Source organism: Strigops habroptila, chromosome 6 (assembly GCF_004027225.2).
Source record: "Strigops habroptila isolate Jane chromosome 6, bStrHab1.2.pri, whole genome shotgun sequence".
NCBI lineage: Eukaryota > Metazoa > Chordata > Aves > Psittaciformes > Psittacidae > Strigops > Strigops habroptila.
In genome coordinates, this window is record NC_044282.2 from 7160684 (window position 1) to 7304862 (window position 144179).

Consider the following 144179-nt stretch of genomic DNA (forward strand, 5'->3'; position numbering starts at 1 on the left):
TTGAAACAATCTCTCTTCACAGTACTGGTGATCATCTGCTTGATTAAGGGATTGCCTGAACGGTACCTCAGACTAGGTTTCCACAGTAGCAAATATATCTGGCAGCAGCATGCAGCTGAAGTATTCCCCCACTCTGTTTCTTAGTCCCACGCACCCCCAGTATACATCCCTCAAACTGGGGCTCAGAACAACCACAGGGCTGCAGAAAGAACCAGCTTTGAAAAATCAGGTGGGTTTTTTCTTTTTTTTTTCCTCCCCAAAAATACCCTGGATTCCTTTTTCCTAAACATGAAGTGAGCTCTCTGATAGAGATGAGTGCATCTCAAAAGGAATTGTAGCCCAGCAGAAGGAGCAGTGTATCACAGAAGATAAGCAACCATGATTTGATTGGTGTGTGAAGTCACTGCCTCTAATTCCTCTGGCCATATCTTATTTCTGTATTAGGGATGATTTTGTAACCAACTGTAAGACAGTAGGAAATGCAAAACTCTGTCACTTTGGCATTGTGTAGCATTTCAGCAGTTGAAAAACTCTAGCCTAAATATGCAAATGCCTTCTCAACTATGTTTTTGCCATGGCAATCTTTCGCAGTCTGTTTCATGGTAATTTGCCTTTTATGTTCTTATTTTATTATTCTTATTTATTAGCAAACCAAACACCAGACACGAAATGAAGGAGAAAAATGGGCTTTGGGAGATGGAGCCTAAAAAGCTGCCTTTTCTCACTTAAATCCCCAAGGAACTTTGAGGCTGATATTCAGCAAACCATCCCTTCGGCAAAACTCGTCTTTGTTGTACAAGCAGCTAGGAACAGTTCATGCAAAACTATCGCAGGCGTGTGGGCCAAAAGGGACCTTTTGAGGTCATGCAGACCAGTCTCCTGCTCCACATGGCACTTCCACCAAACTAGACAAGATCATGGCTTTGCCTAGCTGAGTTTTTTTGAAGCCTGCAAGGATGGAGATACCACAACCTCCCTGGATGGCCTGTTCTAGTGTTACACACGTTTCTAGCAGGAAGTGTTACCTCAACAGAAAATGCCTCATGTTACTGTAAAAGCCTCTGCTGCTTTAAACATTTTATGAATACATGCTGGGACTGGGGGGGAAAAAAACCTTCAGTCAGTATCTGTGTTTATCTTTGCAATAATGTATTAAGTGCTATTTACTTAAAAAAATGTATTTCTGTATGCTGCCTGTTCCCTTCTATCACTATAATTTTCTCTCATAAGACCAATGCCTCTTTAATCCATTTTTTATCAGATCATTCTTCTAAAAGCTCTACAGCTTAAATATTTTTTCCTGAAGTAGCACAAAATTGTATCTACCTGTGTTTCAGTTTCATATCTCAACTTCTTTCTCTGAGATTAAAGACAAATCTGGATACTAGTTCTTAAATCAGCATGCCAGATAGATACAGACATGCTGGCACTACCTACCACCCAGTAACTGTCTTTTTACTGTACAGTACACATCTATCTGTGAGATCCGTGCTAACAAGGTGGTGACTAAGTTGCTTTCTGGGAGCCTCACATTTTTAAGGTTATATTTTGCAACAGAATTTTACATTAAAACTAGGGTTTTATAACGAGAAACTTATCAGAAAAAGGGGGGAAGAAAAGCTATTGAGGTTTCAGAATATGCTCACAAATACAACCCAACCAGCATCTCACAAAAGAGCTGAAAGACAAATCCATGTATTGATCAATTTGTGCTAACCATGGCTGAGGTAAAGGATCTGAATTTTCAAGAGCTCTCATAATGAGATACTACTGTGCAAAAAGGCACAGCAGCAGATTTTTACTGCCATGCTACAGTTTTACAAAAGGCTGCTTTTCCCTGAATACACTTTCTAAGGTTATCCTTTTCAGATTCAGAAGATTAAAACAACCTGTAGATACGCAACTTCTATACAAGTCACATACCATAATTCAGATTTTCAAGGGGATTAAAATGCACTGCTTGGATTAAAAATGCAACACATTTTGACAAACCAAATTCTGGTATCATAAACTAACTTATTAGTAAACTAAAAGCAGAGTGAAAGTTCTCACCTGTTTACTTCAAGCACAAAAATGCTAACATTTGAACTGTGCTCAATAGGTCACCCATTAATTTGAGGGTTCTTACTAGATTTCTTTCTAGATCAAGTCAATAATGCAGGATATGACAGGAAAGGAGTAAATACCTTATCTTGAAATTCCTATGTGATTTCTAATGACTCAGAGGAAAACGTTACGTGTAAAATGAATACAGCTGGAGGACTAAACCATTATCTCTGAACAAGGGCTAGCCAGCAACATAAAACTCCTAAGAGATAAGCACAACTGCAGTTGAATGTGCTCAGAATGCAGGACAATTATGCACTTGAGGATTCATATCAACTAAACTGATGCTGTCTCACTTTTTGTTTTTAAAGGGAGATCCTAATTAATCCTTTTTTGTTTACCTTTTTAAGTATAAAATGTAGCTCACAGAGTATGTTTACAAGCTGGTTTGAGGATGTACATGTAGATTTTTACTGAAAAGGTAGTCCTTCAGAAAAGAGGAAAACCATCTAGGACCACTACTCTGCTATGTTACGATTATGGAAGCACTTTCATTGCAACTGACCACAGAATATTTTTCCTAAAATTAAGAGTAATCTGTAACAAGACTTTATCAAAAAAGGCTTCATATTAGAACTGTTATCAAACAGTTAAGGTCTGGTTTTTGGAGGGTTGGGTTCCCTTAAGTCACTTCTGGCAACAGGGAAATTACATTATTGAATAGTGAGGCTAAAAATTAATCAAACTCAAGGACAAGTTCTAAAAATAATTTTATATGAAGTATTTAAATCCTGAACTCAGGTATAAGTAGGGGAACAATAAGCATCTGAACACTGCGTTTTAACATACGTACAGCCAACTGAGAAGGAGCTAGTCCACAATCTTACTAGATCTCACCTCTCTATTATCCTTTTGTGAGTGGTTTTTTTATTAGTAGTAGTATTATTTAATATTAAAACATGTCTTTAATTTGGAGCTTATGGTGCACAGCCTAGAGCGCCTTCATCAACACACAAAGCGTGGAAGAGGTGATGCATTAAATTATATGAAAAGACCCTGGGCCTTTGAGGACTCTACTGGAAGAAAAAGTAAATTCCCACAAAACCACCTCAGAACTGAGTAATTTTTCAAACTCGAGGTCAAATTCTAACTGCAATTAAGCAGTCTGTCAAGGAGCTGACATGTGTAAGTACATTAACAAAACAACAGCTTACGTTCTCTGAATAATTTCTACTGAAGCATGCCACAAGACCAGAATGTCCTCTCTTCAGATGTCTCCAGCTAGGATGGCAGGTCCTCTTTCCCAAGGCTGGCTCATTCCTTACTTGTCCAGCCCAACGGTACGCGACAGTGTTTCAGCTTCTCTGCAAACTAATGGAAAGCAAATAATATCACCATTAACAGTGTCGTACAGAGCTAGGAACAAGCAAAATACAATGCCATGGTCCTGTTACAGAGGAGAAACTACTATGCTTTCATTTACCTGAGGCAGGCTGTTTTCAATAAAAATATCATCAGACTTCTGTTTTATTTTTCGCAATAATCAGTTTTGGCCCACAGTTTTGATGTCAATTAATTTGATGTCTGACTTGAGCAAATTATCTTTTTCCAAAGTATTACAAAAGGCAATTATTTTTAACTATAGTAAGTTAACAGCTCATTTCCATTAAGTGACCATGTACAGAAAACGAGAAACAAGACCAAAGTTAGGATGGTACCGTTTATGCAAATTCAACCTCTAATTAAAGTGACTCGTTACATTCAGAGAGTTTAAAACATCACAATGGCTTCCTAAAGCTTTTTATAAAACTATCCATATCATACGGTTCCAAGGACTATCTAGGCTTATATCTTGCCTCTTAACAGGGACTAGTATCAGATGCTTGAGGAGAAAATAGTGCACACAAACAGCTGATTTCCCCTCAGTCCTCTCCATGTTTCAAGCAGGGTGTAGCTCAGAGCCCTGCATCCTTGTCCTCTTTTTCAGAGATCACACGCATTCATTTCATGAATGAACTTCAGAACTGTTCAGCACGCTTTTCTTTATAACCCTACATATGTACGTCCTCATACTAGCTTATACACAAGCTCTATGACCTAGATTTGATGACTAGGTAAAGAAAAAAAGGATTAATTGGGATCTTCCTTTATTTCTTTATGAAGTGCTGGCTGAAGGGCTCCAAGGTTCACTCATGGAATGAATGTGTGTGATGATCTCTAAAAAAACCCAAAGGACAAGGATGCAGCTCAGCCTCCACACCCCTGAGGTAATACACCCCTCTTCAGCCTAGCAGGTAACGTCAGTCACGAGACATTTTGTGCATGTCACCAACCAGAATCTGAGCTAAGTCATTTCACAGACACATAATCATCACTGGAAACCAGTAAGCATCTAACAAATACCTAAATAACTCCACACTGGGGAAGCAGGAATCTGCAAATTCACAGAGGGAAGTGGGACCGTCAAGATTTCACTGCCGCATTCTCACACCCTAAACAGGAAGGTCTTGACCTGTAAGAGTCACCCTTAGTTACTGAAAGTATTTAGGAATCCTCTGTAAAAAGACTGTCGAGCCATAAAGTTGTATCTTCCTCCTGGGCTGCAGCTTTCAAGATGATTCTTAAGCATTTTGAACTATAATTTCCATTTGCTGTAAAGGGTTACATACAGGAATGACGTAAAGCACACGTGAGAACGTCATGACTTAAGACTTCAATTTGCCCAAGGAAAGAATCATTTCAGTATGAATACAATGCAGATCAGACATGTAAGAGCCAAGCAAAGTCAGAGAATGATAAGGGCCTGAAAGAACAGGGACCATTTAATATTGCAGTATTCTGTCTTTCATCAAACGATCGAAAATTTATCATTAATAACATCAAAGTGAAATGTTCAGATGAATTCCATATAAGACACATTACTCAAACGTTATTTTCTCTAGAGCTCAGCTCTATGTAACATTCCGTGCAGCTATTTATAGCAAAAGCTCCTAAGGAGAAATGCAAAAATTAACAAGCCTATCCACACCTTTTCTCCCCTCATCGTTCTAGCAGCTTCCCCTTTCTTCACACATCAATCTGAAACCAAGAGCTGCAATCGCATTAAAATTTTGGCTCTATTAATCCACTCAGACAAGATACTATGTTTGCTATGATCAAAGAGGCAGTTGCAACAAGCTTGATGCTAAGGGTGTGGTGTTCAGTCCTTCATCTTGGGAGCTGGCTTTCTGTTGCTTCTGTAGGGATCACTTGAAACCTTTTATCTACTACCTCTTTCAGTCCACTACCTCTCGCAATCCACTATTAGGTGTAGCACGTCATAAAAACAAATGTTATGTGGGGATGGGAGAAAAAGGCTGGTTCTGTTCTGGCAGATTTCTTAGGAAATAAAAATGCATGCACATATTCAAGGTACGTAATTATACCTAGAAGAATCCAATTAGGACATAATTACAGGAGTATGGTAGGGCGACTTTCTAATTGCTGCATAGCTCTTTTCAAGAGCTAGTTCACAAGCTGACTTCATGAAATGTCACAAATGTAGGTAACCTCTACATTTCATGACATTGTTATTTAATGTGTCAGTCTCGACAATTTTACTAAACGGGCTAAAGACACTTACGGTTATATACACACACTTTCTCGGACGATGACTCCTCCTTTAAAGTTAAGTGGGTAAGAAAGAGCTACGTTCTATACTTAGCAATTAATTCTCTATGTAGTATGAGGAGTTAAGCTTTCTGCGGCAACCTGCAAGGATCTCTTCCTTGTGCACACTCACATCCATTTTGAAACTTTCATTCAAGATGAAACAGATGAAGAATAATCCCACTGATCAGGAGCAAGAATTCAAATTGGGCAACATCCCCTCTCAAACTGAGGCTCAGCCAGCATTTAACTGCTCTCTTTACCCCAAGAAAGCCTCTCAGGATGCTTGCTGGGAGAAGTCACGTCTGCTTCTTCCACACAACTTTAAGATTTTGACGTGATGGACTTCTTATCAGACCTATCTCCCAGAATGGGTCCAGGTTCTCCATGAGAAAAATGTCAAGCTCTTACTAGGCCAAGGTGGAATGAAACAGTTTCTTGTCGGTTCATTCAACTGCACCCACTGGATTCCCAGTAAACTACCAGACCCAACACCATTTTTTCCACTTAGTTCTTTGGAAAAAACAGCAACAGCAACAAAACATTCCAGAAACCTACGTATTTAAGAAGCCAGCTCCAAAATGTTGATGAAGTGTTACCTATAATCTTAAGAGAACTTCTCTGTAGGTAAAATCTTAGGTTTTTTTTAAAAACAAAAAAGCACAAACCATTGCTACACCAGCTTCTAACCAAACCAGAGACTACTATTTGAGTCCTACCTCAAAGGACAGATCTCGCAAATTTTACAACTCTGTAATCTAAAACTGCCATCACAAATTCACCCACACACCCCACACCCCCCCCAAGTTGGAAACTCAGCAGCTAGAGCATTACTTCAGAAGAGTAAATGCTCTTCTGCAATTAAATGGATTTTGCCATCAAGCTCCCCAATTCCTAACTCAATTACTGGGGGGGGGGTGTGTGTGGAATGGGGGAGAGGGAGGAGGAGAGGAGAGGACACGGAAGGGAAAAAGAAGCCCAGAATTCTGCAGTTCTGCCCTTCCCTACACATCACCATGAGCCCAACACTAGGAAGAAAGAAGGTGGCTGCGTTTTATTTTAAAAGGGAAAAAAAATCACTCTCCTGTCTGAAGGTCTGCTACTGTCAATGTAACACCAGCTCATGGTACTGAGCCTATCAGGTGTGTTTTTTAACTGTCCCTGGGCACTGGATAGCACAACAGATAAATAACCTCACTGTTTCCTGCTCTTACCTACTTTTCTCTGTTTCTTAAACTGAGAGCAATTCCTCAGGAACTGCTGATTGTAATGAGCCTTCAGGTTGTCTGTCACTCCTCATTCTTTGCTATTACACGTTAATAAAAGAACAACCCTTATAGGTACATTTGGAACTGAATCACAGAACAATCAAGTGCAGAACAGTGAATCATTTCGGTATTAAACTGCTACATATTTATTCAAAGTTAGGTTCTTCTATGCTACAATTGGAGCACTGAATTTGAATTTTAAACATAGATCCTATTTCAATTTATTTTACAGAGCAAACTGTTAGATCACTCAAAATACTATTTTGTGGAAAATTAAGCAGAAATTGGTTCACCTGAAGTTATCAATGCTTTAGAAACAGAAAGTACAAGAATATCTTTTCACATATGCAGATTTGACTAATATGCACAGAAGAGAGGAAAAAAACATTTAACAAAAAGACTTTTCTCCCTCCAATTCCAGGATTCCACTGTTCAACATCCTTTAAATGCAGTTCCAGCTCTCTAAATAAATGACAATTCAATTCCATCTAAATTGATGCAGTGTATTTTGAGGGAAACAAGACCAGAACTTTTTCTTTCCCTCAGTAAGGATTCAGCATTGTAGCAATTTAAACAATCGCTACTTTGATTCACTTGGAAAAAAACCCCAGTGTTAACCACACAAGACTGTGCAGCAAGTTCTTGCAAACATTCAGCATTTAAGAATTTACTCAAAATGACCAAATCAATATTCAGATCTCACCATGTCTTCAGCACTATTACAAACTGTAATTTGGGGGAGAGCATTTTTAGAGGGGCCTTAGGCACTATTTTCCGCTGTCCAGAGGCAGCACCTAACAAAGTAGCAGGACTCTATTTTTAGTATTACAAACCTGACAAATGCGAAACGTTTTAAAGCTCTGCTCCTTACTCCTCCTTGTAATTATTCAGCGTATACCGGTGGTATTACACTACCAGTAATAAAGCCTACAGTATTTCTGTTGCATTTCACAGCACAGAAAAGTTATACTAAGAAAAAAACCCACACTTTTATTTGGTTTTAACTATTTCACCATTCCGATTATCCCGTTTGCGTGAAAATCTCGTATTTACTGAAGATTCTGTAATAATTTTTCAGTGGCGGCAGCATGTACTGCACCAGAAGCCGGACCCATTTTCATGTCCCATTTTAACATTCCGAAGAGATGCAATCCGAACGCTCGAGCCGCGACCATCGAGCACAAAGAAACAAAAGCACTGCCCCTCGAAACACCGGCTCCTTGTTTGCACGGTGCTCCTATGCCTGTTTGTAGGGCTTCCTTCCACTTCAGCCTCACCCCGGCCATCACCCCAGCCACCGCGGCGAGCCAGCTCCAGCAATGCCATTCTGAAAGGCGGGTGACACATGGCGCAGCACAGAACTACTCAAGGCACTGCTCACCGGTGTAAGAACTCAAGCGCTCCGTGGGGGTGGGTTCTCCCCGCATCTCGACGCCACAGCCGGTGCCCCTGACCTATTTTACGGCCGACCACAACGACGCCTGCAAAGCGGGGCCCGGCCCGGCGCGCACCAGCTCCGCACGGGCGGGGGGGGGGGGATGCCCTGCCTCCCAGGCAGCCTGCCGCACGGAGGCGCCGCGGCCCGGCGATGGGGGCCTGCCGGAAGGACCGGCGCGGTGCCGGCCTGGCGGCGAGCGGGGGGGGACACACACACACCGGGCTTCGCGGCGGCGGCCGGCAGCGCCCGTCACGTGACCCCGCGGGCGGGGCGGGGGGTGCCGGTGATTCCACCACCCGCCCCGCCACCAAAACAATACCGGGCACGGCCGCCCGCCGGGGCACCCAGCCGCGCCGCCCTTTTGTTCTGGGGGACCACCCCAGCTCGGGCAGCGCCGGCTCCGGGGCGGCCGCGGAAGAGGGGCGCTGTTGGAGCGGCTGCTGGCGGCGGCCTCCTCATCCTCCTCACCCTCCCCGCCTCCCCGGGCACTCACCCGCCGCTCAGCCCGCAGCCGCCGCCGTCACCTGCCGCCTGCTCCGGCCCCGCCGCCGGGACAGCGGGACGCGGTGGCCGAACGCGCCGCTGTGACGCCGCGGAGAGGGAGGGGCGGCGGGAAGCACCGCGCGCGCGTGCGTGACGCCACTGCGTGACACCGTCTTGCTCCGTCCCCCGGGCGGCGCCATAGCGGTGGGGCCTGCCGTGGGTGTGCTGCCGGGTTAACGGGGACCGGGGCGGCGGTGTCGGGGGTTGCGGCTCTCCCGGCGTCCTGTGGTGAGGCCGCGAGTGCCTGGGAGCGCCCGGCCCGGCCCGGCCTGGCCTGGCCTTCCCGGGAGCCCTGCCCAGTTAGAAGGCTCCGTGTGGTGGGTTGTCCCTGGCTGGGCAGCGGGTCTGTCACTGCCCGCCTCAGCTGGACGGGGGGAGAGAAAATACAGCGGAAGGCTCGTGGGTCGCGATAATGACAGGGAGAGATCACTCACCGGTTACCGACACGGGCAAAACAGACTCGGCTTGGGGGAAAAGTTAATTTATTACCAAACAAATCAGAGCAGGATAATGAGAAATAAAACCAAAGCTTAAAACACCGTCTCCCCGCCCGTCCTTTCTTCCCGGGCTCAACTTCATTCCCGAGTTCTGTACCTCCTCATCAGCAGAGGTGGAAGGGGAACGGGTTGCAATCAGTTCATCACACATTACCTCTGCTGCTCCTTTTTTGCCAGTGGGGAGGACTCCTTACACTGTTCCCCTGCTCCAGCATGGGATCCCTCCACAGCAGACAGTCCTCCACCAGCTTCTCCAACGTGAGTCCTTCTCACAGGCTGCAGTTCTTCATGCACTGCTCCGACGTGGGTCCCTTCCATGGGGGTGCAGTCCTTCAGGAACAGGCTGCTCCAGCGTGGGTCCCCCGCGGGATCACAAGTCCTGACAGCAAACCTGCCCCAGTGCGAGCTTCCCACAGGGTCACAGCCTCCTTCGGGCATCCCCCTGCCCCGGTGTGGGGTCCTCCATGGGCTGCAGGTGGAGATGTGCTCCACTATGTGACCTCCATGGGCTGCAGGGGAATCTCTGCTCCTGTGCCTGGAGCACCTCCTGCCCGCCTTCCGCACTGACCCTGGGGTCTGCAGAGCTGTTTCTCTCACATGTTCTCACTTTTCTCTCCAGCTACAGTTTTGCAGGGTTTATTTTCCCTTTTTTTTCTTAATTGTGTTATCCCAGAGGTGCTGGGATGGGCTTGGTCTTGGCCACCAGCAGCTCTGTGTTGGAGCGCTGGCTCCATCAAAAACACAGGAAGCTTCTAGCAGCTTCTCACAAAAACCACCCTGTAGCCTGCCTGCTGCTAAAACCTGGCCACACAAACTCAATACACCCCTCCAGTAAGAAAAGTTCTGGAAGTGGTGGGATCCCCAGCATGCGTATTTCCTGGAGCTTTCTGCCCAGAAGGTAGAGAGGCAAGCTTCCTTGGGGTTCATCGTTCAAGTGTCAATGTATTGGTGATCCAGGCTGGTGACAGCACTGCGGGGAAAATGAACTAGCACAGCTCTGTTGTTCTTGATTAACTTGAAGGCAGATTGCAGCTGTCCCCACTGATGAGGACAGGGAGTAGATAGAGCAGGAGCTATGAGGGGTTGCTGGCCTTTCCCCGAGCACATTCTGCAGTTCGTTTGCCTGAAGATTTTAATGGCTTGGCAGCTGGGCAAAGTCACTGCCCCAACTTAACCAGGTCAGTGACTTGTGCTGCTGTGCGCTGCCCAGCTCTGCTGGGGTGGCTGGTGGGGCTCTGGCTGCATTGGTGTCTCCCGCAAGTGGAGACAGACCTGGGCATGACCCAGGTGTAACTGCAAGGGGGCAGACTGTCCCGAAGCTGCGCTACTCCCTTTGGGATGGGGTGCAGAGAGGAGATTTGTGTTGCCTGCTGTTGCCAGAAACAATTGGAAAGTCTGCTGTATTAATTCTGGAATGAAACGGGGTGGGAAACAATAATTGACACATCATTCAAGCTGAAATGATATTCATTTAGATGGGGAAGGGGGGGGCTGTGTGTCCAGGTACCCATTGAACATAAATGGAAAACTAAATGTTTCAATATTTCTAAAGATGCAAACTGTCTAGCCAAGGGCTTGATAGACCTAGGGGTACTGTTGGCTGCTCTTTTCAGTATTTTCACACCCAGAAATCACAAGCATCAGAGAACATGAAAGATCAAAAATCTAAGAATACTAAATAGTAAATGTAATCAGGAATACTAAACCAAATGCATTTGGTTAAACCACTGAGTCTTTCTAAAAGTCTAGAAGAGCCTACCCACTATTAGCACTGGTTTTAACAAATGTGGCATGATTGCATCCAGGGGCAAACATTTACATGGCAACCTACACTGCTATTTAAAGAGGTCTGCGTGAGGCTGAGTCAAAGAATAGAGATTAGAGAAAAGGAAAGGTCCCTTACTGGCAGTGTGTGTTCAGCCGCAATAGGCTTAATCCCTTACTGAACCAGACCTTGATCCTGTGGAAGCTATTGAGACCAAATTCCTGCCGGTTTTGGTTAGAATCTGACCTAAAAAAAGGAAAGCAGGCCCGGGCTTTAAAGGGATTTAAAGAGTTCAAACAAAGCTGCTCTCGCTGCATGCAGCTTCATAAGAGAAGCAGCACCTTGGAAAATTGTACTTAGTAAAATAGAAGTCCATGGCTGTGCTCGCATAGGTTTGTGACTGTTCACTGCTGCTGCAGGTTGACTGAGAAAATGCACTAGTGAATGCAGGATTTTATTTTACGCTCCATGAGTTATGGAGCAAGCATGGCAGTTAAAGGGAATATCAGATAGTTTCAAAGCTAGTAACCCAAGTTTTAAATGCATTGCACCTTCCTGGACTAAAAGATATAAGAAGCACAAAGGTATCTAATTGAATAAATTGAAATATGGGGATGAGAAATTATCTGCTTAACTTCTAGTAAGATTATACCTTCTAAAATATTACCTATGCTATTATCACTCCATATTACCAGCTCTTATGTTAGTCAGAATGGCTATTATTTACATACCTTTTCTTGTGTTTCTGGTTTTGGCACGAACGCAACCCATCTATTCCAATGATGACTTCATTTATGCATATTGGTTTATACCCGTCTGTTATAGCTGAAACCACCTCATTTGTATTTTTTCTACCTCTGCTTGTTTCACTGTTCTATTGTCTCCTACGTTTCTCCTGGTTTATTTTTACTGTTGTCTACAATGTCATCAATCTGGAATTTACGTCTGATGCTTGCCACTAAATTATTAATTAATACAGTGGGTTGAGAAGTACAGATTCACCAGACTAATATTTAAAAGACGCCACTTCCCCTGTTGAGTGTCTACAGTCCTGCCATTAATATTTTGCTGATGCATTGGAGAACTCCTAATCCATGTTTCAGTGTTGCTATTTATAAAGCATCTTTTTTCTGCTTCTTCAAATGTATGTGATACTATATAAGCTTCAAAATATGTGATACATATCTGCAAATATGCCAATGTCTTATATTCATCAAGAGCTCAATCTTTGCTATACTTGATGAAGTTAAGGAGAGATGAGAAAAAAAAAGGTTTCCTTCTGCTGTGGTTTTGAGTCAGTTTATATCAAAGCAGTTTGGGGAGTTTGTGTGGAGACCCTCAGAATTGCTGCAAGTTTCACTAGCAGTAAAAGAGTGGATGATGTGCTATTGCGCTCTTTCTACACACCTGCACCTTCAACAAACCCTCTGCATCGAGCAGAGGAGGTGTGGAGTTGTCAATCTGCTGCTCAAGTGGAAGTGTACCCTTGGCTCTTCTGCGCTAGCAGCCGAAGCGGGGCTGAGGATTGAATGTAGTGTAAATATACCACACAAAAATCCTGATTTTGTCCCGGTGCTACGTTTGTTCCATGAACCCCTGTTGCTTATCATTTCACTGCACTCTTTTCCTCTAAGCTGTCGTAGAGCATGAGATCCTCAGTTTGCACTACAATTTTCATTAAAATGGTAAATTTTTTGCCACCATTGAAAACCAAGATACAGAAATTTTTCAGAACTATTTCTTATTAAAAATTGATATTGATTTTGTTGATATTGAAAATGTTGATAGTTTTTAAAGACCATGACATAAGCTTGTCCCGTGTGCTACGGGTGTTTTAAGTGTGCTAACAGTGCAGGGTGGCCTGACAGCCAGTCGTGCAAGCCAGGGTCTCCTCCATCAGTGTACAGCCAGCATCAGGCTGTCTCCCTCATTCCCTGGCCTTGGCACCTGGTAGTCCTGGCTCCTTACACCAAGCAAAAAAGTGTAAAAGAGGAGTGTCTAAATGGTGTCAGAGAGAAAAATTGGCATTTGCTTTGACTCCCTTGAAATGCAATTGCAGTTGTTCTGGTGATGTACAAATTTGCAAGTGATTTTTCATTTTGACTAGCTCGAAACTGCTGGGGTTCATGTCTGTCTCAGCAATCTACACTTACAGTCCTGCTGTGCTGTAGCTAAACTGATTTCCAGTCACTACTTGTAGATGCAGAGCAAAGTGTTGGTTAAGGCCTGATTGGTGTGTGAAAATGCAACTACAGCACCTCATATAATGTCTCTATTTTGCTTACATAATCTAGATATATAGCAACCTCTGGCAAAAATGCTGTTATTTAACAGTTTTGGAAGGATTGTGCTGGTTAGTCATAAGAACAATCCCATTTTGCTTTAAAAACAGCAAGTTGAATGATGCTGAGGAGGAGAAGTGGGAGAAGAGGAGCTGAGGGCAAGTTCTCTTTCTCAGTTCTCTCAATCTGTTACTTTTGATGGATATGTACTCGTTCTGTCTGTGAACTCCCAGGGAGAGATCCTGATTGTTTTGCTTTCATTTAATGGCAGTAAAAAATTCCACGCAGCATACAAAACAAATTTATTTTATTGCCCCAGTTGGCAGGCAAGGTAAAATTTTTTTTTCTGCCAATAAGTAAACATTGACTTTTTCCATTCTCCCAACTGTCAGAATCATATCACAATGTATGTTGCTGTGGAATTGAAGTCATCCATATGGTGATGAAGACAAGCAGGATAAAACCACCACAGAACAGTTACTACCTTATAATAGAGTGTGTTTCAATCCTTTAGTTTTCCAGGCAGAGAGTTTTCCTCCCCATCAACAGGGAATATTAAGCTCATATTAAAAAAAACTAATTACATGGGATCTTCAAAATCGTGATGCTTACAAGAATTACAAGGTTGGATTTTGAGTTTCTTTTAAATTTACTCACTAGTTTTACAGCTATAGGACTTACAATAACTTAGAGCTACATATAAAATGTAGGTCTGTCACTATAAGGCAGGCTTTATTCTGACTGCATTGGATGTGAAATTCTTGTATAATCACACATCTTCAGAAATGAAATCTTGAAAACTAGCTGGAGTCACAAATTCTTGATGAATGGAAAACCTGTTAATCGCAGAGAGGAGGTAGCACACTCATGACTACATTTTCTTTTAGTGGAAGGAAAGCAAAATATCAAAAATACCTTGTTGCTGTCTTCATCTTTCATTTAAAGAATAATGGATTAGAAATTGCAGTTTCCTTTTTGTATCACTAGATGGTATATGGTAACTGCAGAGAAGCAGAGATCTTAAAAAGAAATTTCATAGAGCATAGGTACTGCCGTCTCTCCTGATCCAGCTATTGAACTGACCAGACCCCTGGCTTACAGATGAAATGCATGCAAAGCTATTCCTGAGAACTAAAACTGCTTGTTGTTGTACCAAAACCCTGGTCCTATTGCATTCAGTGGCAAAACTTGCTGAGTGGTTCTGTGCTCATGGTTTCTGGGAAACTGCACGCTGGTTAGGCCTCTGGCTCTGGGTTATATTTAAAAAAGAGGAGGTCTGTATTGAAACACTTGAAAAGACCCACACTTTGTTAGAAAAGTCTTCAAACTGCATCTGTCAGACCCACCGAGCTACCTGCTGGTGAGCTCTCCATAGATATAGAAGTCCTTGAAGAGACAGACCAAATGGAAAGTTAGGCTTGTAATTTTAGTTACACCTATATGAAGTACCATATAATTGCCATGCAGGCAGCTGCTTTTACACTAGAGGGCACATTATTATTTTCGCAGGTAATATTTTTGGATGCTACAATAGCACAGTAAAACCAGCATCTCGTATAGCAATTATATATATAAAAAAGAAATAAAAATAGGTAGAATAGAAGGAAAAAAAAAAAGGGGGGGGGGAGAAAATAATAGAAGAAACAAGCAAAGGACAGCGAAAACAAATGCCATAAAAATATGTTTTCCCATAAATTATAAGAAGATCAATGTGAATATTAGCATCTGAGAATAATCTGAATCCCTTAGAAGGCTGACATGACTCGGGAAAGCTTCCGCGCTTGAGCTCTTCTTAGGACGACTGCAACCTTAGCACATGAAAATCTTCTAACAGATAAGATACCAGCTAACAAGCACTCCAGTATTTTGATTAACAAGTGAGATGGTTTTGTTATTATCTTATAAAAGAACCAAAAGCATTTTCAACAAGAGCAGTTCAACAACTTAAATAGAGCTATTTCCACTTTCCAATTATGATAATGACATTTTAGTTTGAAAATTGCCAATTATAAACTAAAACTCTTCGGATGTCTTGGTCTTCTAGGCTTTACTTGTTTGAAAAGGGTCACACAAGCAAGACTTGTGGACACTATTCTGCAGTTAAATCTTATTTCTCTTGTTCCTCATGGGAGCCAAAATTTTCTCAGTGCTTTTTAGCAGAAAAAAATCCAAAAAGAGGCATCCTGTTTTCAGAGGCTACTTTGCTGTTTGGTGATTTGTGCTTTTTGCATTCCCTGGTCTCTCCTGTGCTTAGATTCTGTGGCTTTCTGCGTGAGAGACCCTTTCATTATGGTGGGCAATATCATCTGAAGTTTTCGTAACAGTTTCTCACAGTGTTGCCAGTTTCCACAGTAGCATGGAACATTGTGGGGAAGGAGTCAGTGTGCAGGACTCTGTTCTGCACAGCCTAACCCCACTGTGCTTTTGCTCCCCTCGGTCTGCTCCCCAGAGTTTGGAAAGGTTGTGCTCTTGGCTGATGTAGAGTGCTCTCTTCAGTAGTGGAGAGAAAGAGTGGGATGAAACAGGTCTCTGGAGGGAAGGGAGTAAGGAATGGACCTGTGCTCTGTGCTATGTAGTCCCCCAGCATGACGCCAAGGCAGCAAACAAGGAGAAGAAAGCCTTAAACACACAGGACCATCCTTCATTACAATCTCCATGGCAGAACAGAAGGCCTCCAAAAACAGGTCTCAGTTTCCAGCCTCTGGGCACAGATCATTTTTTGTAGTACTTCAGACCAGTAAGAGAAAAAGTTTTCTGAAGGTGTATAGAGCTATGGTACAGAAAAGCGAGAGTAAGTAGCTATGCCACCCAAAAGAAGCATTCATCTTGACTACAACAGGTAGCTGTGTAGTGCGGCAGCATCTCTTTGTTGCTTGAGTGAGGAAAAACAACGTCATGTAAAGAAAACAACGGGGGTAAATGTTCCTGTTGGAAGTCTAGTTTCTCTCTGCACACTCACATCTCCCAGTGAGATGCCTACGGCAGGTGATGTTGCAGAGAATGCAGGATTAGGTCAGTCTTGTAATGCACTTTTCAGCCATTCAGTTGAAGTAGTACTGCCATGGAGAAACGCTTCTTAATGTTATTTTTTAAACGCCAATAATGTAGACTATATAAATATCTGGGAGAAGGAGTTTCTTTCTATGGCTTCACCAGCCTTTTCTCCATAAAGAAGGAAAAGACGGCCTAGTTGTTGTGACAAAATCTTAGAAGGAAATTAATGACAATCAATTCTTAAATAATTATTATAATTGCAATTTTAATGACTGTCACCTTTAAGAGACACACAGGGTAGAACAGTTAACGCAAAGGTGACATTGCAGATGGTAGCAACACAGCATCACTTGCTTTTGTATCTGTTTTATAAAGGGTTCTCTGACAGTATGACAGCATAGCATAAAGTGTGTTTCTTAGTGGCATGAACTCTGAGCTGACAGGAGCTCACTGAGGATTTGAGGCATGCATTAATCAGTAATGCTGCAGTGCGTGTTATATCTTAGAGTTTAATTAACAAATTCAGTGAAGGGAAATAGCATCCATAAGCGCTGATAAAGGAATGTTCAGCACAGCTTGCAAAATAACCTTTTGAATGTTAAAAAGAATAAAGTCACAAGTTAATAGTTCTGATTACTCACACAGCCTTTAAGCCAGTACTTGCACACAACTTTACATTTCACAAGTAGTTTCATTAGAACAGCAGAATAGACTGCCCAAGCGAGTGTCTGTGTGTGTTTAACTGCCTGCTGCCTTGCAATCTGCTTGGATTGGCCCAGGGCACATACGAAGGGTTTTATGCCTTCTCTAATAGAAGGGAACAATGAAGGGTTTGAAAACACAAGAGTGCAATTAATTAACCCCTGTGTAGATCTTCTCCAAGGGGAAGAGGGACAAATCTATGTCCTGGTTGAGTTTGCTGACAAACTAGTTTAGAAATGGCATGAGCAGGCAGCCCTGCTAGCACTTTTATCAGGAAGAGGTGCTCCAGCATAAGTTAAATGACTTGTAATCTCAAGAGAAGGGATGCATTTTCTGCAGCCTAGAGTGCAATACCCTTTCCTTCTCTATGTTTAATGCCTTGACTCAATCTGTTTCCTGCTCATCCTGCTAGCTCTAATTGTTCTGACTGAGTGCACATCAGTTCTGTGGATTTCGCAGGATAACAAAAGTTAGCTGCTGCAACACTATATTCCCTCTCTGGACCCGAAGGAAGAGAGCATGCAAAAGAAAGTGGAAGGCAGGGAAGGAAAGTTCAGAAAAGGATTACAGTACCTTTGGGATCCCAAATTCAGGAAGTACAGCTTTCTAATCTCTATTTTGGCATAAGCTTTACCAAATCAGTAGTCAATTTATCTACCTGTGGGATGGATTATAATACTTACCTTTTTTCTCAGGGGTCTTGTGAGGATACATTAGTTACTATCCTTTCAAGACGAAAAGTACAAAGTGGTGGTATTCTGCTGACAACATATTCTTCTCCAGGTTCCCTTCTTCATCAAGGGACCGTCTGAGGAAAGCAGTTGTTTCCAAACTGTGGTTACTTACCATTTATTGTCTATTATATATGCTTGAGGTTATATCTGCTTGGATTTTCTTTATTGTTTTGTTTTTTTTTTTTCCCCCCATAGTTTGATTCTCAAGATAAAATTAATTTGTTCATTTTGTGGGGCTGCTATTCTAGGTATGGATACACCTGAGCCTTAGCTTTTGTGTGCACCAGTTCATAATTACTGGTCTCACTGGAATTTAGGCAAGATAAGAGTGCTATTGCAGGGCTTCTTGTTGTGTGAATTAGGTCTTTTGGTATGTCTGTAACGTTAGCTTCGAGTTTGTTTGTGGTTTGAGTCTGTTTTATTAATCCTGAAAAGCTTCTGATGTATTAATGCATCATTACTTTGCAAGAATGTGTATTCTTTTAAAAGGCTAAGGTAAATAGATTGGGCATTTTGTTATTCAAAGTTCTCACATGCGCTGCAGTTTTCTAAGTGTTCTAATTATGTAAGCATTGAAAGCTGAGGGGAAGAACAATGGAATAAGGTGTTCTTACTTCTTGACTTCCAGCAGTGCTGATAAAGGCCATGAAGGGTTCGTATTAAAACAGATGAGGAGTCTCAGTTCACCACCCTTCCCGGTTTTGAGTAGGATGGGCTCAGTTCTGGCCCTTGTTCTTGCTGGATAGCACTTTACTCTAGAATTAGTTTCATTGATTTCAGTTAATTCATTCAGATATACAGTGATCACTTCTTCCACTGTCATCGCCTTTCCAAGGGAGTTGTGATAGTCTTCTTCAATTGCAGGTAAAGCAAATTGCAGACAATTTCCATTAACCTTGAAACAAGCTCTGAAAAATCTCATTTTGCATGTTTCCATCTTGTGTCACCATTCGGTACCTGTGACTTTAGCTGTGTATTGGGTAATGCCACAGGGACACACTCACAGCCAGCATCGCTCAGTGCCATCCTGTGGGATTTAGTAGACTTTTAGCTACTCACATCAGCAATGAATAATGTGTAGCCTTTAAACTGCAGAGCAGGTGAACAGCAAGGTATCTAGTTTACATCCATCCCTGGTAATAATTCCTGGGTTTATACAAGGGCTGAATTTATGGCATCTATTTAGCTGGGAGCTCAAAGTTGCCACCATCATTCATTTTGAGCAGGATGCTGCAACTATGTTGTTCCACTGATCATGGATTAAATTCATTGCTGTCGTAAGAACACATAACTCCTTGAGTTCCAGTGAAGTGACACTAGGTTACACCTGCCACAGATTCATTCATATGATTTCGTCCTAGACTCCAACACAGCTGGATAGTTAGATAAAGTTGAATCAGACTGTAATGTCTCAAAGAGTGAGCAATAAGGCTAGAAGAGGTGATCAGATATGGATTAATAAATTAATTTGCTTCTGATTCATATTACAGATTCTGCAAGACTATTGATTTCAGAGATTAAGCAGTACATTTTATAGGAGTCACAGTGCACTTGGTTTGAGAGAAGATAATGAATGGACCTGCCCTTTCATTTGCATTTCCACAGCATGGAAGGTTATCTATGGGTTTTTAAGGAATGCATGCATCCTCACGTATACAGCTGTGGATGCTTCATCCTTTGTGTTCTGTGGCAAAACTTCTGTGATGCTCAGGCCCAGCAAAGTAGATATTCTGTGTAGGTTCAGGTAAACTAGCACTGGTGGTTTTGGTTCAGGTTGATGTGATGTCGACCGATTGTGTTGATGGAGCAATTATTTGTATTATCTAGCTTTTTATACCTTGTTACTCCCACTTTGTTTTCTAGTTTGCTATAAAATAGCACCAGAAGGGATAAATTACAGAACTCTGCAGGAGGAGCAGAAAGCTCTACCAGCTCAGCAGAGGAGTATTTGGGACTCAGGGTATCTGGACAGATGTGGTGGACAGCTTGTGATTGCTGTGTAAGTGCAGAAGCTGGATATTTCAGCTGGAAAGTTTAGCAGTGGTATGATTACTCATTCTATAGTTTTACCTGATACCATCAGGCTTCAGATTCTGTGGCGTTGCTTTTCATTATCTCCAGCAATGCGATAGAAAGCTCTTGTAGCTAAAATAAGGGTATGAGAGAGCCTGCAGCTTTACACAGAGCAAGAATTTATAAAGGGACATTCTTTAACTGATCGCCCAGCTAAGATGTGGAAGCAGTCAAGATCTCTCTCGGAAATATTAAACCTTGTATTGGAGAGGCAGCTGGAATGGTAGTAGGCTGAGAAGGGGAGAGAAGGGAAGACTCACGTTTTAAACTCATTTGAAATTGTTAACTTGGTTTGGACTAGACACATAGCCCGGTTATAACAGCTTAAGAGATGAGTGCCCATAACTGTCTTTGTATAAACTTTCAAACCAGAAGGAACTAGGTCAAAGCTAGGTCAGACTGGGTGGGATTCAGTATGAGTCTGAATGAGGCTGAACACAGCCTCTATAGATATTCCACCCATTTAATGCTATGGATATGTACGTAGGATTCAGGTGCCCATGTACAGGTGTCTTGTGCCTCTTAAAATGCTGTAGGGTTTCTGAGACACCCACTTGGAGATGGTACATCTGACACAGGGCCTTTGGGTCACCCCAAATTCCTTTCTTGCTGGGAATGATGCTTGCCCAGGCCCACACATGAACATGCTGGTGGAAGCCAGAGGTCTTAAGGGCAGCTGTGAGAAAAAGAGAGGCTGTCGCTAACAGGTCTGGTAGCTGCTGCACTGGTCAAGAAGGCTTCAAAGGCTTTTTTGCCCTGATGGCAGATACTGAAGAATTGCATCACAGCTTTACACTTGTAATCTTTTTAATATATAATGATTTGTACATAAAAATTTCTACAGTATAATGGACTATACAAGGGACACCAAAGTTTTCATCTTTCCACTGCCCATCTATGGGCAGTAAGGTGGAATAGCTCCATAATAGAATAATTACCCTAATATTCTTTAACAATGGAAGTCTTGCTCATAGCTGAGCATATTTAAACTGTCTTCTCTCATGATGCAGTGAAAGACAGTATTGACCACCAGTACCCATAACTGTACAGGTAATTGCAGCTATGTATGAGCTATGCTCTTGTTGATTAAATTGGTTTACCCAGTAATTGAAGGCTTATTGTAATATAATTGTAATTGTAATATACTGTGTCATTTCTGAACAATGTAAGTAAAGGCTAAAGGGTATCCAGTGGAACAAACTACCTCCTGCATGCAAATAAATTGTCCAGTTGCTGTTACAAACAAGAAGCATTGTGTTCTGCCAGACTTGCAACAAAGAAATCATTATCTGTTTGGCCTGTGTGTTGGAGAACAATAATCTGTATTTCCAAAATTAAAACCATAATTAACCTATTATTATGAGTCCACAACACAAGAATGAAGAAAATGATAGTTAGGCCTCTCTGAGTCTCAGATCCCCAATTAGCAACCCCTGAATCAGTAGTTCGAATTTTCCCACATAAAGATTGCTTTGCCTGACTCTCTGTTCATTAAGGAGGCTCAAATCACTTCTCATTCCCTTCTTCAGGGTTGCATTTCACTTTCCTTTGTTGCTGCTGGGACTCTTGGTCTTGGTCATTGTGTCTAAATAGAAGCATGGAAAATAGAGTAAAAAAAGTCAAAGGTCATCTTTCAAGGTTTCTACCACAAAGCAGACCACAAAACAGAATATGCAGATGTGTGTGCATGTATGTATTTGTCCACATCATTATTATTGTCAGATGTTAAGGCCAAGATCTTAAAAAATCTTATGTTTCGTATGTGTTATTGATGCATCATTGAATTTAAAAAGAAGACATTGTTCAGATCATCTGGATACAAATAGTAAGAGTCAGTAAGAAGTCCTTTGGCAGATCTTCAGTATTGCCTAAGCTTGTACAGAAAAGAAGTGTGTGAGACTGTTGTAGCTAAAGAATTTGCTGCATCATTTAAGATGGCTGACAGTGCAAAAACCACTTCAAATTTTGAAATACAAAACTGCAATGAGTCAGAAAATATAGAAAAGAAGGTTAACGTGACTCACTTGCATCCTATCTCCAGGTTTAAGGCTGAAAATGATTGAGTAAAAAGTCTGGAATACCCTGCATGGGTAGAGTCAAAACAAAAGCAAGGTGGTGGGTTTGGATTTTTTTATTTCTTTTTTGTAATAGAAACTTTGAAGGAAAAACATGATCCAGAGTTAGTACAGAAGTTTCAGGTAAAAATTGTTTTACTGGCACAATATCACCACCAACTTTTCTATCCCATCTGTTATTCACATAGCTTCATTCTTCCTCGATAATTCCTCTTTTTTGCCTCCTGTGATGCCTTTGAAGTGGCTCTTTTAGCCACTGCTTTCCTTAAAACTGCTTCTTCCTTGTGACCAGATCATTTCTCCAGCCACATTGCTTTCTGCCCTGCACACCTGTGTTTTGCTGGTGAGCATGTGTAACACTGCTCAGGCATGGAGGACACCCATGTGCCCAAGAGATCTTGAAACAGGGTTTTTTGAAGTAGATGCTCCTTTATTTCCTGGACAATGTGATCCTAATTGCTTTAGTGTGCACAGCCTGAACTGGGACAGTTGCACAGTAGGAGTGCTGCTCTGCTCCAATATCTGCTCCAAACTGGGACACTCAGCTGTGAACCCAGCTGTCTGCTAGTCCAATGAAATGTCACTGTCCTGGATCTTGGTATTTGGAGCAGAGGTCTCTCCATGTCCCTTTGCATGTGTTTCATTGACTTCAAGATCACAACATACGCATGAAATGACACACTTGCTTGGGTGGACATAGGCACTGACACACACAGCTGGGGATTCAGTCCCAAAATTCACTTTTTAATTCTGACTGCATTTGATAGGTCTTTGTTTTCTGAGGATCCCAGTGTGGACCTTGTTTTCAGGATATACTCTCTGGGGGACAGACTCTCTCGATACCGGGAAGGAAGGAGTTGACTTTCTAACCTAGATCCAAGGCTTTCAAGAAATCCAGGGCAGTCGTTTGTTTTCATTAATTTCAGATATAATGTATATATGTATAACTTGAGATGGCAGAATCAACAGCTCTCAAAAGGTCATCTATCTACCTAAAAATGGACAACTGGGGTGGCCCTGCATTGCCATACCCCATCAGCTCCTCCACTGAATAGCACCAGCGGGATTGTGCACAAAGGTGGGTGCCCAGGGGAGCCGGTAGAGCGGTGTTGTGAGTGTGCTCCCTCGCATGTCTCTTCCCTCACACTCATGCTGGCTGGAGCGACCTGCAGCTCTCAGCTGCCTTCTGCACACAAGTCCATGCTGGAGAAGCTTTCCCTGAGCTAGACAGTGCGGCACAACGCAGGTACAGTTCAGGTGCTGTGGTCATTAACGGGGTCCTCTAGAGGCTGCTGTTGTGTTGCTGAACATAAGGGTGGGCTCGTGTAATGTTGGAAGGGGCTCTGCTCCTCCACACTGTGTACTTCAGGTGCGGTGTAAAGCTGCAGTCCTGGCTGCTAACAGGCACCACTGATCCGGTGGTACATCTTCTGTATGGAAATAGTACTGTCCTAGCAAGGATTTAAGAAATCCTAAGTTGTCTGCTCCTTTCCTACCGCCCAAAATCATGAAGATGAACAAAAAATTTTAAGTTTACAAAGCAAACCAAGTCATTCAATGAGCAGCAAAATAAGGAAGCCAGTTTTTCTTTGGATTTGAGTCTTCAGGCCCCAGCTCTTCCTTTCTTTGTCCCATGACGCTGTGCCTGCCGCATGATCCCACAGCATCCTCATGGACAGGTCTAGAAGTCTGTACCTGCTGACTGGCAGCCCAGGATCCATCTGTCTTTCCCCCCCCCCAAATCAGGGTGAAGCTGGCCGGCGTGACAGCACAAGTTTTATTCGTCAAAGAAAGGAGATGATAAAGTTTGTTTTCTATTTGTCTTGTGAATTCAGAGGCTCCAGTGTTCATTTGAATCGCTGGGAAACAAGGAAAGTGAATTTTGTTTGGAGAAGAATAGGAAAAGTGTTATTCTTGTCTAAATGTATGAATATGGGAGCTGGGAAGGCAAGCACTGCATATCCTGAGAAAGGGTAAAATTATAAACTGGCTACCGATGGGATGAAAGGGATATTTTAGGTTTACCTATCCAGATTTCTCAGTGTGGTTTTTTGTTTCTCTGCCCTCAGTGAGTGTTATGTTGTTTACATCCAGAAAGGGGAAAATTTATAAATTCTTTATAGAATTCCTTAGTTCTGTTTTCTTCAGCTGATGCCCATTTGTGACCATGTCCCTCTCATCCTTGGCAGTGTTGCTTTATGTCTCTTATCTGCTTAATAGATACAGTTAGATGTGGGAATATTTTTCTGGAGCTTAATTTTTTTGAGTGTTGCCCATTCTCAGTGCTTTTGCTTCAACTGTTTCTAGTTAGACCACCTCTTTCTTGAACTGTGATGCCTTAAGGGGGCACTGTACTTCAGCTGAGACTACTAGCAGTACTGAGTAGCTAACAGAATAATTGCTTTATAAAATTACAGGCTGTATTTCTGCTTGTGTGTCCCAGTATGATGTTTGCTTTCTTCGTGAGACCATGACACTGTTTGCATTCAGCTGTGAATTGCCACTGCTGCCTAAGGGGACTTGTCTTCTTACTCTGTGAATTTGTATATTCCTGCGTTCTCCCCTTTGAATTTCATCTTGCTGCTTCAGAGAAGCCCATGGGAACCTTCTTAGCCTTTAGCTGCAGCCTTCTGAGAGAATTGTTCTTGTGCTTAGCTGAGGAAAGAGACTGCTTCAGGCCGGCTTAGGCAGATCTCGTGCAAGGGAACACGCGTTTGTGCCGACAGCTTTATATGGAGTTATAAGTCACTGTTATTGCTTACACAAAAAGAAAATGATATGCGAAGACATGTTGCCTACAGACCTGTGTCACTTTATTAAAAAATCAAGTTAAAAGAAGTATAAGAAAATATTCAGTGGCGTCAATGCATCCTCTAAATAATCCTCTAAATGCTTTGTGTTGCCTGTTGCCTTATACCAAGCCAAGAACATCCACTTTTCAAATTAACATTGAGATTCCTTATGATACTGTCAACTGTTTTTCAAAACGTGGCAGTTATTGCTCTCCCCCAGGGGGAGATAGCTGGAGGATGATGAGGATGCTTCTGTAGCTCCCACTCATAGTAATAAATAATACAGTGCATGGTGCTTTTAGTGTGGTTTTTTATGAAGTAACATTTCAGTAAAAGCTGGTTACAAAACACACTAAGTATGATTTATAGGCCTGAGATTATGACTATCCAGCATTCCTGAGTGATGAGTTATTTATTCTTGTAGTCAGAAGACAAAGTTTTCTATATTGAAAAATAGTTGATACTTCTTTAATTACAGCTGAGGTACAATGTGGACATTGTGCTTTTTAACCACCCACTGACAGTCACCAAAGTGCAATGGACCTGCATTTCCTAATGTATGAAATCGCTCCTAGGATTCTGCAGGACCCATGAGAAAATTGCAAAGAATTCTTACTTACCCCTGAGCAAATGTGTCTTGGCTTAATAAAACTTCTAAGTCTTTCTAAAAGCTTCATTCTTAAGATCTTATATTGAGATGGCCCCCTAATGGTGCACCAGAATCTCAGATTAAGGTTCCCAGCTGACTTTCAAAAACTCACTTTTAATTATCATTCTTTTCTTTCCCTGGGATTAATTTTGAGAATGTAAGTCTCAGAGTGCATGTGCTTAAGAAATTGCCTTATGTTGACATTTCTCCCTCGTGTAAAAAGGCAAAACAAACCAAAACAGGGAACTGATCTCTCATGCAAGATTTCCACTACCATAAGAATACGTGGTTCTCTTTTCTCCTTCCCTCTAAGCAGCAAGCACAACATGTCTAGCCTTCAGTAATTCATTAGGCACAGCAAACATAAGGTTGTAGGAAACGATGTGAAAAGAAACCACAGGTGAGAGATGCTAATTACATCATTTGATGTGCTACTGGAGCCCAGATAATGCCAGTAAGGTAGGACTCATAAATAGTAGAATATGTACTTGTGCTTAAAGTGGTCTGGAAAGCTATCACCAAAAGATACTCCAAAGAGGATTTATGCTTATGGAGAACAGTGGGTGGCTCAGCCCTTACTGTTCACTAGCAGTAATGTAGACAAGTTAGTTAACATTCAGGAAGACTTTTAATTTATTACAAATCCTTATAGGAAGTGAGCTGAGTATTGGTGGGGAAAACATTACAGAAATAACACAATATGTCACAAACATGTAGAAATAAGCCAAACTTGTAGTCCAAGGGGTCAGGCTGTACTCTTGGGATTCATTTCAGGGATGACTACAAGAGACTAAGATGTGTGAATGCTCTCTCCAAGGCTTTCAAGGCATTTAAAACTATAACGGTGGCTTCTCTAATGTCCTTCCTCTTTCAGAGGGCTTTGATCCCAAAGTCAGCCTCCATCAGTCCTTGCATCCATGACCCCAATACACATACACATGCACATGGGATGTCTAAATCATGCTATCTTCTTCTCAGTAGAACTGGGTTAGCTATCCTACCTATGGCACATCTACAGAGCAGAAGGCAGGGGCTGGTGGGTAGAAATGGATTTCAGAAAGAAGTAAGTAGAATCTGGAAAAAATAGGTGGTCGTCACACTCTGGGAATAGTCAAAGTCACTCTTTAATGGAAAGGAGACACTGGAAGAACACTAATATCTCAGATACTGTTAGTGGATTGTGTGTCAGCAAGACATAAGCATCTGACGTGGAGGCATCATCACCAAAAGTACAGAATTGTGCACTTCAGTCACTGTTCAAGAAATTTCCTTGTTTAAAAACAGAGTGACAACTCCTTGCCCAGCTATTTGGTGTCTGGCTTGCAAAACCAGATGCTCTTCTATCAGCTAGTTGAGGATTAACAGTGGGGTGAAAGAAGTGGTAAAAGGATGATCTTGGGTTTATTTATTATTTTGGACATTACTTGTCCAATAACTAGCAGGGGTACACTGATATTTGTCAGTGTCATGCAGAGATAATTTACCCATTTTTATTTCCCTCCTGCTGTCTGAAATTGTAAATCTTGTTTCCAGACAGCAGAATTATTAGAGCAGCTATATGACAGATTTTGTTGTCATTTACTCATTGGAGGTTTCTTTCACCATGAAAACAAAGCATCACCGTGAAAAATAACTTCCTTTATCATTTTGAATTATACTTTTGCTGTAAGATGTTTTTCAAAGTTTCTACCATTGCTCAACTTTGACAGCAGAATAAAACAATAGATCACTTCTTATAGAAGATACCCTTGAGCAGGTTATCTTGATTTACCTAAGGAATTTTATCCACATTTTTCTTTTTCATAGCAGCCTATTTTATGGACTGACGTATATTTATATGGTGCATCAATAATATAGTGAGGATCAAATAATTTGTGAAACCAGGTATTTGTGCTGTAGCATAAAGTAGAAAGGGGAACTGCCCTCCTGTTTTTCAGTCACACAAAGGAAAACAGAACAAAACAAAAAACCCCCAACCAACCAACCAACCAAAAATCACAAAATCTGTTACTTAATTTCATGCTCTGGGAAAATACCTTTTTCACTAGTGCAAGGTATTAGTTGCTGTAACGGCTCCTCCTGTGTAATGGCTCTACAAATATCAGTAGAAGTTTATTAACCTGTTTAGCCATAGGTGCACTGGAGTAGACTATGAATGAGTAGATATTATTTAGTGCATAAATTAAATAATAGCGACAATATGTTTTTCAGCTTCTTGCTTATCTGCAGCCTACCATCCCTCTGGTCCCATCTCTGCATTAATTTGTCTCAGGCTGAGAGAGCTGGGGCTGTTCAGCCTGGAGAAGAGAAGGCTGCATGGAGACCTCATAGCACCCTTCCAGTATTTGAAGGGGGCCTATAAGGATGCTGGGGAGGGACTCTTCCTTAGGGATTGTAGTAGTAGGACAAGGGGTAACGGGTTCAAACTTAAACAGGGGAAGTTTAGATTAGGTATAAGGAAGAAGTTCTTTACTGTGAGGGTGGTGAAGCACTGGAATGGGTTGCCCAAGGAAGTTGTGGATGCTCCATCCCTGGTGGTGTTCAAGGCCAGGTTGGACAGAGCCCTGGGCCACATGGTTTAGTGCGAGGTGTCCCTGCCCATGGCAGGGGGGTTGGAACTAGATGATCTTAAGGTCGTTTCCAACCCTAACTATTCTATGATTCTATGATTCTATCTCTGGTTTCCTCCTATAGGCACATCAGGAACTAAGTAAAATGAAATTTATTGGTTTAATTCTGGGATCATTTATCCTACTGCTTTATTCCCTTTATACATGAAAATGCAGTCACTGTTGCTAGTTTAATTTTGTTCACATCATCCTTTTAAGGGTGGCAGACCAGCTGACAACTCTTTTCCCTCTTGTCCTTGTAATACTTCATCCTGTTTTTATGATATCTGCAGAATTTCTTCTGCCTCTGCAGTACTGATTACAGAAAAAGTTGTGATGGCATTTTTATCCAAGAAAGGCTGCTTACCTTTCCCTCCTTTCCCAGGCTGAGGCCCTGTGATCGCAAATGAGCCTGGTAGTAAAACAGTTTGGTTTTGCTTTATTTCATAGCCTTCATAAGAAGCAACTGAAGAAAGATAAGCAAGGGAGAGGTGTGAAGCGAAGGGAAAAGAAGAGACTCAAACTTCAAATGCAGTCAGTTTGCCACTCAGGTAGCAGTTGGATTGTCAGTGAGGATACCCGAGGTGGATCAGGAGAGGAACCATGATAGCACAGAAGAAAGAGGAAGCAAAGAACACTTAGACAGAAAGTGGAGAGGACAGAAGGAAGAAGCAGAATAGGGGTGAATGTGAGACCACTGTTTCCTTCTATATGTGACCACAGTGATCAGAGATTCAAAAGTTCAGCTGGAGACAGAAAATTCAGAAGACATCGGTACCTAACTGAAAAAACCCCAGTCAGAAAGGACAATGGTTAACGACCCCAAACCAAATCGATCTACAGTGTCTATGTGAGCTAAGCAGGACAGAGTAATTTAGATGAATGCACAGTGTAAGTGCAGACGTGCATGTGCACTGACAGAGAAAAGCACTGGATCTGTTATTAACCTTTCCATGAACATCCCAGACTGGACAAGGTAAGGTTGAGTTGGAAACAGAGCCCCAAGACGCTGAAATACATCTGAAGACTACTCCTAGGAAATACTTAGTAAATTCTAGAAAGCAGCCCCAGATGGGCAGTTTCAAAGATCCTTAAAGGTCTATTTTCTTGCTGACATATGCATGATCATTCTCAGACAGCTTTATATCTAAAAAGATGTTTAATAAATGTTGCTCTGAAGAAATGCAGAGAGTTAATTTTAAAGAAATTTAATGTCTTGTGTATGAGGGTTTGATATGGACATTATTAGTATTCTGAAATGCTCGAAAGAACAATAGCAACAAAAATTTCATCTATCCATGAAAACTCAGAAATTTCTTTGCCAAACCAATCAATGAGTACTCTTGTTTCTCAAAGGCTAATGCAATTAGCATTCCAGGTCTGAAAGAGCAGGCCTAAATCCATTAGGACTATCACAGCTAAGTTAGGAGAGGAAGATGTAAGGGACAGATGGGTTATTATAATGGTAAGCAAACATGCTGACTTAACTTCTTTTTAAATTATGCCAATTTATTACGAAATAGTGGGAAAAATCCAATCCCCCGTTTACAAGAGGCCATATGGGAGAATTATTTAAGGATGTGTAACTGCAAAGTACGCTTGCCACATAAGAGTGCAAGGTCTTTACCATATAAGCTTTGTGCTAAATAACAGCAATGAAGTAGCAGATCTGAGCCTGAAAACATGCCCAAGCCCTTGCTGTTTGACTTAGGAAAGCCTGACACCACAGCTTCAGCTGATGCTTGCAGAATGTCGCTGCGAACAGTGGCTCCCATGATCAGCTGTTATGTCATGCTGTGCAGATATTTTTGTTCTAATTCTTGCAACTTCATGTGAACCGTGAGAACGAAACTCTGTGCTGCCTCTGAAATTAACTGTATAGCAATTAAATACAACAGTCATGGTACATTCATGCTGCATCATAAAGCTAAGACTTCAATAAGTTTCAAAGCCTAAACCCACAGAAACAAAAAATAAATGTCAGTGACTCATGAGGACTATAGAGGAATACTTCTGAATTAATAACAATATTCATGATGAGCTTCTTTCCCATCAGCATATCAACCACAAGTATCCAGAGGCGATTGGTAGAGGGTATGACACAAGACCTTCTGGGAATCAAACAAGTGTTGTGGGGGATGACTGATGATCGTAATGGTCCCATTCTGCTGATGGGTCCTTCTGCTGCTACTTTGCTACAACGTACAGCAAAACCTGTGCGTTGGTCAGTCTGACAACTCTGCTCTGGTGGCTCAGGATAAAGGTGTTGGGACAATTTGAGTGAAGGGCTCAACAGTTTTGAGCTTAAATTGTTTATGAGACCTTAACACAGGATTCCCTTATTTGGGTTTTCACTAAAATGGAGCCAGGTGAGAGAACAAGCTACAGCTTGGTCAGACAGATCTGAAGCCTGGGCCATAACAGGTGCTTTTTTTCCATTTTTCTGCCTCTTTGTAACTGATTATAATTCCCTGAGCAGCTTAACTGTCAGAAATAGCACTTCATTCCTGTTTATCTGCTGACCATAACTGATATTTAGTATTTTATTCTAGACCTGTTCTTTTAACACACTACGAATTTGGGTGACAGTTAACACCCATTCACTTTAGCTCCCATTTTAAGAAAAGTTGTTCATAATCCTACTCTGTTCGCAATCCTTTGGAAATGACTTAAAATTGACTCTTAAGGTGTTGAGGTATTTTGTAACTGGGAGGCAATAGTCAGGAAAGAAGTTTCCCACAAATCTAGTCACAGCTACTTGCAGTACTTAATCGGATCTTCTCCAGTAAGATCATATGAGCCCCCATTAGCTCTTACTCTGTTAGCATGTAAGATCCTTGACTCCCTATTTTACATATTTATTACTGGGTGGGCAAAAAGTGTCATTGCAATATATATTTGGCTTACAGAGGTCCATATTCTTCTTCGGTTTCTTGGGAGTCGCAATGGAGTAGTTCCCCTACCACCAGGGTAGTCTTCATTCAGTGCCAGGACTGCAGAAAATTTTAGTTGCCCAGATGAGTTGGATGTACATTTTAGTGCTTCACCATGGCTACAGGAAACATTATCAAACATTATCCTGTGTGGGAGGGAACAACATGACGGCATCTTCCTTGAGCACTTCCCGGAAAAGTTGTGTCATAGTTTTTCAGGTACTATTGCTATGAATTATTACTGCCATGAGCCAAATTCCTTTTACATTTTTATCCCTTGCTGAAAGGTGACAGTATTCCAAGTCCTCCTCTTAGTAAGACAAAACACCTCTCGTGTCACTGCCACTTGCATAAGCAGGGAGAGGCACGCTGGATTTCGTAATAAAGGTTTATATGGCAGTGTATAAAAAAGATCACATTTATATCCTACATTTTCTTCCTACATTTTCTTCCTTTCATCTTCTTTATTTTTTTTTTCTTCAATCTGTAGCTTTTGAACTACTTGATACTGCTTTTCCAGTCTTCTGTCTGTCTTTGCCAGATAAATGGCATTCCTTTGAATCCTCCAAGTGTTGTAGTAGAGAATAACTGACATGAGGGTCATTCTGTGTTTAGCTCCTGGCTTTGCTTTTTCCTCTTTTTAATTCCTCTCTGAACATTCTTGTTCATTTTTATAGTTTTTGTTTGTGCTTTTATCAAAAGCCATTCTTCCATCTGAAAACCCCTTACCACTTACCTCCTATATTTAATTAAGGCAAGGAAAAGACACAATCCTACTGGTTAGTATTACGAGTTGCAGACAAAGCTCTCTGGGTTCAGTTATCCATGTGGTCCAGCTGGTGGTCTAGTTTGCTGAATCCAACCAGGGTTACTTCATCTGGCCAACAACCTATCCCTCGAGGGAGTAAATTAAGCAGTAAATTCTTCCTGAGCAGCTGAACGTCCCCCTCTGCCCACCAGCACCCCAGACAGATGGGTGACTATAGCTGCAGGAGAGGGTTTGAAGCACCGGGTGCCGCTTTCTGTTGTGTTGCCAACACCTCTCAGTCCAGAACTGCTGCTTGCACCACATCTTTCGGTGCCAACCTCTGAGTCTGGCAGCAGCAGGAGTCCTCCTTTCCTCCCTCTGCCTCCCTTCAGCATCATCCGGAGCCTCAGTGCTGAGCTTGTCTCACTTCTGTGAGACAACCTTCTCCTCAGTTGCTGCTGCCAAGAAGGTGGGAAGATGTTGGTGGAGGAAGATTGCTGCTGCCGGGATTAGTAGTGGGGTACTGAGACCAGCTCACTCTGGAGAAGGATGTAGGCAAGTTATGTGGCGAAGCTGGGAACCCACAGATAGCACCCCCACTCCAGTTTCCCAGTCTTAGGTGCCTCTCACAGGCATTCAGCACACCCTGCTTTTCTCTCTCCACCATTCAGACTTCATTGAATGTGATGACTGTTACATGTGCATGATGATCATCTCTGTAAAATTCAGCCTTTAGGTCTTCTCACCAGCAAAAATACAATATATATATATATAACCACAGACTAGTTACAGAAAGCTTTGACTAATTCTCATGAAAGTTGAAAGCCTTAAACACCCATGCTGCATCTATATATGTATCATTAAGAAACAAAGCTCTAACAAAACAAAATGTAGGAAGCTACCCTGCGTCACTGTCTGGATGACTAGGATATTCCTCCAAAAGTCACTGAAGCCTGTCACTCAGGCTTCCTCAGCTTCAGTGAAGGAGGAAGGGCTTCAGTGTTGGGCAGAGTAATTTTTTAGGTCAAACTGATTGTGAGAAACAGAAATAGTGAATAGGGACGGGAACTGGCTGAGAAAGCTTGCCTGCCACGTTTTCTAGTCCATGCACTACACTGGGCAGGCTGTTACCCCTATGACAGCTGCCCTTGGGGAAAACATGGCAACAAAACACATCCGGTGAAGCATGTTGGTTCCTCAAGGTATTTCTGTAAAGGGCAAATCCATTTCTGAGCAGTGAGTCAGCGTATAGCACAGCCTGTCCTTCACTTGTGGGTGACTCTAGCCACTTCTATAGCCAGAATGGTACCAAGGGGCTTGGCTTGTCCTCCGAGCAGTGAAGATTCTCACCGCTGCTGTGTCAGAGAGAAGAACTAGAGCAAGAATTTAAGTAAAATTGGACAAAAGTTTGTAATTTCTATCCTTCAATACATTTACTCTTGTGGGTACACTTTCACTAGATGTGCATTGTAAGTTGTGTCCTCTTCTGTCTGTGAAGCTGTGAAATGATTCCCTCCCCCAGTAGAAAAGGCGGCACCATCACTAAAAACCACATACTTATATGAACTATTTTTCTGGGTTTTATTAACTCAACATTGTCTCCTACAAATATGATTTGTCATTCACCAGAAGATTTGAAATGTAGACTTAAGTTACACATAGGTATAAAAAGCATAAAACAGCACACACGGTACCACTGTTTAGACCAGAAAACACTGTGATGTCCCACAGAGAAGAACGCTATTCAAGCTCAGCTCCATCGCTTTCTGGCTCAGGGAGTCAGTCTTCAAAGCTGCAGATGCTTCTGCTGCTTCTCTCTCAGCTTGTGAAGCCCTGCCAGCTTTCCCTTGGTGTTCCTCACCTGCAGCTGGAGCATGGACCAGGGAAACACAGCTCAATCCCATCCTGCTCCACCAGAGGTTATAAACCCTTGGGTTCCTACTGGCTCTTCGGAAACGTCTTCCTCCTTCTCTTAATGTTTATGTACAATATATGTAGGGATACGATTTGCGTCTTTGATTTAGACATATCTCTTGCCGCATACTTAAACAATAACTTGAAAAATATTTTACAAAGAAAAACAGCATTGTTCATCTGAATGGCATTCATTATTATATTGCTATATTTTATACCCTATTATTAATATATACAAAATTTCTTAATTGCCTTTTACAGATGCATGGAAGCATATAATATAACAGTTTTAAAGTATCCCATTTTTAGATTTTTTTTTTTTCCTTGGCTCATGTCAATCTCTTTAATAAACTATGGTTGCTTGGAGAATATAGGAAGTATTTGGAATGTTGTTTAAAGTTTAGTAATAACTGGTAGCATTGTCCATTTGTGGCCTGAACAGTTGGAGCACCTGTCAGGGCGATCTGGTAGAGATAGCAGCATCATAAGACTTAAACAATCATGGAGGGCTGTTAATGTGCAGTGTCGATGGGTGCCAGGTTCTGTTCTTTATTTGGGGCTTTTCTCTTTTTCGGCTGCGTTTTGTTGTTGTTTTCCCTCTGTTCTCGGTTTTGTCTTCGTGCTTCTCGCCCTTTGCTTTCCTGTCTTGTCTCCTTGCTTTCGTCTTTGTTGGACTTTTTTCTTTTCTCCTCCCTATTTTTTTTCCCTGCAATAAAAATGATGGCACGTTAGAAGATTTGCTCAGGCTGTAGCAATTTCTGACTCCCTCACTTTGCCATAGCTGGTAAAACCAGCCCTGGATTAGCACCTGCCATTAGAAGCTGGACACTTGTACTAGCATTTAGAAATATCCACCTCTTCATCAGACTACTAAATTCGGCCACCGGACTAGCACCTCCCATCAATCTGACTCCGAGCAAGGAGCCAAAAACTCCCTGGAAGAGTCGCAGTGCTTTAGAGCTGATATAAATATCTCACACACTCATAGGCTGTCTCCCACAGCCAGGGGCACAGCTCCATGAACGCCACCAAAACACAACCGTTTTGGGGACATCTACAGCGGAAGCCAGGTAGCATTAACTATTGACTGTTCTAAATTTATCTTGGGCTGGGACCCAGAGCATATGGTGAGAGGAAATTAGCCATCATGATACTCCCCTTCACTGACAATACTCGGGAACTACGTTTTCTTTAAAACCTTCTCCTCTCCCTTAACCCCGACTGCACCCATCCCAGAGGACTCTTGGTATTGCAATATGAATCCCACAATAACATGGGGACATGTACGGGACGGTCTTCAGACTAAAAAGCAGTGTTCCAAGTTTCATGTCAAGCTTTAGACTATTGTTACAAAATTAGATATTCAAGTACTTTATTACTTTAAATACTTATAAAGGTAAGATGCTGAGGATTTTGTTATCACTACAGACCTCTCCAATAAAGCTTCCCATCCCCTCAGGAACATCAAAACTTTGTGTATTGACCGTGGAGATGATATTGTCTAATGCATTTATGCTTGGACATAAGGAAGAAGTTCTTCCCTGTGAGGGTAGTGAGGCACTGGTGCAGGTTGCCCAGAGAAGCTGTGGCTGCCTTGTCCCTGGCAGAGTTCAAGGCCAGGTTGGACGGGGCTTTGAGCAATCTTGTCTAGTGGAAGGTGTCCCTGCCCATGGAAGGGAGTCATTGGACTAGATGACCTTCAAAGGTGCTTTTTAACCCAAACCATTCTGTAACACTATGATTGTATTCCTTCTATTTCCTTTACAAACCAAGTGGATTTTTTCTGTGTGCAACTGGTTCATCTGCTAAGCTATGCAGCTGAAGTTCATCTGTGGTTAGATGAATCCCCATGATGTCTTCAAAAGCAACTTCACTTGAGACTTATGATACAATGTCATACTGACATCTATGCCTCCTCATACAGAGACATTTCTGGGCAAGTATTGAAAAGCATCTGGTCAAACTCTGTTTTATGATATTCTAGTAATGATATTACTGAAAATTATCTATCCCTCTTTGTTACAGCAAAAATGCATTTTGCTTTTAAATATCTACAGAGAGAATCCAGGCTTTTCTATGCTGATGTCGGGGGAGTTACACAAACCTGGCAATAGCTCTTGAGGGTGCTGAATGCAGGGAACCTTGCCCATTCCAGACTCAGAATCAGAGCTGGGAGTTGTCAGTGCCATGATGGGCTCTGTGGGAGTAGTAGGTCACAGTAAGGGAGCAGGTGCAGGGTCATGCCTTAGTTCTGAGAAGAGATGACAGTCCAAGGAGGATTAGGTCACATAAAGAGAGATTCAGAGGAGGTGAAGAGAAGGCAGAAGCCAGGAGTAAGACTAAGATGTGAAGATATGCTCTATCCTCCTCTTGTTGTATACCTCTACGGGCTTGTTTTACAGCTTTTCCATTCCTCACCATCACTGCCTGAGACTGAAGATCAAGAGAAGGTTTAGATTCACATGTTCAGTCAAGTGAGGACAACCATCTGCCTTTCTCATGTTGTTTCTGAAACATGCAGTAAAGCTTGGGATGTAAAATGGCACCTCAAATTTTAAGTAACCAGTCAGAGATTACCCTAATATGTGCCCACATACCTGCAGAATCCCTCTCCGAATTTGGCAATGCTGTCTAAGATGTGCAGAGGTGAGCGGGGGAGACCTGCAGACCAGACATGTGAGGCTCAGTGAGATCTGCCACCACAGGGAGAGCTGGGACAGCTCCATGCAAAAGCAAGCCTGCATCTTACCCGGCTGTAATGCTGCCTCTTACTAATGGATAAATGACAGTATGGAATTCCGTTCCAGTGGTTTGTAAATACAGTTGGCCCCAGATGAAATGTTATTTGAATGGAAACTGTCCAGACATTCAGTGTTTGACATTGTTCACTTGGTGATTAGCCAAAATCCTTCAGCTGTGACTTCCTAGCTACAATTCTTTAAGTATGTTGGAATAACATGTGATGGTTTCCCTTTTGTGGGTCAGGATGCATGTATTTATATGTTTGTGGGTGAATATACTAAGAATACACTATCTTTGTCTAGCTAGAGACTTATCTAGGCATGGCTTCACTGTTTCTGTTTTAATCAGACCGGTGTCATTATAAAGGACAAGTGAAACTGATCTCTGAAGAATACTTAAAACTCAGTCCTAATTCTCTTCTGCTCTGAGGATACCTAGTTTGGAGTCCTCTGTGCAATTTTATACATGGCTTACTGCCATCACCTCCATGCTGTTGCCATTTGTGAAAAGATCTACCCTCTAGTCTTGTGCTGTTCTGGTAATGCAATAAAGCACAGAAGGGTCATCTTTGCAAGCTCCTTTCACCACTATTTTAAAAAACTGGAGTTTTTATACGACAGTATAATGTTACTTCCATCCAGTCCTTGGTTCAGTTTAGACACAAGGGAAGATTCTACTAGCAGTTATCTGACAGCATTGGGGTGTAGCTGGAGCCTCCTTCTTGTGTGCATCTCTCTCCCTGTTCATATTTCTGCTCTCTTCATCCCAGAGGCTTGTTCCCGGCTATTTTTTCTGCTTTCTACTACTTGCTGAAGCTCACTTCACAACAGCATATTGGACTGGATGCAAGAAGTTGTGTAAATTCATTGGAAATTTTGGCATTTGGTTATCTGTGAAAAGTGTAAAAATGGCATGGGCCATTACATTTACAGTTCCCCTTGGAACTACTTTGAATTTAAATGAGAAGAAAAGGCAAAGATAGATAGCAGTAAACCCAAACCTCATCAAAGAATCATAGAATCATAAGATGGTTTCGGTTGGAACGGACCTTAAAGATCACCTAGTTCTAACCCGCTGCCACAGGCAGGGACACCTTCCACTAGAGCAGGTTGCTCCAAGCCCCTGTGTCCAACCTGTCCTTGAACACTGCCAGGGATGGGGCAGCCACAGCTTCTCTGGGCACCCTGTGCCAGCGCCTCAGCACCCTCACAGGGAAGAACTTCTTCCTAATGCCTAATCTAAATCTCCCCTCTTTCAGTTTCAAGCCATTATCCCTCGTTCTATCCTTGCTGACCTCGTAAAAAGTCCTTCTCCAGATTTCTTACAGGCCCCTTTAGGTACCGGAAGTTAAACTGTGCAACAATGTGCCTTAGAAGAAAACATTCTCCCGAAATTTCGATTTCCCTTGTGAAGCAAGTTGTTTGAACGTGTCGCATTTTACCTGTACATACATATATCTCCTCAGTGCGTTTTCGTGCGGCTGTACTGCATGTAAGCGAGCGCGGAGGACGGGGGGGGGGGGGCCGCAGCCTGCGGTGTCGGTGCCGGCCGCGCGGGGGCGCCGTGGTGCCGCGCCAGGGCCGTGCGTGCGCAGGGGAGGGAGGGGGGCCGGGGCAGGGGGTCCGGTCGTGCCGCCTGCCCCCGGGGCCGGGAGGCGAGCGGGTCCGGATGCGTTGGGCTTCCCTCCTCTCTACCCTCGAGTTGTTTCTGCAGGAGCTAGCATGGAGCGTTTCCTGTCCGCTTCCCTTCCTCCGTGCTTTGTCTGCTGCCCTGTCTCCTGTCCTTGCTTTATACTGCGTACGCGATTCACTTTTTCTAGTGTGCCAGGAAGAGGGTATGAAAAAAGGCAGAATGTGCCGCAGTTGGGGGATATCATTCTTTCCTGGTGGGTTACAGAATTCTCATGTAGTGGTACACTAATGCAGCTAACGTTCGTCTTACGGATTCAGTAAAACCTTTCAAAAAAACCCCAGAAAATAAGTCTTTTTAGATAGGAGACACTAGAACATTTTCCAAGGGAGTGTTTTGCTCATGAAGGTGTGGATTCATGAGATTCTGATAGTTCTGTGAAGTAATTGTTTGGCGTTCAAATAGCTTTAATTTAGAACCAAAACTTTGTACAGCTGGCTGTACTGGAAGAATTTGTAGGCGCTGTCTAGTGAATTTTCTTCTAGGTAGGGAATACTTTATTACTTCTAATAATAGCAACTTTGTATATTGAAGGAAATCTGCAGACATGCTATAATTTTGAGAGGTGCACTAGTTCAGATTAAATGCAGACATGAAATTAATTCAGACAACAATATAATTACTTGTCTAATCAGCCTAGAGGTGCTGAGTGCTTATTAATCTAATTTATAGCCCTTGGTCAAAGAAATCTCTGCATCTGTATTTATACAATCCACATCTGAATACGTCTTAAAGTATACAAGCCAGAGTATTCCAGAGAAGTCTTTGCGTTATCGCATCAGATATGGTGTTTCCACTAGTCCCATAGCTGTATTTTATGGAGTAAAGGGAGGAACGGCTGGTCACAACGTGAGGGAACTTGGTACTTAAAAGCACCATATGAGAGAGAGTTACTTAGTGAAAAAATCATGGCTCATGTGGATTAACTACTGCAGGTTCCAGATTTCATTTACTTTAGGCACTGTCTCTTAGTCCCACACTATTATATTCAGCTGTAATTACTACAGGGAACTCAGAGCAGCATATTTGTTCGCGTCTCCCTTCCGTGGGCACTGAAACCTCAAACCATCACAGGAAGGCATAAAATCTGATTGTGCAAACTGCTTCACTTTGGTGGTGGTGGTGGTGGTGTGCCACAGGGTAGGTCTCATGGAAACCCTGGAGGGATGAGAATCTGGGGTCAGGCATTTGGGATGATTGTATTTCTTCTGGAGACATCACTCCCATGAAGAAATTCACCCCAAGAGAGCAGAAGGGGCAAGAGGAGTCACTGAACTGCACCTGCTGGGGTAGCAGGCACCAACGTAATAGGCGCCTATCTGGAAGGGTCCTGGCATTTCTACTGCACATGTCGCCACGGACCACAAAATCCTCCCCACTACACTGTAATAAGCTCAAGAGCTATAATAAAAGACCACAAGCCACAGCTGAAACGTGCCGCAGTGTTCTTTCACACCCCTTACAGCCTCAGCTGAGCTCTCAGCACTTTGCCGGCTACAGGAGAAATGTCAGCATCGGTGCTCTACCACCCAGGAGGTGTAGGGACAAAACCTGGGGGCTAAGTGCCAGCACTCTGTGTAGCCCTCCTTCCCACCAGTTCACGCCCTTCTCAAAGACTTTTTTAGTCCTCTTAGACTAAAAGTCTGTCACTCTTTCCTCATGATGCAACCTGGACAGCAACAGCATGACATGTGCCAAGCGAAGATACCAGTAAGAGGAGCATATCTCTGGCTCTAAAACCACTTACTAGATTTCCACCTACAATATGGTCATGTCATATTGTGCAAATGAGTAGATCAGTCTCATTCTTAAGAAAAGTAACACCTTTTTTCCAGAACACAGGCTGTAGCATGCACTCACACTGCTTACCAAGATAACAAGCCTCCAAACCCCCAACTGCCCGGTGATGCAAAGGACATTCTCCTTTCATTCACAAGCCACAAGTGGCCGAATCATCTGGTATGCCTTTTTGAATTTTAAACAGCATGACTTTCTTAGCCACAGTTGTTGTTTTCCAAGTTACAGTGGTCCAATTTGATAATCACTAGATTTCCAGGTGACCAGAGTGGTGAGTGTCAACAACTTCTAGAACTACCCTAGGTGCTACATGGCTCAGTGCATTTCCTTTTGAAGATGCACCAACTGCTGAAGTGAATATGGGTGAAAGTTTTAAAGGAGCTAAGGTCCAAAGGCATTTAAGGAGCCCAACATAGCTTATCCCGCTGTTGAGATACATGAGGACAGCCTACCTGGCTGCCACGTACCAGTCCAGATGAATACAGGTCTTAAGGCACAGGTCATATCCACAGTCCCATGTGGTGATCTTAGATAACCTAAGATACCTCAAATGATATCGACACTTACAGTTACGCACTTAACATGCCTTATCTCCTCTGGAAAATGAAAATCCTTCCCTAGATGTAGACTCCAGATGTCTTTCTATGAGATCTAGGATCCTTGAGCTTCATTTGCCTCCGAAAATAGAATCTGGACTACTAGATTGCATTCACGTAAAAATGTTCTTATTTATGTTGTGTGTGCTAGCCTGTCCTTGCAAGAAGAGGACAATACTGAGGCAGGCGCGTTAGGGGGAATGAGAACATTGTGTCTAAATAGAGGAATAGATCAGGCCTGAACAATAGCCATTTGCATGAAGCAGGCGAATAGGAACAGGAGGAGGCTGAGCAGACCAGCTGTGCTGAGACAGGAGATGTCAGGTTTTGCTGCTGTAGCATGTAAAGAACAAGTTGTATCCCATTAGGTGTATGGGAAGTGCGAAAGCATCACTGCTTCTGTGGGCTGCTTGGGAAATCACACTGCCACACTCATGAGCTCATAAGCAAGGCTTATGGAAAGTCTCTGGCTTGACTGTCTTGTGATGACCTCCTTGCAATAGAAATGGGTTGAATCTGCCCTTCCCGTGCCGTAGAAGAGACATTGCCAGTGCCAGAAAATACAAGACTGTCCTCCAATCAAAGAAGCAGCCAGAGGAGGAGGATTTCTATAATGAGTTCTGTTTGCTGTTTGTGAAGACATTTACTGCTGTATCTTTAAACCAGAGCCTGTGGGGATTATTTCCTTTGCACTTGTCTGTTGGGACTAAGGGAGTTGTTAGCAGCCTTATTTTAATCAGGACTAATGTTGTGCTAACAACAGCAATTTTACAATTACTTAACGGTTTTCATCTTATAAGAACCCACAGCTTATAAACTCTGAATGCAGCTTCTGAAGACGGGATAGTAACGGCTGTTTAGCAGAGCGGAAAACCACTCTGCATTGCTTAGGGTGGGAAGTGACATGCACCATGCTGGTATTTAGGAAAGTGGTGTTTTCTCACCAAGCTTGCTTTGAGATTTTTAATGGTGGCTTCTCAATGGAATTTGATTTTTATAACTCTCCTAAAAGTAGCAAAAAGGTAGATGATTGTCCAAATCCACTTTACAAGCCTCTTATAAGACTGAGAGAACCAGGCACCCGTACAAAGATTGGCGACAGTAGTGACTGGTACAAAAAACCCTTACCCTGTTATTAGAGCATCAGGATATTGACAGATATCTATTATAACTTGTTTTCCTTTTAGGCACCAATAATCCAAGTCCTCCCATTAGCCTGGATTGAGGTCATAAATATAGTCCTTTTTAGAGACTTAGTTCAGCTGGTGCAGGCTTTTGAGCAAAGCAGAAATAAAAATGTGATGCTGCATTATGTCAGAGCTGCGTGTTTAGTCTGCCTCTCTAGAAATAATCAAGAAAAGTTACACATGATAAGAGACAGATGCTAGTGGCTCAGCAGCCATTTGAACTCTTTCTAGTACAATAGCAAAAAGGAGAAAACACCCAAAGAAACTTGTTTCTTTAGTACTCAAATTTGTACTCAGAGTGCTCTGAAGGGAGGGAGAAATGAGAAAAGACTTTTAAGGCTTTACTTAAACTGATTGCATGAATGAAACCTGCCAGTTCAGAAGATATTTGTATGACACTAGTGTTTGGATGCATCTATGAGAATGCCTTTTTCCCTAGGTGACCATGGCTTGGAGCTGGGCTGTACCGATGGTTGAGCATCCTGGAGGGGATTTGCAAGTGCTGACTCTAACACTTGGGCCAGGCCAGCAATTCCTGCCCTGGTACTAGATGCCAGGGCCAGAGAACCCATGCATCTTACACCATTTCTTTGCTGGTATAGGTGCAGCTATATACTCCCCTTGAGCCCCCTCTTTACATCTCCTTAAGTTTCCTGATGTGCCAGGAAGGTAAAGGAAGATGAGGAGTCAACAGGATGCACCTCTGGCCCCACTCTGCACGGTTCACTTGTCCCCTCCACTCTAACCACGGTTTGTTTGTGCTCCTGCCCGGGGTGACACCTGTGCTGACAGGTAGATGGGAGCCCCTGCGTGTCCCACAGGTAACCCAGGCCAGCCTGATGGATGGATCAGCCAGTTGGCAGTAGCTAACATGCGGGGGGACAGCAGGTCCTGACGGATCCACTCAGCAAAGCCATCAGCCCAGAGCCAAGGTGCTATCGCTTAAATTTGCTGGAGGCCCGATCCTGCCCTCTGTTGTACTTGCTGAAACACACAGAGGTCACCAAGGTTGATCTCTGGTGTAAATGAAGGGAGAATTTACTATCAAGGATGCTTTTCAAAAGAAGGTGTTGAAAAATGGCTGTTTCTTTCTGTTTCATGTCTCTAGTGTGTGTGTATACTATTTCAGCTGGCCAGAGCATTGATCCTCCCCTCTCTAGGTAGTGCAAATAACAGGTCAGGTTTCTAAATTTCATACAGATCAGGGGCTCCAAAGATGCCCTTTCAAAAAGGGTGACATGACATTTCACTTTGGCCATCTCCATATGTTTCTGAAGAGTTTTTCTCACCTATTGAGAAGATACCTGGCAGTTCACCGGGTAGGGAGCAGCTTGTGGAGAAGGGGATTGGGATCACCAAGGCTCTTGGGCTGCCTCTGAAAAAGGCTCAAGGAAGTTTTTATGCCAAAGTGTTTCAGAGCTTAGCCATAGGAAGCTCAGGGAGCTTGAAGGACCAAGATACTGTCAAAGGGATCTCAGGTTTTCAAGCTCTCAAGTCCTTGTCAGCCTGCCAGGTGGATTGCCAAAGGCCAACCCAATGGACAAGCCACCAAGATACTAGACAGAAACCTAACACAAAGGCAAAGTTGTTTCAAAACCTATTCCTTTCCGCTAGGGCTTCATTGAAATCAGCAAGTTTCTGGGAAATGTGATGACTTTGATGATCTGGTATTTTCCATTCCTTTGGAAAATTCAGCCCTATAAAATATTTTTTAAAAGATTTCTAAGTAGGGGTCATGGAAGACATGCATGAAAAAAAATTGAATGCAAATGTTTTAATATTGCCCGTAAGTCTTCAGTTTAAAATGAATCATAGAGAGAAATTGTCCATGCAAATTTTATCCAGGCTGTCATGTCTTTTTTTTTTGTTTTGTTTTTTTTTTTTTCCCTTTCCCAAGAATGTGATAAGTTTATTCTTATTAAATCCCTCTGGGAATGAACTGTGCATTTAGAGCTGTTTGTAGTAACACTGGCTTTGCACACTGAAGTGGACAGCCAGCTTTATGAGTAGCTTGAAGTGGAATGTGAAGAATGAGTATGCCATGTGGCAGCGTATCACTGGAGTCCACTTCACTTAGTATACTTTATAATCTGACCACCATGCCATTTAGATCGGATATGAACAAGGTCGTAAGGCTCAAAGGTTAGAGGAGATACAGCCCCCAACAAGATAAGGAAGCATCCTCTCATAACAGAGGGTACCACCAAGTGCTAAGGAAAGTCTGTAACCCCTAAGCCTCCAGGAGATCTGCCCTGTGTCCTGTCTAGCACAGTTCCTACCAGCAGCATACAATGGCAGTTCAGAACTAGCTGTAGGCATGTTTTATCTTTCTGTTTGGTGCTTGGCTGGTGTCTTATGAGTGCTACAGCAGTGCTGGTAAATTGGTAACAATCCTGGGCTCCACACTTCCAGCGGAGTGTGCAGCCCCTATGGCAGGACTGGTTACAGGAGCCAAATTGTAGGGATGCAAAAAGGTTCTAGGCTACCCAAAGCTAAAGTTCAGCAGCTGATATTTTCTGTACTACGATGTATTGCAAGAAGTCAGGACCTTCTCTAGCCTCTGAAAACTGGGGCCTGTGGGGACCAGCAGTCTCTCTTTCCAAATGCCTTCTGCCTGCAGATGAAGAAGCCCACTGTAATCACTTTCCTGCCTGCTCCGAGAACTTTTGTGTTAGTCAAAAAGAGAAACTACTCACTATTTCTACATATCTGACTGCCACCCGTTTTTGCTAGCGACTTCTTAGGCACTCTTGGCTAACTAAAATCAATAATACTTTGCATGCAGGTATGTAATGGTCAGAAATGCATTATAGACTGTCATACAGAAGTGTAAGGTCAAGAAAACAATAAGCAATTAGTGCATACATACTGTAGTAAGATACTAAAAGGAGCAGGATGCTTTGTCCAAAGAATCAGGAGCAAATAGACCCTTACTCCAACCTTAACCAGAAACTCTAAGAAGTTACTTAAAATTGTTCATGTACTTTTGAAAATATTACCCAAGATGTCTGTAAATCCAGGAAGTTAGTTTATGTCCTCTGAAAGAGTGAGTTGCTTTCAGTTAGAAAACATAGTTGTTCCATCAACCTTAAGCCTGTACTCAGAGGGATTCACAGAGACTCTTCCATCTCTATATTGCATCTTCCACTGTGTCACATTTAAACTTAAGAGATTTATCCATCATAGCTTGAGTTTGATTTAAGACCACTGGGGGAAAAAATCCAGCAACATAAAGTATACCGTGGCTGGGAATGTGATCCTTTGTCTCAGAGACAAAGCATTTTTTTCTTTATAATACAGTCTTCATATGACTTTATGATGTTCCACAACTGTAGAATGGAAATAAGAGTTCTTCAATTTTGATAAATGCACTGGGATCTGCAGATAAAACCCACTACTGATGCAAATTAGAGCCACTAAAGTGGACAGAGAGTCCTCCTTCAATTAATGTTTTGAAGGTCTAAACATCATACTTCAGTCAAAGAGAGAGGTCAGGATCCTTCTTTACAGAGTATTGTTGCCTCGCTCATGCTTAAAGGTAGCAGGGAGTGGATCAGCCACTGGCATGCCCTCCCACCATCCACATCCATACAAAAAACAAAGTCAGTTCCTCTGGATTTAAACTAAATCCTCCTGGTTTAGCAATGCACAGTTCTACTTAAGCAATAAACATCTGTCGTCTGCCATTCATTAATATTAATTATAAATGGTCACTAGCTCATGGGATCCAAGTCCACCAGCTGAGATCCTTCCAGCTTTGACCTTGTTAGGGTTTGTATAAAAGTGTTCAGAAGGGTCCTTCGAAGCTCGAAGCCAACAATAAGTGCAATTTGCAGAGTACAGCATTTAGATTATGCAGTTAGAACAAGGGCAGTCAGAAGGGGAGTAGGAAAGGGAGAGACGGAAGGAGGGAATACAGAGCCTGAAACAGCCTTCCTTTAAATGCTTAAGAGTTTTAGACCTTTCTGCAGGCTAATGACAGGGAGAGGCATTGTCCATAATGAAACTGGCCCATCCATTAAACATTACTGTAAATGAAAGGTTGTGTGAATTAAAGGTTGTTCATCTCATGTTTCAGGAATGTAGCTGTGTTTCATGTCTAAAGCCTGTTTTCATTTTAAACAGAGTTCTTCAGATGACAAATGAGAGAGAGAATTTCAGAAAGCAAATAGCAGAAGTAAATACATGCTTAAGAACAAAGCAGAGACATAACTGTAGCTGTAAATCTTTATACTGGGGCTACTGTTTGTCACAGATATTGAGGAGGATTAGATTAGAATTGAGAAATTTCATTACTGGGTCACTTTGCTTGTAAACCAGAAAACAGTAGAAAGATCCCCACAGTTATCATTAAATTATAGCCTTATTATCACCTGTGTATGTTTCACTCATAAGTGGTTAATTATTTTGCTACCATTTTGGATTTCAAAGAATTAAAATAGAAAATTTAGGAAATGCTTGTTCTGAATTTTGCACAGCCACTGCATCTTTACATGATATTTTTTTTCCTCTCCTTTAATTTCCTGCCACTGCAAAATTGTTTCTGTAAAAGTTACTGAAAAAATAATATATGTTTGCATCGGTCCTTAAAATTAGCTCATTTTTTTCAGACCTAAGCTTACAGCAATATGCCCCTCATGGACCATATCTTTACCTGCTCTTAAAATATACATAGCTTCCCTGGCAGAGACATGCAAGCCTTTATCTCTGGTGAGTTAGTGTAACGATTTCACTGAATTTTCTGTTAGAAAATACAGCTCTATACTCTTCCTAGAACAATGATTCAAAGCTGATGATTACAAAGAGGAACATGAACAGATATTTCAGCAATGTAAATGACTAAACTGGACAAAATGAAAGGAAAATTGGTTTCAGTTCTTTGACTCAGTCCCAAATAAAAGTCTGAGCTCAGTAAAGACAGCAGGAGGCCTTATATTAATGTCAGTGGACAGAGATACTTGGGTTTGTTCTCTGTAAATGTGCGGTATGCTGTCTCTCTGTAGAAATCTTTTAGAGAAAGCAACAGGCAAGAGAAAACATGGAAATTTTGTAGCAATTTTAGAAATGCTTATCAAAGCATTATAAAGTCTCTTACTAGAAGCTGAACTACTATACTTAGACTTTCTCCGATGGATGTTTGTCTAACCTCCTTAAAAATCTTGAATTATAGAGATTCCCACAACCTCTCTCCTGATCTTTAGGATCTCTGATAATAACACTGGTTGTTATCATATCATTGGGAATGCTCGGAAGCTCCTTTGGACCTTCATAAAGGAAAGTTATGGCACTGAGTGTTTTCTTTCTCAAAATTATGAGGTTGGAAGAGAGCTGGGAGGTGGCAGCCTGAGCAGACCGAAGGCTGCATCAGGTGTCAGAGCTGGCAGGAATAGTGAGCTGAGAAGAGACGACGAGGTTGGAGATGCAGAGGCCTGGGTGGGGAAAAGCAAGCAGAGCTGCCTGGGTGGGGAAGAAGAGGCAAATATCCAGAAAGATGAGGAGAAACAGCAGCTGAAAAGTGCTCCTTTGTGTTCGCTTTGTTACAAAGGCATGCTGAAAATCCCTTCATTACAGCTAGATCGAAAGTACTCTGAAGTCAGTGGGATTTCAGTGGATCATGGATCAGGCCCTTTAAAAGAAGGGCAGTTGTAACACAATAGTGAATGAGTGCCATTGCTGTCCATGACTGGCAATGTTATAACAGCATTGCTATACATGGAAGTGTTCCACAGCCCAGGATTTATCTGATTAAACAGTGCTCTGTGTGTCACCATTAGACTTGAAACACCCACTGCCTGATTTACTCTGTAGCTCACATACCCCAAATGTTTTGCATTCTTGGACTAAATTTGCTAGATGTGCTAGCAAACTTCTCTCTTTCATTTGTTCTTCTTTCCAGGATACACAGGCTGAAATAGTGAGGGGTTTAGATCTCCGGGTGGTGTGGGCTGGGTGAGCACTGCTGTCAGCAGCCACTTCCCTTCACAACTTCATGGTAGTATTGACCAAAGGTGAGAAAAAGGTTTGCTGAAGAGTCAAGAGAAAGAAGTTGTCAAGATATCTTGCTGTGGCACACAGCCTGGAAGAGGCTCATTTCGTCTTCCAGCTGAGATGTCCCTCCCTCAGAAAGAGCTCCTTACAACACTAGAAGTTAGGACAAGGACTGTGGAAGCGTTGGCTGTGAGAAGTGATAGAAAGAAGTGATAGAAAGAAGGGTCTATAAGGATATGCAGGCAGAGCAAGGAAGTGTGATAAGAGAGAATGACACTGCTCTTTCTCACATGGTCTCTGCTTTGCGCTGAGAGAGCAGCTGCAATATCCTATTTGCTTCTCTCTGAAACTCAGCAGTGTGAAGTTGCTGAAGGTGAAGGTGCCATGGATAAGTAAAGTATAGCTGTACCAGGGAAGAAAGCCAGAGACCAGGCAGGCCCCTGTGTGCACAACATAACTCGTAGTTTGATTTAGGACTCTAACCTGCAACAGCCATCCTTCTTCCCCAGTCAAATCTGCTGTGAAGGGAATAGCCCCATCAAGTTTGGATGCAAGCCAGAAGGTGGCCCTTGCCTTGTGTCCAAGCAGCAGACCTTTGCCTGCTTTTCTTTAGCAGTGTAGACATAGCTGTGGATTTCACCTTCTAAAGCTGAAGTTGCTCCTCTCAATCCCAAACATTTTTATCCAAGAGGGAGGATCTGAGGCAGGTGCTGGAAATTTGGTGCTGAATGAACACCTGATGGGCACTTTGGAAGAGAGAGGAAGAGGGGTTCATGAGAGGTTTGTATTTCCTCCTGGTTTTCCTACAGAGCTCAGGCATCTAAAAGATAGCCAGCTAATTCTGGAGCACAAGGAGGCACCGGAAGGGACGATCAGAAAGAAAAAGAAGAGTTGATTTCTATCCCTTATTTGGTTTAGTGATCTGAGGAGAACAGCACTCACATCGTTCACATTTTACTAGAAGAATGCATCAGCTTTTTTGTGATTCACTTCCCTTACGGGAGCAATTGACCACATACTTCTTTCTCAGCTTTGACACCATTCCTGTTAATATGAGGATGATGCTGTTTACCAGCAGTGTGTCCAGCACATGTTTTTATAGCATGTTCCGGAGGGCCTCAGGGCAGCTGCGCAACCTCCTTTCTGATCCTCACTCCCCCAGGACAAGGAGGAGATGGGAGGTGGCAAGAGAGGAGCTAGCAGCAGGAGAGGAGAGTGTCTCCCGAGGAGCTCAGAGACAGCGTCAGCCCAAAACCCTGAGAGGCTAAAACTAATACCGATACCTGAGGGCCTGACAGGTTGGTCAGCCTGGCTGTTCATCGAGATGCGTGTTATTCAGAGAATCCAACCTTGGCACCATACACATGTACACAGTGTGTGCATACATGTATAGTACCAGAGGCACACAGTGTGTATGTATGACCTGCTTGCACGATTGATACGTGTCTGTCAGAACTGGGAGATACGATGAGACTTTAATGTTCACACTAACACGAACAAAATAAACATACTGTAGAAAACTGTAATATTACTAGTAATTAGTTCAGGTTTTAGGATCTCAGTTTGCAGGTAGTAACCTAATAAAACTTTCAAAACTCCCTGTGATTACATTTTGAAAATGCTGTGATTAAAGTTTAAAAATGGCTTTTCCAGACTTTTCTGCCCTTGAATTGTAGAGCCAGTTCATCCTCTACTATTAGCTATTTTGGTTTCATGAATCACTCTGATTCACATCAATTCTATGTTTCCCCTCCTAGCCCTTCTCACACAGATCTTTTCTCTAGATTGTACCCCTGTCTGCCTTGCATGAAGAGCAGACCTGTGCTGTCTGTGCTCTGCCTTGCTCAAGGTATCCCCAGGACTCTATTTCACTTCATGCTGCATCTAGTGGATTCCCAGTCTCAAGAGCCCTACTCTCGGAGGCTGGAAATGTGCTAAAGTTTAAGAGTCTAAACCCCTGCAAAGAAAGGAAATGAGAGGTCCTCTTGGCAGCAACAAACAGAAAATAAACAACCAAACTCTTCACAAGACAGATTCCTCAATTATAGTAACTCAGACTCGCAAAGGCCGGAGTTATGACCCATTGGCGTATGCAGTATGTAAACACAGGGATGCAGTAATTAGCTTTGTGTTCATTTTGAGGCTTCAGAAGTCCTGTGACCTGCCATGGAGTAAGGTCGTTAACCACAGCCACACTGGTGACCTTCACACAGGACACCCCATATCTCACAGTTATACGAGCGAACTGTGCACTGTGATGTCTCCTTGGCTTATGTGCTCCAGCCCTCTTGTTTGAAATGCCACTGAGCTATACATGAGGAAGAGGATGTGACTTTTGGGATGAGCTGTGGTTGGAATATCTTACTTTCCCATGTAGCAATGCTTAGGACTTAAATGCGATTAAGTAAAAATACACAGTACCAAAAATATCCAGAATTTCCCCCATATTTTTTTTTTAATAATCAGAGAAAAATGTTTAAAATATTACACCGAGGAATTACTGGACTGGTGTGGGCCTCCATTGCCTTGGGAAGAGAATTTATCTTTCGTATGTGGAGTGTGTAGGAACAGACTATTCAAAGCTTGTTCTGTAAAGGGTAATTGACCTTTGAATAAGCAGGTGTAGAGCCATCACTAGATGCTTATCAACAAACGCAACAAAATGTTGCTCTAACCCTGATTTTTCCAACACTTAATAAAATTAATATTGGGAATGAGTATTTCTCACTTCTATTTTTTGTTTTACTGTGGCTGATCAATGGTTCCCTGAAACACGTTCATCTTGCTTACAGAGTCAGCCTGGGGGAACCCTGGTTTAGATTTTGCAGCGCTGCAAAGTCATTACTGTGTAGATGGAGAAAATGTGCCCTTTAATTTAAAAGTTAGTAGGTAAAAGTCCAGATAACTCATACTAGGCTGTCCTTAGCAGCCTATTGGAAAGAAACAGGCACTTCCAGGAGGCAAATTATTTTGTATTTCTTAGAATCCATTTTACAGTGTCACGGATGCTGCTCCTAGGTGCAGTATTGACCCCACCTTTAAAATTACCTTTGCTTTGACAAAAACAACTAATTTGTAGCTGTCCAGCTTAAGTACAGCGAATCCCATCATGCTTTTGCCAAACCTACGGATGCTCAGTGGAGTCCCAGCTTGTCATTCTTCATCTAAATTCTCAGATAGCAAAACCCGCTCTGTAAAAGTCACATCCACGTCAAATCCAGATTGTCCAGTGTGACAACAGAGCTCAACAAAATGCACAAGCAACTGTTCCAGAGGCCTGGCAGTCCAGAATTTTTGGGGAAAAATGGATATTACCACATGAATAAATGCATTGGTGTGGGACATACATATGGAAGTCTTAAGTGGCTACATAGGAATTTCTATAGGTTATGAAGATCATGAAACATTGGTTTTATGTGCCACAATCCAAAACCTGTACAAAGAAGTGGTGAAACTCCCACTGATTTAAAATGGCTTCCTTCACTACTGTACTTCCACATGTTTTAAAATGTAATGCAACTTACACAATCTTGTATTTTAGTAGGGGCTCTTTTTCCTTCTCTGTTTTGCCTGGGACAAACTTAACTAACTGGTAATGAAATTAGTGCACCACAACCAGAGATCAACTGCAGAAACTTTTCTTTGTGAGAAATACTAAAAGGGCAACTTAGTTTAGACTCCACAGCCCTTCGTGCTCCGTTGTTACATGGATCCATATGGCATCAGAGTGTGTATGTTAGGGTGGGTAACTCAGTGAAGTTAAGTGAGTTTAGTTTATTGCCTAATATTTTAAGTTTGTTAGTATTAAGTTACATGGTTTTCAGCTAAAGTAAATTCTTGATGAATGGCCTGGGATTTTTAGCTGAGTGGTTGGTTTGGAAATCTGATGGATGCCTGATAGGATGCCTTCCTCACACATCACACTGAATTTTCAGACATGATCTGATTAATACGTTTCAAGCATTTTGCAGACATATAACAAATAAGGGCTGGAGGAACTAGTTTAAAGAAACAACAAAGGTGAACTGAGTCTCAGTTCTCTAAGCTATTCAAATCAAACCTGGATTTTTATATTCACATGTATGCAGTGCAGGATGAAAGCATTTATTTTACTTTATTTCCCCCAAATATATACAATTCCTCATTAAAGCTTCTCAGCAACAAGTACTGTTCCTTTGGTTCCCTTCTGTTCACTAGTCTGAACCTAGAATTCAGATCCTCATCTCAAAGGCACTCCTTTCTCTCTTATTCATGCTGTACACTTAAAAAAATAAATCACAGCATAATGTCTGTATTCTCCTTACAGCACAAGCCATGAACTAATAAGCCACCATGCCTCTAGGGAGTTGCAGTCTTGTGAATTTTGACTAAAATTGCCCCTCTTTCATAACAGTATCCTGCTTTCACACTCTACGAGGTGACAATTTGTACACTCCATAGTAGTAGGAACATAAAGGAGTATGCTATTCTACGTTCATCCCACCATGTCTTCATGTCTAATGTTTGAATTTTTGCCTGTCAGAAACATGAACTTTCTTTGGCCTGTGTTTGCACAGGACTGGGTGCAATTAACATTGGGTTTCTAATTTGAACATCTAAATGCCACCAGCATGCAAATGAATCAATGTATGAACAAGCAACACTTGAAATGCATTATTTATTTGATTACAAAAATACAACTGTGTAAGTGATGTAGCCTATCTATTGGCTTGCATAATACCCAGCTTTCTAAGATGCCTTCCTTGTTCATAACTATGCGCTTAGTCTTTTGGTGAGTGTTTTTAGTCTCTTCAAACTGATCAGAACATGTTCTCTGAAAGCGCTTAAAACTGCTCTCTGGGGGGTTTAGTTGGGACTCAGCAGAAAATCATATGGTGACTGTTCTCTTCTTGGCAGAATTACTCATGCATGAAAACATGCAATTCCTTCCTCATAAATTCTTTTGTATGCATTTCTGATATTTGTCTTTTGGCCAGTAAAAGTCAGTCTCATACATTTGCAGACAGCAATCCAAAGGGACTTGTGTTTGGCCATAGCACATTTATTGAGGCAAAGAAATCATATTAATGGATAATTTGCAGTGTTTGAAGAGTTCTGCAGGTTATGTTTCCTCAGTACTTCTATTTGCCATTTGCCAGTAATGGGTATGGCTACAGGAAATACATGACTCTCAATGTATGTCTATCAGTGAAAGGTAGGAGCCAAGAGGATGTTGAATGTGGGAAGGCGAAAGTGACAGTGCACTGCACTGAGGGAACAAAACAGGAAGTGTGAGGGAAAGAAAGGAAGAAGGAAAACTGGAACTTAAAATCATGTAGGCATACAGACTAAAAAGAACTCACTATCATGGGATTTAAAGAGAAGAATAATGAAATAAATTACAGTGAGGTTTGTATGGGACTGAACTATGAAAGGAGGCTGTGTGTGAATGGGAATTATCATGTCAGAACACACTATGATCAATTAATTTAGTCCTAAAATGAGTAAAAAGAACCTTGTAGGCTGGTCAGGCTATTTATATCCTCATTATTTCTATTTGTTTGCATTCATTCTGAAAATACTAGCACCTTCTACCGGTAAAACTTCATTTTGTAACCAGTGAGAGAAAAATGGTTGTAATAGATCTCACCAGCTTTAATGACATACCAGCAGATGGAAAAAAACCCTCTTCATCCATTTTATCTTGTTTTATGTAACCATTCCAGAAACATGTTCTTGCTTCTGTTTGATAGCAGCAACTTAACTGACTAACATCCTGTCTCTGACCTCAACTTCTTGAGCAAAGTCATTGAGGCATCTGTGACGAGCATACCCTGTCATGATGTGGTCTTTGCCCTCACTCCCTTGGCCACAGACATCTATTCAACATGAAAACGGCAGAAGCTGATCCAGCTAAGTCTCTCTTTATGGCTGTGGAGGAAAGATTACTGCTGCGTCTGCTGCTAGACTTCAAAAGCTGATGTCATGAAAGCTAAACTCCAAAGCAATGCCTGAGCAGCAGTGTGGAGTCATACAGTACAGAAGAGCATTTTCAATGTTTCTTAACAGTAAATACGAACATAGTTACTTTCGCTTCCATTTCCCAAAGTGTTTTTGTTGTAACCTCCTTCTGCACTCACTGATGACACAGCTACCCATAAGAACAGAGCCTGGCTTGGTTTCTCATGCAATTATTCTATTATTCAAAGGGGAACAGAAATATCTCTCTGTGTAATAAGGGACGGTGGCAGTAGGGAAGATAAGTCACCTGAAGATTAAGTTGGAAAGCTTCATTTCCCCATTCCAGTAAGAACAGAAGGAAAACTTTTAGCTTAATTCTGTTTCCTGGCTTGTTACCATAATCCATCCCTTAAAGCTACTTTAACCTAATATATATGTGTGAATTTCCTCAGTTTTATTAAGAATTATCTTTCTTTAAAAAAAACCAACTTATTTATCTCCCTGTGAAGGTGTATGAAAGTGAATAGCGACTTCTGTGGATACTGAGGAGTATATAGTGGTGGATTTCAGAACATTAAAAAAAAAAATGGCTCTCATAGACATACAAATCCCAAGGGCATGGGTAAAGTTGGAACATACTTGCCATCTGCCTGCATTGGTTTTGAAGAAAATGTATACTGAGTGTAAAACAAGTTAGAATATAATATGTGACTTGCTCAAAAGAAAGAAAAAAATCCCCACCATTATGCACATTGCAGAAAAAAAATAATATTCATGATTGTGAACAAATTCTTGTGGTGTGCAGTATTTTTCAAGTATGGCTTAGCTCAGATCCCATAAAATAAGAATTGACAGTAAAGTACGTGAGTAGTTTCTTCTAAAGTACTTGCTACACAGGAACAGCAGGCGTTTCTCAAAGAGAAATGTCTTGTCCAGTCTGAAGATGTTGCCAAAATTGCCATAAGCAAATACACAACAGCATTATTACCTCAAAAAAAAAAAAAAACCAAACAAACAAAACAAAACAAAAAAAAAACCCAAAAACAAACAAACAAACAAACAAAACCCAAAAAAACCCAACCAGTTTCGTAGTTCCAAAATTACAGTTTGTTCCTATATTTTCAGCTTTGGCAGATTTGGCTTTGGTAGAAAAAAAAGGACTTTTGCGCCAGTTACGGTGGGCTAATAAGAGGCTCTGTTCCAAGTTGTGCCACAGTGCAGGAGCAGAAGTAAGCATGAACATTTTGGACATAGATTCTAGGCATAAAGACATCCATAAATATCTTGCCTTGGCTGCTCCACTGGGGCGGATACACCTCTCTACCTCTTCAAGGCACTGCTTGACACAAGAAGGAGAAGATGACATCTACCCCATAGGTTAGATGGGGTAGATCTAACCTATAAATAAGGTTTATTTATATATCAGTAGATAAATAAATCAGTAGATCTAGCCAGTTCTTGGGTGAGGGGGAGGCACCTGTAGCTACCTGGTTCAGAAGATAATTCTTCTAACATTATTTCCTTTCTCATGAGGTATATCCATAGGAAACAAGCTAACCTTCAAAAGGATTACAACCTCCAACCCCTTTAACATTTCTACAAGTAATCTGCAACAACCCTAGTGATCGTTTGACAATGAAAGAGTAAGTTAGTACTTGGTGCCATCAGCTCATCTGGCTCACGGATGTTCACACAGGGGATAGCTGCTCCACCTCTTCCACTTATCCTCAAAAGGGGTGAAACCTTGCTGTTGAGTTAGCAGGAAAGGGGGAAATAGAAAGGAAGGGGAAATGGGGATGGGGAAAATGAGAGGGTTGGAGAAAAGGAAATAATTCATTGACAATCCTGTGCCAACCAGAGTAACTGCAAAAGAGACAGAGGAAGTAATCTCCCTGCTGCAAGACGGGGAGAAAGGGAACAATGGAGCAACAATCTCTGGGTGGAATTTGTATAAATTATTATTTCATAGACTTCTTAAGCATCTCTCATTCTGAACATGTGTGAGGCCATTCCCACATCATCCTACCACACAGGTGCTGTGATGGGGAGTAAGTCCAACAAGCTGGCTCGCATGGAGGAGAAGTTCTGCTGACACTCATGCTCAATGTGTAGAACCAAGCAGAGTTTCCCTTGGCTGCCACACAGTGTTGTGGTCTTTCTCCCATACTGAGACTCCATGAGCCAGATGCAGATGGCAGGATCAGGCCACGCTGTTCAGCCAGAGCTGGTAGAAAGAGTTCAGGGTGGGAGAGAGGCCCTAGCACTGCAATTGCAAGAGTTATGGCCTTACCTGTAGGAAAGCATGAAATAGGAATTGGTTTGGAGGAATCCCACGGTTAAAACATAAAACTTGGCTGCCAGATACACAACAAACAACTCCCACCATGACTTGTTTTATGATGGATCCTTTTGTTCTCCGCTCCCCATGCAACCCCTCGTCTTGGCAGCTCTTTCAGCAGAACCGCGAGACAATGTGCCTTCCCATCCAGCCCACCCTGTACTTTCTAGATCACACAAAGAGCATTTTTTGAGCAGCGTTTGGACTTTATTTACTCCAGGCAAGGGCACGGTTCTCTCCAGCCCGAAGAACACCACATCAGCGGGAGCTTTGATGAAGCCTGCAATTGAGGCCTGGGAATTCAGATGTGAGTTATGAAACAAGCACAATACCAATCTCATATTATGATGATGATAACGTGGTACCTTTTCCTTCCTTCTGACATCTCTTTCTTTGTACAATACATTTTCTGCTCTCGCTTGTAGCTGGGCAAGGATTGCCCCTTGCTGACGGATGCTGCACGATCTCTCTGACCCTTACTTCATTTCCTCTTTTGAAACCACATGTTTTTCCTTTCTTTGTGCAAGGGCTCCATGGACTCCACTCACTTGCTTCACAGTGCACTGCAATAAACATAGGACAAGCTCAGCCTGGCCAATATCTTGTTGCATACACAATGCATATGGTACATTAATTTTACTCTGCATCAGCCAAAAGGTGGCAAAAATTAGTGGAAATAATCAGGATTTACATCAGTGAATTGGCAGAAATTGAATAGCTGAGGATGTAATGCACAAAATAATGTCACATAATTATGTCACTAACTATTTTGTACTTGCTTTTTTATAATTCTATTCCTGAAATGGGACACCACCACCACAATTGGTCTCAATGAAATAAGTTACGGGGGCTTGTCCTGAGGCTGCTTTGGTCTTGTGGAGGTATAAATCCTTGTAGCTTCAGTGGAATTAAACTTTGGTCATGCCTACATGAGAGTGAAGTCATTGGGTCAAGCTGCTGCAGCTGGTCTCAAAGGTATTGAATTTGGAAATCAATAGAGTTATAAAGGACCAACAGATATCAAAATGTAATACATTAAGAATCAAGTATCTTTGGTGATCTGCTGGTTAGGATTCAGCTTGAATAGTGAAAGAGTCATCATCTGTAGCATATACAAGCTGTAAGCAAGCAAAGCAGAGGAGAATTTGGGTCAGGGTGGGTGCAAGCTTTTCAGAAAAGTGTGGGTTACAGTTTCTAAACCACAGTGATCTGAATGTGCATCCCATACTATTGGGAACAAAAAGGTGTGCAGCTGGACGCTTGTCCAAACAGTGTAGACAAAAATGTGAGTAACCTTGGAAGCTTAACAACATGCTCTTAATAACTATACTTCTTTTGTGCCATCTCCTCAGCATCCTTCTCTTGATAAAAGACAGTAAACATTTATATTTACTTCATGTTCACGTGCATGCTTAACACTATAAACCATAGCTGGAGGGAAAGACTTACAGCCCCTCTATAAGGAGGAACTCGTAAGTCAACATTTTTCCAGCTTCAGAATTTACTTCCAAATTTTTTAAAACCTAAAAATATAACTGATCTCAGGCAATCTCTGAGCCTTCCTTCAGTGAATTGTCATGTGGGTCATTTTGTTTTTCATATTACACTGGAACTCTCCTGTTAAAATAATTGGCCTTCACGTGCACCAAAAGGTTCTGTTTTTCCTCCGTAGCTTTAAATGGCTTTTCCTAGTTGAGACTGACTCATAGCAGCTAATTCTACAGCATTTGGAAACAGCCTTCAAGAAACAAAAATGATCCCTTGAATTTCTTTCAAAGATGAAGGTCTTTGCTTGAAAGTAAAACTGTAAAAACCATTGCTACCACCTGAACTAACATATATTTGAGAAAGAAAATGCCAAACTACTGTATATTATTTTTATTCCTGCATTACTTCCCCTCCAAAACATGAGATGCCAGGGAGAGCTATGTGCATGATGCTGTAGGGGAGGAGATTTACATCATGGCCAGACTGCGCCTAAGTGCTCCCTGGTTGCTGGTGGCTGAAGAGTTACCGCTTCCACCGCAGTTCTCAGCCCTCAGCCACCACAATTCACAGCCAGCATAGTAAAATGAGCTAAACCTTGCCACAGCTTCAGCATGCCCGTGGCAGGGGATGTCAACTGCAGCAGCCCAGAGGCAAATACATCACTTGTTTTGCTTGCAGCTGGAGGGGTGGCAGTTGGATGGAGCAGACACTTAGGTGCTGTGACCTCCAAAATTGTCCTGGTCTCTTCCCCACAGCCAGTGAGTCACAGGACCAGTGTCACCAATCTCATTCCTTCAGTGGCAGTGCCACATTATTGGGTGTTGTATTTTGCTCCTCAGTTTCTGGAGTCAGGTGATTATGCACATACCATTTGGGTATTTGGGAGGGTTTTTCTGGGGGTGCTCTAATGTTTCAGTTGCTAGCCTTCGCCTTTGTGAAGGTAAGCTTCAAAATGTTGACGCATGCATGCTTTGAAAGCTCAGGTAGTACAAGGGAACTAAAGCAAAGCAGTATTTTAATCTTTCAACTGCATGTGGGGTCTGGCTCTGGATTTTTGAACCTTTGATGTTAGCAGTGCTACAATACACTGTAACAGAGCAAGTAAGAGGTGGATGTCATTCTACCTCAGGGCAGACCAAACAGGCTGTATTTCCTGAGGCAGAATCACCCTGTGCATTAAGGCTGTGTTTGTGGGGCACAACCAAGCTTGTGCCTCCTGTGAAATGGCATATTTGGGAAATAGCTTGAGTTTATTGTGCTGTGGAATACATCTTGTGATGCAGAAAGTTTAAATGCTAAGTTGCACTTCCTGGTAGTGTAACTGATCTTGCAACTCATGGCCTCCTTAGATGCTGCATCCCCTATGAGGAAACGAGGCGGAACATGGCAGGACTGGACTTACCGATGCTAGTGCACTCCATCGTGTGATTATTTGCTTCCAGCCCATCAGGGCACTTTTCAAGGCACTTTCCACTGTATAAGTAAAACCCACTTTTACACTTTGTGCAGAAGTTTCTGGTGAAGCAGGTTTCACAGTCAGCTTTACATTCTGAAACGCAAACAGTAAACAGCAATGTTGTTGCGCTTTGCTGTAAAATGTCATGGGCTCTCCCACATATACCAGAATCACACAATTCTAGCAATATTAAACAATCTTCAGAGGAAGCAAATTATATTTAGATCTTCTTTGTGGCCTGTACATACAGTGAGGCCAGCCACAAGTGACCTTGGCCTAAGTGAGGATTTAGTAAGGATGGCCTGATGCTGAACAGCCTCACACTGCTTCTCTTCTGTGCAAACAGAAGACAGAGCACAGCACATCGGAATAACAATATATGGATTCTGCCCTTCACTGACACAAGCTAGATACTAATTAAGCCCACAGGGCACAAGTACTGGGCCAGTTCCACACTATCTATCTCCATTCATCCAAGAGAAATAAAAATATGCCAGAATTTAGAATCTGCTAAAAGCTGTTTTGCATCAACAACTTTTTCTTTTATAAAACGACTCCCTGATGTTCAGTCAGATGTCCTGTAGTATTTCATGTATTCTCTATATGACTATCCAAATTTGCATTAGTGGTAATTTTCCCAGTTCTCGGATGTTTTTAAATAAAAACTTGTGTATGGCACAGCTCATGTCTGATATGGAAGGCCACACACTGCTAAAATGTGAGCAAATACTTTACAGTGTCAAGTTACTCTGTAAGGCTTTACTCTGGGGTCCATTCATTAAATAACTTTTATTACCAGGTTAAAACTGGGAGAGTAGCTTGACCGTCACTCTTATGTTTTTATATCACCTGCGGGATTAAAAACAGTGAATTCAACAACAGAAGGAGGAGTGGGGAGGACATTGCGATCTTTTCCAGTTCATTTATGGTTCAAAATACGTAAGTAGGGTCAAAATGTTGCCAGAGAACTAAAGAACAGAGTTGGGTCCTCTGTCTCCCATCCAAGAGGCAACATGAGTTGGTAACTTCCTCTCAATCAGGCTGAAACCTGGCCAGCTGAAACCTGGCCAGTTGCTACAGGCATTTAGAGGACTACACTGGGTGTGAGACAAGCTATAAAGAGACCAGGGCAAACCGCATCTCCCAAGAATGGCACCTGCCATCTTCTCTCCTTGTCACAGGGAACAGGCGGGGAAGGGGAAGTGGGTTAAATGGCTCCAGCCATGGAGATTCAGCGTCCCTCGGCCCCTGCTCTTCAGAGCTGCTGCAGGTCCCTCTTACTGCCGCCTGGCACCCAGTGGCACTTCCTTTTTGCATGGGGATGTAGAGGGTCCTAGGAGCTGGAATCCCTGAACTTTAGGCTCTTCTGTGATCTTTCACCTTAACTTCTTGCTCAGGTTAATATTTACTGCACTACTACAAAATAACTGAACAAAAAAAGAGGCAGCCTGTCCATCTGCTTCTCTGTCGACTCCTAAGGGGACACAGTGTTCAAGAGAGAACAAACAAATCCATGTGCTCCCCTTTCCCCAGCACTTACTTGCACATTTATTAATGTCAGGATACCGTGTCCCATAGTATCCGCTTGGACATGAGGAAAGACATACTCCGATCTGTTTCATGCCAATCCTCTCCAGAACAAAAAAGAGCCTGGGCTTACATGACAGGCATCCGTTGTAGTCAGAACATGTAGCACACCCTCCTTGGCAACCCTGGCTCACGTTAGGATGCACTGAGAAAACAAGCATTAAAAAAAGAAATAAATAAAAGGTGAGAGAACAAGATATTAGACATGAAATAACGGTTCCTCTGTACTTGGAAGGGTGGACTATCCACCTCTCTGACAACTCTTAAAGATTGCTTCATTTTTTCTTGTATGCCTTCTGACCTGACATTTCATTTCAGCAATTGTTTCATCTGCATAAAATGAGAAGTTCAGCTTGCAGGAATAGTTAACAAGAAATTATATTTGAAATAGATTTTATGGAACAGCAGCGTACTAGGGAACAGTTATTTTTCTTTTAGTTATGTTCAGTGGCTTTTCTGCCTGAGCTTGGCTCAGCTGATAAATACATGTTTACTTATCTTTGCTTTTACTAGCTGGATGATTAAAAATCTACCTAGTGTATAATTTCCTTCATTGACTAAATGCCCTTTGATTGAGTTCTGCTGTGCAGGAATATGCTCTTGTAAGATCTGATGCTAATTTACCTTAATAAAAAGACACAGGAGAGCCATCCTTCTCGCCCTTCTTCTTTCCCTGGAATGTTCTCTCTGGCGTGTTTTTAATCTCTAACAATTACAACCTGATGTTCAGACTTAACTGTGGCATTTACCCTGCTCCAGTCCCAGCAAGGAGCATAGGTAGGATTATATTTGCCTTCAATTGAATTGTTCTAATTCTTCAAACAAGGAAATGGAAACTTATTACACTCATTGCTTTAGACTATTCAGTTCTTCTTTAGGGGCTTGGCGGTAGCAGAAAAGAGGATGCTATTGCAGACTATCTTTTCAGTAGCAGACATTAATCAGTGTTTTACTTCTCAGTGGTAGAGAATAATGTTTTTCATCTTCCTGTACTTTAGAAGGTTTTAGTTCCTCCTTGGTTGCACTCTTAAATAGGAGTTGGATCTACAAAATAATTAAGCATCAAATATTTCCAGACCCTGCATCCCCCTTTTTTTTTTTGCCTTGTCTTGTATGAGAAACCCAGGCATTTTTCTAAGTGTAAGTTTTCATCTCTAAACCTGAGACATCGGGTTATATTTCATATGTAAGAGAAATTCCATCCTAGTTTACATTTGTAAATCCTATTTGTAAATACTGTTGGCTTCCTGTTCCGCCTTCTCCTCAGGCCAGTGATAATTTTATAAATATGAATGTGCCATACTTTGATTGCCTATTTTGGTGTTTTGATTTTATTTTTATCTGAAGAAATTGCTAAACAGCTTGCATCCACAATGAACTTACTTTTGTCAGCTCCCTTCTGTGGATCCCTTGGAGGCAAACCAGAAGCACATACGAATCCATGGCTTACAGGTTGAAAGCCACCACTTTGTGCTAGCTCAGGGGAGTTTGCCTCGTGGCAGGAATGTTCAGGAGTACCTCTGCACTTTGTTCACTTAGAGTTTTGGCAGAAAAGACATGGCCCATGGATGGGAAAAAGACTCCTCTATGCTCTGAGGTTTCGATGAGCATATCGAAACCAGTTCCGCAATCTGAGAAACCTCAAAGGGATTCCAAGTTCACTTTTCCTCTTTCATTAATAGAATGAGGAATGAAGGTTATTTCTTTCAGTAGGGCTGAACACGTAGGAAAAGGACAAACTTTTGCCCGAACAATTTCAACAAGAATAGAAGAACCCAGTCCTTTGTGCCCCCTGAGGTACTCGCTTTGTAGAACAACCTGGAGGAAAGTGTTTTTGCCACCAGGACAGACCACTACTAGGAGAATAAACAGCATTCTGCATAGTGAGAAGCTGCAACCCCAATTCAGTTATCAGACTGGCTTTCACTAGACTCTCAAAATACTGAGTGCTCAAGAAGTATAGCTGCTTTTTTCTGAAAAGATTCCAAGGATACAGAGTATATTGATTTTGAAATTAAAAGCCTGGAAATTTGGCTTTCTTTTTAAAGTTAAGTAAATGAAAATGTCCTTGTCTCTCTCTCCCCGGTCTTGTGGCTCTTGTATAAAGCTACTTTCAAAGGCAGACAAAGTAACGTGATCTAAGAAGCTGACATTATTTAAAAACTATCCATGACTTTCCTTCATGAAGTCTGACAGGGGGAAGAAAAAGCAGCTGAAGTACAAAATATTTGTCATCAAAGCTGCTATATAAAATATGGATGATCACTTTTGACGGGAAACTTATGTGTGAGCACCTATGGCACGTCATTATGAATAGATTCTCTTGACAGAGAAAACATTATGTGCAACTGCTCTGAGGTGAAGCTGTGTGTGTGAGCCCTTGAGACAGGCAGTACTTTAGTACCAAAAGATGATAATTCTTTATAGCTAAGATCCATTACATGGCCAATTTCCATCTCCCCTTTAACTCCAGAAGTATTAAGTATAAAATAAAATGTACTCCTAGCCATTTTCACAATTTCTGCCTCCTTTCATGCATCCCATATACATCTCATACAAATAACCCAGAAAAAAAAGAAAGCTTGTAGTTCCAAATGAAGAATCACAATGTTAGCATTATGGAGCAAGGAATAAGTTAAAATATGTATGAATGTGTGAAGCAAAACAAACTCCATAGAGCAAAAGTCTCATTGAAAATTCAGAATTAACGTTTTAAATTAAGACATTTTTTCTATTAAAAGCTATTAAAGGGATTTTTTTTTTATTGTCTCTTATTGTGCCTGACATTTATTTAAGCCCCGTCTCTGTGTAATAAAACTGTCTCTCATTGTGCTTGCTCTGAATGCTAGGTAGACCCTTATTCTGGCTCAGGCAAGAAACAAAGCAGGGACAGCTGAGTGCAGAAATTGGTACTGTTTGGAAGCACAGTACTGGGCTTTGTCATTGAACTGAGAGAAAATAAATGGTGGAAGAAAAATATTTGTGTCTAAAACATGAGAGAGCATGTTCAAAACAAGGCATCTCCAAGCTCCAGCTGAAGATCTCATTCTCATTACCTCTCAGCCTCCTCATTCTCCAGAGACAGGCTCTTGCCTGATCCCTGCAATGTAGGGGTCGGTCTCTCCCCTCCTGCAGAGACCGAGTGTAGAAGTAAATGGGGCACACTCTGGCTCTGAAGCATCTTTCTGCCACAGGGATGGAACTTATCAGTCCTGGGTACAGAACTGGTCCTTACTCTTCCTCTGTCATTGCAGCAAGGTGTTAGTGCCTGCAGATCTCAAGCACTTCAGCAACTGCAGACCAGAGCCACGAGGAAGCAAACAAAAGTTTTACCCCTGTTTCTCCCCATATCAGACACTGAGCTCACTGAGTTTAAGTGATGTGCTGCAACAAGCTGGGAACATAAACCCCATCTGGTGAAATCTGCCATGGTACACCTAGTGTAAGCATTGCTTCAAATTTCTATACTTAGTTTAACAGCAAAAATGGGTAAGTAAGTAATGTATGTCCACTTTAAGAAACACTTTGAAGTCTACAGGTGAAAAAGCACTGGGAGAATGCAGGCCGCTCTTGTTAGGACAAGTTTTAGATGTGGTAAGAGGGACAAAGAGAGGTCCAGTCTCTTGGCAGAGGGGCAGGCATTGTGGCCTCGTGAGTTAGGCACTGGCTGCAGAACCAGGAGGTCTGAGCATTAGCATTGCAAATAGGTCCAAAAAATGCTCTCACTTGTAACCACTTGGTCTTTTATGCCACCTCCTCCATTATAAAGACAAATAAAATGAAATATAAAAAATTCTCCACAACCCTTAGAACTCACTTTGATGAGGATGAAATATTCTATGCATGGGCTGTGAAGAGCAATGTCTGCCCTCTTGTATTCAAACACTCCTTTGAGCACGGTGAAGTCCTAGACTCTCAAGGTTGGAAAATAGAACACAGCAATGGGCAAAGCAAGTAGTGGGACCACAGAGACCCACAGACAAGTTCTTCCCCATCTCCTACACGAGCATCAGCCAAGCTTGCTAAGTCATCAGGTACGAAAGTATGCATGTGCAGGCTTGTGATTGACTTTAGATCCAGAATCCATCCCTCTATTTTTCTTTTTATAAAACCTAAATACTGGAGATCAGAGAAGACACTAAGTTAATCTTGAACTATTCTTTTCCTCTGCCTGGCTTTAAGCCCTTTTTTGGAGGCCTTTTTTTGTGCAAGCTGTTTGTCCAGATATTAGTTTTAAGCCTCATTAGCAAATAAAATCACTGGGGATTTTCCTTTCTCATAATATTTTCCAAAACCCTGCTCTGGAAACAACGGGTTGTGGTCTCTGTTAAAAATAGCAAGTTAAGGACAAGGAGCTGAATTGGAATCTGAACTTCCAATGACAAAGTGATAAGAGATTTTAACTGCATGCAGCAAATAAGTTCTAAAAACTTTGCAATGGCATTTTTCCACCAGTTTTACTTTATATAGAGATCAAATTTACGGGATCAAAAAATGAAAATAACAAAATACAGGAGGAATCCAGGTGGGCATATGTTCTGAAAGCCAGGGGAAAAGCTCAGGGTAGAAGTAGATTCTTTGCCCATTTGCTGCAGCCGAGGTGCACTGTCTCATCACGAACCTTCAATGACAAGGTGTCCATTTAGAGGCTTCCTCTTGAAATGGATGTGCTGGATAAATGAAATCAATCCGTGCTAGAGAGCTGCTGCTACTCCTGGTTTCTCAGGCTTGTGCATTCTCACAGGAAATATTTTCATAGCAGAGCTGCTCTGGAATTCAGCCTCCCCAGCTGGGCTGCCCCTCACTGCGAGACCCAGGCCCTGCCTTGGCTTTACCCACCACATGGCACCCGTGCGGGCACTAGTCCTTGTGGTGGGGAGGATTTGGGATGGGATATCCCATGGGCTCTCATGTCGCTTGATCACTGTGTGCCTTCACTGGTGTTCATTTCTCCCTCTCTTGCCTAGTGTGAACCAGCTGCCTGTGGCAGTGGCCTGAAAACAATACTTCATTTAAAGCAGAGCTACACTTCATCACGCAGACCATCCTTTAGGCAAATGCAAGCAGCATTTGGCAGTGAGCTCTTCTAATGAGAAAGTCATTAAGGAATTCAGTTTACAAACCACGGTACATTTCCTCAGACTCTTTCTTGGACAGTGTTTCTCTGTGTGGAAATGAGTTAGAAGTGGAATGGACAATAGTGGGGCAAATCCACTGAACCAACGTGTAGACAACATGCAGTGAGGAGCAAGGAGAAAGCCCAGGAGAGGTAAGGCAGCACTGGGAGAGGGAGTACACATCAGATTGACAAAGATTTCATTATCAGTGCTAGATAGATTGTCAGCCTGGGCCAAGGTGAAAACTGAGCTTAATCTTGCAGGCTAAACTCTGCTTGATAGTTCGGCCTTAAAGCACCCACAGGGAGGCAAGGGACTTAATGTGTCATGATGGGGCAGCAGCTGGGCTCTGTGAGGAAGATAGACCCATACACAGCAATTGCTATGTTGCATTGGCCATAAGTTTTCTGGGATGCAACTGAACCAGTAGTGGTAGCTGAGGTATGTGGCCTGTCTGTCCACCCTCCCTTGGATCTACAGGAGTCTGAGGCAGCCTTGAAAGGAGAAGCAGCTGCAAAAGGAGCAAATAGGAAAAATCAGTCTAAAAGTCAACTGTAAAAGGCTTCATGTCTTCTGTTTCTCTTTGTGATTTGAGCTTCACAAATACTTTAAGATTTCTTTCTAATAAGATGGTAGCTCCTCCAGAGATTTGCCTGACTTCTATTTCAGAGCATTTCTGCCTTCTATGGTACGAAAGACAGAACAAAGAAGATCCTCAAATGTCCTCCTGTGTTTTGAAGGAAAAAGATCCCATAAGGACTTAAAATTTCTTCAGACATCTGCCTGGCTTGACAGAATATTTTCCTTCTCAAGAGGCACTTCCCATCTGACGGAAAACAAACCAACCTATTTTGTTCACCAAGTGTCAACAGTTCTAAAGAGCAACAGAAACATGAGTAAGGGCTGTCCCACAGTCTCAGGGAGTATCTGGAACTGTTCCGTAGTGGTGTCTACAAGAAAGGAGGCCCTCAGCCCAGATGGCCAAGATCTCACCGGGGAATGCCTCATCGTTATTAAACACATGTCTGGCAAAGTAAATTAAGTATACTGGCTGCCAGAACACATTTCCCTGAATTTGGTTAGAAAGAGCATCAACAGGCTGAAAAATCTCACCAGGGGTGCAGAGTTTTATGCAGTCTCCTAGCATCTTCAGCACAACAGAAATCAGCCACAGCAACCACAAATGGCTCCTTGTCATTCCAGAGAGTTTTGTAAATAAACTGAAAAATTCTTTTCATGGACAGAGAAGGGAAATTGACTTTTTTTCCCACATACTGTGGAGCACCACCAAAATTCAGGGATCCAGGAAGCTTAACCAGTGTAGGAATCAAAGAGGATCCCTGAGGCAAGTTGCCTTAAGCACCTTAGTAGTGATGGTAAAGATAGGACCAAGTAACGCAATACCTTTTCACATCAAGGCCTAAATTTTAGAGTCAGCTGTAGTTGTTTTCAAATACCCAGCCTTCAAGACTCTACATCATTAATCTTCTCTAAAAGTGGAAAACTGGATTACAATAGTTGTGTAAATTTATAGTTGTATAACCAATGTGTCAGGACACTTGTCAGACTCAGCTACTTGCAAATAAAGCATCTGTGCTGAGATGAAAAAGGGAGGCGTGAGTTTTGGAAAGATGTTGTGTTTGGTGCGTGTATATTTAGACAGTATTTTAATACTTTAATCCTGCAAGATGCCATCATGAAGATCCCCAGTTGATTTTACTCTGGTCATACGCATACAGAACTCTGAAAACAAAGTTGTCAATGTCACTGTGACTCCCATGACTCCCCAGTCTCTTCCCTACAAGAGATGCATGCTTCTATCAAGTAAAAAGGACACAGCTGTATATTGCATATGCTCATTCTTTGAGATATGCAGTCTTTCTGCTTGGTTTTCTGCTTGATGCTAGCCTTCTATCTATCATTTACGTGTTTCTAACAAAGCTCATTGATGCTCATGTTGTCCTGGTGGCAGCAGAGCAAGGCCCACTGTTTACTTCTCCTGTTTTGTTCCTTTCGCATACTGGAGACTTTTATTGTTGCGTATTACACAGATGCGCGTGTATTTCCAAGCTGTATAAGGATCACTCAGCTCATACTGTCAACATTACACAACTACAGTAGCATTTGCAAGTTTCTCGTTTCCCACAGGGTCTTTTGAGACCAGAGTTTTTCTCTCAAAGTTTTGTTTCAGAAACCACAGAAAGAACAGCAGGATGTAACAGATTTTACTTTCCATGCTGGGGACTAGGGAGAAGGGTTTAGACAGCAAAAGCCTGTAATCCCATGTCAAAGCTATGATTTTCTACTACCATGTTTACAGCATTAAAAAATTAATAAACAAGACATCAAGCCAGCCCACTGCCTTGGCTGTTCCTCAGATATGCCTTTGGTCAATTACTTAATATCCTCTCAATTTTGTATATTTTCCTAAATGGAACTGATCAAACGTTTGTACGGAATGAAATAATTTTTTCTGTGTAACAATTAAATTCATACCATACTGAAGCTAACTAAAAGCCCCAAAGTATGTTGCTTGCAGGGGAACTGTTCTGGACTGATGCCTGCAAATGTTCAAGTCTTACATCAAGATTTGAACACAGAGTATAGATAGTAAGGACTATTACAGTGCTGGAAGATCTCTAAAAGTTGTTTTCTATAATTTTTAACAAGGGGAAAATATGTTCTCGAATTTTCATGAAGGAAAAAGAGTAAATTCTCAAGGCTGACAGGACCATGCATCTGTCAGTGGCACAAATACTGTTCAAAATTCCAAGTTTAAATTAATGATTGAAATACTAGATTCAGTGACAGCTTCTCTGCTGTAGTGCTTTGTAGTGATGCATATGCTATCAGCACTCAGCAAATGATGACCCAACTATTTTCACTTTTCCCTCATGCCCCTGGAACCCATGCCAGTCTAAAAAAAAGGAGAAAAAAAGGAGTGCAAAACGTGAACAGTATGGTATGAAATTGAATTCAACTCTGATGGAAAACAGACAAGAAGCTTAATCACCAGTCACCTTGGACTCACTGAAGGAAGTCCTGGCCCACCAAAGTCAACGGCAAAGCTCCTGCAAAGAGATGGGTGAGGATTTCACTAATTTGTTAATTAACTTTAGGGTACTCTGTGGTTTGGAGTACAGTTATCTGATTTTTAGAGGGCATTGTGATTGGATGGCCTGTTTTGACTGGGATTAAGTAATTGGATGGGTGAGATTTAAGTAAGCATCTGATTCCTGAGAAACTGACTCAGTTCAACAGCTCCACATGCCTGGCTCTCCTTGTGAAGTAACTATGAATGGCACGTAGTTAAGGCTTGTTTCATCACCCCTTCTGCGTGCTGCCCTCCCTTTGAAGTCTGAGCCTTCCTCCTCCCAGCCCCTTCACTGCCTCACACGCTGACCCACATGAAAGAAATTTAGTGCTCACACCAAGCATCATTCACTTCCCTAAAATCGTAATACATCTAACATCATTGCAGTGATACACAGCAGGCAATTTACAGTTGAGCTAAAGCCATGCTAGCAAGTATTATTTGAGCTGAATTATTGGGGTGATGGTGATGAAATCAAGGCTATTGTCCGTTTTGTACTTAAGCAGGGATGCAGTTCATTTTTTATGTGGTGATGTACCACCGCTACTCCAAGGATTTGTGCAACAGTCAATCAGTCAGCTATGCTGATTGCAAGAGAAAATGAATTAAAATGAATTATAATTTCTTGTTTGGTTTTGGTTTCGTTTTGGAGTTTTTTTAATGTAACATCTGTAAAAGTATGTTCTTTATCCCAAAACCAATTAACAATATAGCGCTGACACATCAAACTTTCCAGATATAGCTAAATTAATTGAAAACTTATGCACAGGCTGTCTTTGAAAATAGAAGCTGCAAACTGTATGGGGTTGTTAGTGGCTGTTGCAGCCGATGGTTGCACAGACTGGGAAAGCTCCATGCAGCCACACAGGTAAATGCCAAGCAGTGCCATTACAACCTCAGTGATCAGTAAAACAATCAATCACAGCTTTCCCTCTACAGCTAGTTTGCCTGCAGCAGTCCTGTTGAGTGTATTAGCGACACAAAGAGGTCTGGGCAGAGGCCAAAATGCCCTGTTGTCCCATTGCTGCCACCTCCAGTGTAGAAGACACCTGTCATGGCTGCTAGGTCAATGCAAGATGAGGCCAGGTCCCCTGTACCCACATTTGCCCATACTTTTCCTGCTAAGAGATGTCCCATGGCCACCGCCTCCCTTGCAGCCTAAGGCTGAAAGCTGCCAGGCTGCTCCAGCCTCTGGAGGATACATTGGAAGGGATGTGCAGCATAGAGTAAGAGTCTCTATGAATGTTTTGCCCTGCCACAATGTCTGCCCGTAAAGATCACACCTATAGCGGACGATGAGAATGCTTTTTCACAGGGATTTTCAAAAGTGGGATTCATGCAAAATTGCCATAAAATGCAAAAGTTTATATAATAATCCACAAAAGATAAAAGATAATCCATTTCACTTGTTGGGAATACTTGGCTTCAGTTATTTAAAAAAAAAAAAAAAGAAAAAAAGACAAAATTATGTAAAAGTTTTGAATTTTTTTACAAAATATTTCTATTTTTAGAGACTGATGTGTTCTAATAGATTTTATTTCTGCCAGTGATTCTCTGAGTGGCTTTAATTTGAAATAATAATAGTAACAACGTAAAGGTGGTAAGGAATGGGAAGATACAGAATTCCAATTTAAAAGAAAAAGGAAATTGTAAAGTAAAAAAAAAATAAATAAACTGGGGCCACCTATTGACAATACTAGGTAAAGAAAAACAAAGTTATATAATTGTATATAAATCTAAGAATTAAATATCTAGGAAATTTAAGGTTAGTCTTATGAGTGTTATTAAACATTTTATAGTAAGATCTGTAAAGTCAAAGGTTTTGAAGCCACTCTAATGTTTTTTTACAACAGAAAAAAGAAAAGATAAACAAAGAAAAAAAGCCTTATGTGTCTTAAAACCTGTTTAACCTAAACTGAGGACAAAAACATTTTGAAAAATTAATGGTTAATCTATGAATTATAACTTGTAGGGATGAGTGGGTTTTATTTGTTTGATATATTATTTGATATTGCTGATGCACATCCAAAGGGATATCTGACACTTGTTATTCACAAGTGAACAAGTGGTCTTAAAAATGCACTTTTGCTAGAGTATTTCACCAGTAACAATGGTAGGAGTCACATAATTTAGGCTGGATCACAGCAGCATCCACAGGGAACATTTTTAACCTTACTCTGCACATGAAAGTACAAATTTGTGAGACACTTCTTCCTACCTAACCTGTTGCACAACAAAATGATCCATTTGATGTTTTGTGTCCAGAGAGCACTGCTTTTTCAGGTGTTGAATGCCTTTGCCAGCTTGCAAAATATCCTTGGCACTTTGCAACACTGCTCCATTGAAGAATTTTTCATATAGCTACAGTAGTGAGGAAGAGGGGACTGTTTAATTCTGTTTTCTCATGCTGTAAAATAATTAAGCTGATGCAGAATAAATTATAGAAATAGAACCCATTGCTGAAAATGGAACTGTCTACTCTAAGTTATACCAACAATTAGCTAGGCTTCGGTGAAAACCAAACATCCTCTAGATATGAGAAAAACATTAAATCACAGCAGTTATTTTTAAAGCATCCAAAACAATGAATATTTGGCAGCTCAACTGGTGGCTAGTGGCTTGCGGCACCACGTTGGGCTGCCATGAGACAGGGCTCGGATATGAGATGACCGCAACAGCACCACTCCAAATGCTGGGCTGCTGCAACAAAAATTGTGATAAAAAAATGACACAAGCAGATGCAAAATGGAATAAGTGAAAGGAAAGGTTGAACTGTGCCCTAGTATGAAAACATCCCTCTTAACTGACTCCTTGACCACACAGAGTTGCATGAAGCAAGTGAAGCAATTTGCTCCCACAGAGAGATAGCAGTTCCCCACAAGTAAATGCCTCTGGTGAAGGCAAGCAGAATTGTGCTTGAGCATTCTGTCCTGGGGCAGTGATGGACCCAGTTATCAACCTGTAATCTGTAGATCACCATAAATCTGCATCATGTCAGAAATGAGGAAAAATTATTGTGATGGTATCAATTCCCCATCCCCAAAGCAAACACACACACAGTCCAGTACAGATTAAAAAGAAACAAAGAGCATGGAAGAAAATAAAAGCAATAGGTGAACTTTCAACATCTAGTTATTTTGTCTTTCCCTATATTTGAAACCCCCCTAGCAGCACCACTATGTGCTTTTGGAGAAAGCTAGGGGTTCTTGGATTTGAAGGCTGGTAAAGTTGCCTGCTTATAGTCTCCTTCTAGCATTGGAAAGTTCAAAGTATTAGCATCCACATTTTCAAACCCAGGCCCTCCAGAGACAACTAATCTGCTTCATTCCTACATACATAACCTGATTTTCAGAGTGCCTGTGGAAGATGCAGATGGTCGGAGGTCTGAAAATGCAGCTATTTATTCAGGAGTCCGATCAAAGGATTGCTGCTTCACTTCTAGAGCCAAACATTAAAGTTTTGGCCTTGTCATCTTTGGGCTTCAACTTCCTCATCTGCAAAGGAGAAATGATACCTATCTCTTAGGAGTGTTGAGGTGTTTAATTCCTAGATGTTTATAATATGTCCTCAGCTTTGGATGGAATTCCTGGCTTCTTTGCACATGCAAGCCTTCATGTGTGATTCTGTTCCTGGAACCACATTAAACCTTGCTTTATACAGATTCTCTCATATACATCAGATTGTTATGAACACAGCTACTGAGCCATGGGTGCAAGTGTGGTAGCAATTTATTGTAGTCACTCACACAACCTTTCCATGCACAGATTTCAAAAGCAGACTGAGACAAGTTGAGAAGCCAGTTCTTTTAACTTTCTGATTTCTGCTCTGGGACTGAAGAGATTAGATTATTGGAAAACATGCTATTAGCACTGGCTTGTGGCCAAAGGGTCTGCTATGCATTCTGCAAGGGGTGCTGTACTCGCTGTAAATTAAGGAAAAGATCTGGGTAAGTTACTCCAGTGAGGAATGTTCCCTTTGGGAATTGTCCACAGCAAACGAGAGCTGTGGTTGGTGAGCAAAGAGCAACAGGGAGAAGAAAAATAACAAAAAAGGTCAGAAATTTCAGGGGAATAAAAGGCCCTTTTTCTCCTCTATACTGAGCACCAAGTTAACAAGCTTTAATGTTTGTTGATCCGCTTTTATGGTACTTTCTGCCTACCCAGACCCAATTGAAAAAAAACCAACCCACAGACAATTACTGTGTAAGCCCATTCTTAAATTCCTCCCCATCCAAAAAAGCACATCAGCATATGGTTATCTTCACACATGTGTTACAGACCCCTTGACTTCAATTAGACTTAAATACCTGATTAAAATTAAGGACACATTCTTGAATAGAGGCTCTTGTGCTTGGAGCAGACACATATACGTAACTCTTAACATACGAACTTTGAAAATAGTGCCTTGGACTTCTTAGCTGTTAACTAATTTGAAGCTTGAACTATTTTTCATTTTTAAACTTCTGAATATTTGTAGGTAATTTTGTAGTGGAGAAAATAAAATATCAAATGTTTTCAAAATAATGACTATGTTTTCACGGTGTTCCAGAGGGCAAAACCATTATTCTTTTCTCCTTTTTTAAAAAGATTAAAAAAAAAAAAAAAATTTCTTCCCTAATTCTGCAGAGAAAAGCATAGCTATGTGAATTCAAAAGGCTTATGAAAGTCTTCTGGTACTACTTTAATGTATTAACTTACTAAAGTTAATGTTCATGCATTTTAAATCACTGACATTTTATCTGGGAGTAAGATTCCTACAGTGCCTGGAGTTAGCAGACCTGTTTCTTTGTGTTTCAGCAAGAGACCCAACACAGATTATAATTTCATTATTTTTTAATATAAAGATTTTCAACTTTGAGGTTATTAAATATTTTTTTAAGGGGCTACTAAACTATATCATGATAGGAAGGAAAACATATTGCTTTGATTTCAGTAAGAATCAAACCGGTGTTCTATAAAAGGAGACACTCGAAGCCCGTTCATTAATCTCAAACGTATCTTTTTCAGCTTAAATCTAGTGTTTGCTATATAATACTTTCCATACCAGCATCATATGTAACACTCCATATGGAAAAAAGCCAGTACAACAAAGGTGTTCTCACAGAAAATTAGAAGGAGGTGTTCAAAGGGAAGCCAAGTGAAAAAGAGGCCAAACGATCAGGGAAAATGATTACGAGGTTTTTCACAGACATGGAAAAAGAGAATAAATGTAATTATTGTAAACTGTATTATAATTTCCTTAAAAAAAAACAAAAAACAAATAGACAAAAAACCCACACCAAAAACCCCCAAAAGAACAAAACCCAAGAACATGATATAATCATCTATCAACAGCAGCACTAACAATAAGACTCCATATATATGTGTGCAGTTCTGTAGGACCTTTCACCATGTGGTCTTCAAGGCACTTTATAGTAATCAAGCAAGATGAAGCTCCATGGTGTAAGTGAATGCTTTAGGGGTCATATTACCTTCCTCTTAGGTGACTGCAGCAGCTCTTTAACATCACATGTTTGGAGGAGTGGAATGCACCGCCTGTTTGATAGCTGCTATAACTAGTCTGAACTGAGGCATTTGGGGAACCTCTACTGCTGAAATTGTGGCTTTTACCAGCAAACCCAGCTTGATCGCTATCAGACTTATTCCGCTTTATATTGCAAGGAGGAGGTGCAACCATCCCAATGCCCATGCTGAAGCAATAGTTCAGTACTAGGGATTCAGAAGGGTCATTACATCACCTCGCTGCTGTTTTCTTCCTCTGAAGATCTCTAAGCTCTGCAGTTTCTTGATGCTACACAATGCCTGAGAGCTGGTGGTGGCAGGTGGGGCACAGCCATGAGGGAAAGTGGTACTGGGATGTCTTCATGGTCTTCGCTTCCATCACGAACACAGTTGTTTGGTCGTGACATAGAACAGCACTGTGGTAGACCCTACTCCAATTCTTCTGTTACGACTTTATAAGCAAAGAACAGCTTCATGAAAGTTTAACACCAAAAGAGTTTCTGGCATTGAACGTGGCTGAGATGGGATACATTAAAGCCTCAGTCGTGCCTGTTCTTGGAGATAAAAAAGCATAGTAAAAACTGCATATAGCTTAGTGAAGTGTTTTCTCCAAAACCAGTCTTGCCTGAGGCATACTCTACAACAGCACCTCTTTCTCTAGGTGGAAAAAAAAGGGAGTCTGTAATTATTACCCCTAAAATACATGGCGCTATAAAGCTATCTGCTACTGGAAGTCAAGGTACAACAGATCCATGGTTGGAAATGGGCATCAGTAAGTCTCAACTGCATTATCCAAGACAAATTTCAGAAAGCCTTGATAGTTAAATGATTTCAGCAGGCTAAGGGAGACAGTACAACCTCAGCCACATGCATGTATGCTTCAAAGAAGAGGTCAGACATCTTTCTAAAGGCATGCTGTAGTTTAACCATAAATTATTGTGCCAGAGAAAGGAACCATTGAATGGGTCCTACAGTTTTTGCTGTGCACCTTCAAACATCCCTCACTGCTGTACCCCTGGCTAGGGCCTGCACATGCAGCCATTTGTTAGCATTTTGCCTTAAGATAGCATCACCAATATCATTGTTTTCTTACTCACAGTGAGTTGTATTATGCTCATCAATCTGATTCTGATGACATAAGAAAAGTGAATGAAATAATTGTGGATAAAAGCAAATAAAAATGCCATATTTTTAATATAGGGTGATGAGCCAATATTTTCTTTGTGATTTGAGAACTACTTGCTTCACAGGAGTTTTCAGAAATAAAATAAACTTCAGTTTCCTTAAAACAAACTCCACATTGTTGCCTTATGAACAAAATTAGATTTTTATGTCTCATAAGGTTTCGATGTAGCATGTCTGCTGGATGAGGCATCAGAGTAAGCAAACAGATGGTAGGAGACTTGTTGATTTTACCATGATATATTTGTGCAGGATAAAGAAGAGGAGAATCTCAAGAAAGTATCCTTTTGATTTCACATAATTTTCTCTTGCTGTGTCTTAGCCACTTGTCTAATGCATTTTGGCATCCATACGAAATTACTGGCAAAACAAAATAAAATGAACAGTACCTTTTCATTTTCTAAAGCCTAAATATATATCAAAAATTCTTCAACTCTATGGTCTCTTACTCAGTTTGTTTATTCCTTATATCAGAGAAAAGTAAGAAAGCACTAGTAAACTAGTATTTCAAAGAGGATGTAAAGATGATGGAATGTTTCTTCATAGAAAAAAAATGGAGTGCAATGATGGAATACTCCTTCTCTGTCAAAAAGCAGAAGAAATAACAAGTGAAGTTATTAGTTATTCGCGAATAACTAATAACTAATATATGTAGTTATTATATATAACTACCGCATATATTCCTTTATATTTCTTCAAAACAGTATCTTGGAGGAGTGCTTAAGGTGCTGTCTTACACAGAGCATTAGCTTAAACAGCATATTCTCTCAGCCAGTATGGCTGTGATCAAAAGAAATAAAAATTACCTTTATTTTTGTGGCCTCTCTTTTTACACTTTTCTTTCATCCCCATTGTGACTCCTGCTCTGAAATTGTAAAGCTGGATCTCCCTCCCACTGACCCTGGGGTATGCATTCACATCTGGGATAAGTGGCTGTAAAGCGCTTCTATTCTCAATCAGCAGTTTCACACTCAAAATGCTTGTGCTTATGCTGTAAACAACTGCACAGCAATAGAATAGCAAACTTTGAGAAACAGTTGTTTTCATCATGATCATTACATTGTAAGATGAATGCAAATAACTGCCTGACTTCCTGAAGCTCCCAATCACTGTACATCCTACCTGACAGTCAGCATCCTTGCCACTGTCAAGAACCTCAGGATGGCTCCCTCACTCTACTCCTGTTGACTATTGGCTGTAAAGGTGGAAGAGTGTCAGCAGCTGGAAGCCTATAAACAAGTTTAGAAAGACTAAGGCCTAAAGAAGACTTCATGGCTTTGTGTCTCCTGTTTTTGGACATGAACATTGTGTGATGCAAGGCCAGACCCAGCCTGTAGCAGTCATTCTCTTGCAGATGGCTACTGACTTCAGCCAAACGTCAAAGCTGACCCTGTATCAGTAGCACTTCAAAAAGGCACTGTCCCCACTGGAGTTATGCACATCACTGCTGACAGTTTGAGTCAATTTTGTGCTTAGGAACTGCTACTACCACGTATTGTTTCATTTGTGCTGGGTACTAGTTGACCATGCAGAGGGAAAACTGGAGCAGACATTATCCTCTTCACTCTTGATACCAGCTCAACATCTGACCTAGTGAGGAGGTTGTTAATAACTTCTTTTGCCACCTCCCTTTATCTTTAACTTTCTGAGGCCTGCTTCAGGTGATTACACTAATTCTATCTTCCCCTTTTCTTTCTGTGGGAAACCAGCAACACCAAATTTCACCTTAGTAAGTTTCATCCTTCTTCTCTGCTGTGACACTGAAGCCAGCAACTCCATAGGCTACCAAGATCAGCGACGGGAGTAACCAATAAGTCAGCATATTCCTGTTCTGCAGCTCATACCCAGCTCTCCCAGTTGCCCAGCTTGCTTTTATTTATTTCTTCAGTAAAGATCTAAACTCACATCCAGAAAATGGTGACTTTAATTTTGAAGAGTCGTATGTGGCTGTGAAACTGAAATGAAAGAATGAACACAGATAACTCCTAGAGACTATCCAGATATTTTCTTGAAGGTAGGGGGACAGGAAAGGAGGAGGCTGCCAGCTTCAAAAATTAGATATGATACTAAGAGGTCTGCCTTATATGCATTATTTCTGGTACCAGACATTACCACCTTAGGAAAGCATCACAAGTAGCCTGGATAAGCCCCAGGCCTTTTTGCTTGCAGGACCTAACTAGTGCAAGATAGACACTTGAGCCAAGTCTTGTCATCCATTTTTTACCCCTTCTGTATTGGAAACAGAACACTCGACTCACTGCAAACTGACACTAGATAATGTAATTAAAATGAAAAAAAAAATAAAAATCAGTATCACCACCTTTGTTGGAATAAAAAATTCTGCTATGGTATGCACATGCATAGGCATGTACCTGCTGTTCAGTGTGTTCCTAGAATATCACATATTTTTTCAGCAGAGAAATTGGTTAGCATGTAGATGCATTTCTACATCTTCATTCATTTCAGTTGTAAATGCAGCCTTTTTTGTCCTCAAAACTGTCTCCACTGGAAAGTGACTACTGTCAGCATTACTTAATAAGTATCTCATTGTCAGCCCCAGCACAGCATTTGTGTTCATCCCTTCTCTGCTAGTAATATAACACTGTGCGGTGAACATTTAAGGCACTGTATAATCAGGATAATTTTAGAATACAATGAAAGTTACAAATTCCACCAGAGCAGTGCTTGTCTTTTCCGCTGTAACTCATGACAATTCTGGACAAATTTAGGGGTAGGAGGGAGATTGGGGTTTTTGTTTTGCTTTTTTTTTTGGGGGGGGGGGGGCTGCAGGAGCAGATCAGAGAAAGACAGACATCCAAACTGCGCTGTGAGTACTTTCGCAGCCTGATACAGATCATTTAGAATACGCTGGTCAGGATAGCGGACTCTACTCGTTGCTGTCTACAAGATTTGCAAGCATGGTGCACACATTACAGAATGCTGTCTCCACACTGATTATTTATAATGATAACACACTGATGCTCAAATTACACTGTGTTCTGGCTGCTGCCTTCTATCTTGCCCTTTCCTACAAGCAGCCTAGAGGTAGGACTTTCATATGCATTTGTAAAGTGCCTATTGCTGCGAACATTAATAAGAGCTATCACTTAGGAGCAGTTACTTACACTTTGTTTAATCCCTAATGGATTCTTCTAAATATTTATAGTAGAACAGTTGTCAGACCAAATGTTGGAAATTACTGGCAACTTCTCAGCAGCGAAAAAGGAAAGAGGAAGAAAGAGAGGAGAGAGGAGAGGAAAGAGAAGAGGAGAGGAGAGGAGAGGAGAGGAGAGGAGAGGAGAGGAGAGGAGAGGAGAGGAGAGGAGAGGGGAGAGGAATACACTTGTTGCATTCTGCTGTGGGATTTTAGTAAGTCAGGGTCTGCAATTTGGTGGTACTGAGCAAGGATAGCCCAGAGAATTGTACACGCACCAGCCTTGAGCTGTGCTTCAGCCACATAAAACTGCCTCTATTCTCGCTTATCTTGAGGGAAGTCACTGTTTATTTTGCAGACTGTGAAGTAAATCAACTGCCTGAAAGGCCAGTGGCTGCTGCAAGAGGTGGAGAAGCTCTAAACTTTGGGGGTGTCAGTAGGGTCCAGTGCTATTTGCTGTTGGTTGCATTGTGCCTCGCATTTGTGCAGTCTCTTGGCTGTTAGATCTGGAGCCTGCAGTATTCCCCTGTTATTGTGGCTCTCCAGCACAGGCTGGTTGCAGGCATACAGACTGTAAAAAAAAAGAATAAATATAAAGCTAAGCCTGTGAGGCTGAAAGCAAGCCTTTGGTGGGCTTCATCTCCACAGCCTCTTAAGTTGCCTTGGCTCTGATGTGCAAGATGAGTGTGAAGGAGGAACAAGAGGATGGGCAGCAGTGAGAGCTTGTGGCTTCTGAGGGGGTCCCATGTGCCAGCAGCAGCTGGCTGGCACATCACCCACCAGGCTATCCAGCTATGCCCAACAACTGGGGTCCAGGCAGGCAGGAGGAGGGGAGGGCAGCTGCGCCACTGCTTTACAGCTGGCAGAAGTGCTGGCACATGGGAGGGGGACCTGAGACAGGAGGCACTTGTGTGACTCGTCGTCTCCCACTGTGACACAGCAGGTCTGTGCTTACACAAAAAGGCTTCAAGGATTGTTGTCTTGCTTCGGAAAAATTTCCATCAATTTGAAAATGAGCGCTTTGCCTGAATAAGGATCTGTGACTTCAATCAGACATAGAAATTTTCTGTAGTACTTGCTATTGCAAGGGCCTGTGCTCGTTTTGAGACGTGTGTGTGTGTGCATGTGTGTGTGAATGTGTATGTGTATGAATGCATGTGCGAGAGGGAGAGAAATCTCACTGCCTAAAACTGTTCTGCCAAGATAAACTTTGGAGCATTTTATAAATTAACTCTGCTCTATGTGTTTATTTTTCTTTCGGAGATTCTAAAAGGAGACTGTTCAACTCATCTTATTAGGGGCAGCATATTTTTTTAAAGAGAAAAATAAGTTCCTACTCTGCACTGGAAAGTATTTGCTATTTTCAGCTAAAAGTATTCTTTCCTTCTGACCTGGCATATTAGATAAGATTTATATTTCTGACCTGACATTAGGTAGTTAAGATTTATTCTTCTATATTAACTTTACTGAGCTTGCAAGCTATTCATTTGCAGCATAGGGAATATATTTATGGCAGAAGCAAAGAAAGTTCACTACAAAGTACTAAAATATGTTATTAGGAGTGTCCCGTAGACTGATGAAAATTGTGAATACCCTTGCAGCTGGCTCCCTTCTGGCTCTTTTTTCCTTCTTTGTTATTTCAACTTTAAAACTTGAATTTGAAGTCAGTTTCGATGGTGAATAACTTAAAAGAGTCCAGATGATTCTAATACATCTGCATATATATACGTACGTGTATGCTGTGATTAAGAGGTGCAGGCAAGGGGATAACAAGTGACTTGAATTCTCTCCGTGTTATGCTGGCAGTGACCCAGACATAAGTAACACTGGACCTTGCTCTCCTGCCAGTATAAATCAGGAGGATCTCTACTGAGGTTTAAAGCTGGTGTGTGAGTGAGAGCTGATTCAGATCTAGAGCTTTCCTATATCCAAAGGTGTGGGCCCAGGCAATCCGTTAATGTCCAATTGACTTAAAAAGGAGAACCGCAGACTATGATGGAAACCTGGAAGCACTTCAAGTCTCTATAGACAGAAAGTTGGAAAATTAAAGTCCTCCTATTGAAATCAGTGACAAAACCTCCCATTAACTTCAATAGGAACAGAATCAGGCCCTAAAAATGGCTAGAAGCCAAAGAACTGGATGGCTCAATAAATAGGTAATAGGAGCTGATGACTTTCACCAATAAATCACCAGCACAAACCTGGCCGTGCTTGGTTTAGACTCAAAATTGCTTTCATCTGATGTTTGTTTGAAACCGTACGCGTTGCAAAACCTTCAAGAAGAACTGGCAGTTGTGACAGCTGTCTCAGCAAGACGCTGATGGCTAGACTGGGTGTGATATCTCCTCTGTCCCCACATCATCAGAGGGAGTCGATCTTAAAGAGAAGCAAGAAGTGCTGGCCTGCCTGTAGAGAGAGCAGTGCTTGGGCTCTGCTGTTAACCAGAGGTTTTCTATTTCAGAAACTGTCAGGCTAACTCTGTAAATCCACTTAGACTGAATATACTGGGGGAAGGGGTTATGGCTCCACGGCAAGCCAGGAGGAGGAGTAGATATTTCCACTGTAGACGTTATTCAACTGCTGTCACAAGAGAGAATAGAGGTGTGCAGAGTTTTGAGGAGTTAAATGTGTTGGAGAAAGGGCTTGGCATAGGGAAACTTAGGACCATCAGGCATTACGAAAGCTGAGAATTGCTTATAGAGTGCAGCAAGCAGTGCTGTACATTGCCATTTGGCTGATAAACTCTGCTACCCATCCCTTCTGCGACACAGCATCGCTCTGCAGCTGAGGAAGAGGATTTTATAAGTTGAGCTACATTGATGCCAGTTGCCCTGCCACCCGTCACGACAGTCCCTGACAAAGTCGTGGGGAGATGCAAAGCTTTATGGAGGAGACTTCCCCCCGCCCCCAGTATTTTTGCAAACAGTGAACTTTTTCGTCTGGTCTCTGAAGGGTCCTGCCCAGCTGCTTGGAGAGCAGTAAATAAACTGAATGAGTATTTTGGTATCTGTGCTTGGTCAAACAGCCATGGCCATGTTTGATGTCAACTGACACGTTTAGAGTAGTTCACCACTTTCCAAACTCCACCCTTCATATTCTTGTACTTGATAGACCTCAGGGCTATATGCTGTATTACATGCAAACTTTTCCAGCTCCTTCCTTACTTCTACCAGGCCATGTCGACAAATGCTCCAAGGATTCACATCTTTTTGTATATGCAAAGATTCATGGCTTGTTTTTACAATCTGTCTTTGTAAATCAAAGAAGCTGTTCACTGCTTCTTTTCTCTCACCAAGAAACCCACTGCTATCATCAACTCATCACACCACAGCTCAAGAGCGTCCATTCTCTTTCCAGCATTACCCTGGGCTCAGAACTATAAATTTCAATAACCTGTGGCTTGGCATCAAAAGTATGCCAAGGACACAACTTGCTGATAGGTATGATGGGGAGTGATGGACAGGGAACACTAAGGGAGTGTTCCTTTAGGGTGGCACTAAGGATGAACAGGAGCTAACAGGATGATGAGAAAAAATAAAAGTAAAAATTCATCTGACAAAGAACACATTGTCATATACCCTACATCATAACATTGAATTCTGGTTTGTCTGCTCGGGTTCACTACATTCACCTGCTAGTTCTTGTTACCAGCGGACTTGGGTTGGATCCAGGCATGTTATGGATAGTGAGGGCTTGGACCATGCCTGTATTGAATCAGGCAGACTAACGGAGCTGATCTAGAGTTCCTATGCCACTTGCCACTTCATAAAATGCAGCATTTTGGGTCTATACCTGTGCTCACTTATTTAGCTAGTCTGGTTTGGTGTATGTTCTCATTCTTCATACTTCTCGTACTTCAGTCACTACTTTGAGAAATAGTACCTGAGTTCAATACCTGTAGGAAGAAGAGGGAAGCTTGACAAGTGTAACCTAGCAGGTGGCAAAATAGGACAAAGCTCATGAGTACACAGTGCTTGGCAGGGTGAATAACTACAGCATAGAGAAAGTAGTAAAAGTATCCCTCTCACACTTTGCCACAAGCGGCAAATTGCAGCTGTCCTCTGACAAAAGATGATGGCAGACCCTCATGCGCTTTACCAGCACCTTGCAAAGAGAAGTGCAGATTGCATTGCTGCTTCTTTTGTTGGTGAGTGATAACGAAAATCTTCACCAACTCTCATTTTTTTTAGTATGCTGTATAAACATTTAGGCTGGATTCTGAGCACATGCAAATTTAATGCTGGCAGAGCTCTATGAGTTATTTGCTTCCTGACAGGAATTGTAACTAGAAGCAGAATCAATCCTTTAACCTTTATGAGATGTTTATTCTGCTTAAACCAACTCCCATTAGAAACAATGCAGAGGCTCTAATTGAAAAACTTATGTTAGTCTGGCATATACCTTATGATCATAACATTTCCATTCGCTGATAAAAGAGAAGACTATTAACTCTCCTCGCTGTTCCCTCAGCACATGCACAGATGCAGGCACACACAGGCGCCTGTATGCACGGACATCCCCACAGGAGCACCAGCAGTAGTGCTGCTGGGTTATCATGGTGGAGGTAAGGAAAGATGGCTCTTCTCTAGCACCACAAATTTTCCCTGCCCAGAGGCCAGCCTAAGGAGCATCATCTTCCTCCTCAGTGGCTGAAGTAAAACTTCCAGCCTAGTGATAAACATCCTATGAAAAGCCAAAAAGGTTTCACCTGTACACAACAGAAAATGGAAAGCTCTGTGTAACTTTCTGGTATAGTTTTAAGCATTCCAGGCTCAAGAGAAAGAGAAGATGGTCCTCTACCAAGCTTCCCTTGCAATTTTATCTTTTTATTTTGTTAATTTAGTGTTTAGTTTAACCTACATGAACCAAATGATTTTGCTTTCCATGACCAAATAGACCATAAGAACAGTGGGAGAAGAGATGAAGTTTTCATACAAACCAGATGCCTTTGTGTGGCTTGAAACAAAACTTTCTCTGTCTGTGGTTCTCAGTATCATTTTAAGTACCTATATTTTAAGACCATTTAAAAGTGAAAATACTGTAAGAATACATCAAGATCCTTAATTCTTACTTGTGTCTGTATGAATATGTGAAGTATACACAGATATAATATGAATGTATAGGGGAGAAAGGAGAGATTACCATGTATAAGCATTTATTCTAATTTATTGGTTATATTTTTGATATTTATATTTTATAAAATATTCATATGTTTTCCATCAAAATTATTAATTTTGACAATATTCTGTGAATGGTTTTAAACACCACCCTGCACATTTGTGTAGATTTATGGTTTTCTGGCACCTTTGTCAGGTGTTATATATACTGATGGTCATAGATGCCATGATCTATGCCAGATCATGGGCATAGACTGTGTAAAGACGTTTTTCCAACTCTAGGACTACAGCTGTAGGCTTAGGAGATTCCAGAGGCTGAAGTACAGAAGGCAGAGAAGGCTTATATAGGAGTCAGGGAGTATGAGATGGAAGATTTTTCTTCTGAATAAGCTTTCTTATATGCAGTACTAAAATTTCTGTGGCTGATCTCTTTTCAACAAGATGTGTCCATGGTCTCTGCATACTTCCAGATGAAAAACACAGGCCCTTTTTGGTGCACATAGCAGTAATCACAGTCAGTCATGGAACCATGGTAGAAGGATCAAGTTCCATAGTTGAATAACTTATTTTTCAATAAATTATGAAAGGCTTCAGAAAGGATTATGGATTGACTTTCATAATGCTTGGTGGTCTTTCAGTGGTAGCTATGGTAAGAATCCTCCCTTTTTTGTGAAATCAATGAAGCATGGAAATGCAACAGAAGACTACTCTTTTGATTAATCGATTTTAGCTGGACTCAGGTTTGATTTATACTGAGGAAGAAATTAACTTCTCTGTTCCCTGAGTAGCTGGGAAATGGTGCGATTTCAGAAGGAGCAGCCTGGCCTCATATTGAAAGGGTACAGTTTACGGTTCCCTTTGTGGCCAGACGGATCCTGGCAAATAGGAGTAAGACCCCCTGCTCCAGTCACTCTCCACCCAGTGCTTCTAAACTCCATAAAGCTTGGGACTTGTCCTCATAGAGTATCCAGCCACAATATGTAGATAAACTGCAAAAGAAAGCCTATTTGAAACCTCCTCCGCTATTTTCATGTCCATGGAGTGATCGAGCCCTATTTGACTTCTCAGAGACCACACAACCATAATATATGTCACATATATGTCAACAAATGTTACATATACATATATGTTATATTATTTCCTTAAATATACTGAACTCAGTAACATAACAGCTTACTTGTTCTAAGACATACCTTTGCAAGAAGCTGGGGTTCAAAGCATGATTAGTATCTCAGAGAATTACTCAGATGAAAGAACATGGTACCCAGTCATGAAAGAGAATAGGCATTCTCAAGTCATACTTATTTTGTAGATTGTTAGCAGAAATAAATGATGCCAAGAGAGAAAGGGAAGTATTTTGGTCCACAATCTGTCCAGGGGAACTTGTTTTTATATTTACCTGCTCCTCAAAATGACTTTAGTCTTAGGAAATAAATAATACATGACCTAAATAGCAATGTGGATGTCCTCTTGCTGACGCTCACTCACAACTGAATCCTACTGATAAATTCTTACACCACTGAAGATTTCCCTCAATGGATAGCTTTAATAGCACACTTCAGTTGTTTCATTCCTAAAGCCAGGGCCTTGGGCTAAAAAATACTTGTCCAGGACATAGCACAGGTTATAAATTCTACACTCTCGTACAGAATTCTACTTTCACTTTTAGTATACCCTCATCTCCAAAACTCATTAATTGCTCAACTCTTCATAAAACATAAACACAAAAGATGAATGTGTGGCTTCATTTTGGACTGCAAAACAGAAGCTGAGGTTATTTTTCAAAATACCAAATTGTGTAATTTATTTACCTTTCCTGTCTTCAAGATCTTGTCTATTAGATTTTATGACATCTGTGGTCATCATGGCCAGCACAAGGAGGTCTCATCTTAGTTGATTATTTCCAGTTCTGTGTTATGCTAAAACTTTCTGGAATCTCCAGACATCTCCGTGTATTTGCTAAATACATGAACTTAACATCTTTTGACTCCGGCGTTAAATAAATATCCTTTGGTCTCACTCGGTTCTATTTTGGATGGGTAATTCTTCATAACATGAAGTAAAATAAAACAAAACCAGCAACTCCTTATTCAGTGGCATAGAAAAAAGTGAAATTAATTATGAACATTCTAGGAAAAGGAAACAAGGTTATGAAACACTTGCCGATGTTGGTGTTTGTAATCTTCATGAGTAAGCAATGCAATAACACTTGGCAAGTGTGTGTGGGAGGCGTGCTCTGAAGAAACTGGCTGGTTTCCTCTCTCCGATAAAAAATGTTGTTGCTAAAGAAACCTGTAATAAATCCTGCTGGGAGTATTACATGTGCTGATAACATACATAAACTTTGTAAACATATTAAAGTGTCAGGTTTTAGTAGCTCTGGTTCATGTGGATGTTTGTAAATGTTAGTTGAGAAATGCAATGGAAATCTTGTTCCACCAGCTAGTTGCTCCTACATTTCTGGTTCACACGAGAGCCTCCTCTTCCTTCCCCTTGAAAAAGAAACTTAGTTTGTAGGGAAAATGAGGAAAAAGGGCTCAAGCCCTACCTCTATTGTAACTTCCCACCAAAACACTGTCACCAGATAAGATGTACACCTGGTGAGCTATCTGGAGAGAGCTGGGGTGGATGAGCTGGTGCTTCATAAAGCATTTTTACTGTTCTGAACATCTCTGCTTTGTGTAGCAATGCCCTCCATCGACACCTCCATCAAAGTACAGTTGTCAGCCTTCAGCAAGGCATTTGAGTTGCTTTTCAGTAGGTGGGAAGACTTGGGCACCTCCAAAAGAAAGTGACAAAATCTGACATGCTGACCAAGGGATTCTCAGCCCAGTCACGGGGCGATGCTGGCATCAGAAACTGTCTCAAATCCTGGCTGTCTAGGGAGTTTAGGTGCCCTGCACTGCTAGCCAGCCCTGCAAGCCAATATATTCTTTAATTAAAGAAAGGAGACCTCACTCTTTTCTTTTGAAACACACCAAGAATGAAGCATTGCAGCCTTGCTGTCCTTAATGTATCTAAAAATATTTTCCTGGAGTTGAAAATCTAAGTTAAGTTAAATTAATTATTTTAGCTAGCATGAGTCCAACCTGCTCTAATAAACTGACATTTTATCACCTGGGTTTGCACGTAACCTCACTTCATTTGCCTGCACTCATTTTAGTTAGCACAGAAGAGGAAAGGGCTTGGAGGGCCTGGGTATACAGGAGTAGAGATGCACATGACTATATTCCAGTGTCAGTAAACGATCGCTTCCTGTGTGCCCTTGTGGAAGAACTTTGTATTGTTATTTTTGTTATTTGTTATGATTTATTTATTGCCTTTCTTACCCAGGGTTTCTTTAAAAGAAAATCTCAAAGTCTCTGCAGAAGGTACTTGAGCTCAGAAGCCTCCCATGCCAGGTGGATGCTCAGTCTTGTTAAGCTCAAGCATCATGTTAGAAATGACGAAACACCTGACAAACACCCATGCGTCAAGGGTGAGATGGCAATTAAGCAGGGCTTTGAAGGTGACGGACTTGTGTTTAAATCCTGCCTCAGACACACCTTAGGCACCTAAGTCCTGTTCTTGGATCTGAGCCTTGCTGCGTCTGCCCTCACACTTTACAGGAAGCCACAGGAATCACACATCATTGCTATTCCAACACCCATCAATGAGCTCCTGTTTTAATTTAGAGTGCCCCAAAATCTGCTTTACCCTGCAGGAAATATCAAACATCTGAAATCCCATCTAGGAGCTTTCAAGTTCAAACATGAAATGCGTCAGGATGTAAAATTGGCACACAATTAAAAAGCTTGAAAGCATAAAGTTTATAGCAGCTTGCTACCTTAACTTGATGTAGACCTGAGGTTCAGGGTTTGACTTTCATTTAAATACATCACTATATGCATTCCCTTATGTTCTTCTCCCTAATTACTCTGTTGTGTGGAGCCAAAAGTAGCAGTGTAAAGCCAGGGTGCTGCTTGGAACTGGTGGAAGCTCAGGGCCATCACAGCAGCCAAAGGTCGGAGTCCCTGTCACAGCTCTCCCAGTTCAGCTCCAGTCCCCAGAGCTGAGTTGTTCCCTGGCAGCACTGGAAAGGGATATGTTTTGTGGCATCTTTGCTTCAGTGGGTGCTATTTTTGATCACATGAGTAAATAACACTAACATTCTAAAATGTATGGTCTATAGCTCATAATCTAAATATTAAAAAACACAGAAATGTTCAGTAGTTGGCTATCATATAATCAAAGTAGAATCATTCCTTCTTTTTAAGTAGTGTTGCTCATTGCACTGCTTACTGCTAACAACAAAAATAGGGTTAAACTTATTGTTAATAAAATCCATTGGATTTATTATAACAAAGCATCTAAGTAATCATTCTACTAACTCAGTTATTCAATTATTTATAAAAAAGCTGTAGCTCTTCTTCTTTTTTTTTTTTTTTGAGAGCCATAACATCTTTTGCATGAACAAATATTCTCTGAATATTTTTATCTGCGGCATTGTTTGTGGTAATAGCAGACAGACAGACTTTTGTATAAAAACGTACATGGTTTCAGCTGCCTTTTGTCATCTGATAAGACTGCTTTGTTCTGAATTATTTTGGCAAAAAATTGGCAAAGTGATTTTGAGTAGTTCAGATTCCAAAATTAGAAATAAGACAAAAATATTTTTTTTTATTAGCTTTTATATCTCCTCCACCAGGCTTTCGCAACTTTTAATTTAATTTCAAGGAACAACAGGGACAATTCGCTGTAGGGGAAAAAAGTTCATAAGAACTTCCATAGTTTTCATGGATGAGTGTCCCTAGTAGTCACTGTCTATAAATGATTGAACAAGAAACGATAGACAGCTTATTAATGTTAGCGACAAACATCAGTGGTCAAGCCAGCACACTAGCTTTATTAAACAGAAAGCAAAATGAGCACGCTAAGCAAGAGATTATAACTCTGATTTTTATGTCCTAGCTAAGATTTCATTAGGCATAACTTCCATTATCTCCAGTGAAAAATTTATAGCAAGAAGCAGCAGCAGACCAGGGATCTGCAAAGGCTTGATATACTAAGAACAAAGCTTAAAAGAAGAAATTATTCTGGGAGTTAACTTTATTGACTTCAGTTGGCTCAATAGGTAAAAGCACTAAAATAGCTGTTCTTTACATATGCTTAAGAAAGAGATTGCCTCCCAAGCAAGTTTTGAAAGGTACAGAACATTATTTTTCCCTGCGTAGGGGTTGTACATATTTGGATCATCCAAGTACTCTAGCATAGGAATTCTTCCAAACTCAAAATGTTTCCTGAGGATCTGCATAAAAAGAGCCCTCTCCAACGCCAGCGAAGTCCATGGGACTTTCTCCACGGAAGGCAAAGGAGTCAGGTTCAAGCTCTAAAACCATCTCATTACTAACAGCAATATTTTATTCTGCCTGTAGGGAGAAACAGGACTTTTTATATATTTGCTGATATACCCTCTTACGTCCATGTCTTTGAGAAGTTGTGGTAATATCTGTGTTTACTGTTTAACATGAATTTTATATAGTATAAGAAATGTCTTCAGCAGCTGAAAGAAACAAAATTTGAAATTATCACCCTTTCACATATCAGGTAGGAAATGGGAACTGGTATGTAATGACCTTTAGTTTTTGGGATAATAACACGTATCATTCCATGCAGCTGGTATACTTCAAGCACAGATCCACATACACTCTGAGTTATAAAAAAAGCAACACAAGCAGACTATGCCTATAATACTTCTAACACTTTCAGCAATGGGTAGTGATTTTCTAATATTTAGTTATTTAATATATCGCTATAATGAAATATGTTTGCAGTTTATGAAAATACAGTAAAACAGTTCTCCGACTGCTTTTGTTTCTAATGACTGCAATAGGAATTTTACAGTCTATTTCGAAACAAACAGGATCTCATCCAAAAATGCGAAATATAGTTTTGCTGCAAAAAAGATGCACTTGTCACCAGCAAAGAATTTACCCTAATGGTACTAATATGAAAACATCACAGAAAAAAAAAAAATAAATTAGAGACATACAAATAATTTGAAAGAGAACTACCACTGAATAATTCAATCCCACCCAAGGACAGACTCAGCTTACTTGATGGCTGCTTGCTTGGATAACTTCTGCTTTAAATTATTGCACTCAGATATTATATTATATACAGAATATGTAGCATTACCATCTGTGCCATGCCAACCTAAAGCATACATGTAGATATCAGTGATAAGTATATATTGATGGTAAACTATTAAAAATTGCTTCCAAAATGCAGTGTTATCTTAACTAATAAGGTAATTTCTCTTTCCTTGCTGACGTTTTAGTTCCAGGTGAATGACACCCTCCACGAACGTATAGAAAAAAGAGATATAATTTTACCAGTTTGTGTTTTGTCAGTTCTCTCCTGTTTTGTTTTATTTTATATAGCTATGTTTTCAAACGGGCTGTTGCACATCTGCTTAATCTTGAATTCGTGAGTAGTTGCATGCAAGCTGAGCCAGAGAGGCAGAGTGTTTGCAGAGTGGAGCCCTCCACTCGTGACTGTGGCCAGAAGCAGATGCTGGAAGACTTGCAGTCCCACACCAACAGAGGAACCGACAGAGGAGCGACCAAAAGAATGAACACTGGGTATCACGAATGTGCCATTACAGTGAAAGGCAGGAGGCAATTGCCAACATCAGATACTGATGTGCTACCGATAACATACATCATGGTAGCTCTACATCCAAACTGCAGTTCCATTAAACCATACTGATAGTTTTAGTCCGAAATGTAGGAGCTATGGTACAAATGCAGAATTCTCTGTCACTTTGCTTATTCTAGCGATTTCCAAATTTAGTCCGTGGCTCACTGGTAGTCCACTGGCTTGTGGCAAATGCTCTGCCGGTCATCATAGTTCGTTGAAGTATGAAGTATGAGTCAAATGAATCATACTTCATTTCCATCAGTTAAAAGGTCACAACGAGAAAGGTGCATAACTGTCAGTGTTGAGTTCTGAAGTTAGTGGTGTCCTCCAAAATGTTTTAGAACTATTGACTTAATGCTACTTTTTTTCTCAGCAAACTGGAATCACTGGCAGATACATAGAATTTCTTATTTATTACTGTGATAGTCTACACTCAGCTGCATATTAATCTCTCTTGTAGGACCCGAACAAGCAACTTAATTTGTTAATCTTAATTGCTCTTATCAGAATAAACCCACAAATCTTTGCTAATGATATGTTTGCTTTTGAACTTTTATTGATCGTGTGCTATGACTAATTCTGGACTTGATTCTCCACCTACACTCCGTTGTTGATTTCAGAAGAGTTTTGCCTCTGCACAGCCAGCTACGCATTTACTACTGATTATGAGACAGAAATTTAGGATGCTTAAACTTCAGTAGGAGTTTGGGGAGTGAAAGGGTGGAAGACTAGAGTTTTCTTCTAGTAAAGATTACTTTGGCAGTAGGTAAAAAATAAATGATGCTTCAGGACTGGGTCTTTCTGATAGGGTAAAATAACAAACAAACTTCAATTTCTACCGGCTGAGAGTCTGGCCCAGCATGTACTGAACTAGTCAGTTCAGGCTTCACTATTCCTTTTCCTTAAAAAGTGAGAGTCTAAAATATAATATATACAATGGGGGACTTGAATATTAAAGAGAATGAAACAACGTGGGCTCGCTGACTGCTTGAGGGCAAGTGGTTTGTACTGTATTTAAAAATACGTAGATTAAATGGGTATTTGAAAACACTTCCCTAGCAATGGGTTTAGGACTTATGCTTAAAGGAGAGCATCTGGGCAAAAGAAACAGACATCCAGAGAAAGTGTTCCATGTAGCAGATGAATTTGACAGGTGTCTTCTTTACCCTCATACTATCATTTTTTTTCAAGTTCAGTGTTCACCAGTAGCGATTCACAGATTTTTAAAGCCAAAATGATCAGTGCAAGTGGTGACCATACCCTCTTTCATAGAAACATAAAGACTCACATTCTAATTCATGCCAAATAACCCCTAGCTATACCAAAGCATGTTTTACAACCAGCCCAACTGGAAGACCTCGGCCAGTGGTTGATGTACACCATGTCCAGGTGAGGTTCTGACATTTATTTGCCTACGCTGCCAAATTAAAAGGTCAGATTTCCATTCTGACTCTTTCTAGCTGTGATTTTTGAGCCACTTGTTCTTGCTGTGAATTTAACTTCACTCTTGTAGTTTAACCAGAAAACTTTGAGCCAGTGTTCGGTACCTTCTCCGCACTGTACCAACTACCTAACTATTTGCAGCCAACACTTCCACCTCTGTTTCCCTAAAATCATGCCGCTGAACAGGGTGCTTAAGCGGGACCAAGGCCGGTCGGCGTGAGAAACACACCACACGTACGCACGGTTCCCGTTGCTGGGAACCGGGTGCTACCCGGCGCCGGGGACCAACACCGGCCGCGGCCAGGAGGGAGACCTGCCGCCTTCCCCGGCCAAAACAGCTGCCCCAGGATGGGGCAGCGGCCGTGAGAAGCCGAGCCGAGCGGAGCGGAGCACCTGCCGGCGCGGGCTGCCCGCCGCGGCTCAGGACAGCAGAGGTCGCCGCCGGCCCGGCGCTGGCGCTGGCTCTGGCCCGGCGCGCACCAGGTGCCGGGGCAGACACGGGCGGAGGGGAGCTCGCTCCCCGAGCCTCGCCCCACGGGGGTGCTGCTCCCCCCTACCTCCGACCCAGGGCTGAACCCCTCTACCGCGCCATCGGGGTGTCCTCGTTGTGGTGGTGGTGGGGAGCAGCAGCTTGTGGCCCCGCGGCTGCCAGGGGTTAAAGGAGTGGGTGGGAAGTGATGGAGGCTGCGGAGCCCTCCCTTGCCAAGGATAATAAATCGGATGCCCTGACATGTTTTACTTAGCCCTTAGTGCTCTCTCGCTGCGCTGCCGTGGGGATCTGAGGGCTGGAGTCCCCGCTCTCTCTCGTCCTCGGCTCCGCTTTAGGGGCACTTTAGGTGAATCAAACTTTGTGTGCAGGAGGCAAACCATACAAAGGAGGCTTTCAAGGGCTGGCCATGCCAAGCAGGGGAAGGGAGCGAGGACTGAGAAAAAAATATAATTAAAATAATAGTAAACCCCCTCCCATTCCCTCCCTGAGGAAGTAATTCAGTTACTTCTTGCTGATTAAATGCAGGCTGCCGTGTTTTACGACATTTCCACGGTATCTGCAGCTGTCAGGGAAAGGGGACAGGCATGAGCAGCCTCTCCGCGGTAGGTGCGCACAAAATGCCTCCCTCCCCAGAAACGGCGGCGGGTCGGATGCAGGCGGGGTGGCGAGGCCGGACCAGGGGCACGTTCCGGTGCCGCCCCACCCCGTTGCCCCGTCCCGCCGGCTCCTGGCAGCGCCCTGGACCTGTCGGGGGGTCACTGCGGACCCGGATCCCCGGTGCTTCCTCCACGCCGAAGCCCCACACAGGGGCTAGAGCCATCCCGCCGCAGCGCCCGCGACCTGGACAGCGCCTGCCCGGGGGTGCCTCGCTTCTCTTCGTGCCCCGGTGCCGGGGGGTCCCTCGCCCCTGGCCTCCCACATCGCCTCCTCCGGAGGACAGCGGCCGAAGAGGTGCTGCCAGCACCCGGGGCACTGCCCCTCGCTCCCCGGCCCTCCGGCTCTCTCCTGCCACCACTCCGGACCCAGGCGGCATTATCAGGGGCTGGTTGGGTCAGGAGGGACGAGACCCCCTCATCCCGTGGGATTAAAAACCATAAATAAATAAAGGAAATAAACACATAAAATCAGGAGCCACAGCCCCAGGGCAGTGCCTATGGATGAGCCGGACGGTGCCACCGAGGTGGCTGGTGGCGAGCGGAGGCTGGAAGCCAGCGGGCCGGGCAGCTTCCCGACACCCCAGCCCCGTACTCCACACCGCCGGGCTTAACCTACGGCAGTGATCTGCACTGCTGGTGCTCGGGGTGCGCGCTTCTTCACCGGGGAGCGGAAAGGCGCTTCGGGCATCACGGCAAAAAGTTACCTGTCGTGTCATCGCGCTTTCCCTTTAGGGAGTGGAAGGCGCTAAGACAGGCCGTTCCCCGTTACCAAGCATTACAATATAAAGGAGCAGACGCAGGTCTTCCCGGAGCCAGCTCTGCTCATCCCGGTGAGGTGAGAGAGAAGAGCAGAAAGAGACCAAAAATCGCCTCCATCCCTCCAATTCAATGAAACTGCCTGCAGCTCCGCGGGCGCGGGACTTGCTGCCTGGCGCCCTCGCAGAGCCACTGGGGCCGAGGAAGCCCCCGGGCAGGTGACCGGCACAACGAGAGGAAGCAGAAGTTATCAAAGTATAAATCTCTTCGCACTTACTTCTTCCCTGTCGCCGTACCCTGGAGGCGTTCTGGCTGCCAATGTATTCCATAAAGTTCAAAGTGATAAAAAACCAAGAAATCAGTCGCAATTGCATAGTAACCCTTTGAGAGTTCGACTTCTCCTTTTCGTTCTTTTTCTCTTTCCTTAAAAAAAAAAACCAAAACAAACCGGAGTGGTGGGCGGCAAGGGATGAACACAGCAGCAGAAATACCTGCACTGAGATCCAAAGCTGGGCTTGGCCGGCTTGATGGCTTTTGCCTTTTTTTTTTTTTTTCCCTTTTTTTTTCTTCCTTTTTTTTTTTTTTTCCTTTCCTTTCCCTTCCCCTCCGCTTTTCCTATTGCACTTTCCAACCGCCTGCCCCGCTACCTGCCGCAAACCTCAGAGGGCAGTCAGCAGCGGAGAGGAGCCGAGCAGCCGCCGCCGGGGTCCATGCCGGGCGGGCGGCCGGCAGCATGTTGTGGGGGTGCCGGGGTGCGTGCGGCTGTGCGCGCCCGTGTGTGCGCCGGGCGGGCGAGGTGCCGACAGGATGGATGGCGGTGGGAGAGGAGTGTGCGAGGGCGGGAGCGGCGGGGGGGCAGGAGGAGGACCCAGCCCCGCCGCCGCCGCCGCTCCGGAGCAGCCGCGCTCTGCGCCGCGGGCACCGCCAGCCGCCGGGCGCAGGTGGGCCAGGCCCCCCCCCGGCTCTCCCGCCCGCCGACCCGGAGCCCCCGAGCTTCATGCGGGAGCTGCTTCGGAGCGCGGCCCCAGGGTAGAGGCCCCGGGGCGGGGCGGGGCGGGAGGGGGCGAGCCCCAGCGCCCCGGCACGGGGCGGGGGAGGCTCCCCGCGCCCGGACGAGAGCCCGCGGGGCATCGGCGCCCGAGCATCCTCCAGCGGCGGGGCCCGCGGCTGCGCTGCCCCCGCGGCGGGCGGGGCGGGAGTGGGACCGAGGCCGGGGCCGGGGCGGGCGGCGAGTGTTCGCAGCCTCCCCGGCAGCCCCCGCCCGGAGGTCTCCGCTCGCCTCCCCTCCGCTGCGCTGCCCTCCTCGCCTCGGCCCCTCCGTAGGGAGGAGCCCCCCCACTTGCCGGACGGACGGGTCGGTGTGCTCGGAGAGGGGACACAGCGCAGCACACATACGCGCACCCTTTAGCCTGACTCTGCCCCTCACATCTTTGCTCAAAAATGGAGATAGGGAGATGAATATGAGGGGGGCGATGGGTGTCCAGTTTCTCCCTCTACTCGGGATTTTCTCCGTTATTGCCTTTTCCCCCCCGGGGCAGGGATTTTCCGGGGTGGCTTCTCCAGCGGGATGGAGCAGAGCAAAGCCTCGCGTCCTGCCGGGGCCGGGGCTGTCCCCACGGCCGGCTGGCAGCAGGGGAGGCGAGGGGCTGGGCGGAGCTGAGCCGAGCCGCATCGCCCCGGGTGCCCGCGGCCTCCTCCCCGCCGGCAGCGGGACCCTCACCACAGCCCCGGCAGCAAAGGCGCAGTTCAGGCGCACCTAGGCGAGCCACGGCCGCCTGTTTGACAGAAGGGTATCGCCTTTCCTTTCTCCGGCAAGAGTTTCTTTCCTGGGGGGAAGGAGCGGGCTAGAAAAGGGGAGGTGAGGCTGATCAGGGGGAAACCGGTGACTTCACTGGACCCTTACTTGCTTCACTTCCTATCTCGGTGCCTATCACTGGGATGTGAGAGCAAGCTGGATAAAACGGTGCTGATTGCATCAGGAACCTCAGTGGTGCGAGGAGCAGCCACTCTATTTGTAAGTGTTTTCCTCAGTCTTTTCCCCCGCTGCCCCTCTCAGAGCTGTTAAATATCTCTACCATAAAATGTGGGGGATTTAAAGGTCTGTGGGAGGCTCCCTTTGAAAAGGACTCTGGTGAAAGTCTTTCTAATCCAGGATACTTGAGCCGGATGGGGTGGGATTGCCAGAGAGGCATAAAATAAAAGTCATTCTGCAGACAAGCCGAGGGGCTACGCTGACATGAAGAAAGCGCAATTGCCTCAGTGTTTTGCCTCGGAGATTTCTGAGCAAGCCAGGCGAGTGGCGTAAACAAACAAGGCTGCGGAGAACGGACGGGACACACATGTGAGCCAACCTGCAGCCAGCCAGCCAGCCAGCCGGCTTGCTCGAGCAGCATTAGCACCAGTGGGCAGAGAAAGCATGTCAAAAAATAAACGTTGCGCGAGAAACATAAGGAAAACATTAAACAAACGGGGAATTCACTCCCTCTCCTTGCCCTGACAAAGCATGGCTGAGAAACTCCATTCCCTGCCTCTCCAGCTTCTTCTCTTCCGTGTGTCCCTGCTATGGCAGGGTACACGCGGCAGATGTGTTGGGAGACAGTCCTGAGCACCACGGGGGTTCACTCAAGATCCCTGGCAAAACAGACTCATGGAGTTTGTGGCAACTGAGGGCCAATGCATGAGTGACCAGTGGCGGGGGGGAGAGGTCGCTTACTTGCTGTGAAAGAGGGGCAGAGACATGGACCAGGGAGAAAACAAAAGCTGTGCCTTGACTTGAAATGGGATCTGAAAAGAGGCAGGGCGAGAGGACACAGGAGAGCCAGGTTACTCCCCCAAACTAGCTCCGTTAGGGGGGGAAAACCACCCAACAACAAACCAAACACATAAACAGTTACTGCCATTCTGCAATAAAAAGAGAAGATTTATATTGCCGAAATGTGTGGAAGGAGCTTGTTCCAGAGCAAAACTCTGGCGCGCAATTCTCTGTTTATGTCGCTCATCCTGATGAGATATCAGTGGCAAAGTTCAGGCTGACATCAGCCCTCGGGAGGCAGAGCCAGCGGCCTGGGCTGGCTGCACCGGGCCGTGCAGCTGTGCTGGGGCCTGTGGCCGGAGGGTTGCCGGCATCATTGGGATCACCAGGCTTGTGAAGAAGCCTCCTCTCGCCAGGCCCTGGGATGCCAGGAGCCAGCAGCAGTGCACGCAGCGGAGGGAACTGGATGTAGTGTTTCGCTGTAGCTGAAAACAGATGAATCAGAAACAGCTCCCAGGGCGGTTTTGTGCACCTCTCTGTTTTGGGGTTTATTCAAGAGGCTGAGGAGGTGGAGAATAGCTGATGGTCTGTGTTGTTGCCAGAAAGTCAAAGATGTCTGAGCCCTCTGTTTTGCTGAACTGCATTAAAACCAGCAGCAGGAGACTGTAAAATCAGCTAGGTATTGTGTTGTTGTTGGCTTTTTTAAAAAAATAAAAAAATGATCTTTTAGTCCAAGAGGAATAGTGTGTGGTGGTTTCACTATTGCAGTTCCTGCCCAGAGGTTTCTCTGTGCAACTTTCCATAGCTAGAAAATGTTAATTCCAGTTTTCCAAACAGCTAATAAATTGGGGGGAAAAGAAGATGGCCTCAAGATGCTCAGATTATAGTAAAAAAAAAGACAATATTAAATTAATAGTTGATATTGTGCTTGCCTACAATGACATTCTGGTCATAAAAGCTAGCCATATGGACAGGACAGCTGAATGCTAACCCTTTGTCATTCTTCTCTAGACTGGAAATAGTTTGTATAAGTGAACAAAAGGGTCACTAATTTGTCTGTTCGACTTTGGAAACACAGTAAAGAAATAAAGGCCTTGGGTTACTTTTGATACATAACTTGAAAATGAAGCATACTATATCCAATACGATATCCTTATTTTTCAGGGTCTGCTCAGGGTGTAGATGGCATATGTCAGACTTTGCCACCGTGGAGGTATCTGCAGTAGCATCCCCACAGACCTGGGTCAGTCATCTCCGCTGAAGGGAGAAGGGTTATAGGACTGGAGCAGGCATCCCGAGCAAAAGTTGCACAATGTGACACATCCACTATTTGTTAAACACCAGCAATATTCTTGGCACTGCACAGGAACCCAGATCATGACAGTCTTTGCCCCAGATTTTTCTTTCCCTGTACAAACTAAGAGGCAAGCACAGAGTGGGCAAGGCATGCACAGAGGCACAAATATGTAAGAAATTACTCAAAACACACAGAGATATATATATCTGTAAGTAAGTGCATGTGTCTGTATTACTATTCTTTTCTCTATTGCCCAATCTGACAGTTGCTGCATTTCTCTGTGTTTCATAACAAAACCCATTTGTTCTTTAGCCATTTTCAATTTAGGAGGTTGATATCATATAATAACATCATGAGCATTCTCAAAAGCTGTTAATATCACAAACAGAACACTATAATTGCATAAATTAAATAATTTTTGGTCTAAATAAACCAAAAGAAGTGAGTGATGAGAAATGCTTTACTCACAGTAAGTTGAATCTATGAGAGCATGTGTACTGTTTAAAAAATAAACTCATTCCTAAAGATCCAGTCCCAATATGTTTAATAATGTCTTTATGCTTCATATATTTAAAAGACGTAATGGCAGAACATTAACAAAATGTGCAGCAGAGAACAATCCTATACTGGCAACAAATAGACTAGATGACCTAATTGGTTTTTCCCATCTCCGATTTGTGCAATTCCGTCATTGTAATAAAATCCCAGTGTAATCAAAGTCTGCAGGATCAGGCCCTGAATTAGCATGTTGGTCTGGACTATTCTTCAGCCTGGGCCGGGTCCAAAGCCTGCTGCTGTCAGCTTGACCCCTCATCAGTCTGAGAGAGACTTGGATCTGTTCTTCTAGATCACAATGGAAGAAAGCTGAATTGTTGTTTTATTGTACGTAGGAAAAATAAAGCATATTTGTGGGAAAAACACATGGGCAAATTCTGCAGCACAAACCTTCCAGATGCAGTTCAGTTAAGACAGTCCAACAGGAAGGACTCAAAAGGAGAACTTTTTTGGCACAGAGGAAGTTTTAGCAGTTACTACAAGGATGATCAAACCATGCTAAGTCATTGTTTCCCTGTATTCATCTATCAGTTGGTCGTCTCTTGGACTTGCATTCACATTGTAAAACCTTTGGGATGCAAACCAGCTTTTTTTTTTTTTGCTCTGTGTTTGCAGAATCTGTGCCTAGAGTAACTGTACTGGAAAAAATCCTAGCATTGCCATGGAAGTATCTGTGTATTTTGGGTGTAAATACTTAACATAGAACAGAAGTGATTAAAATAAATGTTTTTGTAATGTATGCTAAGTCGGACAAAAAATGCTTTTGGTCTAAACTAACTTTTACCACCCAGGAGGCAATACCAGAATAACCGCACTGGTTTAAATTCACACATCAGTTTGCCTAAGCATACATCTCCTATGATGGCAGCCCATAAGGTGGAACTGTAACTGGGTAAAACTGGAAGATGTGAGTAACCAACAACAAAGGTTTCACAGGATACTGTCACATCCATTTGTCTAGGCATTGACTTCTCTGTGATTTGAGTATTTGGGAGGGCAATTCACAACACTAAGTTAGGAGCTGTTTTCTCACTTTGGCAGTGTTCCCAATTAATTTCTTCGGTGGTAGTGTTAGCCTGAGTAGATCCCACACTTGCTCCAGCAACTTGCTCATTCCCACTTCCTGCTCTGTGCTGATCCAAGCGCTAGCAGTCATACACTGCATTAGGGAAATATCAGGCTTAAAAATTAAATCCTGAAAAATAAAAAAAAAGAAAAATTTTCTGTCCAGCAGGTTCAGTTCCCTGGTCTGGTTCACCATGAGGAAGCAGGAATGAAAAGCTTGACATGTAAAACACTAAGGGCCGGGAGAGTCTGGAAGGGGCCAGTGAAGTAATCTTACTACTGAAAGTAAAATTACAGAGGAAGGGTCCCTTGGAAAGGCAGGGAGTAAAGAAGCAGCCTGTTTTTTAATGTGTGTGCTCACATCCCAGCACGAGTGATGGGCATACTGTGCATACAGAGGAACAGGAGGGCATGAAGAAGGATGGTGGTGTACATTGTGGATGGAGTCCATGTTCAGTTCCAGCTGTCCTCAACAATCCCATCCCATTGCTAGGAAATCCTAAAGCAGTTGAGCTCTGGTGACCTGAAGGCATAAGAGGTAGTAGCTGTAGAAGAGGGACTGGGCATCCACGGTCACCATCACAACATGAGACACAGGGTGTACAAGCATGGGGTAGCCTGCCCTGTGCTAGCAGAGAAGGGCAACAGGAACCTGACTGAGACACACACAATGTGTCTTGGGTCCCATGGTAATAAATACAGTGAAACAGCAGCACTACTCCTCCTAAACAAGCATATCAGGGTTGGCACAGGAGGAAAAGTTGCTCCACTGGCCTTACTTTGTGGCACTTAGTTAGAATTTTAACAGATGAAGACACTTATTATGCTATTTGAAATATTACAGGAGATGGTCCTTCACTAAACATTGGTAAATTTGTCATAATTATTCTATGAGATACTTTAGTAACGTATGATTGTATTAGGCAGATAATGCTGAAATAAGTACTTGCACTTGTCTGAAGAGACATGCTTCCCCTAGCCAGAGCTTTACTGGTTTTGTGTACTTTCCATCACATTTCTGATGACTGGAAAGAACCACACCATGTTTTAGTTCTGGACTTGGTTCTTTTTCATATGAGGCAGATGGCTGGTAGTGGAATGACAATGATTTAGCTATGTGGAGCTTCTGCTAAGACAATATCAACATCTATTACATTGAACAAGTTAGAAACCAGGCATCAGATAGCTTCAACTTGAAAGCCAAGATCTAATGAAATACGGAGGCATCTTCAACTTAAGAGTAGCAAAACTTACCTTGTAGGCATGTGAACTTTGCAAGTGACATCCAACACTCAACAGTTAGATGTCTAAAGTCCTGAAACTGTGGGAATAGGTGCAGCCCTCCAAACTGCTATCAGAACCAACATTCTTTCTGAACTCAGAGCTAACAGGAACTGGCAATAAGGAAACAGCACATCTGGCTTTTGCCCACCATCTGTGTCTGGTTCAGCCAGTCTTCTCCATCAGTGGAGAAATTCAGATTCTTTCTTTCAATGAATAGAGCCACTTTCTCTCTTTTTTTGCTCCCAGTTATGGGATTCTTCAGCTGGGGTCACTCCACAGGCTGCTTGCTGCATCTATACCACCACATAGCAAAGGATACTGGATTCTTGGTGTCAGACCATAAAAAGAAACTGATCTTAATGCACATGAAGGGAAGTCTTAATTTCTGTCTGGTTTTTGTTTGGTTTTTTTTTTTTTTTTTTTTTTTTTTTTTTTTTTTTTTTTGGTTTTTTTGGTGTTTGTTTGTTTGTTTTTGTTTTGTTGTTGTTTTTGTTTTTAAGATTGCTTGCACATTTCACATTAAACAGAAATTTATGAGCAGAAACTGGTATGTCCTGGCTCAATATATCATAACCACTAAGCACAGGCATTATCATTACCATTTCTTTTTTTCTGCCTGTGTTTTATAAAGAAGCTATTGCACTCTTCTTGCTGAGAGGGACTTGGTCCTGCTGGTGGCTGTGTCTAGCTCCTCGGTGAATTTAGCTCTGCTGTGTTGAGCTTTGGCCCACAAGCTGCTCACCCAGGAGTTCTGCCTGGGCTGGCTCTGGGTCTCTGCGGAGGCTGAACTCCAAGGAGCATTCACCCCAGACAATTGTGAATTTAATCAGGTGCTTCCAGGCTAAGCTGCTGCTGAAGATGATCACAGCTTTCTGCACAGCCATCAAAGATCCTGTTTGGATCAAACTTCTCACACCAAACTGCCTTAATGTGCCTTCAGAGTACATACAGTAATAACACCCAGGACATTGCAGGGAAGAGTTTCACAGTTCCTTACATGATACTGTCCCACCAACCTCTCATCTAAAAGTGAAATAAAATCTCCAACTGCTTAATTTGTTAGATACTTACCTTTAATAGTTAACTGTTTGAGCGGGTTTTAGTTCCCACAGACTCATAAAAAGTCATCCTGAAGAGCATTTTGTAGCAAGACTTAATGATCATTGTTAAGAAATTGTATCTTCCTGGATAAAACCTTTATTTATAACGTGTGGAGTTGAGTGGTTTTTATCTGCCCCAGTAGCTTCTACAATCGTTACTGGCAGGATATTTAGCGGAAGCCAGGCTGTTTAACCATGGGGTATGGATGTAAAGAGCACATGTATATGTATTTTAGGAACTAGAAAGCTAATTTTGCAATATGGAGTCAAGCAGGGCATATGGTAGATAACAGTCCCCTTTCACATTCTAACACAGGATTGAGATTTCTTAACAAAGGCAATAGAGTTGCAAAACAGCATGACTTTGTTGCAGTTAGTAATTAATGAGGTGCTAAAAGTGCCTAAACAGAGGATCCCAGACAGAGAATGCATGACTCAAGAGGATAAGAAGCCTCTATCGTTTCAAACAACAGTGTCATTTAAATAAACAAGCAGCAAGTCGCTGGGTGTGTGAGGTGGGAAGGGTGCAGCTGCAGCAGCATGCATGTTAGCCAGTGCTTTTCTGCCTCTGAGAAACCAGTTGTGCTTTTCCAAATGCACCAAGAGCTTTAAGGTGTGAAACATTTGTTTAATCCATTTTTGGGGAGGGGGGATATCACACACTCATCTTCTCTGCTTCCTTTCTGGTGGCATGTCACTCAATTCGAGCTATAATCAAACAGCAGTGATTGCCCTGAAGGCTGCTACCAGGTACATGCTATGCAGGATGGAGTCTACCTGGCAGGCCTTTTTTTTTGTGTCCTCATAAAAGACATAATTTCTGTATTCTCAGATGAGATATAAATAATTTGGTTGATGCTTTTTGATTTTTCCATTTTTGCCCTTTAACAAGCATGGGAGATCTGGTGTCATTCTGCACAGTACTCCAGGATTATTATTATTTTTTAAGCAAAACCAATTCCAGTGCAAGTATTATATGAAAATAGCAAAGGTTTATAAAGTGTTTGTGCTGTAATATTTACTTTGTTTCCAACCAAACATTTATAAATAGATTGAGAGAAATGTGGCAAAGCACCAAAGCCATCCACTAAAATATTTCATAAGAAACTATAATGTGAAAGGGGAATAAAAGATAACTTTTGGAAGTGATGTTTGTTAGTGAATTCTTTTTTTGTGTGTGTAGGGGGATATGATGCAATATGTCATGTTGACCCTTTGGAGCCTATGGCATAGTAATCCCAATTTATTCCTGGATGGACAGCAGTGCAGTACATGTGTTGTAGTCAGATTTAATTTATCTACACATTTCTGCGTCTAAGAAGATACTAAGGATTGGTTTTTTCCCATTTCTTTTGTGTCTTTAGAAAACTAATAACTGATAATTCATTACATCATGAGAAGTGATGGAGCTAGGTAGGAAGAAATCCAATTTCCCTATTTTCAGACCTAGGCAGCTACAGTATATTTATGCCTTTTTTTTTTTTTTTCCTCCAGGTATCTTTCTATCTTACTGCCTGGCAAAGAGAGAAGAAAAAATGTGCATGTCCTTTATTCCATCTTCATTATTACATATGAAACTGATGGAATGTATTTGTTGTTCTGTTTGGTTTTCATTACAAACATAGATACAAATGCTTTCAAAGACTGTGTCTTGTTTCCAGCGGACTCTTGAAACTTAAGTTGCTTTTTTGTTGCTGCCTTTCCTTCTCCCTTGTTTGATATCTCCCTTGTAATGCTCTGTGGCTCCCTCTGACTGAACAGTAGTGACAGCATCAGTGGATACAGAGCATGGCTGAACATTGGTATTTCTTATGTGGTGCACAACGGGACTGAGGGAGTTTAACTGGAAGGATTGCGAAGACCTTGGTAACTACATTGGCACTTTGCTCATTTTGAAATAGGGAACTGATCATCCTTTTGGAAAAAATAGGTATTTGTTATCTGCAGATGTTGCAACACTCTGTTGGGTTTGTTTGAATCCCCAAGGGTCAAAGTGAATGAAGGTCCTGTACTACAACTGGTCCCTACCAGCGTGGTTCCACTGTCTTGACTCATCAGTACGGGCCAAATGAAAGCCCTCCTACTGCCTTTAGCTGATGAAGACAGGCAACATTTGGTCCCCTTTCTGGAAAATGGAGGCATGCACTAGTATGGCTCTTTCTTTGCTTATTAAAAAATATCTTCCTTTGTCTTCTGGTCTAAGTGAGGCATTGTGATGCTCTGGTCTGAGCCCTGCAGAGGCCTGGCTCTGACTGACACTAGGCAGAGTGCTCTGCTGAAAAGATGCTGCTGGGCACAGAGGGATTCTTGCATTTGGAGAGAAGTACATTTTGGTGGGACTGCGGTGAGGGAGTTTCTGCAACAAAAAAAGAGGAATCTCCTGTATCAAGCTTTTCCTTAAAAATACTCTAGAGGGAGTCAAATCTAAAAGTTTATTTATCTTTAAAGTATTTCAACTGCAGTTCCTTCTTTTTAAAAGTTCTGTTTGTTTCCTGTTTATTTATTTTTTGCCTGTCTATTAATAAAGCATTTTTGTTTGAATGTGTTTGTTCATTTTAAGATCAGATATGTGCTAATAGTACTTAAGAGGCATTACTTGATGTGTCACTGTCACAGCAATAAATAGCCCTTGAAACCAGCAAATCCCAGTTTTAGCTTTGAAGAAAAGAGAGCCCTAGGAAACAAAAGCAGAAAAGACAGTGAAAGAGTTTCGCATCCCACAGAAATGGAGGTATTGCTTGTATGGAAGATTGTTTTCTCAGTGTTTAGTATGACTTCAGTATCTGGTGATATACTAAGTCTATTACATGATAAGTTCATATTAGAAATGTAACTGAATCTTCAATTACACATCAGTATCTTGAATGAAGGCTGTCAACATATTCTGTTTTTAAAAAGTGAGTCCAGTTTTAGCATTGATTTGTAGTTTGAATGCACAACTATCCTCTCTTTGCAGTGGCCACTGGACTGTTTTTAAGAATTAAGCCTATATTGAGGTGGGAGGCAGAGAGGGCTGTGCCACTTCAAAAATTATAGCGGGTGGCAGTCTCTCCTGGAGCAGAGCTACCTCTCTTCAACCTCACTTTGCTACATATCCAGTGTAGCAGCAGGCTGGAAATTTTCTGCTTTTATTTAACTTCCACTGTTACAGCTGCTAAATGTCTCCTGGCTTTCTGACAACAGCAGAAAACAAGCCTTTGTCAGAAAACCATGAATTCAATTTCTTCCCTTATAGGAGAGAGCAAGCAATGCTCATGAGGTTCCCTTCTAGAGATTCCTCCACAATCACTGAAGAAATTATGCCCATTGCCTCATAAAAAAGACTATCTGATAGCTGGAAAATCAAGAAACTCCACAAATTCTCTGAGATCTAAACACCCAGCAGAGATAATGAGTGGGAGTCCAGAGCTAGAAGATGAATTTCAATGTGGTTTCACTCGTAAATGAACACAACCTGGTGTGATTCTGAAGGCAAAGCCCTGCTTGTGCTCAGCCTTGTACTGCGAAGGGATACATATTTTTTCATGGAGGAAATGGGAAGGATGTGGCGGTTGGAACTAGATGATCTTAAGGTCCTTTCCAAGCCTAACTATTCTATGATTCTTTGATTCTATGACCATGTATTTACATATGAACTTGTCATCTAGACTCCTTTTGTAGTCAATGGAAAGACTCTGATTTCTTTGTCTTCTGACAGATGTCTAAAAGAGCTGAGTTGAATTGTGTCCTAAAATACATAGATTTCTGAAGTTAGATGATTTAACTTCCTTTCTGCACTGTTGTGTATAGACAGAAAAAAAAAATGCATAGAGGAAAGGTCAGGCAACTGGTAGAATACGAGAAATTAAATCCTACTGCATTGATATTTCTGATTTAAAAAATCATTCTTGTTAGTTTTGTTTCGCACAGGCCTGAGGCATTTTGAAGAAACCCCTAAAAAGCACTACTCTCTTCCCCTCTTATGCCTATGTCTCCTTGGGTGATGAGGGTGCATGTCTGTGTAGGAAAACCGTGCTCAAGTCCCTTCACCATTATATTTGCTATGGACCTTGCAGCAAGAAATGGAATGGGACATCTTACTTAACAGTGTCTGTCATGTGGACACAGGCTTTTCCAGCCCATCATCTGCAGCTTACCATCAATGCTCTTCCCAGCTTTTGAGCTCCAGGGTAAGATGTTGCTCAGGTTGCTCTCCCTGCCTGTCTGACTGGGAGTAGGGATGGATGACCAGGTCTCTTCAATTCAGCTGAGAATCCCTTTCACTGCAGGGTGGAGGATCTCCCTTCCTCTGTGACAGTCTCCCTGCTGGAAAGTCCAAGCTGATTTGGGAAAAAGGCAGTAGTGGATCAAAAATCACTTGTTATGGCAGGGGAGAGCCACCTTGATATTCCTGTTTGGAACCAGGAGGGACAGGGTTTTGATTTCAAGCTCTCTATATCCTCAGAAGGCACCCTACCATACTCAAATGAACCCAACCCAATGCAATCCAATAGTTTCTGTCTGGTCCCGGCTGGAAATACTCCAAACTTTCCTGATAATATCAATAAAACCCCCCACGATTTCCACGAGAAACTTTAGCTTCAATACTAAAGCTGCTGGATTGAAAAATCTAGTTAAATTCCTCAGCAATATTTTTCCTTTAGCTCTTTCTAACCATAACACTGAGCCTCCCTGAGGAACAACACAGGCCATAGGACCAGTGGATGAACTATGGCTGTGTTTTTCAAAGAAATCAGCTGGATGAAGAGGAAGCCGGGGTTAATATGAAACATTGCCCTACATCTCACATTGGCTCAAAGAACATATTTTCCTTCTCTGTCTCTCTCTTTCTTTCTCTCTTTCCTTATTTTTCTTTTCATTATTGAATGAGACAGATCAGGTTTTCTGAAGTTCATGAAGAGGAAGTGCATCTCCTGGTGTCATTGTTTCTGCACAGAGATTGACTGCCCTCTGTCACATTCAAAAACCAGCATCACTAGAACGTTATAAAAGGACATTTTATTTAAGTAAGTTAGATGGCTGACTGCTTTCTTTGTCTCATTATGCTTTTATAACTAAGTAGTATATTTCACACTTTGCATCTTCAAAGTGCTTTGTAAACATTTACTTATTAGTCTTCATAGTAACCTTGAGAAATATTATTACTATTATCATGTCCATGAAGAAAACAGAGACATAGAAGACCTGATGAAAATAACATTTTCCTTACAAGTTTCCCACCAGCAGAACTTTTCTTGTAGTACTGATGATGGGATCTGGTCTGGACAAGCCAGCAGCAGCCACCAGAATGGATTGCAAACACTACAGCCTGTCTATTAGACAATACTATTTTTGAATTAACAGTGATCAGTCACAACAGTGTTAGACTTTTTCCTACCTATTGCTGGAACTGCAGCAGTGGGAATGTTCTTTGGACCAAAATCAGTACAGACACAGCAAAACAGACTTGCCCACAACCAAGCCTATTAGCTATTGCAACATAATTCTTGTGTAAATACTCCAATTAAGTTCAGCTGGAATTATGAACTCTTAACTCAGGATGCTCTGTAAGTCATGGCTAGGTTGTGGAGAGGTGAAAATAGCAGTGCCAGTAATTCAGTTTAAATGGCTTTTCCTGTTTGGTTTTTTTCTTTTCTTTTTCTCCCAAAGCAATTGTTGATCTTGAAAGCAGATGTCTCCAAGCCTGTCTTCTTCTTCCTGAAGGAGGGTGTCGCAAACACTCTTACATGGCAATGGGGCTTGCCTCCCACAGGGCCTTGGAGGGGGAAAAAGGCAGAAGGCATGTGGCAAAAGTAAGGGATGACGGGCAGTTCCTGAAGGACATTAAGTAGCATTAGCCCGATGAGATGCTAGTTAACAATAGAAGTGTAGTGCTGTTATCAGAAGTACCGTGGCCCAGATTTATACTCTCAGGTGATCCAGCATGCAGAGTCTTCCAAGTTGTCTGCCTCAGGACAAGAATGTCCACATATATATAAACCTATTTAGGGGTAACTAATTAACTTTAAATTTATAACCAGTCTTTATCTGGATGATTTTGCAATAATCATCAGTCCCCAACATTTTGGCTTCACCTAGTTTAGTTAGAGGTGAAGACAAACCCATCCAAGCCCCTATATAAATATTTTTATTTAATTTCTTAAAACTACCTAATTTTAATTCACTTACAGTTCTTCTTTTCAAATAAAAAAACATTTTAAAAGAGGCAGAACTACCTCACCATTCAGGATTTATGCCACTATTAAAACCATAAAGAATATTGCACTGGGGCATATTATATTGCGTCTGCCCTCCTGGGGGTTCTTCTTTCCTGCCTCTGCAGTGCCTTTTCCAAATTATTGCCAAAGACAAACACTGCAGTATTTGCAATTTCAGGGTGGCTTTGCCTCTGATGCACCAGAAGTCCCTGGTTCAGCTAAACCACTTCCACACACCACCCTAACAAGAGCCTGTTTCATGCCCAGGCTTACAGGAAAGTTCTCATTTTTTGTCCTTGCTTTTCTGACTCATCACAGAAAACACTGAGGAGCTCTCTTTCTGTCCTTTGCAAAATCTCACATAAACAACATGTTCCCTGGCAGTCAGTGCCTGTGTGAAAAGGAGAAATACCAGGATACGGAACTAAACTAAACTTAGCTTTCTTGAAGTTGAAGGAAGAAGGAAAAATATCCTGAAGAAACAGAAAGAAAAAAAAATAAAAAGGCATATGCAATCTGAGCTCATTTGCAAATACCATTCTTACTTGTGGCATTGACTTTGGTGGAACTGGGTCCTGAATGAGAATTAGATGGGTATTATACATGATTCTGCCATCTCACCTGCTGTTGGTGAGCATTAACATCTGCACAGTTGTTTCTTAGTGGTGTGCACTTTATGTGGACAGCAGGCTAACCATGCCATGGTCAAAGAAAAACATTATCAAACACTATGCTTAAGGTTTGTAACTCAGTGGTAATTTCATGACACTAGAGCTGTACCACTCCCAGCACCTGCTGGGATCCAGAAGCAAAGTAGCTGCTTTGGTTGATGATGAAGCCCAAGGCAGGAAGCCTTGCTGGGCCTGGGCTGGTCCTGTGGGGAGCCTGCTTGGAGGCTCCCCATAGCTCCGGCTGATCCAGGTGATGTGGTGCCTCAGGCACAAGGCCACACAAGGGCAGATGCTCAGCTGAAGCCTGGCCAGGTGCAAAAGCTCTTGTCTCCTCCCCAGGTGCCCATGTACTCATGGGGCAGGTGAGTGGAGAGGTGGCTTCTGTTTGGGGTGGCTGGCACTGCCCCAAAGGACCTGAGCTGATTCTGTGCTCCACATATCCCCACTCATGTCTGCCTTCGTGTATTATCTGACCTTCACCTGCCCTATTATCTGGGGTTCCTGCCCTCCTCAGCCCCCATTCCCTACTTCCCTGTTAGCTGGACCTGTTAGAACAACTGAGCCTAAATCTTTGCTTTCTCCTGCAAAAAAAAGGCTGTGGAAAAGGCTTTGGTAGAGATTGGTCTGACAATGAAAAGAGGTGTCTATCTGAAGACTAAGAATTAAAATGCCACCCTAAAATGAAAACCCCAGAAAAGACTGAGGAAACAGGAGAAATACATCCACTTAACGATGCTCCAGACTGTCTAGGTGGCAGCCTGCTGGGGCAAGTGCCCTGGGTTAATGGAGTAACCTCTCACCCCTGGAAACTAGTTTAAATCTTGCCTTAGGGTAATCAAGGAAGATTGCATCTGATGGTGTCAAATTAGTCCCTAGTGGACTTTTCTCCACATCACAAATTCACCACAGATTTCACACAATTTGTCATGATTGGCAGAATCTGATGGGGAGAAGTTTATGATGGGAATAGCTCAGGTTTTGTAGGCTGGAAGTCAGGGGCTGTTTGCAAATGACTTTACACTATTAGGCCTTCGCTGTCAGAACAAAGCCCCAGATTCATCCCCGCTCTTCAAAGCAAGGGAAACAAATAGAGGAACCGTCATCTCATGACAGAATTAAACCATTACTCACCCTTACAGCTGAGGAGGTTTGCCAGAGACAGATGACCTATCCTGGCATCACTTGGCACCACTGTCTCATTGGCATCACTGTTTCATTCAGTGAAATTATTGGGGTTTACATCAGTTTAAATGAGACAAAATATTATCACATGTTAGAGTTTAAAATAGTCAAGTATTTCAGAAGATAGTGGTCTTGGAATAAATAAAAATGCAGATTATGATGAAATTTGGCCATTTCATGTGGACAACAGCGTGTGAAATACCAGTTTGGAGACTCCTGTGCCTGTTTCTGCAGGCGTGTATGTCCTTCCTGCACAGGCACATATCTGAGTCCCACGCTTGCTCTGTACACACAGAATTTGAGGACAAATGACTCAGAAAGCATACCCCATGCGTTAGAATTTTGAACAAATGATTTATAAAGAAATAAAAAGACCCTTTTAGAAGGCTTTAAAGAAGAATTATGAGGATAGGGGAACAAACTGGAAAAAAACCCCAAAAAAACCAATGTAAAAATCAGCAGGAATGTGGGGTCTGGATGTGTTCTCAGAGCTGATAGAAACCTCCTCTTGGTTCTGGTACCTGAACAAAACCACCTCTGATGGAGCTGGGAGACTGCCAAGAAATGGACTGGAGAATTTAGCCCAAAATCACTTCATTCAGTAGTGTAATTTGAGAAATAAATTCCTTATCTCTGGATGCTGTGAGAAAGAGAGCATGCTGGCCCATGCGGGTGTTGGGGTTGTAACACTACCTACTGACACAGTCTCGTGTTACTGTACACTGCCTTTAAAAGCATCACAGCCCCTTTTTGTGTTATTACTGGATGTCCTTATGCAAGTTGTAAGACTTGACAAACGGCTGCTTTCCAGATTTATTGACTTTGCTCATATCCTGTTGAAAATTCTTAATAACGGTGCTGAATTGGATATAAACATGTGCTTAGTGTGTTTGAACATGAAACTTAAGCACTTTGCAAAGATTAGCTGAAATAAGTGGCAACAACATGTGCATTTTCTTTTAAAAAACATGCAGAAATGCTATGCCTGTTTTTTATGAATAGTATCTCTTGACAAAACATGCTATAGAAACTTTGAGCTACCTGCTGGTCATTTTGGCTGGTCCCCACTGACCTTTCTTTGTACTGACCATGGATGGAGGTGACAGTGTCCTGCTGCTAGCCCATACCCATGACGGGGCTGTGCATGGGCAGGGGTACAGCCACCAGTGAGTCTGCAATTGGAAAAAAGCTAGAAGACTTTGCTCTAGAAGTTAGGCCGTATCTGGGGGTCTGTGAACATGAGGGCAGCGTCAAATCCAGCCCTTGAGCTGCTAGTGCCTCACAGGAGGTGTGGGGCTTCATGGATGTCTTTTACAGCAGTGCCAGCTCAGGGAGCTCTGTTTCCTTGCCTTTTCTGCTCATCCCTCTTCCTCAGCAAGCAGGGCTATGCTAGCACGGCATGGGAGACCCTTCAGCATAGCACCTGTACCTGCTGCAGGGAGTAGCCTCTGCATAATGAAAATGAATAGTAAGGTGAACAACCTAAATTAAAACTTTTTTTTTAATATATGTATGATATGTTATATAGGTTTTTCACATAACTAAAATACAAAAAAGAAAAAGAAGAGTAAATCACATAAATCTTAGAAGTTCTGGCTGAAATGTAAAATTCTTCTGTCCATTCCCACCTGTTGGAACCCTTAGCAGCTCTCTTTGAATGATTAATATCACAATTTTGCATCAAGCTTTTCTTTAGCGTAGTCTGTTGCATTGCAGATCCCTATCTAGCTCTCTAATATGAGCAAGTGCTAACATTTAAACAAAATAAATCAATTTTCTGGTGGAAGCAATCAGGTGGATCAAGATTTGAATGAAATGAACTTTTGTAGCTCTATGTGCCAACTACAAAGCTGAGTTAGGAAGTGCATTAAAATGAAATATACAGGCTCAAGTCATAGAATCATAGAATAGTTTGGGTTGGAAGGTCACCTGGTCCAACCTCCCTGCAATGAGCAGGGCCACCTTCAACTAGATCAGGTTGCTCATACCCCCGTCCAACCTAATCTTGAATGTTTCCAGGGATGTGGCATCTACCACCTCTCTGGGCAACCTACTCTTTAGTAGGGCTATCTATTGTTACCTGGCTTAAGAAGTTATCCTCAATCCATTCCAGGAGTCTTCTGGATTGACTATAGCTCACTGTGCTACTTTTCCAGCAGATATTGGAGTGGTCGAAGTCCCCAAGCAGGATGAGAGCCTGAGAGTGCGATACTTCTTACTTACTTTTTACTCCTGTAGCTGCACCAAGAAGGCTTCATCAACAGGTTCCCCTTGATAGGGCAGCCTGTAGGAGACACCAACCTCAAGGTTCCCTTTGTTGCCTCAGTCTCTGGTCCTTACCCAGAAGCTTTCAACCTGCTGGTGGCTGTTCTTTAGAGACAGCTCTTCACACTCTATCCGTCTTTTGTTGCAGAGGGCAATGCCTCCACACCTTCTTCCTCACCAGTTCCTTCTGAGGAGCCTGTAGCCATCAATAGCTGCACTCCAGCCATGGCAATTAAGTTATAGATTTCTAACAGCATGGTGGATTAGAACTCCTGTTCGTCTTCCCTTGGTCCTGGGAAGGTGAGGAAGAGAGACAGGACTCCATACTTAAATGTATTTAAATTGTTTATTAAAAATCAGCCTTTTTCTAAAGTAGTCTCTCATTTCCTGTTTTTCTAAAAAAAAAAAAAAAAAAAGTAAAAAATTCCCCAGAGTGTACAATCTCCTACATCATTTGCCATTACCTAGGAGTAAAGCTGACCTGAAATTCAGGTTCAGCTCATTTTCATCTTCCATATAAGCAAAACAGCAAATGATTCTCAGCTTGTGCATAGATGAATACAGATATGTCCATCCCCTTTCACACGTAACACGTAAGTGGGTAGCTGAGGGCAACCAGAGGTGATGTCACGAGTAAGATCTGACAGCAGAGGAAGGATACAGATCTACACTTACATTAGTCATGGTTTCTGTACAAATCCGTGTAGATTTTTTTTCCTTCAAATAAATACATCCCCTAACTATTTTTATCTAAAACAGCACTCTGATAGCTAGTAAAAACAGTGGAGTCTCATCTTTTTGCTGGCTACTTGCTAACAGCATAAATTAGACTTAGAAAATTCTTTCTGCCATGGATGTCTGAGTCATAAATAACACCATATGTTCAGCAGCAGCTTAAGTAAGATATCATTCTTACCTTGACAATGACACTCTAATTTAGGAGCTATGGCTGTAATCACTATACAAACACTGAAATGTTTTGCATAATCTTTGTAAAATGCTATATTACTTTTGTGCTACCCTTAAACTATGTGCAATACTGCATTATACTTGCAAGAGGAAATCCCCATCATCTTCTAGCTCTGTGCTGCCAATATATACCAATCAGAAAATCTAAATGTCATCAGGAATGACCCACAGAGTGAAAAACTTGTTCCTAAGAACACATGGACCCCACTGGCCTCAGGAAATATTTGAAGAGTGAACACACATTTTGTCAAGATTTTTGAAATCCCAGGAGGAAAGGAAGGAATGAAAACATGACGGAGTAATTTAAAATGGCAGGTATTGCACTTTTCTTGTTCAACACTGGAAACTGGATACCTAATATTAACAGAAGTCATTATTTTTATTACTCCTGTTTAAAGAGGCTAATACCTGCTATCTCCCAGATTTCTGAGAGTGGTTGAATTTTTTTGTCCTCTCTGCAGTGGTTGTTACATTGCTCCAGGTGGGGGCAAATGCCATTACTTTAAAAATTGGTGTCTATTTTATCTTCCCAGGAGACTGTACCTGGAACAGTCTGTTCTGAGCAGAGGGAGAAATAAACCTTCATTGCTGGAGCAGAAATGAAGGCAGCAGCTTCTGCACCCAATAGACTCCTTTGATTTGGGAGGTTGGGACACAGTTGCCCTGCTGCCTCCCCATCCTGAAGACAACCTGCCCTGCTACAGCCCAGCTGCCAGAGGAGTTGGAGACATGTCCCGAGTCAGGATGCTCAATGCTGCACCATGGGAATCTATTTTCTCCTTAGGTTCTCAGCTCACAGCTTGACTTTGGGAAATCATTTACCTCCCGTGTTCCCGCTGCCTTTTGCAGGGGTTATTTAGATGGCAAGGGGTGAGGTCCTTTTCCTGTTCAGGGCTGAACAGTTTTAAAAACCCATTTCCATAAAGAAAAGTGGAAACGACTTACAATTGTTGACAGGCAGTTAAATTCCTCCTTTTTCTGAGTACATTTCACTGCCTGCTCCAGCTACTTTGCCTGCGCATTGGTCTCACATTCTCAGGACCCTGCGGGAGAAGAATTAATTTTACTTCCAAAATCCTGGAATAATGCTTTTAAACACTTCAGCCCTGCAATTGAAGTGTCCTTCTCAAGGCTGGATATAATAATTTCTCTCTTTTTTTTTTTTGTCCTGGTAAAACAGACCTTATAAACACAGATAAACTTTTTAACCTTCTGACTATATACAAAAGTGATTTGGGGAGTCTAATCTAATGCCCGATAACAGGCAATTTTTACAGCTGCTGCTGTTGTAGTAGTCTCTCAGCACAGGCAGGTAGCCACATATGATGGGGGTGAGAAATTCTCTACCAACCCTCAACCGCAGGATTTTCAAACACATTGAGCATATTTTTCGGGCTACTGCATGAAACATTCCCTTGAGAGCACAGAGGGCTTGGATTTACTGCCGCTGCACAGGCTATGTGTTGCACTCACCTAGTCAGAGCTTTCCCTATAAATCACACCCAAGTTACCTACTTTTTCCTTTGCAGCAAAGGAATGAGAAGCCTGCCTCTGGTGCTGTATGGCTTAATATTAGGTGTTTTCTAGCAATGTGTAGCTGAAATATTGCTAAGTTGGAACGTTTTACAGAGATGAGTTTGTTGCGTGGGCATTCAATGTGCAGAACACTGCCGCTGCTTCTGAATTTCTCAGAGGTTTTCACAGCTTGTTTCGCCTCAGGTTCAAGGACACGAGTCATGTTACCATCAACAGGGGAAAGAAAGCTTTGGTGATGGAGTTCACCTCAAGACTGCTGCTTCATTCGGGCTCGTTTTATGGTGGCTGGGTTCCTCAGGGAGGCATTAAACCAGGGAGGCTTTCACACAGGCGGTGTCGTAAGAATATTCCTTCAATGCCTTTACTGCTACCAGAACCCCCTAGGGACATGTTTTGTCACATAATGTTGCTAAGCATCCCTCTGGGGACAGACACATTTTCAGTGGTCATTGTGGAGAAAAGAATCTGCCTTGGTAAAATGAATACGTGCTATTAAAACCCCATAGATCAGAAATAGAGGCTGCTGAGATAGACCAGGTTTTCAGGGACCATATTGGTTCCTGGTGCTGCTGACTCTAGAAGCAGACCAAACAGTCAGCCTTGCAAACTCCATGAAGAAATGACATCAGTGTCTCTTGCAGGTGACTTATGGGAAGCCTATATCTTATGTGAAAAGATCTGGCCAGCACATGCTGGGAGAAGGAGGAAGTGGTGAAGAATAAATATGAGACAAGCACCTTCACTCTGTGCATCAAACTCCAGGTTCAGAGGCACGAGTCCAACTTCAGCCCTTCAGTGAGGGCCTATGGTTAATCCTCCCTAGTTTTCAATGGTCACATAGGTAGTGAAGGGAATTAGAAATGTGGACTGCTAATTACCATTCATAAATGTCCCAGGTAAAACAAGTCTGTGCGATGAGATTTGGTGCCAGACATCTGGGCTGGCACTGGAGGAGGTTGCTCCAGGAACAGAAAGAGAGTCACCACATCAGTATGGCATGGGACCCAAGCAAATGAGCCATGCGGGGAGAAGCTGCTCAGTGCGGTGCTTCACTGTGCTGCTTATCTTCTTTTTGGCATTGTTGCTTATCTCTTTGCATGGTGTCGCATGGTGCCATGTAGCAATGAGAGTATGCTCTGAGGTAAGGACATGAGATCTGGCTGGAAGCTGCCATTCCCAGGGAAGAACTGTAGAGGAAACAACCAGTGCAAAATCTCTGCTGTAAGATGTAGAGAGATTTGTTTCTTTTCTGTTCTTGTATTCCCTTTCATTAAACAAAAACTAAATCTTTTGCTTTTCAGCACTGCCCTAACATGTAGAATGAAAGGGATGCTTGCAGGCAGAATTTAGCCTGTAGGTTTGATCTCACCTCCCAGAAGAGCATAGACAGAGACAACACATGATGTACCAAAGTAATCCTTTCCTTTTTCTCAGGGAAGAGGCATGGCTGGAGAGGAACCATGTGCTGCCTGGCTTTCTTTTCCCACTCAACCAGTATTTTCTCCAGTATGCTGAAGGCATTGCACTGCATGCTGCACATGCCTGTACTAGAAATGAGGAAGGAAGAGGAAAAATCAAGAAACTGATGAATAGGAAGGTAGAGATAGCAGATATTTGAACTGGGTACTTCTGACCTCGTCAGTCTTTATCTATGGGTGGTTTATCTAGGCTATAAATTAGTCATGCCATGGGTGCAGAAACCCCAGAGCAGACTCATGCATTACTAATACAATTTAGCAGGATTTATTAAATAGGGTTTTGCAATGTGCAAGTGAGCTATGCTACTTCCAAGGTCACTCAGCCATTTTCCAAAGTTGAAGGGGCTAATAAACCCCAACAAGCTTATTCTGATTCTGTGCAGAGGCAAAATCATAGAATCATAGAATAGTTAGGGTTGGAAAGGACCATAAGATCATCTAGATCCAACTCCATTGCCATGGGCAGGGACATCTCACCCTAGACCATGTCACCAAAAGCACTGTCCAACCTGGCCTTGAACACTGCCAGGGATGGAGCATTTACCACTTCTTTGGGCAACCTGTTCCAGTGCCTCACCACCCTCACAGTAAAGAACTTCTTCCTTATATTTAACCTGGACTTCCCCTGTTGGAGTTTAAACCCATTACCACTTGTCCTGTCTCTGCAGTCCCCGATGAAGAGTCTCTCTCCAGCATCCTTGTAGGCCCCCTTCAGATACTGGAAGGCTGCTATGAGGTCTCCACGCAGCCTTCTCTTCTCCAGGCTGAACAGCCCCAACTTTCTCAGCCTGTCTTCATATGGGAGGTGCTCCAGCCCCCTGATCATCCTCGTGGCCCTCCTCTGGACTTGCTCCAACAGCTCCATGTCCTTTTTATGTTGAGGATACCAGAACTGCGCACAGTACTCCAAGGGAGGTCTCATGAATGCAGAGTAGAGGGGCAGGATCACCTCCTTCAAGGTGAAGGTCTCTGCCCTGCAGTCCTGACATACTGGATTCCAGAGGGTTTACTACTGGCTTGGGCATTGCAGTGCTTTCTTTGAGGCTGGGATTTCCTAACATAGCAACTGTCTGAAGAGCTCTTCCTACAAAATCAAGAGGTACCACAAAAACATGATGCAAAGTACTGATCAAACTTGCTAGTGAATAAACTCATTTTGCTATTACCAATTTGTTGAGTTCATTGCACTGGCTTATATTTTCTTCACTTAGGTTTATGTGGCTCAGGCATTGTCCATCCTATCGTTGCTACCTTGGAAGCACAAAATTAATAAATTGCAAATAATGTGCTTCAGTTCATGTGTTGGAAGAAATACTACATGTCCACATGGTATCTAGAGCAAACATTTGTATCTGGATCAGCTGAAAGGGCTCAGATCTGGTGTTATCATTGTGGACCCATAGCCAGGCACAGCAGGAGCTTGGAAGGGAGTGGAGGAGCAGGAGCTGGCTCCAGTTCCAGGCAGATGTGGTCAGTGTCTCAGTGCTGCTTGCTCTGCTGGCCCTCTGCCTCAGTCAGGGCTTTTACATTAGCTGTGGAAATTCCAGCCTTGCAGTCATCCTCTGACACCCTTTGTGAAAGAATAACTGACACCACAGCATAATAAAGATAGCTGCTTCTGTATTACATGGTAGTTCTCCCCTAATTAAAACCAACTACCCAGGTAGTAGATTCTTCATAGAACAGTAACAGTCCTCAAAAGAAGAGAAGTGGTTGCGAAGGTGGGAGGAAGACTCCAGAGATTTAAAGCTATTTATATCAAAGAACACTTCCCTCATGAACAAAGGCTTCTTGCTGGATTAGAAATGAAATCCAAAAACTTCCAAAGCCTTTGATTGCTTTCTTTGCACATCCTCTGAAAGCACATTGGATGAGGATGGTTTACACTCCTGCCATAGTTGCTGTAGTGTGCATAAATTCTGCTTTATGATAGCACGGTAGGACTGGTCAGCATTGCGTGATATTAGAAAGTGGGTGGCCAGAACACTCAGCATTTGTGCGCTGTTTAGATACAGGTGATAGAGTACTGGGGTGATGGCAGCGCTGGATTTTCTTTCTGCTGGCTTAAAATTTATTTCACATCTGTTTTGCTTTCTGCTTTAACCAGATGATGATTTCATAGATTTGATTGCTATCTTATGAACCCCATATCACCATAACCGCCAGCAATGAAAAAACTCTCCCACATGAAACAAAATGCCAGGTCAACTTGTATGCATACTGGTGATAGTGATGTGCGCCTTATTGACAAATAATAAAAGAGAATAAAACGGTGTGAGTGAGATAACTAGTTTTAGAGTCACAAGGACTGTTTCCAAGGTCAGGCAACCATGTTTCAAAAGTGCTTATCTATCTTGATCAGCAGCCTTTACTGTCATGACTCAAATTACAATTTTTGTCAAAGTTTCACAGGGCAGATCCCTGGTTCACATGTCTTGCCTAAGGAAAGGTAAAATCAGTTGAAATTGGACATTCATATTATACTTGTCTATATAATTTTGGATTTAATTAATTGTGCAGCTTTCTGCAACTTTCGATTATTGTGTGCTTTTAACCCAGATCCTTTTAGTCTCCAGAAAGCAAGTGTATGTCTTCCAGCCAAGCCTTCAGAACACAGAATTCCCAGTCTAGTAAAATACCACTGACAGTGATATTGTTACATCCTTCCACCCACTAGGTGAGATTTGCTTTTGTTCTTCAGGGGTAGATGTTTTTCTTCATCAGTCTATAGATCTGGAACAGTGGTTCTTAAGCAGCCCATGGTGATTTGCTCATCTCACTAAGATACATTTCAGAATAGGTATGTCTTTCAGTTTTATGCCCAATTAGTGTTAGGGTCTGCAGGAAAACTTGGATGACTGCAGGTAGACCCTAGGGCGCCATATTCCCTTTTCAGCTGGTTAAGGTAATACACAGGGCTCTTTCCTTATTAACCTACTCCTCCTTAAACAAAGGCACACCAGGGAGCAATCACAAGGTAAGAGGGGTTGATGTTTTGGCAGTTACCCCTTTTACTTTGGAATAGCCCTGGAAATAGGCCCAAATTAGCATAGGTGGGACTAAATTCTGCCTCTTACTTAGCACAGATTTTCTTACTGAATTTGGTGGGAACTGAATGCAATCGCAGGAAAAAGGTTTTGTCGGTTTATTGTTTTGGGTTTTTTTTTCCCAGAAACTCCATCATTCTCTTTGTCTGTCCAAAGCAAGCAAGGCTGACATGATCAAGGGACTTCACAGAACATAGCATTTGCAGGAAAATCTCAACGCACAGCTGCAAAGTACACAGCTGGCTTTCAGATAGCCCCAGTCAGGCCATTGCTGTGGGGTAGGTGTGTGCCATGAGGCAGGGCCGCCCTGACTGAAGCAGGCATGCAAGGCTGTGGCTTCAGCTATCTGCAGCACAGGAGTTGTTGCACAGTGCTGTGGATCCACAAAACCTGTCCCTGGCAGGGATGAGCAGCCAAGACAGCCACCCCAGAAACCTGCTGTCAAGGAGAAATCCTTGCAGAACTTGCCTATCAACAAAGTGGCTCTGTTCCCATCAGCCCTCCTCTTCCCAGTGCCCTGCAGTCAGTGATACTCAGGGGAGAGCAAACAGCTTCAGTTCCGTCATCCTCTTGCAGGCTGGAGTTTCTGATCCATGTTTTTCTCTTTCCTATTGTTGGCAGGCAGCGCAGTTTTGTTTTTCTGAAGCTGTAAGAAAGGAGTTGATTCAGCAATAAGCATAGCCTGTGCTGATTTGGTTTTTCAGTGGCTGCGAGCAATGGGTATTACTCATGCCGTACTTCCAGGAGCATTCGAATCTGGTATAAATCTAATCTGCTGCTGAAAGCGGTGGTCTCATCCTGTCCTGTGGGTTCAGTATTTCACTCCCACAGCCCTCCCTAGTGCTGTTACTAGCACTTATGTGGGCCTGTGGTGAGCTGGATCAAAGAGGGCATCCCACTGCAAACTAAACTCTCTCACTCACTCCTTTGACCGTAAAAAAATTCCATACTGATATAAGCAAGTGCTACCTTGGAAATGCTCGATATATTTCTGCTAGGAGTTTGCGTCCCGTAAATAGCTCAGGATACCACAGGAGGAAATTAAAGTGGAAGGAAGCAACTTCTTCTTGCTCTCCAGCAATCGTGACATTTGTGTTATAGATGGGTTTAGACTCTCCCCAAATGCCAAAATGGGATAAGACAGATCAAAACTAATTTGGAATAACTCAGAATAGTTGTGAATTCACAACACTTCTGACTACAGGCTGTGAAAGTTGCACCTGCTTAGTCCATGCTGCATTATTTTGTTTCATGTAGTGCTTCAATGTTCCCTGCTATTTGAGAAAAGTATACCTAAAGTGCCAGGGAGCCTGATTGAAAGTATGTTCAATAAACTCCCCAGGGCAGTTTGTGAAAAAGACAGTGTAGTTCAAGTAGCATCACACATGTTTAAAATTGCAACAGACACTTTGAAACCATGTGTTGTGTAATGATCAGTGTGCTAAATCATGTGCCAAAGCTGAGGGATCTGGTTTCTCTGAAAAGTGCAAATGTTTTTTGATGCTGAATAGAAGCTGTGTTTAAAAGAAATGATCAGAAAGCACAAGTCAGTTTATGAGAGCATTAGTGCTTCAGATGTGGTTTATCTACTTAGCAGCAAACCCAGCCTGCAGCAAACATATTTTGGACATACGAAACAAATCATCCTATCTGCACACAAACACCACATAACAGTTTGCCTTGGTAGTAAAAGTAACCAGTGACTAAATTGCTGCAGCAGTGAAGTTAGTAAAAAGCGATGCGTCAGAGAGAACACGTTGTTTAATGGTAGGTGCCCTTCTGTTGAAATTGAAGGCTTAATGCCACTTCTAGGCCCAATCTGAAATGCATTAGTCATTTCAGTGATTTGAACTTCATCCAAGACTTTCTCAGAACTGTTCCTAATAATCTGTCTGCACTGTCTTGCATTTGGAGTTGCCTCAGCACGTCCCTGCAAATCTGTTGCACCTGACATTCTCGGTGTTCATAAGCTAAACCAGCCGTTTCACTGAGAACCTGTCTATACTATGATGAGCTGGACCAGTTGCTTACCATTTCCTCAAGAAAAAAGTCCGTTTTCATTCCGAAAAATGGGAGCTACTAAAACCCAGCTAGGAGCAGAAAGACAAGAAGGGCTGGGGCAGTCATTAGCAGCTTTAGGACCAGAGGGACGTAAGCAGCTTTCAGTCAAGATGACTGTGAACTGGGGTTCTTTGACCTCTGTAAGGATAAGAAGGAAGACCAGACTGGAGAGGACAACAGAGAAAAGCCAGCCACAGAGCAACACAGAGACTGCTGTCTTTACTTTTGCTGTGGGGCCACTAACTGGTCCAGCTTTTGCCTAATACTGACAGATTACTTATTCGATTGTAAAATATTTCCTGAGCTAAAATGAGGTTTTTCACATAAAGCTTTTGTTGAGGGCAAGACCTCCATTTTCTTTATTTCACTTTTGGTCCCTAGCAGATGTGACTCAGGACAACCTCTAAATAGAGAAACCATAGTTTCAATATGTAAAAAGTGGCTTACAGTATCAAATGGAGCACAATGCAGGCATTAGTGATAGAAAACCAGCAGTTCTTGCATGTGAAATTGCAGGATGTACAAGCATAGGTCCATATGGGGCTTTTTACCTCATTTGAGTTTTCAGGGGAAGTTTGGGTTGGAAGCCCAGTGTGTAACTTCAACCTACTGGCTCACCTGAGATCATTTTAAGCCCCAAGCACTTGCAAAGTGTACAAATCCCACAGCAGCTTGCAAAGAACGGGGCTTCTGCAACCTCGCTTACCATCCTGTTCCTATTAGCCCAAATTTCAATCCCCGCCTGCACAGTGGTGTAGGGCAATTTGCTTTGTAGCAGAAATTTCAAGACACTGTGTTAGAGAATGAACTTCTAATGTTTTCTTGTAACACACATTTCCTCAGTCTTCAATGTACTTTGTCACCAAAGCTTAAAAGAGGTCCACAAACGCAGGCAAATATACTCCTACCAAGGTACTACTCCTTAGCTAAGTTCAGATCTTCTCGTGCCACTTCAGCCTCACAATATGTTATCGCTATAGGTTAATGAGAGATTATTAACCTACAGTGTCTCTTTTCTCTTTCCTCATAACATCCAGCTCAACAAAACAGATGAAAGCCCTGATATTTGATTTGCTTGACGATTTCAGGAATTTTAGAAGTCTTCAACAGTACCAATACCGCAGCAATAACTCACCTTTTATTACAATCCCTGCAACTGGCAGCAGTAAACTGTTGTAAACCACAAACCTTGGGCCATTTAAAGGCCAGTTTATAGGGAGATGTTTAATAACAACCCATTTTTGGCTTGATAGGGTCTTTCTGATTTGCGTATCCTTATCTGGGGTGGAGCTTGTTCTTCATGCAGCTTCTTGAAGGTTACCTCAGAAAGCATGGTGATGTAGTCCTGGCACTCTGTACCAACATCGACAATCAGCATGAAGAAATGCTGTAGTTATTAAAACCTGCTGTATCCACTTGTAATCTGTGTGATCTGCTTAACAAAGCCAAGCTGCCTTCCTCAGATGCCAGGTTGCTCTACTGTACACCTCAAGTCACAAAATCTGCTCTGGGGCTACGAAATGAAAGCTGGATAAATGTCAACAGCTAGAACAGGTCTGTAGAGTCTGTGTCTTGCCATCTGTTAGAATAAAAATCTTAGACAGAAATATGGAGCATAACAAATAGGAAGGAAATGTTACTGACTTGGTGGGCTGCGAGCACTTCAGCGTAGGCATCTGGAAAGGAACAGGGTCTCTCCTCACACATAATGAAGACAACTCAGAGTAGTGCCACTTCATACAGCACTGTGAGTCACAGGATATGTTCTTATGAGTCCTAGCACCTCATACAAGAAGTGTGCACATCTGGATGCAGTAACGAGAGGATGGCTTTCTGCTGTAGCTGTTCACATCCACACTCAGCTAACCCAGATGCCAGGGAGCATCTGAATTAAATTCGCCAGAAGTGGCATATTCTGAAACACTCTGCGAAGACATGAGACTCTAAAGACTTACTCTCCACACTTGAAAAGCCTATGACATGACCTTGGTTTATCAATAGGACACACATGGTCTAAGTAAGTGTTTAGGATGAAGATCTGGGTTCAGGGACCAAAACAAAGTCAGTAGCCAAAAGCCAAAACGAAGGTCAGGGGAAGGACTAGCAGCAACAGGCTTCAGTTGTCAGCCAGCCCAGGAGCAACTGCAAGTTCTGGCTGCTCTCTCCAGCCAGTAACCCAGGGTTACTTCAGCATGACCCAAAGCGGTTGCTTATTCAGTCATTCCTGCCAGGCCTCACTGGCAGGGAGGTCTGGTCCAAACCTAGGACCCAGAAACATGCACTTGGTTTTTATTTGAGAAAATAAACAGAGCTAGAGTTTCAAACTGTGGGTGTTAAACACCCATGAAGAACTTGCACGGTACAGGTCATTCTCCCTCTTTGGCTTGAAATATTCCACATGAAAATCTGGCAGACCATATCTAAGCAACAAACGCATTCATCCCACTGTGGGATCTATTTTGAGACAATATTTAACCAAAGAAGGGCTCAGCCTGAGGAAAACATTTTTCCCAGTTACTAGTAACTTGCAGAAGCAATTTTCAAACATGCTTAACATTGGACAAAGTCTGCTATTAAAGTGAATGTCTAAAATCGTGGGCATCAACAGAAGCCAATTAAGAGCAGACAGAAAACACTTCTGACAGCCTCCCACACATAATTCCCTGGTTGGAAACAATGTAGGAAGATTAATATCCAATGAAGTTAGTATGAAGAAATAAAGAGATCATCCTTTCAGCTTCTTGCATTTGTGTAATTCTCTTCTTGCAAATGGCAATCCTGTCAAATGTCATGACGGTTTTGTAATTTTGGGTTTTTTAAGTGACAGGATACTTTAAGGGCCATTACTAATATCTCTTGGTATGCAAAGTATGACCATGATACAATGCAGGAAAACTTCACAATTCAGAGAGCAAAACGATTAAATGCAAGCCTCAAAAATCTTTTCCATTTGTGTATAGATTTGTATGAATAGATTTTTTTTAGAAGAGACTTGCAGATTGTGGACAGTATTATGTTCCACATGGGTGAAAATTGAGTGATGATATCAATTGCATCATAAAGAAACTTCTTTGGGAAACCGAAGTAAATTGATTGACTTTAACAGGAATCATTCCAGATATGTGCTAATATATCTGAGAACAGAACTCAGTATTTATCTTTTCTGTAATCAGTGGTGTAGCTCCCACTCTTATAGGAAGTCTCACTGAAGCTGATGAAACGTTTATTTGTCACGTATGGCACAACTGATTAGTTAGGTTTACACAAATTACAGATGCCACTGAGGTTTGTCATGTGTTGCCTAAACCCAAGTTTCAGTAAAGATTTAAAAAATTCTTGCCTTTTCTTGTCATGCTGGCAGAATAAGTATCACTTTTTTGAAAAATTGCATTTCATGGGAAATTGAAAAATATATTTGTTGCAATTCTAAATTAAACCTAATAACAGAATGTCTACATTTCTTATAAAGCATAAATACAATTTTTTTCCTCAGCTTTATTCATTAGAGCAAGAATAAGATTAATTTAGAACAAGTGATTACAAGTTTGGCAGTAGGTTGAGTAGCTCTTGAAATCCCCAAGAGAATGGGACTGAAAATAACAACACAAACAACAGCTTCTTCTGAAAACTTTTAAGGACCTCCTAAATGTGTAGTTAGAATATTGTATTTCCTCAGGACAGTTACATGAACAACAGCTTCGATGGCAAAGCCAGCATATGCATACTTTCCTTTCCCCACACTCATTACCTTACTACACCTTCTTATCCTGCACTGCAGCTCATGACTCTTTCAGGTTGGCCAGGAAAAGCTGATTGTCTGTCCACACTACAAACCAAGCTACTGTGAGGTTATCCCAATTGAAAAAAAAAAAAAATTCTTAAGAAAGAAAGAAAAAAACCCAAAATTCTCACAGACATTTGGTTGCTTTCCTCCGTTGCATGCTTGTTAAAGACACTAGGAATTCTAGCTAAAGTTCCAGTTTTTCCCTTTCATTTCATTTCATTTCACTGTTTCACCGTTCCTCTTTCCTTTCCTCCTCTTTTTGCTAAACCAGATCAAGAGCTTATGCAGGCCCTCATATGTATGCTGAGATTGAGACAGAATTATATGGTAAGAACATAGTTATTATCCATTGGGGTTCCTGACTCCTCTGCTGCAGAATATGACAAGTTTGTAGTGAACAAGACAGGGGATTGCAAAAAGGGACAAATTCACAAGACAGGAAGCCAAGTGCTCTCCCATACAACCTTGGTTCTGTCACAGCACACTTTCTTTTACAGAGATTTGCAAAACTTAACAATATAATAATTCATTGCATATGAAGATGGCATATTAGCTTGTAATCTATACATTCTTTTGGGGCTTCTCATGGGTATAGAGTCCAAACTCTACTATATAGAAGAGGGAAATCTAAGCCTTTCATACATATCTTTCCATATTTTGTCTGAGGTTTTTTTGGGAGCATAGCGAGATCTTATTTCCTGGAAGCTTTTTTCCATGTCTATAGTTTGGAAGTATTCAGAAAGCCACAGACTAGCTGACAAATATACTATACATTTCCAATGTATTCTCTGCTGTTTGGCTCTAAACCCACCGTAGAAACTTTATTTCTGTTCAGTAGTGTGAGCCTAGTTCTCTCTAGCAAATATGATTCCAGTAAGCACAGGCAAGCTTTGCTGTCTTGTTTGGTTGATCTTCTAGGCAATTTGCTAACATACTGTAATATTGATAGCAATGGAAAGACTTACATTTTCATTTAAGTGTCAGTACATTTTTCAGCATCCAAATATAAACATGAGATTTATTTATACTTTGTGTTAATGCAATTTAATTTATTAGTCTCTATTTTCTTGACTTATTTACATAAACTATCATTCTTCAGCTCTTCCCTCTTGCTAGAAAGCAGTCTGTTATATGGCAGAAAGCTTCCTTGTCACTTCTGCTTTCTGTTACATGAAAGAAATCATTTTGGTTGTTTTCTTGCTCATTTTTCTGGTCAGAAATACTTCTTCTGTCTCATGCAATTTTACTATTAGCATCTCAAAAATTCTCTCTCAGAATATTCAGTCTGTAAGCATACATGGGGAAGAGCGATTTGCTTCCATGATTTCTTTTCTTTGCTGTTTTAAACACTAGCAACTAATTGCTTATTTTTAGAATATGGATAGAGCTGATGCCAAGGAATTTCCCTAGAGCAGGGAACTTTTGCTCGTTTGGCCAGACTTGCTGCACATCCAAATAGATATAAATTCATTTGAGACAATGACATATTAGCAATTTATATGGTGACAATATGACTTTTAGTGTAATTATTTTAGTGTAATTTGACTGATGTGTCAAATCTGTGTATGGCTTTTAGTGTGATTATTTTATAACATGTGGAAGATTATTGTGTATGTATCATTTTTATCAATTCATATATCTCATGTTAAATACATAAGGAAGAGGGATCTTGGAATAAATTTAGTGGTGTCAAAAACTGTAGTCTTACAGTTACTGATCTTGGAAAACGTAGATGGAAGGCTGATTGCCACACAGGATCCTTTTCTGTACAACAGTGTTTCTTCTACCTCAGCACCAATGTTTATCTGCTTTGCTTTATGGTTGCTAAATTCAATCCTTATCTAAAAGTTTTTTAGGAGTCCTTGATGCCTGAAAAAAACAGGTAATAATGGTAATTTATAGAAAATGGAAAACTAAAAAAAAATCTCCTGACCCTTTGATAGAAAGATTATTAATGATATTCATATAACCTGTTATTCATATTGCTGTGCACATGGTTCTGATAAAATCCATTTTTTCTTGCCATTTCACACGTCAGATGAACAAAATGACATATTAAATTGGCATTTGCAGGACAAAACAATAGTCACTAGGATTTTTGGAAGTTAGCTTTGCTTTTTTCATATATTCTTTTCTGTTTTGTCAACAAAGAAAGAAACCTCAACAAACTTGAACGCAACTTTGCAATCTATCTGTTGTGGGCTGTGCCAGCGTACTGACTTTTATGCTTTTCTTAAGGAGCATGGATTCTCTAAAAGAGATTATAACCACATGGGAACATTCAAGGCAGGCAAGGAAGAGAATGAATTAAAAATGAAAGAACCTGGAAAAGTGTCTTGCAAAGAATCAATGTCAAGAGCCACTAGTGTTTTGTAGGAATGAAACTATGCAGATATTATCCAAACCACCACACTGAGAAAGGATAGTAAATGACATTACCGTACAGATAATGTGGAAAGGAGTCCAGCCAAATGACAGCTCCTGGGTAAAGCCAACAGCAAACACAACCATGAGGTGCTGGGCTGTGGCAACCTGTCACCCTTATTACACATACATTTTTTTGTTCTCTTTAATTACAAATTAGTATGACTCGGAACACCTAACCGTTTTTATTTGCTTTAGGCTATCGATGCTTTTGGGGAGCTGAGGTTGACCATATATCTAAGCCTACCCAGGTGGCATGGGAGGAAGCAGAAACCTGGGCACCGATGAGGAAACATGGGCCTGCCCTCCTTTTGAGGCTGATACTGGTCCGTGCAACAGCTGGATACTTCCAAAACTGGAAGCTTGCGCATTTCCAGCATCAGAGGATGAACTGGAAATACTCCAGTGCTTGCTGCCATTTGAGAAAAGGGCAACACTATGAGAAGTGTATGTGTCCTAAGAAAATCAGAAAGCCCAGAAGGCCCAAGTGGCAGATGCTCTGAGTGATCCTGAGATCTACAGGCTGGAATTGCTTTGCCTTCCTCACCCAAAGTTGAGAAAATGCCTACCGAAACCTGTGCAGGTCTGTGCAAGGCAGTGTTAACCATTCCGCCTCATGACAACTGGAAGAGGAAACAGCCCTTCTCACCCTTCTCAGAGGACATACAGTGGGTGACAGCACTCAAGAAGTGAGAGCACTACTTAATACCCTCATGCCCCTGAGAAGGTTCTCACTCTCCTTTCAGTCACTAAGGGAAAGGCACTAAACCGCAGACATGTGCTCACCCTGGTTCCTTCTCACCATGTTCATGAATATTTCATTCCTAAATTGAAAAGTTAAACCACTACCACTAAAGAGAAATTATATGTTGCATTCCCCTCATTAGTTCCCAAAAATGAAAGAGACATGGGAGACATGGTGTGACCTTTTTTCAGCCAGGGAAAGAACCCAAACTCAGAAGGACACCTGTGCCATAGTGGTGCTGAGAAAAGGGTCTAGCATAGAGAGAGAAGGAGCTTTTAAAGTATTCTCCTGTTTTCCACATTTCATAGAAGTTGCAATGAGCATGTCTGTGTGGAACAAACTGGCTTCTCCAAATTCCTTGCAGATCTCTCTTATTCCCCTTGCTTGTGGAGCCTGGGAGCTTCACTTCAGGATGTCGGTTGTGAGTAGCAGGAACTGTCAGCAAAAAAAAAGCTGGTAGGCAGCACACAAACCAAATAGGCTTGGAAAGCCAATATTTGATCTCATTAAGGTTTAGTTATCCATTTGTAAGATATAACTAGTTTTTAACTCTCAGACTGATCAGTGGAAATAACTCTTGTAAAGACAAGGGATCCTTATACTTACACAAATGCTTACATTTTTATGGATCTCTTCTCTAATGGAATTGTACTTGCAGTACTAGGAAGACCACAATAGCTTTTATGGCAGCTGGAAATTCCTCAAATAGCACTTAGGACTTTTTAAATTAGCAGAAGTTCTCCTTAGACACTGCAGATAAAAGCCTGGCTCCTGGAATTCAGTGGGAGTTTCATCACCAGTTTCAGTGAAGTCTGGATTTCAACACACAAGTATGAAGTCATAGAAATTAGAGATGGAAAAAGCTGCTCAATCATTCAGACCAGACTCAAACTGTTTTTTTGGTTTTTTGATTTTTTGTTTTTTTTTTTTTAAAGTACTTCTTTAGTGTCTGAGAACATTTCTCACTCTTTTGTTCTGAGATGTTCCTTTCCTTCCTTCCTAAAAGTCTCAGTCCCTTATTTATCTGGGGAGCTGAGAAGCAGGGCCAGCAGCTTGGAGATGCTGCTGTTCCTGACTGATGCGTCCATGCCCCTTCCCCTTTCATGCCTCACCAGCCCAATACCCCCTCATTTCCCCAGAAGGATGGGAAAGAGCTTCTGTCCCCCACTGCACCTGTAGGATGGTTTCCTTCCATAATGTACATATAAAATCTTCTGCCAACTGAATAACCCACTGCAGCCCCCAGCACCCCAACTTTGGCCGCTATGACTTTAATCTGTTTTGTGCCAGTTCAGCATCATACCCTACAATGGTCCTGTCCATCTTTTGTAGGCTTTACACACTTAATTTTTAACATGGTCTAAAAAAATGTCTGTTGAGGCATATCCTAACCTTAAGAGTCAGGGTGTAAAAGCAAGAGGAAAACCAAGATGCTCTTCTCCAACTGGGAGGAAGATGACATCTCATCATCAGATATTGTTTGAAAACTTAGCAGATTTGGTCTACATAACTTAAAATGATATCTTCAATCAGGGAGCTTTCCTGAAAGGGGAGGATAAGTTAGAGCGGGAGTGCGCATGACAGTCAGGACACCTTTATTCATATCTTGCTAACTCTTAGGAAAGCAGTAATCTAATAGAGCTTCACAGGAGATGTGAAAAGAATTGATCAGGTGCATTAGTACAGTTAAAGAAGGTGGAGAAAAGTGCCAGATATCTAAAGTTATTGAAATAGCTAAAGCAGCAGATTACCTGCAGGGTTATTTTCAGAAGTGTCAGGGGACCTCACACCTTTCGATCACAACCAGGTCTAGGAATGTGTGGGTGCACTGTGTGTCCATCTGTTGTATAGTGCTTTGATGGTCAGGCTTGAAGACACTGAAGAAAATGCCTGTAGATAATAAGTTGCTTCTCTTTTATGCCTGCTAAGAGTTCACTATTAGAAAACTTAAGGTAACTTTTTTTCCTTATACTTACTCTGTTTGTTCTTATTTCTACTTCATTATTTCTAGCCATATGTCTTAGAACAGTCTTCTTGACCCCTGGTGATGTACCACAAAATTTTCATAAGGTGCTGAAACACAAGATAGATGCAGGAGGGATGGTGAAAGGAAGCTTCCAGGGGTAGGTGAAAGCATGGAGGTGGTAGTTGCTCCTACAAGGATGCATTACTATGCAGGTGGGATGGTGGTACTATTTGGTCTCCTTCTTCGCACGTTCAGAGACTGGGTCATCACAGCAGACTGAAGGCAAGCACAGTCTTATTGCCAGTCAGCTGACGTAGATAAAGCTGGCCACCCTAGCACATCAGGAAAATTTCTTTTTCTTTCTTGGTAGTTGTGATGATGAAGGACATGAAGAAGGCCTTGTGTTAGAACTTAACCACGTTGTATTAATATGTTAATATTTCTACTCTTTCCTCATAGGTCATCCTTCTCACTTCTAGTTTTTAAACTCTGTTGTGTTTCATTAGCCCTGTGGGTTAGTATGCAAGGTATGTGCAATATCTGCAATGCAGATGTCTACATGGGGGCTAGTTCCCTAGCTTCTCTTTATTATCAATTTAACACAAAACCAGAAAAGGGGCATTTTTAGGGTGTGTTTAACAGATCTACTTTAGAAATCTGCTTCAGGAAGAGGTGAGCAGTGCTTTACAGGAACCTCTTCCTCTAACTGCCTGAAAGAAGAGCTTAGATGACCAGCTCAGATTTACACTGCTGATACACACATGCAGTAAGAAGAAGACCAACTAGGTATGTATTAAGACATCTATATATCTGGATGACGTTTTCATCTGGAGGTGCTGAAATCAAGTTTGAAAGAAGCTAAAAGCTAAACACAGGAAGATGTCAGGGCAGATCAAGCCATTGCAAGCACTCCTTCTGCACCCACAACAGGAAAAGTATTTTCATTCTCATCAGAGACTTAGCTGATAAATCAAAATCCAATCCTACCTTTCTTTACAGGCAGAGGCATCCAAAGAAAGCGCTGAAGGGTCATGAGGAACAAAATGACTCCAGAAGGTTAGGTATAAAGAGCAAGCCATAAATAGCTGGAACAGTTATGAACTGGCGAATGAAGAAAAGATCTGTTCTCTTGCATTTATTTTTTTTTTCCCTAAGCTACAGTCCATCTCTGTTAGAAATTAATGGGCACTCAGCACCTTGATATTGGTACCACTCTTTCATCAAACCAGATACAACTGCACTGCCTAACATCAAAGGTACATGAATATCACACAGTGGCACTTCTTTCCTCTGTTTCAGTGACTTGAGTAGAAGCCACAGGGGTTTCCTTTGACTGCTGAGCAAGGAAAATAATGACTATTCTCAATTCTTAGGACTTCCAAAAGTATGTGTTATCAACTGGACAGCCTATTCTAATCTGTGCCTGGCTTTGGCAACCAAACAGAATTTAAAAAGCAAAAGATTGCACATTAGGAACTTGTCAGTACTGGAGCAGCATTATTAGGAATGTCAGCGCAACTTTCCTACATGCTTCTAAGTGGCTTTATTTAAAAATGTGTAGATTTAGGATATAAAACTGAACATAATACATAAAAATCCAAATGGCCAAACTAGGAAAATGTTTCAGAAATTTTGGAATTGGTGGCAATCCTGCAGATAAAAAAAATAAAGGCTTCATTTTCATTTGCTTTCAGATGCCTTAGAAAGTATGTTAATTTTAGTCAGGTTATCACAACTTGAAAGGTGTACAAAGGTGAAAAGGATGATCTCTGCTTTGATGTGATACTGATTAGGATGTGCATCTGCAATTGGTTATGCATTAGCTACATCTTCTTTGTCATTGGTTCATGAAGGTCAGTATATATAAAATTATGTGTAGCTATAGACATTGGCTGGATCGAAGTCAGAGACAAAGTAACCAGACAGCTCTGGAATCATAGATCCAAAACTTTACTTGAATAGTTCATAACTACGTTATGTTTTTCTTCTTTTTCTTCTCTTTTATATAGAAAAAAGTTTGTCTGATCTTTCAGGGCTGAATGTCTAGCCTTCAAGAAATTATTGGGGCTTCATAAGTCTTATTGTCTTATAGAGCTACATATTTCTGTATTTGTTATAAATATCAAAGAAAGTGAAATGATAGTTATAATTTTAATACACAAAGTGAAATTTATCCTCTAACACACAAACTACCGCTAAAGTGAAAGAGCATTTAAAATGTTAAGACTGTGTATAGTTTTCTGATTCTTTTCCTTATGAGGAAAGTTACTTATTGCAATTGTTTCCTCTTAACATCATTCTCTCATTATATATCAACCTTGGTTCAAGCATCTTGATACTATCGTAACACATCAAACCAAACATTACTTGGCAACAGGCAAGGGCAAACAGATAGGCTTACAGTTTGCTTTTATAATTAGCTACTCTGTCAGTGTGAAAGCTAGGAAATAGTCTTAGGATACGTGTCCAAGGTACATGATCATGAAGTGCCATGCAAGACTACCTGCTAGGCTCATTTGCAGCATTGACTGTCATGAACAAATAGGTATGTAGCAGTGCATAATCTCGGGCAGGGCAGGGATAGTTTCAGTGATTAAAATGCCTCATTATTGAAACTGCATCTAGAAATTTGGAGATGGACCATAGCAGGCCATCACAGAAGTCTGGACTCATCCCACCTAATTTCAGGTCCTTGGCAACGGTGCTTAAGTTATAGGTAGAGGCTTGCTAAATTTCATGTTCTGTCAGTGGGGAGAGAGATGATCACTGCCAGATGCAGATGTCTAAAGTTAGGGCAGAGGAGTGAAAGCGCAACTGTTTCCAGGCATAGGGAAGGTGGCATGTGTTGTCTTCACATCTTTCCACATATATTTCTATAGAAGGGTGGTCTACATAAGGTGTAACCGAGCTATGGCTGTTGCAATTCAGACTCTCCCTGGGCCCACAATGAGTAGATGCCACCCATGGCAGGAAAACTTAAGAGTTTATTGAGGACCATCTCCTTAAACTACTTTCCTTTGTAGACTGAAAATCATACTAGTGTTCTTCATACATTATAACATAGTAAAAGGAATTGTCTAGGCATAGAGGAGACATGACAGTGCTGGGTGCAGACACGGTGGGAGCAAGTAAGCTGATCAGTGGTATGGCTGCTGCCCTGGTAGGAAACGCCACTCAGGGAGCTGGTGCAAGAAAAACTTTAGGACCTCCTTATGTCCCCACCAGCTATTCCAGAAATTCACCACTAAATAATGCATTTGCTTAAACTGTGTGAAGCTAGACTGCAGTTTCTAATTAAGTCACATTCTGTTTGATAGGGGGATGTGTTATGGTTGGGCTACTTGACTGTGTTGTCTCCTTATGCCTTGCAAGAGCTCAGGAAGTAATGCAAACACATTTAAATCCTATATGTTTGTACATATATATATGCATGCAAAAACTTATGGGCTTGACAATTTCTGCGGGTTGAAACTGCATGTTAAACGCAACCGTTCTCATCTGACAGAGGTTTTGTACTGTATTGAGTTATGACCAGGACCACATTGTCCAACTTCATTTCTAGAAATAGAAGTAGTTTTGTATTGTGGATACACTTCAACAAAGTGATTATGATGTTTTACTCTAAATGCATACTTCAAGTGTTCAAATACATTTCTTTGTCAGGGTCTTGTTTATCTTTATGCCTTTGTTCTTTACTGTGAATACATCCAATCAATATTTTCCTGATGGCAGAACCCTCTCTGTGTAATGTGTGCGTTTGTTTTCTTGAAAATCTAATGAATTTGAGACACTTTCAGCAAAACAAAGAAGTGTTCTGCAAATTCTCTTCATTCTTGACAGCTCTGCCCCAAGGACAATACCATTGGGTAGCCAGCCTTAGGCAATTGATTTTGCCTGAGAACAGTGAGCCATCAGAAATTCCTGTTAGTACTCAGGAAAAGCGTTGATTTCTCTAAATCGCTGCAGGATAGAGGAAGAGTTTAACCATTATTTGGTCCAGTATGGACCAAACACTAAAGGAAATCTTGCACCATTCCCTCCATCATATTTTCCTATAAAGTGGTAAATCTGTTTCCGTATTGGCTTTATATGAAAATATTTTTTTTTTTTTAATAACTCCGGAATAATGGCTTAAAGTTTCAGAACATTCACTCAGTCATTTTGATCCACAGCATGATGAAGATAAGGGGTTAGGTGTTTAGATACTTTAATGATAACAGGAGGGGTGCAGAGTATCCAGATCTATTTCACAGAGCACAACAGAAAGCAGAACATTTTCCTGGAGTCCAGAAAAGATCAACAAATACTTTGCTATTATGTGTTGAAATAGACACCTCTGTGTTGCAAATTGATTCAGGTTACTTTTCTATTTCTCTAATCAGTCACTTATTTCTCCCTATCTTTTTTTATTCTGATCTAAAGCAGCCATAACTTGTAAGCATGGATTTATCACAGAGGTGAGCAGGGACAGCTTTAGTTCCCTGAACCATCAGCCAGAGCAAAACGTGTGGCTGTATAACCTGAAGCAGTTGTGGCCACATGGCTATGCAGCCCCTCCGTTCAGATCTGGGTTTCAGCTACTTCTCTCTTAAAAGCATTGCTCCTCTAAGAGCCTCACCCCAGCTGACTCTGGGGGTAAGATTTGAATAATAAAATAAAGACAACTGCCAGCAAGTTTATGTAAACTCTTATCCCCCCTTGCAGAAGGGATTTGGACAATTTTAAAGTGTGTCATAAAAAAAACTCTATTGTAAACATTTTTTTTTTTCCTCCTAAATGGCTGTAAGTGGAAGCAAACATGGGCAGCTCAGGGACTAATATCTCCTGTGTAGATATTTATAGACAAATGATGAGAGTTTCATAACCGTAAGAAACTTCTAATATTTATGACAGCATCAAATGATGTGAAAATGAGAGTACTATTAGTGTGATGTGAATTGGTTGAATTTAGAATACTGAAAATTTGTCCTCAAAAATGTGCAGGCCAGTTGCTGTGAGGAAATGTGTCTTTTCAGAAGTGGGTACGGTCCCTATTGCTGTAGTATAGAACCACCACAGGCATCAGTGTTTCTTTACTGTGTGTTAAAGGGGAAAATGACATTATTCTGGTTTATGCTTGAAGAACCAAGAATATGCGCAGATGTACTTTTACTTAACTAGCCAGAGTAGTTTAGCAGTTTGCTGCCCTTTGTTGCCACAAGCTCATCAGAGCTTACTGTCACGTTTTTTGCTGGGGTGACATGACTGTCCATATAAGGTCTTTGTCTCAGAGCCTGCTCAACACTGCTAACTTACCGCTTATTTGCAGTTTTCAAACTACACTCACAAGTGCTGCAAAGGCACATCTGTTGATCCTCTGAGGCAGCAGCAGTGGCTGCATCTTTAAAATAGAGAGGTCAGATGCATTCCGCTCATGTAATGCCAGAAAGTTCACAGTGCAGTGCAAGAAAGAAGGGCAACACTCTCCTTTCTCCCCCTCTCTGACCATGTCCGTAAAGACAGAGGGGTTTTCCCCAGACTATACAGGTAGGCTACTTAAGAGTCTGAAAGTTAGGTCCAGGTCTTTAGAGCTTTATGTTGGCGGTTTCAAATATAGACCTCTCCAGCAAATATAAAGGAAAAGAAAGGAGATGATTTATGGAGAAATTAATCAATAAAAGTGCTTTGTTGGATGTGAAAACAAATAATGTTCCCTATTAAAACATCAGCAAAGAAAGGGTATTAAAAAGAAAAAGATTTAGTCCAGAATATAGGTTGAATGCAGACTCTGCAATGCCTGAGATAAATTCATCCTCTAGTGTTGTTTTTCACTTAACTAACTTTACCTTATTCACAACATATGGGATAAGGCAACAGAAATGTAGCAAAATAGATGAGGCTTTCACAAGGTAAGATGCTGCCTTGCACCTTTTTTTGAACAGAACTGGCCCATAATACCTGCTTTGGTGCATGGCAGTCATGGGCTATTCCAAATTGACCACAATTACTTATTTGGATATTCAATTAATAAAACCATCAAAACTTGCATAAAATGGCAAATAGATGCAGTAGAGGCAGAAAACTAATAAAAACCCCAAACCAAAACAAAAAACCACACACATACAAAACCAAACCAAAACCCAACCCCAACAATTTACATCAATGCTGAGCAAAGTAATTGAAATTCTTAAGAACAGATGTTACTTAAAATTCACAAGCACAGATCAACATTTCAGAGAGTAAAGAAATTTACCATTTAAAAAACCAAGCAACAGCAAGCAGAAGAGATGCTATATTAGGATTTGGTGAGGCTATATGCCTGGATTCATAGATGGCAATTCCTATGTACTCATTAAACGTTCTTTAAAAAGTTACAGGCTGTGTAGGACATCCAGACTCATTTTCTGTGGTCACAGGCAAACAGCGCAACTAGTTTGCTGGCATTTCAGATTTTCTGCATCTTGTTTTAAATTCTTTAGATTCACTGTACTGTATAAAAATGTGATAGTTTGCATATAGGGAGTTGTGGTTTTGTTCAGATCTGTGGTTTTTGCATCCTGGAAGTCTTGTTTTGAGAGCAAATCTGGTCATTCCAAATTGATTACACAAAAGCTATAGAGTAGGTTATAATTTCCATGGTGTGTGTAATATGTGGTGTAGCTGATTGGATGCTCAGAAATTGTGGTAGACCCTCCGGCTTGCTAACTTCCTAACTCAGCAGATCACAAGCTTTTAGAGATATATATGTCCTATAACAGGGATGGTGATGTTATTACTGTAGGTCTAATTAGGTATCCTTTCATGTCGCTTTCAGTCAAGAATCTTGGAGATGCATTTCATCTGGATTTGGTTCTTTTCCAGATTTGTTACAGAAAAAAGAAAAGAAGAAAAGAAAGATATTTATTTTGTAGCTCTACCACAATTTAAAAAATATCACTAAATACTTTTAGGACATTGCAAACTGAAAGGAATTAAAATGAAAACTCACCAGGAAAAGGAAACTTACACCAAGTTACAAAAAAACCCTCATTCTCTGCATGAGTAATTGGATCCCAAAATATAATGAAAAATTGGCTGCACGTTGTGCTGCATACCGAATACTCCCTTTAACAAGCTGAAATCTGAAAACAGTGGAAACATGGGGCAGAGCTTCTGCTAAGAAATTATAGTGTAAGAACAAGGAGCTGTATTGGAAATAGGTTTCCCATTCATAAGTATCTTTATGTTAAGCATTGTTTTGAAGAGACCTTTTCTTCATGAACACCTAGAATCAGAAATGAACAAAAACATAAAATCTACCAGTGCTTACAGGAACTGACATATCCCGTTAGGAGAATGACATTTTTCCTCCTGAGACAGTACTGTCACTTGGCAGAAATTAAGAGGAGAGAGAGAAAATAGAAAACATAATTTATACCCTGCAATAAATTTGAGTTGGAGAATTTTTAACAGAAATATCTCACATAAAAATAAAATAAAATAAAATGAAATAAAATAAAATAAAATAAAATAAAATAAAATAAAATAAAATAAAATAAAATAAATAAAATAAAATAAAATACAATAAAATAAAATAACGGGTGAGTTTGCAGTCACTGGATCCGATACTAACAGGCTCAGGTTGTCACCATTTTGGAAAAAAAGTCAAAGATGTGATATTGCATGAATGCATTTGCAGGAGACCTCCCTTTCCTTTCCCTCTCTCCATCTCCGGAGTTTCCCGCATAGTGTGGGACAAGGATGGATAAGGCAGACAGTGAAGCTGGGCAGGATTGCTGTTGCCCTGGCTTTCCAAGGTATCAGGAGGAAAACCAAGGTATCAGGAGGAAAGCCAAGGTGTCAGGAGGAAAGCCAAGGTATCAGGAGAAAGCTCAACACAGGACAAGTATTGTTTGACTAACCCTGGCACAAGAGTGGGATGCTGAAAGAATGACAGAGTTTCTAAGTTTCAATTCTGAATGTGAGGAGCAGAAGCATGACAAGTAGTTGCAGGAGTGAAGGAGAAGGAGGACTGCCCTATGCGTTCTGCTTAGTAGTTGCTTCCATGTCACCTGTATCCCAGCTTGCAAAGTAGCACACCACCCCCATGGAACTTCACTGTCCTCTGTAAAGAGGAACTTCAATATCTCTTGCTGATGCCTGGAGATTGGACCAGATACAAACATAGGGTGAAACAGCAACTTTAAGTCCAGGTTTGCTTTAGAAGGTCCTAAACTTCATGGAGGTCTGAAACTTTACTGTATTAAGAGGATGTTATTTAAAATTTTAACTGTATTTTCAAAATCGAGGCAAACACCAAGTCAAAGGAATTTGATTTTCTCCTCATTGTCCATCTCATTTGAGTGATACTCTATTCTATGACTCTATATAACTGCAAAAATCCTAGGATCAGGAATATTGCCAGGCCCTTTCCTTAATTGTGGCAGATTAACATCTCCTAACTAAAGTGAGTAAATCTTTTCTAAATTCTACTGTCTGGCTATGTGACACCCATGCTTCTTTTCCACAAGGGAGAAAAGTAAGTGAACCTCTTCCTGAACAATGACAGCCTCATTCCTTTATCAGAAATTGCCTTTGGGTTGATAATTTCAAATTTAAACTCGCTACAATTCGGTGCAGTCAGATCTATAAGCATTGTCAGACACCCAGGGCTCAGTTCTCTTAAACATAGGAGAGTATCCCTCTCCCCTTATCAGAAAGATATTCAAGCTTTTGGTCCAGAAATGTATGATTCTCTTGGAGGTCCTATTTATATCTGCCAGTCCTGAATGGCAGATGCCCTCTGTGTATGAGCAACTGAATCAAACCCATTTAGACATTTGTCACAGGATTTTAGAAAATGCCTTGTAACTTGCCTCCCACTGAAAGTCACTGGCGGTGCATCTGAATCGTTATCATCATTAGCAACCTAAATAACTGGCCTGAAGTACACTAACCTGTCATCGTGCAGCTACTGCATCATAGCTGGTGCATGTCTACTAGATAATTTGGAAGACACTAGGAAAGGTGTAGAAGTGTATCTATGGGCAGGATAAACCACGGGACTTCAAAATCAGCACACAGCTGACTATGCTTATAAGATTTTTTTATTGCTATATAAAAGCCTTATAAGTATTCATTAGTAACCTGTAATCAAAGAAATATAGAATTATATTTAAACTTGACTGTATTTCAATTAAAAATATTATGTACTTGAAAATTTTAAGCATATTTTTAACAATGTATTTGAAACACAAGCCACTTTTTTTCCATTATTCATCTGTTTGAATTGCCATTTAACAACTTTTTCACATAATTGATACACAATTACTTTAATTTTGTCCAGTTCTAGAATAGCAATCTGGGTTTATTGTCCAGGTTCTACTCCAATATGATGTATCCTCCATCACAGTCTTATAGTTCATAATCGTGTCTTTCAAAAGATGATAGTAACACAAGTGAAAAAAAATAAAGCACAGCACCAAGCAGCAGAGTAAACAGCATAGGAATTTTTCGCATCCCGACCATAGAATCATGGAATCACAGAATGGTTTGGCTTGTAAGGGACCTTAAAGATCATCTAGTTTCAACACGCTTGCCATGGGCAGGGACACCTTCCACTACATCAGGTTGCTCAAAGCCCCATTCAAGCTGGCATAATCTTTCCTCCCAGTCTAACTGTGGATTGCAGTCTTATTTCTTGCCTGGCTGTGTTTGTTCAATTAAAGACAGAGAAGAATAAATTCTATTAATAACACCACTTAGTGGCATGGGCAAGGTCATCATCTCTGCAGTCCTTTCCCTATCCTTATTCCCCTTGAATTTATCTCTATTCAGTAACAGGAAGGGATCATGCCCTGCTGATATAGTAGGAAATCCTTCAGCAGGACCAAAATGATGACCTCTTAAGAGAGCCAAGTGGCTCCTCCAGCTGCCATGTCTTCTTCCCTTACATGTGCTCCACAGATCTGTTAGCTTTCCTGGTATCATACATTGCTTCTGTGTCCCACTGAGTAGCCGCAGCCTTTCTCATTGGGTACTGAGGCTATGGATATGCAGATTTTCTTCCCCACCATTTCTCACCCAGGCAAGTTTCCCCTGCACAGGATAGGATGATGACTTAAAGGTATAGGCATCTTCTGAACAGGCTGAATGAAGAAACTGTGTTCCTTTGTACAGCTGCCGGTTTTTGCCTTCCTGCCCTGTCCAGCTCAGCCCCAGGGATGTCAAACAGGCAGGGAGCAAAGGCCCTCTGGAAATGTGTAAGAACAGTTGTACATACAAGGGAACAAACAACACTCCACACAAACACAGTAACATCCCTTTACTTTTGTCTTTGCAAGATCCTATTTTTCCCCCTGGAATAATGGAACCTTCTACACCACAGGGGTACTGTGAAGTGAGTAGGCAAAGCCTACCACTGTAACAGATCCCTGTGTGGATGACAGCCATATTTTATGTCTTCATTTTGTCCCTTTAACTTAAATTTCACCTCACTTTGTGGCTAGCAGGTTGTGCAGCATGTTGGAAAGCAACGGCCAGCCCGTGTAATGATATCTTCTGCCATCAGCCACTGCTAAATCAGTTTCCCTCGCAGATGAGAATGCCTAGACAGAAGACAAAATCTGTGAGTTTTCTCTTTTGTAATAGGCAGAGCACTTTTTCACTCCAGTGAGACCAGGTTCCGGGCCAGCATAAAGTGACTGACTTCTCTGGAGCTCCACCAATGTAACACAGCTGAAGAGCTGAGCTAAAATATCATCACACAGCCAGATGAATAAATATTTTAAAATGTTTATACCTGGAGGAGAAACTGAGGAGAGACAGGACTAGGTGTGCTGCAGGCCTTGAATGTGTGGATGAGTGGCTATTAAGGATCCATACCTTTGGGGCTGTGAATAAAGTCTCCCCTACCTCTGGGTGTTCTCTCACTTATCCTCCCCCTACCCCAACATGTTTGGCATTTGGAAGTTTTGAAGTAATTTCCTCCCTTGGCCTCACCTGGGATCTCTGCTGTCCCAGAACCTCCTTCTGACCTCAGTGTTGTGTTTTCATTTAAAGTCGGGGATGTCTATAAATGTCAGCAGTACAGGGCAATTAGAAGTTTGAAAAGGGCTGTAACATAAACCAGCATTATAGTGAAATGGATACCGCCTTAAGCTGCCTGAAATTCACTTGCTGTTGGAAAGACAATATCCTGCCACTCTCCCATGGTGGCCTTCAATTGAACACATTTGGCTGAGGGTTGACCCATTATTAGGATAAGTCTCTACATGGCTTGAAACATGAAGAAACACAGGGAGAGAGAAGCCAACAAATTGGGCTGGTAGTTAGCCTGCACTGGGCAGAAATGTGACACTGGATTAGGCCTTAATAGCTGTCTGTGGTGCTATCTGTGAAATCCAATGCTCTCCTTGTTTCCCTGCATAGCAGGGCAGAAGCATGTGGTTAGATGTTGAACGAAATCCTCACCCCCTTTCTATTTTTTTTTTCGACTAATAGCCTCTAAAACATACCTCCTGTAACTCTAAAAATAAACATTCATTGCAATAACAATTTGGTTCATTAACAAGGTCCTTTTTTTCATATGTTATCACACAATGTTAATTTACGATGTTTCTGGGTAGCTCTGTCCTTGTCCCTCCAGTGCACACGTGCTGCTTTCCCTCACTGCTCTAAGTTGCTATATATAAACTCTCTTCTGCCCTCACACCAGATCCATTAAAGCCATTCAAACACCCTCAAAATTCAACATGGTCCCTCCCCGTGAAAGGGAAGGAAAGGAATTTTCTGCACAAAATGTGTTCTGAATTCATCAACACTACCTTCCTTTTTTTTCATGATGCAACCCAGTGCAAAAGCAATATGGTAACACTCTCTGAGCACATGGGAGAACATGCTAAAGCCAAGCATGACAAAAAGAAAAAGGCAAAAGCTCCAAATTGATCTATTCCATGGATTTCTAAGCATATACATATGTTTCTGCAGAAAAATCTCATGGAACATGTCCCTCTGTTTCGAAGACAACTTATTGCACATACATGCAGAATTTTGCCAATTTTCTAATAAGGAATTTTGAAAAGAGGTGTCCCTGATTTAAAAATGCTTGGAATAATGTATGATAATTTTTCTTCTTTTTACGTAGTATGGGAACACAGAGCCATTTTCTTACCTTGAAACATACATGTAAAAATAATCATGCTTTACCATAACTCCTTAAAGTTCAGTTAGTTCACTGATCCTACCTACTGCCTAACAAATGCAGGGATTCTTTTGTGGTACCTTGATTTTTCTCAAAGGTCCCATAATATCACATCCACCTAAATGCATTCAATTCGCAGAGGTTTTACATCTCAGGGGGTCCTGATGCAAAACCTTGAACAAGCAGACTTTTGGTCAGGCCATGAAGGTTTTTGAAAGGATGCTCTAATAAAGTGGTAGGATTTCAGCCCAGCCACAGTACCCCACCAGGGACTGTCCTGGGCTGGTCACTGTGTATCATGTTGTGCTCTCTGAGGAATGTCCCTTGTACATACAGCCTTATACCGCTACAACATGCATGCTGACAAAAAAAGAAGGTATAGCGATATGTTAAAAAGGCTGATTTCAGAGCACGTGTCAAAACTTCTAAGTCAGTATAATGCCATTTTAACATCTGTAATAAAACTAGTCCTCTACATGAGATACACAAACCGGTCATGACCTGTGAAAATATCAGAGGTGTCAAGAGAAAACCAAAGTCTGAGGTTGACACTGGAAAAAATGTGTCATTTACTACACAATGGTTCGTGGAAGTTCTTGTTCTAAGCAGCACTAACTTCCTACAAGCAAAACTTTGTGGCTCCGTAGGGTATAATATGGCTGTTCCAGCACATTTCTAGTCACCCTGAGATGTTTTGCAAACAGCATGGTGTGCAAGCTTTGTCTCTGACCTTACCAGTCCTGTTATGAAACTTAAAGCATACATGGTCTCAAGTACATATGTTGCTTACATAGCAAGCATGTCTGCACAGCAGTGCAGTGCTGTGCTTCTCATCTGCACAAGGGTGAAGTCCACCTTTGGAAAGAGGCTGGGATTCGAAAAGGCTATTAAATTTGTCTAAAATCTCCATATGTTGTCAGCTGAAGAGAGAGAGATATATGAGTTCTGAACAGGAAAAGCTTAATACAGAGGAATGGAGATCTTCTTTATTATACTTTATTTTTCAGATATAAGTTATAGGTAAGACTTTAGTTATTTTTATGGACTCTTGAAAGTTTTATAACCCACTCACTTCAACCCCTAGCCTCCTAGTACCGGGGTTATCTTCCAGTATGCAAGATATAATCTCTGGGCTACATCTTCCATTAACAGCTTTTGGTGATGGGGGAAGACAGGAACCATGATATTGACTGCAAGCTCTTTTTCAGCTGTTGGTACACAGCCATCCAAGAGTTCACTCTATAAAGAGACACATCTCCAAACTTACATAGACATCCATGGTTCACAGATCTGTGTCAATGAGTTTCAGAGGCTGGATACCAAAAACATGCTGTGACTTACAATCTGCAAGGAATATAGCATTGCCAAAATCCTACTCTGATGCTAGTTCTAGATGCAGCTCCTTTCTGAACCCACTCAGCAGGATACCTCAAGGGAAGGATATTTATTGAATACAACCAAACTAAAAGCATAGAGGAATAACTCCTTTTTATATGGTCTCGAGAGAATCCTGTCCCAGCTGTGCATCAAAACATGGGCCCATGGATCCCAGGCATTCAGTTTAATACAGCTCCAAATTCCCACACACCAATGCAAGAACTGCCAAATATTGTGGCACAGTTGACCATATTACACAGCCAAATATCATGTCCTATATTAAACCAAAAAAACCATGGCTTTTGCCATATTTTTTCAGCAACCATTTTCAAAGGTGCTCAGAAAATGGGCTCTTGGAAAGACTACAGAGCACACAGACTTTCTAAGAGGCAGGGCCATACCATGAACCCAACCAAATCACTTCAGAACAGTGGCCTAATATAGAGGACAGTTTTAACTCATATGAATTAGTTCACCTCTGGGGAGTACTCATTTGCTACTTTGGCTATGTTTAGTCTCTTCATTGGGACAAAGGCATTCAACCATTGGGGTAAA

General features: G+C 41.9%; 1 protein-coding gene across 1 annotated transcript; it reads right to left on the reverse strand.

Annotated features, from left to right (window-relative positions):
* Window positions 1-33353: 33353 nt before the first annotated feature.
* RSPO3 (R-spondin 3) lies at window positions 33354-94590 on the reverse strand. The gene is made up of 5 exons (XM_030489546.2): window positions 93987-94590; window positions 60472-60663; window positions 58878-59024; window positions 56353-56550; window positions 33354-34416 (listed from the first exon to the last, which is right to left on the reverse strand). The coding sequence occupies exons 1-5, from the start codon at window positions 94081-94083 to the stop codon at window positions 34223-34225; spliced, it is 828 nt and encodes a 275-aa protein (XP_030345406.1). The 5' UTR covers window positions 94084-94590; the 3' UTR covers window positions 33354-34222.
* Window positions 94591-144179: the final 49589 nt, after the last annotated feature.

What these genes read in the sequence shown, in the direction of transcription:
- RSPO3 (XM_030489546.2), bottom strand. Translation starts at nt 94,083, where the DNA reads ATGCAATTGCGACTGATTTCTTGGTTTTTTATCACTTTGAACTTTATG. An exon ending in GGTACGGCGACAGGGAAGAA is followed by an intron (nt 60,664 to 93,986) that starts GTAAGTGCGAAG and finishes TTGTTTTCTCAG; the next exon opens with TGCATCCTAACGTGAGCCAG. An exon ending in TGACATTAATAAATGTGCAA is followed by an intron (nt 59,025 to 60,471) that starts GTAAGTGCTGGG and finishes TTTGCGTTTCAG; the next exon opens with AATGTAAAGCTGACTGTGAA.